General features: G+C 44.6%; 3 long non-coding RNA genes across 3 annotated transcripts; 2 read left to right on the top strand and 1 right to left on the bottom strand.

The window, feature by feature from the left end:
* Window positions 1–48,398: 48,398 nt before the first annotated feature.
* Window positions 48,399–61,166, top strand: LOC130362619 (uncharacterized). The gene is made up of 2 exons (XR_008891495.1): window positions 48,399–48,483; window positions 61,044–61,166. It is a non-coding gene; the product is annotated as an uncharacterized LOC130362619 (long non-coding RNA).
* On the bottom strand, window positions 51,319–143,216 carry LOC130362616 (uncharacterized). The gene is made up of 3 exons (XR_008891491.1): window positions 143,108–143,216; window positions 68,231–68,391; window positions 51,319–51,403 (listed from the first exon to the last, which is right to left on the bottom strand). It is a non-coding gene; the product is annotated as an uncharacterized LOC130362616 (long non-coding RNA).
* On the top strand, window positions 129,623–143,226 carry LOC130362618 (uncharacterized). The gene is made up of 3 exons (XR_008891494.1): window positions 129,623–129,679; window positions 131,247–131,365; window positions 143,096–143,226. It is a non-coding gene; the product is annotated as an uncharacterized LOC130362618 (long non-coding RNA).
* The last annotated feature ends 953 nt before the right edge of the window (window positions 143,227–144,179 follow it).

The following is a 144,179-nucleotide window of genomic DNA, read 5'->3' as shown; positions in this document are numbered from 1 at the left end:
TGGAGGCACCCTGGTTGGGGACCACTGCTTAAAAGGGGAACTCCGCTGGCAAGCTTTTTTTCTTTAAAGCAACTAACTACTACTGTATTCAAAGGGCTGATATATATCAGTCCGTGTGTTTTGCAACAGCTGGATGCACCCTGGTTGGGAACCACTGCTTAAAAGGGGAACTCTGCTGGCAAGCTTTTTTGCTCATTGTCACACTAGTGCAAATCACATTAGGTGTGACAGTTGTGCAAATCAAAAAAAAAAAAAAAACTTTTCTTGGCTGTTAAATAAAACCAGTCGTCACTGTCAGTTCATGTCACAGTTGCCAGCTTTTTTGCCTGCAGGGCAAATTGTGTCACCCTAGTGCAAATCACATTAGGTGTGACAGTTGTGCAAATTAAAAAATATATATATATTTTTTTGGCTGTTAAATAAAACCAGTCGTCACTGTCAGTTCACGTCAAAGTTACCAGTTTTTTTGCCTGCCGGGCAAATTGTGTCACCTTAGTGCAAATCACATTTAGTGTGACACTTGTGCAAATTTAACCAAAAAAATGACAGGCAGAGGAAGGCTACCCCGCAGGGGCCATCGTGGTGCTGGGATTCCCTTTCGCCCTAGAATGGCCAGTGTTCAGAGGCCACGTACCCTGAACCCCCAAAGTTCTGAGGACTTAGTTGACTGGCTATCACAAGACACCCAATCTACCACAGCTTCCGCTCGGAACCTTGACGCACCATCCTTCTCCTCCTCTAGCTTAGCTTCGGGGCACCTCTCATGCTATCACTTGCCCACCTGCCGCCACCACCAACACTAGCACCACAGCAGCTTTACTTGGTCCATCAGAGGAGTTATTTACACATCAGTTTGAAGACATGAGTGATGCACAACCATTATTGCCAGAGGATGTAGTTAACAGGGATATGTCTCAGTCAGGCAGCATTACACACATGGACGTACTGTGTGATGATGATGTTGTACCCGCTGCTGCTTCCTTTCTTGAGGTGTCAGATAGCGGTGAAGGTGTTGATGATGACGATGTGTCCGTGGATGCCATGTGGGTGCCCGCTAGAAGAGAAGAAGAGGGGGAAAGTTCAGATGGGGAGACAGAGAGGAGGAGGAGATGAGTTGGAAGCAGGGGGAGGTCATCGCAAGGAGCTAGTGGCACAGTCAGACAGCATGCATCGGCACCCGGGGTCAGCCAGACGGGACGCCAATCAACGCATGCTGTTGCCACCACCAGAATGCCGTCATCGCAGAGCTCAGCAGTGTGGCTTTTTTTTGTGTGTCTGCCTCTGACAACAGCGAGGCCATTTGCAACCTGTGCCAGAAGAAACTGAGTCGTGGGAAGTCCAACACCCACTTAGGCACAAGTTCTTTGCGAAGGCACATGATGTCACATCACAAACGAGTATGGGATCAACACGTCAGTACAAGCAGCACACAAAGTCAAAGCCGCATCCTCCTCCTGGTCCAGCATCTTCAGCCAGGTCAACCACTGCTGCCCTTCTTGCCCCCTCTCAACCATCCGCCTCTCCGTCTCTCGTCTTGAGCAGTTCCTGCTCATCTGCCCACAGCCAGGTGTCTGTCAAGGAGATGTTTGAGCACAAGAAGCCAATGTCTCAAAGTCACCCCCTATCCCAGCGTCTGACAGCTGGCTTGTCAGAACTGCTAGCCCGCCAGCTTTTACCATACAAGCTGGTGGAGTCTGAGGCCTTTAAAAAATTTGTAGTCATTGGGACACCGCAGTGGAAGGTACCCGGCCGAAATTTTTTTGCACAAAAGGCAATCCCTAACCTTTACTCCATTGTGCAAAAGGAAATTATGGCATTTCTGGCACAAAGTGTAGGGGCAAGGGTCCATCTGACCACTGATACCTGGTCTGCAATGCATGGTCAGGGCAGGTATATCACCTACACTGCACATTGGGTAAACCTGGTGACGGCTGCCAAGCATGGAATGCGTGGCTCTGCAGAGGAGTTGGTGACACCGCCACGACTTGCAGGCAGGCCTGCTGCCACCTCCTCTACTCCTCCTACTCCATCCTCTTCCATAAGATTCTCTGCCGAGTCCTCTTCCACTGCTGCGTCTTTCTCCACATCACCCTCCCAGCTCCCCAGGTGCTATTCCACATCCCGGAGTGTCACGCCATCTTGGGGTTGACTTGCCTCAAAGCGGAGAGTCACACCGCACCAGCGCTCCTGTCGGCCCTGAACGCACAGGTGGACCAGTGGCTGACTCCGCACCAACTGGAGATCGGCAAGGTGGTTTGTGACAATGGAACAAATTTGTTGGCGGCATTGAGGTTGGGCAAGTTGACACATGTGCCGTGCATGGCACATGTGTGTAATCTGATTGTACAATGCTTTGTGCTCAAGTACCCAGGCTTACAGGATGTCCTGAAGCAGTCCAGGAAGGTGTGTGGCCATTTCTGGCATCCCTACACGGCCTTGGGGCACTTGTCAGATATCCAGCGGCAAAACAACATGCCAGTGAGGAGCTTGATTTGCGACAGCCCGACACGTTGGAATTCGACACTCCTAATGTTCGACCACCTGCTCCAACAAGAAAAAGCCATCAACGAATATTTGTATGACCGGGGTGCTAGGACATCATCTGCGGAGCTGGGAATTTTTTTTCCACGTTACTGGAGGCTCATGCGCAATGCCTGTAGGCTCATGCGTCCTTTTGAGGAGGTGACAAACCTGGTCAGTCGCACCGAAGGCACTATCAGCGACATCATACCGTTTGTTTTCTTCCTGGAGCGTGCCCTACGAAGAGTGCTGGATCAGGCAGTAGATGAACGTGAAGAGGAAAAGTTGTGGACACCATCACCACCAGAAACAGCCTTATCAGCATCGCTTGCTGGACCTGCGGCAACGCTGGAAGAGGATTGTGAGAAAGAGGAGTCAGAGGAGGAATGTGGCTTTGAAGGAAGACCAACCACAGCAGGCATCCCAGGGTGCTCCTTGTCACCTATCTGGTTCCCGTGGTGTTGTACGTGGCTGGGGGGAAGAAGATTATACCTTCCCTGACATCAGTGAGGACGAGGAAGGGGACATGAGTAGCTCGGCATCTGTCCTTGTGCGAATGGGGTCTTTCATGCTGTCGTGCCTGTTGAGGGACCCTCGTATAAAAAGGATGAAGGAGAATGACCTGTACTGGGTGTCCACGCTACTAGACCCCTGGTATAAACATAAAGTGCCTGACATGTTACCGCATTACAGCAAGGCGGAAAGGATTCAGCAGGTCCAAAATAAATTAAGAAGTATGCTGTACACAGCGTATAAGGGTCATGTCACAGCACAACAGGGATCTAACAGAGGAAGAGGTGAAAATAATCCTCCTCCTCCCACGAACACGCCGGCAAGGACAGTATGCTTTACAGACATGCTGTTGATGGAGGACATGCAGAGCTTTTTAAGTCCTACGCATCGTCACAGCCCTTCGGGGGCCACCATCAGAGAACGACTTGACCGACAGGTAGCAGACTACCTGTCCTTAACCGCAGATATTGACACTCTGAGGAGCGATGAACCCCTTGACTACTGGGTGTGCCGGCTTGACCTGTGGCCTGAGCTATCCCAATTTGCGCTTGAACTTCTGGCCTGTCCCGCTTCAAGTGTCCTGTCAGAAACGACCTTCAGTGCAGCAGGAGGTATTGTCACTGAGAAGAGGAGTCGCCTTGGTCAAAAAAGTCTGGATTACCTCACCTTTATTAAGATGAATGAGGGAGGGATCTCGAAGGGACTGACACTGGGCGATACATTTGACTGAACAAGGCCTGATCAGATGAGCTGCCTTGGGCTAAAAATGGTCCACACGCTGCTGTATTTGAACTCTGAATGCCGGATGACTTGCGTGACTTATCCGCCACCAACTAGGGTTCAAGCCGCAATGTTTTAGGGCACTTTCTGCATGGCGAAACCAACAGAAATTTTTTCCCCCCTGCTACAGCAGCGGCTGCGACAATACCAAATTTTCATCCATGTGTACATGGCTAATTTTTCTGGCCTCTGCTGCTGCACTTGTTATGGTGCTGCAATTTTTCTGGCTGCTGCTACAGCTGCGGCTGCGACAATACCCAATTTTTCATCCATGTGTACATGCCTAATTTTTCTGGTACTCTCTGCTGACATCTCTGTCCATTTTAGCAACCGTGGATATTAGATGTACGCACGCTATGTGCTGCCTCAAGGGGGGCTCTAACTATGTGCTGCCTAATATGGGGGAATCTTATGTGCTGCCTAAAGGGGAGCTCTAATTATGTGCTGCCTAACATGGGGGAATCTATGTGCTGCCTAAAGGGGGTATCTAACTTGTGCTGCCTAAAGGGAGGCTCTAACTATGTGCTGCCTAAAGGGGGGCTCTAACTATGTGTTGCCTAATATGGGGGAATCTATGTGCTTCCTAAAGGGGGCTAAAGCATGTTATTCCAAACCATTTAGGAATGTTAGGTGATTTATGCCCTTTATGGGTTAAAACCAGACTCTGCATCAACTATGTAATTTTCCATGGGAGTTTTGCGATGGATCCCACTACGGCACACCACAGTCCAGGTGTTAGTCCCCTTGAAACAACTTTTAAATCACTATTGTGGCCAGAGAGAGTCCTTGTGGGTTTTAAAATTCGCCTGCCCATTGAAGTCCATGGTGGTTCGCCCGGTTCGTCGGTTCGCAAACTTTTGCGGAAGTTCGCGTTCGCGGTTCGGGAACCGAAAATTTTATATTCGCGACATCACTAGTTACCAGCAGTGCAACATTTCAGCTATAGGTTAGCCTTTGTCAATGCTTGACAAAGGCTAACCTATAGCCGAAACGTTGCACTGCTGTTAACCAATAAAAGACTACAGCTTTCTTTATACATTGGAGTCTGCTGCCTTTGTGCTCTCTCTCTCTCTCTCTCTCTCTCTCTCTCTCTCTCTCTCTCTCTCTCTCTCTCTCTCTCTCTCTCTCTCTCTCTCTCTCTCTCTCTCTCTATATATATATATATATATATATATATATATACAGCAACAGAAGAATGCAGCACACTGCCAGCACAAGGATATAGGTGAAACATGAATATGCAGTTAAAACATGGAGAGCTATACAGCTATGGTGTAATAGATGCAAATGTGAAACTATGAAATAGTGAGGCGCTTAGCTCGCAAATTTGTCTCCGGCGGCGGTCAAATAGCTTGGACCGTCCCACCGCCATAAGGTGGCCTTATTGGGACGGACCCTACACTGTGAATATGCCTCTGTGTGAACAATTCAGTAAGCATGGCAGGGTCTGGAACATCCAAGACACCTTATATACACACCTGATAGAGGTGGGTGGGGTGCAAGGCCAACATGGAGGTAGCCACTCCCCCGTATGTGCAATACAGACAAAGAATAAGTCAGCCAGCACAACAGGGATCTAACAGAGGAAGAGGTGAAAGTAATCCTCCTCCCACGAACACGCCGGCAAGGACAGGATGCTTTACAGACATGCTGTTGATGGAGGACATGCGGAGCTTTTTAAGTTCTACGCATCGCCACAGCCCTTCGGGGTCCACCATCAGAGAACGACTTGACCGACAGGTAGCAGACTACCTGGCCTTAACCGCAGATATCGACACTCTGAGGAGCGATGAACCCCTTGACTACTGGGTGTGCCGGCTTGACCTGTGGCCTGAGCTATTCCAATTTGCGCTTGAACTTCTGGCCTGTCCCACTTCAAGTGTCCTGTCAGAGAGGACCTCTCTCTCTCTCTCTCTCTCTCTCTCTCTCTCTCTCTCTCTCTCTCTCTCTCTATATATATATATATATATATATATATATATAGTACTGGTGTTGTGTGGTAACTGTATGGACTATTTGAGGTATACGCTATTATCATGCATGGGATATATATATATATATATATATATATATATATATATATCCCATGCATAATAGCGTATACCTCAAATAGTCCATACAATTACCACATAACACCAGTATATAAAAAGTCAATATTATTGCCAATATTACATATTACCACCCCACTAGTACTGACAAAATCTAGCATACCCAGACCAATAGTACCAGTTAACAAGGGAAAAGTAATGCCCTCCCCCCCATGACATGGATTTTACTACATAATGACTAACACCACCACACTGCTACTGAATGAAATTTGCTGAGCAAAGATCAATGTTCCCCATAAACTGTGCCTATATAAAGGTATATACCATCTCTACTTTGGCTTTTTAGACCATGTAAGTGATTTCTGTGCAGTTACATTCAGTGATGTCTTCTCTTATTAGTCGTTCACTTTTCCTTGTTTTCTCCATCTAGCACAAGCCATTATGAAGACTTCTCCCAGCAACCCGTCTCCACAGAATTTGTCAGACAAGCATTAAGACACTTCAGCACCCTCCTCCTCTATATGTATTGCCTACTTTGTGCCCCCATATAGTAATTTGCCCCCTCTGCAACCTCATATAGTAGTTTGGCACCTCTATACCTCAACTTCTCCAAATTCCAGCCAGAAAAGAATTTCTTACTAATCTTTTGCATCGTAAATTCTCCCAATGAGAGTTTTGCATACAATAGAGGAAGAAGACGAAAAAGCATCCCATTGTTAGCTTTTAAATACCATATGGCCAAACTTGCAGTACTTTTTGGTGATTCATGGTGTTAAATCTCCTTTATTTCTTCTCCTGCCACTCATTATGTCCTAAGCCTTACCCACAGTGCATATATGCCTAATCATAATGCTTTTTTACTGGGTCGGCCCCATATAGGTTTGTCTTGATATACAAAATAGAAACATTTTATATAATAAGCTAAATCAGATACATAAAGTTTGTTCTTCATTATCCACCACTTTTTCCCTACTTGGCAAATTGCCTTTAATAATAAGATTTACGGTCAATTTAGGATCTGGTACATTTGTCTCTTTTCAATGACATTTTGTCATATTTGGCTTATATTGTGCACTGTAGAGAAACACAGTAGTTAGCTGGAAACTATTAAAATGCAATCTAGCTGCTGCTGATATACCTTATTATGTCTTATTTTTATTCTAATTATATGTTACCTGAATGTCCAACACAATTCATTAACACATTAATGCTTCATGTTCATTAAAGGGGTACTCCAGTGGGGGGGGGGGGGGGATTTAATCAACTGATGCCAGAAAGTTAAACAGATTTGTAAATGACTTCTGTTTAAACATCTTAATCCTACCTGTACTTATCCGCTGCATCATACTACAGAGGAAGTTCTTTTCTTTTTGAAATTTTTTTTGTCTGACCACAGTGCTCCCTGCTGACACCTCTGTCCATGTCAGTAACTATCCAGAAAAGAAACAAATCACATAGCAAACCTCTCCTGCTCTGGACAGTTCCTGACATGGACAGAGGTGTCAGCAGAGAGCACTGTGGTCAGACAGAAAAGAACTATCTTTCTCTGGAGCATACAGCAATTGATAAGTACTGGAAGGATTAAGATTTTTATATACAAGTAATTTGCAAATATGTTTAACTTTCTGGCACCAGTTGGTTAGAAAAAAAAATGTTTTACAGCGAAGTACCCCTTTATTCAGAAATATTGTAAAAACACATGACAATATAATGTGTAAGCTTTTTTCAGCCAAAACATTAAACCAGCTAAGACCAGTGGAGACATGGACTCCACATAGTGTCCGGAGGCTTCTGGCACCAAGACATTAACAGCAGATCCTTGCTGTCCTATAAAAGGGCCTATACCCAGAAAAATTATTATCTACTTTTTTAAAGGGAATCTGAAAGCTGCAAACTGCTGACATCGTAAGATAGCTGTTAGGACAAGAAGGCACAGGGTAGCTTTAAAGGGGTACACCGGCGCAAAGACATCTCTATCACGGAGCCAGAGTAACAAAGAAATATCGCCACTATGGACCCTCGAAAAATGCCTTGACAAACTGTGTAATGTGAATTGGTTCTTAATATAAGAACGATGTTTAGACATTTACCACCGCATGGTCTGAATGGTACGTCCAACGTATTGCAACTTACAACTGCAAGAAAGCAGATAAACTGCATACTGAGTTTTACGGTTTAAAGCTTGACAGATATTAAATGATTTTTTAGTATATGTGGACTTAAACTTATTTGTAAAGGTTCCATCATATCACAGCATAAACACCTATTTTTGCCGCAAGGTGTACATCCAGGATTTGAGATAATTGGGGAGGAGTTGCCAGGTAATGTATTTTTTAATCTATTAGGTGCCAACATATTTTGTAAATTTTTAGATCTTCTATAGGTAATACCTGGTTGTGTGGGGACTACATCCTTGAGAATGGGGTCATTTAGAATAATATGCCAATTACATTTAAGAACACTATGTATCTGTGAAGCTGCACGATTATAGCTAGTAATGAAATTATATTTGAAATGGTTATTGTTTTTGTTTTTTCTGTGTTAATATCCTTTATATCATTGGAGTCTTTTTTTCTAGTAACTAAATTAATTTGTTTTTTATCTTTTACTTGATGGTATGCATGTGTTAATAAGGAAGCTGGATAACCTTTAGATAATAATCGTTTTTTAAGTATTGTTGCTTGTGTAGAAAAATCCGCATCTGTGGTACAATTTTTTCGGACCTTTAGGTATTGTCCGAAGGGGACTCCCTTAAGCCAACTTGGGTAATGGGCACTGTTGTAATTAAAAAAACTGTTTACATCAACGGAATTGAAATGTGTTTTGGTGCAAATTAGACCACCTAGATTCGAGATGTCTAAATCCAAAAAACTAATACTATTGGAAGCAAAACTTAACGTGAATTGTAACCCCCATTTGTTTCAGTTTAACATAGTCACAAATTCATGAGCTTGTAATTCAGTGCCAGTCCATAAAAAAAATAAATCATCTATATATCTGTGAAAATAAAAAATATATGGAGAATATGTCAGGGACTGTGCTAGGTGGAGGGCCTAAACATCGTTCTAATATTAAGAACCAATTCACACTACACAGTTTGTCAAGGCATTTTTCGAGGGTCCATAGTGGCGACATTTCCTCGTTACATTTAGTAATTCTCGAGTCTATTCCCGTGGAGAAACATAACCGATTTCAATATTTAATTAATAGAGAATCGTATTGGATATACACTCTCTTAACTCTCTCAACTTTGATACCGCATGGTCTGAATGAGACCACAGAGAACGCTCATTGATTCGATCTGTTCTCTTTTTCCTCTGTTTGTATTTTTGTCTCCTGGTATTCCTCAGATATTGTATGGTCTATTATTATTTTCCGTATTAATGTTTGTACTTTTGAGTTTATTTTTAACAGATTTTTTATATAGACTTTTTTAATGTATATATATATATATATATATATATATATATATATATATGTATGTATGTTATAATTATCTACATATTAGTTTTTAATTTTGGCAGGACTCTTGTGGTTCGAATGCATACGATATACATTTGTGTGCAACTTTTATGTTTAGTTTCTGTACCATGTATTTTCTCCGGCACTGATTGGTCTGCAGCGATTTGGTTCCCTGCTGTGACTAATTAGTGGCGTGATAAAATGCACCACTTGTTGGTTCTTACCTATGCCTGATGAAGCTGCTTAGACAGCGAAACGTGTTGCATTCTGGGTAAATAAACACCTTGTCTATCATCCACCTGCCTGGTCTGTGTCCAGCGCCACGTTGAGCCGGTGTCTCTATTAGTGTTGCTCGCGAATATTCGCAATTTGAATTTTATTCGCGAATATCGCATATTCGCGAATTCGCGAATATTCGCGAATATAGCGCTATATATTCGTAATTACGAATATTCGTTTTTTTTTTTTTTTTTCACAGTACACATCACAGTGATCATTCCTCTCTGCTTCCAGCTTGTGTGGTGTAAAGAAGGCTCTAATACTACTGTGTGAGACCGGTGTGCGAATCTTCGCATATGCGAAAATTTGCATATGCAAATGTTCACATATGCAAATTTTCGCATATGTTAATTTTCGCATGCGCGAATATTCACATATGCGAAAATAAAACGAGAATATTACGAATATGCGAATATTCGCGAATATGACGAATATTCGTCCATATATTCGCGAATATTCGCGAATTCGAATATGGCCTATGCCGCTCAACACTAGTCTCTATTGAAGCTACCCACTCCTACACCTGGGGTAAGAGGCTTGTATAATCACTCTCTTTGCCATATCCACCCGGGTGGTTTTACGCTATGGAGCACTCTCTCTTAAGGGAGGGGAGGGGCAGTCAGATATCCTGGGACAGCACGTGGTAGTCAGCTATCCCAGGAGGGGGCAGCTATACAGAGCAGTCCCAATGGGAAATGATTGGACTGCTAGACACCATGAGTGATCTCGATCACAGGCAAGTGTCAGCTACAGATAGTAGCCAACACCCGCTGAGTATGGCATGAGTGTGCCATACTCCCTCCCCCAACCCACGCCCTAAATGTATGTCAAGGACCAGGAAGGGATTATCCACCACAGGGACATCTTTATCTATTTTCAGGGAATCCCCATGTCACCATCTGGCATGTTGTTAAACAAATCACCTAGTCACAGTACCAAGACAGGAATCATTGTCAGATGGTGCAGAGGTTGAGGCAGGTGACATTTGGTTGTAAAGGTTTGTCTACTGACTGATGTGGGAAGGGTCCTTAAAAAGCATTTGGAACCTGCCCATATGCTGAAACTAGGGTTCCTTTTCATAATCTGGGAGTCAGTGTGAGTATGTTACCCACATGGCAGATTATAAGAAGAAGCAAAACAGCAGTATTGGGGAGTAGGACACTGGCCACTGGGACTAGTAAGCCAGTTAATCATTGCAGGTTGCATTAAAACATAAACTTTATTATTCTGGGATGCTGTCATTGTTCCTTCAGTAGTTAAACACAGAATGTGAGAAATGACATATTTGTATTCCTTTAAATCATGTATTATTCTGTGTATCCATAAAAGATACAGTATTTTCTTTTTGTGTTATATTGCCTTTTAATTGAGGCCATTGAAGCTCTAAGGATGTGATCAATCATTCTGACAAAATGTTTTATTGAGCATTCTTCCATAACGCTTTGCAACTGTTATCTAAATAATGGCAATTGTGCTGCCATAAAAACTAATATTAATGTAATGTTTATCATGCTCCATTGTCACAGAATTATTAGAATTGTCTATGTTGCCAATATCCAGCATGTAAGTGTCAATTATATCAATATGTTTCATTTTTCATCATGGTTGATGGACTTCTAAAATGTATCATGCCAAGTGAACTAACATTACTACTTGTAATCCTGAACCATAAAAATATAACAACAATAAAATTATATGTAACCTTTCTTAAAATTACAGATGGCTAAAGTCTTCCCTTAAAAATTATATAATATTTTTTTTTTTTACTGGTTTCAGATATGTATCACATGGAGAATCCACTATATTTAATATTATGTAATTTTTCTATTATTTGTTTTATTGGACATCACTGAAAACTAGAGTTCATTAACAGGTTCATAAAGGTCTATGTCTACCACCGAAAAGTCAGCATGGTCCACTACCCATTCCTATACACAACGTCCCCGTATTGCCCAAAAATATCCCTGGTATTGCTAGCTATGATGCTTCCAATTTTAGCAACAGTGTCCTCTTAAGCTAGCAACAATACCCAGTTTAACGGAGGTTGTCTTTTGCTGTAGAACAGTACTTGGGTCACTGACAGGTTACAGGATGTATGTGAAAAGTGTGAAGATTTGCTGGGAAAGCATTAAAGTGGTACTGCGAAGAAGAAAATCTATTAATTATTTTCAAATCAACTGGTGACAGAAAGTCATACAGATTTGTAAATTAATTCAATTTAAAAATCTTAAGCCTTCCAGTACTCATCAGTTACTGTATGCCCTGGAAGAAGTTGTGTAGCCTTTTCAGTGAGACACTGTGCTCCCACTTATTTTTAAGGGACTTTTTGATCACTTTTTTTCTGCTATATTAAGTGACCAAAATGCACAATTCTGGACTTTGGTATTTTTTTCCATTTACGCCATTGACCATGCAGTTCAATTAAGATTATATTTTAATAATTCAAATATTTACGCATACAGTGATATCCCATATGCTTATTTTTGATTTTTTAAAAATATTTTATTCATAAAATGGGACAAGGGGGGGGGGGGGGTGATTCAAACTTATATTAAGGGGAGGGGGACACATTTAATACTCTTTGTTAATGTTTTTTAGTCCCCATAGGGGATTATAACATTGAATCTTTTGATTCCTAACACTGATCAATGCTGTGCTATTACACAGCATTGATCAGTGTTATCTGCACTTTGTTGCTCTAGCCTGCCTAAGCAGGCTGGAGCCACAGAATGAAGAATGGATGGCACAGTAGAAGGAAGGGACCCTCCATCTAACATGTAAGGTCATCTGGACTGGCTCGATGGGATCTAAAGGGTTAATAGCCTTGCAGTGGCAATCTCTGCTGCAGGCTATTAGTTGCAGCCCCTGGCTGTTGATTCCAGCCAGGAGCCGTGCAGTATGGAGTGGGGTAATGTCAAAATCCCACTCGGTAGCTGCTCCCCCTTCCCAGGATGTACCCATATGTCCAGGGGAGGGAAGGGGTTATAAGTAGCATTTGCACTTTTACTGCTACCAATGGTGGATTACTTTGTACAGGATGAGTGAATTATTGATAACATGACTCTCTCTTCTCAGTGTGTTTCTATATAGAAACTTCTAGAAAGGCTGTGGGAGGAGTTTCCAAGTCCAACTCCCTCTCCCCAAAGGACTGAATACAAAAAAACTGTTGAGTAAGGCTCTAGCCAGTTCAACTCCTGCTGGTAGACCAAAGTCTGGTCTAGCTTAGCCTGGAGCACAGACAAGCCTGTCTTCTCTCTGCTAGGTCCTATCAGTAACAATAGTCCCAGTCAGTAACCTGTTCCAGTAGAAGTCTGCCACAAACAAGATAACTAAGACTTGTGTGCATCAAAGATTCAAGTATTATTCCAGCTGCTAGAATCTTCTAACCTGAATTGGGTCTTGAGCACAGTGATCATGGCACTCGGCAGTTCTAGCAGGTTGTTACCTAATGTCCTCTCTAGTCCATGTTGTAAGGGCATCTTTTATCAAGACTTCTGTTTCTAGCTCCAAGAAGGAGAGTCTACTAGTCAGAATGGAGAAAAGCTGACTAGAGACCATTTTGCAAACAGTAACAACTTAGTGAGCTTCCAGACGGAATTGGTGCTGCATGGCTAAGCATGTCACAAAAAGTTCTTCAGCATATGCCATGCACATAGGGTATCATGCTGAAAAACCATGAGTAAAATCTAAAGTATCTGCACCACAGTTAGCTAATCTGTGCAGGTCATGTACAGTAGAGCTGAACCTAATTGGACTGCATCTATAACTACAACTCCATTTTTTCCTGTGTCTTACATCACTAATAAAAAACTATCCAAAAGTGGTAGAAGCACACTAGAGGCTTTTAGTCAGGTCAGTATATCTGCAATAAAAGCCTTGTTAAAGTCTACCAGTCAGACCCCACACAAAAAAAATTTAATGTTCCTGACCATGTACAACAACTTTGTATGCAGTAATCCAAAACAATGATCCAGAGAAAAAAATCATTACAATCTATCACCTTTATTGTAAAATTGTTAAAAAGTCCAAAACAGCAAAGAAAATGTAAACATACAAACTAATCCGACCTACATGATTCAAGTGCGTCCATGGCAGCCATGACTAAAAGTGCGGACACACTTGAAACATGTAGGTCAGATTAGTTTGTATGTTTACATTTTCTATGCTGTTTTGGAATTTTAAAGGAGTATTCCGGCTTTATACATCTTATCCCTTATCCAAAGGATAGGGGATAAGATGTATGATTGTAGGGGTCCCGCCCGTGGCGTCGCCATGACGTCACGTCTGGAGGCAGCGCCCGGCACAGAATGCCGGGTGCTGCACTGAGATCACGGGGGTCCCTGCGGCGGGACCCCTGTGATTATACATCTTATCCCCTATCCTTTGGACAGGGGATAAGATGTATAAAGTCAGAATACCCCTTTAACGATTTTGGAATAAAGGTTATGGATTATAATTATCTTTTTTTTCTTGGATCGTTGTTTTTGATCACTGCATGTGAGAGTTCAAGTGGAAACTGCATCCCTGCTGGAGAAAATTCATGAAAGCACTAGATGAGCTTATTTCTTTCCTTTTTTACATCAACTTTGTTTGCCTCTGCCACCTATATTTATTATAAAATACTTCTTTTCATTAAATCACAGTGTTGGAAATCCTCTCAGAGGAAGGGGGCGTGTGGTCTTGGGAGGTGATTGGTGTGTGCTCGGAGGGGGCATGTCCCTCCCTTGGAGTGGTGTGAGGTGATTGGTGTGTGGTGGGAGGGGGCGTGTCCCTCTCTTGGAGTGGTGGGAGGTGATTGGTGTGTGGTGGGAGGGGGCGTGTCCCTCCGTTGGGGTGGTGGGATGTGATTAGTGTGTCTGCTCATGCAGCCTTGTCCATGAGTCATTTGTTGCCCATGACTCATAGACAACCCTGATGCTGCTGCAGGACATGTTAGTGTCCTAGTAGGTATGGGGACCCCTAGTGGTGGGATTTTCAGGGGCAGTTTTCTTACATATATAAAAATGTTTAAATAATCACTACAAAAGGTATTTCATTTTCATCAGTAACAAGATCTAAAAAGTTTTTGGATCTCATAGTGCCCATTTAAAGGTAAAAATGACCAACTATCCTCCCCATGGGCACTACAGGTGGACACGTGTATTATCTACCCATTCTGCAGCTGAGTTCCGAGTCCCTGTCACTTTAAAAACTTTTAGTATGTCAAACAGGCAATTCCCAAGTTTTGATTAGCCAGTGCCTCAATGTTCACACATTCACCAATAGCCAAAACAAAGCTGGAAAACACCTGATAAAGTGCTTTTTGCCACATCTCGCTTGTTGCTGCAAAACATGGGCTCCATAGATTTTCTGTAGAGTCTGTGCAAGACTAAGAAAGAAGGACTTAGCCAAGTCTTTTTTCAGTCCTTCCTCATTCTGGCAATCAGTGGGGATCTAAATACCCAGACCTCATTTACATTACATTTTTTTAAGGGACAGGAGCACTTTAAAGATGGAGCCTGGAGGTAAAAGGGAAATACACTGTTAAATGCAGGATGCAAACTGTATAATAGCCAGATATATTGTGATTCTTCTTGTACACACATGGCTGCATATATTCTTTTAGAGTACATTCATATGTCCTGCATCTGCTGCAGACTTGACACTGAGAGAAATCCACTGTGGATTCTGCTACCCATCGACCTCAGTAAGTCTGTAGAAAATCTGCAATAGTGGCAATCCCCCGTGCTATGGGACATGTCAATCTACACTAAGGGTAGGATCACATGTGCCGTATTTTGCTGAATATTTGCTGTTGTAAATTTTCCTACCCATTGACTTAAATGAGTAAAAAAATATGCTGCAGCAAATACACAGCAAAATACCCAGTACAAATGTGTGATCTTACCCTAAGACTCTGTTAGCACTAACATATATAATATAGGTAGGTATATACACAATCATGTGTATATAGAATACGTATATACGTATTCCTCAAGGCTGGACTTGATTATAGTATATTTTATAAAAGCTTGTATATAAAAAATGAATACTTAAAGAAATGTATATATATATATATATATATATATATATATATATATATATATACATACAATATGTATATGTGAAAATGTAAAAATAATAATAATAATACAATAGGATTCGGTCTGTATATATTGATTAGTTTTTATTTATAAAAATGTATATAATATAAAAATATTGGTTATTAGCTTGCTGCACCCTCTGCAGGGCCCTTGCTCGGGGCAGTATAGGCTATTTATTATAAAATTATGTAAAATATTAAGATAACAATTGAAAGAATAAGCCAAAACTACCAACTGGTACTGGTATCTTCTTAGTACAATAGTGTATCGATAGACAGTTAGTATTCTAAAGTTCCTTTTGATATAATGCAACAAAGTATAAAGTTAGTATAAAGCAACAAGGTTCCTTAGACACTCGTTGGGAATACAGTGGTAGTTTCTGTATCTTTTATGCATGTATGAGAAACGTTTTCCAAAATGATAAAAAAAAATCTTGTATATTGTTGCTGCACAGCACCACTCACCGCCCTGTTCCTGTCAGGTCCCGATAGCTTGTAGACGGAGCTGGGGGACCTGCACGTTGCGCTCCGCTATTCCCGATACTCTGACTGGCATGGCTGGCGTCCTGCCTATAGTTGGTGAACGTCAGGGATCTGGAGAGATGTGTAGGAGTTGGTTAACCTGAATATTATTGGATCATTAAGGCCATACATCAACAGAAAAAATATACCATTTGCAACAGCTGGAGGTTCGCTAACTGAGACCCACTGCTGCATGTTTGCTAATACAGGAGCAAGCCGGCAGCCATTCCCGCAAGTTCCTATCCACCTCCATCTCCTACACATCTCTCCAGATCTCTGACGTTCACCAACTATAGGCAGGACGCCAGCCATGCCAGCCAGAGTATCGGGAACAGCGGAGCGCAACGTGCAGGTCCCCCGAGACGGGCTTTTTTCCCCAAGGCCGGTGCTTCCGTGCCAGCTCCGTCTACAAGCTATCGAACAGGGCGGTGAGTAGTGCTGTGAACCAACAATATACAAGACTTTTTTTTACCATTTTGGAAAATGTTTCTCATACAAAGATACAGAAACTACCACTGTATCCCCAACGAGTGTCTAAGGAACCTTGTTGCTTTATACTAACTTTATACTTTGTTGCATTATACCAAAAGGAACTCTAGTATACTAACTGTCTATCGATACACTATTGTACTAAGAAGATACCAGTACCAGTTGGTAGTTTTGGCTTATTCTTTCAATTGTTATCTCAATATTTTACATTATTTTATAATAAATAGCCTCTACTGCCCCGAGCAAGGGCCCTGCAGAGGGTGCAGCAAGCTAATAACCAATATTTTTATATTATATATATTTTTATAAATAAAAACTAATCAATATATACAGACTGAATCCTATTGTATTATTATTATTATTAATATTATTTTTACATTTTCACATACACATATTGTATATATATATATAGCACGGGAAAATTAGAGCAGCACGTCCCACAATGATGTGATAGCGGTGCAAGCAGCGAGTGGAGCCCCGGTCAAGGCAATTCAGACATCTAGGAAGGATGCCGCAGCACACGGAAGATTCAAAAGTGTAAACAGTGGTTTATTCCATGATAATACAAATTAGCAACGTTTCTGCTGCCAATGCAGCCTTTGTCAAGCTTGACAAAGGCTGCATTGGCAGCAGAAACGTTGCTAATTTGTATTATCATGGAATAAACCACTGTTTACACTTTTGAATCTTCCGTGTGCTGCGGCATCCTTCCTAGATATATATATATATATATATATATATATATATATATATATATATATACACACATTTCTTTAAATATTCATTTTTTATATACGAGCTTTTATAAAATATACTATAATCAAGTCCAGCCTTGAGGAACACATATTCTACATACACATGATTGTGTATATACCTACCTATAATATTGTTTAGGTTGTACGGAATACACAACCTCCACGTTAGTACTCACCTGGCACCCATAAGTCATTATTTTGGTTTTAGAGCTACCCAATTCTTTATTTTTCTTTATTTTACTAACATATATACCGTATATACTTGAGTATAAGCCGACCCGAGTATAAGCCGAGACCCCTAATTTCAACCCAAAATCCCAGGAAAAGTTATTGACTCGAGTATAAGCCTAGGGTGGGAAATACATCATCCCCCCCTGTCATCATCCAGACCCCCGTCATTAACATCCTCATCATCATCACCGCCTGTCATCATCCAGACCCTCATCATCATCACCTGTAATCATCCCCTTGTCATCATCCCACACATCCCCCCTTCATCATCCCCTTGTCATCATCCCCACCCCCCTTTATCATCCCCTTGTCATCATCCCCACCCCCCTTTATCATCCCCTTGTCATCATCCCCACCCCCCTTCATCATCCCCTTGTAATCATCCCACACCCCCCCTTCATCATCCCCTTGTCATCATCCCCACCCCCCGTCATCATCCCACCCCCCCCTTCATCATCCTCTTCTCATCATCCGCCCTCAGTGGTCTTCAACCTGCGGACCTCCAGAGGTTTCAAAACTACAACTCCCAGCAAGCCCGGGCAGCCATAGGCTGTCCGGGCTTGCTGGGAGTTGTAGTTTTGAAACCTCCGGAGGTCCGCAGGTTGAAGACCACTGCGGCCTTCGACATCATCCAGCCCCCTCTCACCCCCCTTTAGTTCTGTACAGTACTCACCTCCGCTCGGCGCTGGTCCGGTGCTGCAGGGCTGTCCGGTGAGTAGGTCGTCCGGTGGGATAGTGGTTCCGGGCTGCTATCTTCACTGGGGGCGCCTCTTCTCCGCGCTTCCGGCCCGGAATAGAGGCGTTGCCTTGACAATGACGCAGAAGTACGTTGGCAATGAACATACCTCTGCGTCGTTGTCAAGGCAACGTGACTATTCTGGGGCCGGGCCCGAAGCGCTTAGAAGAGGCCTCCCCGGTGAAGATAGCAGCCCGGAACCACTATCCCACCGGACCACCTCCTCTCCGGACAGTCCTGCAGCACCGGACCAGCGCCGAGCGGAGGTGAGTACTGTACAGAAATAAGGGGGGTGAGAGGGGGCTGGATGATGTCGAAGGCCGCAGTGGTCTTCAACCTGCGGACCTCCGGAGGTTTCAAAACTACAACTCCCAGCAAGCCCGGACAGCCGATGGCTGCCCGGGCTTGCTGGGAGTTGTAGTTTTGAAACCTCTGGAGGTCCGCAGGTTGAAGACCACTGCGGGTCGAGAGTTCACTCGAGTATAAGCCGAGGGGGGTGTTTTCAGCACGAAAAATCGTGCTGAAAAACTCTGCTTATACTCGAGTATATACGGTACATTGAAATCATATTGTGTCAGCAAACCTGTATGAAATGCACATTTTACTTTGCAGTAACTGTATCCTTTGTAAATATAGGTCTTGTTTTTTTATGTAGATGTTGTACATATGTTAACTCTGCTTTAGGTATTAAACTAGAAGGTGCAGACTCTCTTTGTTTTCTATTCTTTTGCAGCTTATTCTGAAAAGTCACTTGAAGTGACACTTACACTTTAAGTCCCGTCTCCCTGTCAAACCCCATAATTCATCTAAATGGTATGTGTGAATTCTTCTGCCGCTATGTTGGAAGCTTTCTATTGAATGACAGCTCTTTTAAAATGTTTATTTTTCAGCTCATTGGAGAGTGATAGAGAATGGACTTGGATCATTACAAAACATGAAGATTCCTGTGTATGCAAAAGTATAGCAAGTGATAGCTGACACAGATGGAGATTCCTACAGTGCGTTCAGCAGTAAAACTGGAAATCACATCAGGATGTATTCCGTCTAACGTGATTTTCTGATTGAAAACGCAAAGGTCACATTGAGGCCAACATCAGTGTAATGCTTTAGGTATTGCTGTCTGCAAAGCCATTGTTTCAAGGACAAAAGAGGACACGACATTCGGATTCGAAACTTTTCCGAGTGCTAATTTGTCAATTAATTCACAATAAAAAATAATGAAGTGCGCAGATGATACCATATAAATTATTTTATATAATGAAAGATGGATGCATATTATACATGCATAAAATGAATACGTCTGTTCACATTACTAGGTATCATCTCCATGATGAATATGAGCAATTTGGGCAATTAAATCCGTTAATCAGGATATATTATGATGAAATGCAAATATTTCTGAACAGAGTGAAATACCAATTAAACACATCATGTCTTGGATATTAGCTAGAATAATCACAAGTGCCATTATTGTGAAAAGTTTTTTTTCTCTCCTGGAGTAAGAATAGAGTTGGCAAACATTATTTATATATATATATATATATATATATATATATATATATATATATATATATATATATATGTATATATATATATATAGTGCTGGGCGGTTAGACCAAAAATGTGTATTGCTGTATTTTTGCAAGTTTTGGCGGTTCCACGGTATTTAACAGTATCCCCCCACCAAAATCATATGTGACCCGCGAGCACTCCTTCTCCCACTCCCACAATGAATTATCAGTCGCTGCGCTGTACTGTACTCTGTATTCCTGTGCCCGGGCTGCAAATATTAAAAAACAAACTTTAATTCACCTTCTTCCTATGCTCCCCCATTGCTCCGGTACCGGCCTCACTGTCCTCTGCTGCATTCCCCTTGCTGCTCTCTGGGGATGGGAACGTCACAGAGCCGTCAGCCTATCACCGGCCGCAACGATGTCCCGCCTCGTCCGGTGATAGGCTGAGCGCACTGTCATGTAAGAAGCCGGCCAGCTCCTTATATGACAGTGCGCTCAGCCTATCACCAGCTGAGGCGGGACATCGCTGTGGCCGGTGATAGGCTGACAGCTCTGTGACGTTCCCATCCCCAGGAAGAGCGTTAGGCTGTTACTGGAGCAACGGGGGAACGTAGGTGAAGGTGAGTTGGGGGGTAGAGAAGGAGCGGGTTACTTATGATTGGGGGGTAGAGAAGGAGTGCTCGCAGGTCACATATGATTGGGGATTAGAGAAGGAGCGCTCGTGGGTTACATATGATTGGGTGGTAGAGAAGGAGCGCTCGCAGGTTACATATGATTGGGGGGTAAAGAAGGAGCGCTCGTGGGTCACATATGATTAGTTCCCCGATGTGGGGACAGTAGCTGCAGCTGATAATTCATTCATTCGAGGGGGGGAGGGGTCTAACCGGTATCGCGGTATGGGAAAAATTCATGTCGTGCAGGTAAAAAAATTATTGGTATTCGGTATACCGCCCAGCACTATATACAGGTAAAAAGAGGAATATATAATATCTAACCTACTGTAGGAAAGTGAAGGGGGAGGGCACCAGTAGATGATGGTAACAAGTTGCAACGATGCACCGAGCCCATATACACCAGCGGAGTTACTCAGTCCATATAACATTGGTGACTTCCACAGGGTGCTATACCACAAAAGGACAGGATGTCCAATAACAAAGAAGTATACAGTAACCCCTCGAGATACGAGTGCCTCGACATACGTTATTTTCAACATACAATGGCCACTCAGAGGCCATCGTATCTTGAAAGCAGTATCGACATACGATACTTTTTGTCGGGCCATCATGAAAATAAACTGTTCTCCAGTGGCGCTGGTTGCTGCAGCTGCCACCAGGCCACCTCGCCGGGCTGTTTCAATAGCGGAGGAGCGGAGCTTCAAATCTTGTGGGTATGTCATGTGACGTTACATCGTCAACTGACATTGCCGCGTAGTGACTGGCTGCTGTGGGCCGAGTGGTGAGCCCTCTCCCCGGTGCATTAACCCCCATGCACATTAACCCCCGAACTCCTTAACCCTAACGACCATGGCTGTTAGCGGGGTATGGCGCGGGCCCCTGACTGGAGCCCGCGCCATACCGGCCGGCCCCCAGCTGATTCTTGTGGCTGGGGACGGGCGTTAATAGCCGACATGCGTCGATAGCCACGGCTGGCTATTAACCCTTTAGATCGCCGCTGTCAAAGTTGACAGCGGCATCTAAAGGAAGCTTTGACCGCTCCCTGGTGGTCCAGTGGGGTGGATTGCCCCCCCCCCCCCCCCCCCCCGCTGCACGATTGCCGGGGGCGATCGACTGTGTAGGTAGCCGGAGGGCTTACCTCTGCTTCCATGCTGGCTGCTGTGCTCTGAATGATTAAGCCTGGCAGAGCCAGGCTTTATCAATAGAGCACAGAGCACACAGATTAATATGGTTCTATTCAACCATATTGCTCTGTATGAGGAATCAAATGATTCCTCCTAAAAGTGTAAAAAAAAAAAAAAAAAAAGTTTAAAAGCACACACATATTAACCCCTTCCTTAGTAAAAGTTTAAATCGCCCCCCTTTTCCCAAATTACATATAAAAAATATATAAACACAATAAAAATAAACATATGGGGTATCGTCACGTGCGTAAATGTCCGAACTATAAAAAGATATCATTAATTAAACCGCATGGTCAATGGCGTACATTCAAAAAAATTCCAGAGTCCAAAATAGCATATTTTTGATCACTTTTTATACCATAAAAAATTTATAGTGATCAAAAAGTCAGATCAATGCAAAAATGGTACCGCTAAAAACTTCAGATCACGACTCAGGAACCAATTACCAGTTTTCCATAGAGATATGTACTCAAAATATGATGGTCTCGGGGCTCTGGAACCAATTACCAGTTTTCCATAGACATATGTACTCAACATATGATGGTTTCAACATACAATGGTCCTCGCGGAACCAATTACCATCATATGTTGAGGGACCACTGTACATGAAGAATGTAGGTCAGCACTCACCGCAAAAGGCGTCTACCAATATGAAGAGCTGGATCCACTGGGAGGCATAGCGGGACGGAGTGGAGTACTCGTAGGAGACTGATGGCCATTTCGCTCGTCAGTACGTGCTTCTTGTGAAAAACCCTCCACCCACCTCTGAGCCCTCCAAATTGTCCCGCTATGCCTCCCAGTGCATCCGGCTCTTCATATTGGTAGAGGCCTGTTGTGGTGAGTGCTGACCCACGTTCTTCATGTATACTAGAAAGATGTATATGATGGAGCACTCACCAGGACATATGGTATTGTACAAAACTGCTTTATTACAGCATGTCAAAGTTCAGACATAAAGTGCAGCAATACAGCAGGGAGACACAGGACAGATAGCGGGGAGACACTAGGTGTTGTATGTTTGTGTCATGGTTGTAGCCCCTACTTCTGTCATAAACAGATGTGCAGTGATGACTAAAGATGAGCAAACTTTGGAAAAATTTGATTCGGCCAATTTGCCGATTTTTTCGAAAACATTTTGTTTGATCCGAATTTATTTGCGGCAAATCTATATTAAAAACAGCTATTTCTGGACTACAAAGAGCCTCAATAGGGGTGTAGAACACTTTTCTTTGATCTATCATGCATATGCAGTGTGCTGGGGTAGTGAAATAATACTGTTATTCAGTATGACATGCAGATTACAGGCATCGCTTATAGAATCACTGCCACAGAGCGGCACAATAACAGAGCCTGGAGGTGGCATCAGTATGAGGAGACCATATAGTGACTGAATGACAAAGCGTGGAGGTGTTGGCAGCATGAGAAGACCATATAGTGGATAAATTACAAAGCGTGGTGGTGTTGGCAGCATGAGGACACCATATAGTGGCTGAATGACACAGCATGGAGGAGTTGGCAGCATGAGGAGACCATATAGTGGCTGAATGACACAGCATGGAGGTGTTGGCAGCATGAAGAGACCATATAGTGGCTGAATGACACAGCGTGGAGGTGTTGGCAGCATGAGTGTAATGGAGCTGGATGTGGATCCTCTAACCTGTGTGGCTGATGACACGGACCGTATCAGGGAGCGGTCTTCACCAGAGCCCGCCGCAAGGCAGGATGGGCTTGCTGCAGCAGGCGACACCCCAGTCACTACCACCGACACGGCTCGACCACACAGGCAGCTGGGCAAGGCGAGGTAACAGAGGATAAGGCAGTAGGGAAGTCAAATGTAGCAGAAGGTCAAGGCAGGCAGCAAAGGTGTGGAGTCAATAACGTAGCGGGAAGGTCTGGATACATGGGTAAAGCAAACAGGCAATATGGAATACTTAGTCTCAGGCTAGGGGCACTGAAGATCCGGCAGGGAAGTGTGGGAGGTGCAGGGACTTATAATGTGGTGTCAGGTGCAAACACAAATTATGGGCGCACTGGCCCTTTAGTGTATCAGAGCTCCGGCACACGCCGCACGCCATAGGTGACAGGGACGCGTGCGAAGAGCTGAGACACAGAGGCAGCTGAGCAGGGAGAGTGATGGGTTGGGATTCACATGTGGGTGCGTCCCGCAATGCGAGTCCCAGCCCCGCCGGCAGACGAGGACACTGCACTCACGGCCGGAGCTTGCGGCCGGAGTGCAGAGCGTGACAGTACCCTCCCCCCATTTGGTCTCCCCCTCCTCTTGTGGTTCTGAAACTTTTTTAGAAGATTCTGGTCCAAGATATTGTCCTTTGGTTCCCAAGACCTCTCCTCAGGACCAAATCCTTCCCAATCCTCAAGAAAGAAGAGTTTTCCTCTGACCAGCTCAGAATAAAGAATCTCCTTAACAGCAAAAACATCAGAGGTACCAGAGATGGAGGAAGGCGAGATGTCCTTTTGAGAAAAGCTGTTGTGGATGACAGGCTTCAAGAGGGAGACATGGAAGGAATTCGGGATGCAGGGAGAGGAGGACAGATGGTGGGAATAAGCCATGGGATTAAGTAGTTTTTTTTACTTTATAGGGACACAAAAAATGTGGACCCAGTTTAAAAGAGGGTACCTTAAAGCGGATATATCTGGAGGACAACCAGACCTTGTTCCCAGGGGAGAACTCGGGAGGAGGACGTATTTTCCTGTCTGCTTCATACGGGTCGTGGCATGAAGAAGGGAGTGACGAGTCTTCTGCCAGATGGAGGCGAAATTCCGCACCAATTCGTCAGCCATAGGTACTCCAGAGGAAGAAGAAGACAAGGGAAGAGGAGGACGAGAATGAAGCCCATAGACCACAAAGAAGGGTTAAGTCCCAGTGGATTCAGAAACCCTATGGTTGTAAGACAATTCGGCCCAGGGTAGTAAATTGGCCCGGTCGTCTTGGCAAGCAGAGATAAAATGGCAAAGATAGTCCCCCAGGACCTGATTCCCCCTTTTGACCTGACCATTGGATTGAGTGTGGTAAGGTGAGGAGGAAAGAAAGTTTCTGCAGGAAAGAAAGTTTTAGAGAATAAACCGCAGGTTATAGTTTTCCTTTGGATGATTTTTGTGTCAAAACAGCACCTGCACCAACAAAAGAAGCATCCACTTCCAAAATAAATGGCTTGTCTGGATCTGGTCTTGACAACACAGGAGCACAAGCGAAGGTGGATTTTAACTGTTTGAACACTTTTTCAGCCTGAGGAGTCCAGTCCTTCGGATTAGCAGTTTTCTTGATAAGAGAGACGATGGGGGCAACCAAGGTGGAATAGTGCGGAATAAATTGCCAATAATTGGCAAAGCCGAGAAAGCGCTGAATCGCTTTCAAGCCAGAAGGTCGAGGCCAATCCAGTACAAAGGACAACTTGTTAGGATCCATTTGTAGACCTTGACTGGTAACAATATACCCCAGAAACGGAAGGCTGGTCTTCTCAAAAGTACACTTTTCAAGTTTTGCATAGAGATTATTGTCTCGGAGACGCTGTAAAACTTGGCAGAGGTGAGAACGATGAGTGTAAAGATTGGGCGAGCAGATGAGAATGTCATCCAAATAGACAACAACACAGGAGTATAGGAGGTCATGAAAAATGTCATTGACAAACTCCTGAAAGACTGCTGGAGCATCACAGAGTCCAAATGGCATCACCAGACACTCGAAATGTCCGTCACGAGTATTAAACGGAGTCTTCCACTCGTCCCATTTTCGTATATGAATCAAATTATAGGCCCCACGAAGATCTAGTTTAGAGAAGATCCTGGCACCTTGCAGACGATCAAATAATTCAGAGATTAAAGGAAGTGGGTAGCGGTTCTTTATCATAATTTTATTCAAGCCTCGGTAGTCAATGCAAGGTCGCAGAGACCTGTCTTTCTTTTCTACGAAGAAGAACCCTGCTGTGATAGGGGAAGAGTACTTCCTGATAAATCCATTCTGAAGATTCTCCTGAACGTTATTAGACAAAGCCTGACTTTCAGGGACCGATAAAGGGTAGATTCTGCACCGAGGAGGTGTGGAGGCGGGCAGGAAGATGATACCTATGTATTATGGAGGCATCAATAAAATTTCCTGCGGAACGAGAGTCCAAGAAGGCAAGAACAGAGACAATCTCTTTGGAGCGTAGAAAAAGCTGGACCGTCAAATTCAAGCGTGGAGAGGTGGTATGCACACCTAGGGAGGCCTCTCCCGCAAACTCTAGGTGCGAGCGTTTCCCTGTGACTGTGGACGTAGAGGACAATCTTTTAGGAAATGATCCGCACTGGCCCAGTAGAGGTATAAATTCTCAGCTTGTGTGCGAGTTCTTTCCTGCAGGGTCAGGCGAGACCAATCCACTTGCATAGCCTCCACTGTGGGCGGCAACGTAGAAGGTTGCGGTGGTTGCAGGAAGACAGGTGCCAGACGAGGAAAGCGCCAAGGTTTTTCAGACTCCTTATCTTGGTGAAGTTTCTCACGTCACTCAGAGAAACGGATATCGGGTATGCCAACTATATAAGATCATTTAAGGCAGAAGGCAATTTCCGGGCAGCCAAGGCATCCTTGATGTGACTCGATAGTCCTTTCTTGAAGGTGGCGCAAAGAGCCTCATTGTTCCATGATAACTTAGATGCCAGGGTGCGAAACTGAATGGCATACTCGCCCACAGAGGAGTTGCTCTGCAAAAAATTCAGTAACGTCGTCTCAGCGGAGGAGGCTCGGGTAGGTTTTTCAAAGACACCCCGAAATTCCATTAGGAAAGCCTGGAGATTGGTTGTGAGAGAATCAATAAGATCCCAAAGTGGAGTTGCCCAGGCCAAACCCCTTCCAGTTAGGAGACTGATGACGAAGGCCACCTTTGCTCATTTCTTAGGGAACTGTTCCGCCATGAGTTCAATGTGCATGGAGCACTGAGTCACGAAACCCCAACAGGACATGGGATCCCCCTCATATTTCTCTGGAAGAGACAAGCCGAGTTTTGTTCCGGAGGAGACAGCAGCAGCGGGAGGCAGCACTGGAGCAGGAGGAGGCTGTGGTTGTGACGGTTGCTGCTGAGCAGTTAGCAACTGCTGCCTCATGGTAGATAACTGGCTCAACTGCTGTGCATGCTGGGCCAAATGCTGTGACTGGAGCTCCACGATGGAAGCGAGATCCAGACAATCAAGCAGAGGAACTCCAGTGGGATCCATGGCCGGATCTTGCTTTAACAGAGCTGGATGTGGATCCTCTAACCTGTGTAGCTGATGACACGGACCGAATCGGGGAGCGGAGTCTAAGGTGCGGCTGGTCACAGAGGCAACGGAGCGGGGAGAGTGGGATTCGCATTCGGGTGCATCTTGCGGTGCGAATCCCAGCCTCGCTGGCAGACGGGGACCCAGGACACTACGCTCACAGCCGGAGATTGCGGCTGAAGCGCAGAGCTTGACAATGAGGAGATTATATAGTGGCTGAATGACACAGCTTGGATTTGGCTGAAGCATGAGGAGACAATATAGTGGCTGAATGACACGGCGTGGAGGTGTTGGCAGCATGAGGAGACCATATAAAGGCTAAATGACACAGTGTGGAGGTGCTGGCAGCATGATGAGACCATATAGTGGCTGAATGACACAGCTTGGATGTGGCTGAAGGATGAGGAGACCATATAGTGGCTGAATGACACAGTGTGGAGGTGTTGGCAGCATGAGGAGACCATATAGTTGCTGAATGACACAGCCTGGAGCTGGCAGCAGCATGAGTAGACACTGGGGCTTCACAATTAAAAGATTAAAAGATTAATTTTTTAATTTAAATTGATGATTTATGGTAGCTACTGCTACCATAAAAATTTTTAGGCCCATGCCCAGCAGCATCAATAAACCATATATTGGCTGAATGACACAGCTTGGAGTTGACGGAAGCATGAGGAGACCATATAGTGTCTGAATGGTACAGCCTGGAGTTGGCAGCAGATGAGAAGACAATAGGGCCTCACAATCTCTAAGAATAAAATATGAATTTTGAAATTTCTATTGAATATGTCCGCTCCATATATGCTACCATAAACATATATAGGTAATGTCCTAGGCCCAGCAGCATCACTAAACCATGTAGCTGCTGAATGACACAGACTAGAGCTGGCTAAAGCATCAGTAAACCATATATTGGATGAATGGCACAGCCTGGAGGTGGCTGAAGCATCAGTATATCATATATTAGATGAATGACAGCCTGGAGGTGATGGCAGCATGAGGAGACCATATAGTTGCTGAATGACACAGCCTGGAGCTAGCAGCAGCATGAGCGGACACTAGGGCTTCACAATCCCTAAGATTAAAAGAAGAATTTTGAAATTTAAATTGAAGATTTATGGTAGCTAGTGCTACATCAGTAAACCATATATTGACTGAATGACAAAGCCTGGAGGTGGCTGAAGCATGAGAAGAGACAATACAGTGGCTGAATAAGACAGCCTGGAGGTGGCAGCAGCATCAGGTGTCCTGAAAGTGACTCGGTGACAGAGTGGTGCGGTGGGTGGCACTACCAGTACACTACCAGTACCCGGTGACGAAGGTAGGGGAAAAAAGGTCTGAAGCAGAGGAATGTCTGTTTCTTCTACCTGAATTCACTGAAGCGGAGGAATGTTTGTAACTGGGGAGCAGTGCCTAAAATCTGTTTGGCACTATCCATAATTGTGAAGTGTTGGTGTGGCACCATAGTCAATCTACTCTGATGCATCAGGCATTGGTGGTTGGAAATCCTGGCTGATCCATGCCTGATTCATCTTCACAAAGGTCAGTCTCTCCACATTTTTCGTGGACAGATGAGTTCTCCTTGGAGTGACTATGGCCCCCGCCGCACTAAACACCCACTCTGATGGCACACTACTGGCGGGGCAGGACAGCTTTCAGAAATCAAGTTTGGCTCCCCAGAAGTCCAGCGGATCTTCAAGGTGTGTTGGCATGGGCATGTCAAGGTATGCCACCACCTGCTGGTTCAGGTCCTGCTCCAGGTCTTGTTGCTGATGAGTTGCTTCACTATGCGGGTGAAGAAAGCTACTCATCAGCGACTGTAGACTCAGGCTGCTGCTGATGAAGCTGGTATTGCTCCTACCACCCCACCCCTCCCCAGCAGCCATGGCAGTGGAAGGTAAGCGTAGGGGGCCCCCCAATTCAGACCTTGTGAGAGGATGGACAATGGCGCCGATATGCATCGGCCAACTGAGTACATAGGATGCCTCTGTAGTAGGTCACTTTGTCCTCCCTCTTAGTGGGTGTAAAAAAGGCCCTTATTTTGTGGCGATAGCGAGGGTCCAATAAGGTGGAGATCCAGAAGTCCCCATGCTGCCGAATGGTGACAATTTAGCTGTCACTATGCAAGCAAGAGAGCATGCATCGTGCCATTTGTGCAAGTGACTCGGAGGGACTCCCGGCCTCCATCTCCATTGCATACTGCCACGGTGTGTCTGGGTCCTTTGACTCACCTTCCTCATAACCCTCTAGCTCCTCTGCTGCTCCTGCTCCTCCTCTCCTGTCAGATTACTAGAAAAACAGCCCATTTGGCAAAACCTAAACTGTGCTTCACTGTGCTCCTCCCCCCCTCCTCCTCCTCCAGTTCAGCCCCCATAGGGCTCATGTGGCCGTGAGAACTAGGCAACACATCTCCAGTGCCCTGACCAGCCATCGTGTCCAACACATGTTGTAAGAAATGAAGCAGTAGAATAACGTAGTTCATCCTGTAATCCTGGCGACTTAATAATAATGTGGTTTCCTCAAAGGGCCTGAGCAAACGGCAGGTGTCACGTATGAGCTGCCACTGGTTCACATTAAAGTTACAGAGGGGAGTACCCCTATCTGCTTGGATTATCAAGAAAGCGGTGATGGCTTTTCTCTGTTCGTACAGTCGGTCCAACATTTGGAGGGTGGAATTCCAACGTGTGGCAACGTCACAAATCAGACTATATTGGGGATACCGTTCTAATGCTGCAGCTCAAGGAGGGTGTGCTTTGCGGTGTACGAGTGGCTGAAGTGCATACAAAATTTCCTTCCAATTGTTAGGATGTCTTGCAAATGGGAGGGAACACATCAGGAACTGCTTCACAAACAGATTGAACACGTGTGCGATGCAGGGCACATTGTTAAGCATTCCTAGTCACAGCCCATGCAAGATGTTCTTCCCGTTTTCAGTCACCATGGTTCCCATCTCCAGTTTTCGTGAAGTAAGCCATGCTCCGATTTCTTTACGAATGACTTTTAGCAGCTCCTCCCCTGTGTGACTGTTTTCACCAAGGCAAACCATGTGAAGAACAGTGTGACACCGCCGTGCCCTGCACACATCGTATGCTGAAGGGCCATTGAGACTTGTCTGGGAAGTGGAGGCTGAGTACAAGGTGGAGGATGAGGAGGCGGAGGCGCACACTGTCACAGGACCAACGGCCTGAGAGCGTGGAGGAGGAAGCGCCGTGACTTGTCCAAGTAGGGGTTGTGGCTGTGCAGGAACCACATTCACCCAGTGAGCCATAAAGGACATGTATTGTCCCTGACCATAGTTACAGCTCCAGACATCGGCACTGCCGTGCACTTTGGTACACACCGACAGGCTCAAGGTCTGGCCCACCTACTCTTCCACAAAATTGTGCAGGGCTGGTACTGCCTTCTTTGCAAAGAAATGACAGCTTGGCACTCTCCACCTTGGTTCGGCACAAGCCATCAGTTCTCTCAAAGGTGCAGAGTCCACCACTTGAAAAGGGAGGGACTGCAGCACCAGCAAATTGGGCAGGAGCACATTCAGCTTCTACGCCATTGGATGAATGGGCGCATACTGTTGTGTCTTGGACATGGCTTTGCCTATGGATTGTTGGCAGAATGGCTGACTAAAAGTAGGAGGAGCAGGAGCATCTGGAGTGACAGAAGGAGGGTATGACACACAGCTACCTTCGGCTGAGGTGGTGGAGCCTTGGCTGGCTGAAACAGAGAGTGGCGTGCCACTGGGTGATGTAGCAGGCTGGACCACTACATCGGAGCCACGGTTCTCCCAGGCCGCTTTATGTTGGCAAAGCATATGTTAACGCAGTGCCGTGGTGCCAAGATTGGGACCCTGGCCACGCTTCACCTTCTGCCGACATATCTTGCATGTGGCTATGTGAACCTCCTCCTGATGATTGATGATTTCCCACCAACAGTCCACACTAATTGACTGCTTCTGCCGCCATCTCTGTGAACCCCTGTTCCACTACCTCCCGGGAACGTAGGCTGCCGCAAAGCAGGTGGTCTCCCCCGGGCACGTTTGGCTCCAGAATTTTCACTTCTGCCACCTTGCTGACTGCCAACCATGCTACCACCTTGCTGGCTCAGCTGCTGCCTCACGGGCAACCTGCAACTCTCTTCTCCTGATGATGATGAAGCCCCTTCTGCACCCGGCTCCCAATTGCGATCGGCTTCATCATCAACAAGTATCTGCATGTCACTGATGTCCTCCTCAGGTTACTCAACAGTGTCTGCTTCAGAACCCACAGCATAAGACACTTCTGTAGGTGAGGGAACATCATAGGACAGAGGCAATGGGAGGACAGGGACTGCTTGCGGGCCAAGCCAACTGAGGGTTGTGTCTGAAGAACCCACCGACTGTTGACTGGGGGTATCAGATGTCACTTGTGATGAAGTGGATGACCGCGTTAACCAATCTATGACGGCAAATTGGTTGCTGGTCAAGACATGACCGTTAGCTGATACCGGGAGCTCAGGCCTCTCGCTGTGACTCCTGCTGCCACTCGCCCCTAGTCTGCTGCAACCTCTGCCTGATTAATTTAGGCCTTAGGCTTCTGTGCACGTCCTGGCACTTCTCTGCCTGACATGCTTAGTGCGTATATGAGGGGAGTACAATACGCTTCACTACGCTAAAAACAGTATTTGTCTAGAACAGCAGCAGGTGTGTACTTGCCTGGACTTTCACAGTATCTAGGCCCTTGACAGATTAACAGGTACAAAATAGTACACTATTTAGTTGTAGGTATGTGGTATGCTGTGCTACTGTACACATCAAAAATGATTTGAGTAAAACATCAGCCGGTCATTACGTTTGGCTGTCCTTTGACATTGTGTAGGCCCTTGACAGATTAACATTCACAAAATAGTACACCACTAAGATGTAGGTATGTGGTATGCACTTATGAGGGCAGACAAATGCGGTACAGTACGCTTAACAAAACATATTTCAGTAAAACACCAGCAGGTGAGTACTTTTGCCTGGACTTTCACAGTATCTAGGTCCTTGACAGATTAACAGGTTTAAAATAGTACACTACTTAGATATAGTTATGTGGTATGCACTTATGAGGGCAGAAAAATGCGCTACAGTACACGTAAAAAAACGTATTTTAGTAAAACACCAGCCAGTGATATACTTTTGCCTGGACTTTCACAGTATCTATGCCCTAGACAGATTAACAGGTACAAAATAGTACATTAATTAGATGTAGGTATGTGGTATGCACTTATTAGGGCAGAAATGCACTTATTAGGGCAGAAAAAAGTATCTGAGTATAACACCAGTAGCTGAGTACTTTTTCCTGAACTTTCACAGTATCTAGGCCCTTGACAGATAAACAGGCACAAAATAGTACACCACTTAGATGTAGGAATATGGTATGCACTTATGAGGGCAGAAAAATGTGCTACAGTACACTTAAAATAGTATCTGAGTATAACACCAGCCGCTGATTACTTTTGCCTGGACTTTCACAGTATCTAGGCCCTTTGGCAGATCAACAGGTTTGCAGAAAAATGCACTACAGTATGCTTAATAAACTTATTGGAGTAAAACACCAGCCGGTGATTACTTTTGGCTGTCCTTTCACAGTATGTAGGCCCTTGACAGATTAACATGTACAAATTAGTACACCACTTGTAAGCTGCAGTACGCTTAATAAATGTATTGGAGTAATTCACCAGCCGATGATTATATTTGTCTGTCCTTTCACAGTATGTTGGTCCTTGACAGATTAACAGGTACAAAATAGTACACTACTTAGATGTACGTATGTAGTATGCACTTATGAGGGCAGAAAAATGCGGTACAGTACACTTAAAAAAAAACATATTTTTGCACAACACCAGCAGTACACAACAGTGCTGCAGCAAAAAAAGCTGTGTACTAAACACAAAATTGCACTCTGTCAAAGACTATTAGGAATGGACTGCTGGGTATTATACCGTCTACAGACTAGTATAACCAGCAGATGATTTGTTGTGGAACAAAGACACAGAACTGTGCTGAAAAATTATATTTGCCTCCTCTGCTAAGGTTTATGAAGTTGAGGCAGCTTGTTGAAATGTATGAGGCAACACACAGCTATCTGCCCCTCTCTGTAATACTATGCTGAAGAAAGTGACTGGGAGGTTAATGGCTGCAGTAAAAATCCTTTTCAGTGAAAAAAACACTGCTCTCTGTCCACCAGAACGCTGACTAGGATGTGAAACTCTGCTGGAATGAGTTTATCTGTGTAACACACACACACAGCGATGTCCGTTCTATCTCTATGCAGTGTAATGAATGATATGACGAGCCGCAAAATGGCTGCTGAATATATAGGGCTGTGACATCACAGGGGTGACTGGCTGCTGATATGCTGCATCCTGCATGTGATTCAGGGTCATCCTGCCCACTTCCCTTCCCGCCTTGCCTTCCCGCCTTCCCAGCGTTCCTTGCCCCATGTACTGACATCCGCATCCACCATTTTAGATGCCCTGGAGCCTGGACCACAGTAAATGGAGATTAATGAAGCGATTCGCGTGATAGAATCAATATTCGCATTCGTTGCAAATTGAATAATTCATGAAATTAGCAACAAATTTGGGTTTGTCAGCTTCGATTCACTCATCACTAGTGATGACGCTAGTGGAGGCTGGAAGAAGCACCAGTTGGTAAGAAATGGTCGTTGCCCGTCCTTGCTCCCCGTCTGTCCCGTGTTTCTCCACTGTATTGCTGCACTTTAAGTCTGAACTTTGACATGGTGTAATAAAGATACCATTCATACTTCCGGTTCCGGTGCTGGCGATGTAGAAAGCAGAGGCGGTGAGCTCCCTCATCCCTGGCCATAACCACCGCTGTACCAGCCAGTATCACCACCCATAGTGCCCACATACCTACCAGCGGCACCCTGCTCCACTCGGGGATGGACAGATTCGTGCAGCGGAGCGCTCCACCAGCCCCTCAGGTATGGCCAGAGGTCCCGACTCAGCAACGCGGCGCGGCCAAGATGGCGCCGGCGCCTACAGCGGAGGTCCCGCCTGGTAGCACTCAGCCACAGACTGGGCTAACAACCCCTCAGCAGCAGCATGTACCCCCCCCCCCCCAAAAAGGACCTACTGAGACTGAGAATCCTGGCACTATAACAGGGTCTCCTATTAGTCCCCTGTCAGACTAACGGGAGACGGATATGGAAGTGTCTCAGGCAGGGGGCACAGATGCCACTGGAGAACGCCACACAGTAGGGGATCACAGGCCCTCACAGCCCCTATATCAAAACCCTGTGGGAAAAGATAAGGGAGAGGGGTGGATTGATTATCAGATGATTGCAGACAAAGTGGCACAGAAGATGGTTCCAACAGTGAGGCACATAGTTGAGGAGGTGTTAAAATCTACATTACAGAATCTGCACATTGAAGTAGCCTCCCACTCCAGCCGCATACAGGAGACGGAGCAGCGCATATCAAAAATGGAGGACTCTGACACAGGTATATTGAACCGCTTACACGCCGCGGAAAGCGAGCTACACAGAGTCTCTGAGAAATTGTAAGATTTGGAAAAGAGATTGCGCTGAAATAACATTAGAATAGTTGGCATGAAAGAATCAGTAGCCTCTCAGGATTTGCAACGTTTTTGCGAGAGAGACATTTCAAAGGCTTTGGGCCTGAATTACCCCTGCCGGGTAGAAAGAGCACATTGCATAGGCCAAGGCCAGCCACCTGCACACTCGCAAGGGCCTCTGAAGATCACCGCCCCAGAAATCGACGCAAGAGACTCACATCACCTAGACGCAACAGCTTGGAGCGACGTCATTCATCTCCAAACTGATGTGGACTGATGTGAATGCTGACGTATCCTTAGTTCCCACACCCCGGGACTTGGGATCCACTAACTGGGGCCCACTATGCTGCTGATCGTCTCAGGTCGTATATGATTCACACTGGTGTTGACATGTTTGTTTTGAGAATATACTGGTTGTTTAACACATCACCCATTTTATGTCTCATGATATGTTCTTGAAATTGTTAACCTACTCCCTAGCAGTTGCATACGAAGGGTACTTTGGGTGGAGTGCTGGGGGTGGGGGGGGGGAGACGTCGCCAAACGGTCCATGTGCGGGGTCTTCCCCTTATACTCACTACTTTGCCCGAAAAATGGAAGTTCCTTAACCTACAGAGGGACGGGTGATCACCCTGTTTCTCATGAGGTTTACTGAAGTTACATTTGTTATGTTTTCCTGGGGAGAGCTTCTTTCCAATGTTACTTTAATTTATGTTATTTTAAAATTTGTGTTGCTCATGACTCAGGAATATATGTTCATCACGCCTACACCACATACACTCCAAGCTGCAACCTTGTTCTTTTGGCATGTCCCCACATACCACATACGATACACTTTAGGACCCATCCGAAACAGCATACTTACCAGATTATGCTAATTTTATGGTGACCCTAATTTCTTGGAATGTGAAAGGTCTTAGATCCCCACATAAACGGAGATTATTTTTGAGACACCTCAAAAAGTCGCATCCTGACATAGTGTTACTACAGGAAACACATTTAGATGAATCTGACTTTTTTAGGATGGGTCAACAGTGGGTGGGGCATGTATATGGTTCACCAGCTCAGAATGGTAAAGCAGGGGTTGTCACACTGATCAACAAATCGTTCTCATTCACCTTACAATCACACGTCCATGACTCCGAAGGGCGATACTCTCACCTTCTCATTGATCACCAAGGGGAACAACTGAGCATATACAATGTGTACGCGCAGAATGGAGCCAATGCACAATTTTTTAAGGACCTAGTTGATAACACTCAGGCAAGACCCAACAGGGGACAGATTTACGGGGGTGACTTTAATTCTGTACTAGATCCAGTCATCGACAGGAAATCCTCCTCTACTACCCCGGTACCCATCAGGACCAGAGACTTAGTTCTTCCCACTTTTGCTGACCAATTAGGCTTACAGGACGCCTGGCGCTCACACCATTCTGATGATCGCGACTTCACTTACAACTCCAGCACGCATAACTCTTGGTCCAGGATTGACTATTTTTTCCTCAGTGACGACTTGTGCAGCCGTACACTAGCAGTGGACATAGGGGACATAGCACTTTCAGATCACGCTCCGGTAATATTAACACTACAACTATCTTTTCCTAAAGGATCTGACATACTCTGGAGGTTTTCAGCATTACTGACCAAAGACAAGACTTTTGTAGAACTTCTTAGAGGTTGGTGGACAGAATATGACACTCACAATGGCGCGCACAAGACAGATCCACTTCTATTCTGGGAAGCAGGGAAGGCGGTGCTAAGGGGCAGGTTGATAGCGCATATATCTAACTTGAAAAAAGTTGCTCAACTTAACTTTGTTACAGCTAGTGAGAACTTGAGAAGCAAATACTCAACCTTTGTCTCCTTCCCGACTACAGAAAACAAACTATCATGGACAGCAGCCAGAGCTCAATATGAACTCTGGCTGGATGGTAGAGAACGCCTTAAACGAACACAAATGGAGGTAGATCTCTTCCGTTATGGGAACAAGGCGGGTCGCCTCATGGCTCATTTAGCAAGAGGACACAGGGCACCCCATCATATAATGACACTTAGAGACCACGCGGGTGACATCCATACTAACCCCCATCAAATAAATAAGATCTTAGCACATTTCTATAAAGATTTATACAGAGATTCCCCGCCGGATCAATCAGTCGGGAAATGCTTCCTAGACAACATAACAATGCCGACTTTGACTGATGACCAACGGGAAATCTTGAACGCCCCCATAACAGAGGAGGAAATGACTACGGTAATTAAATGTCTCGCTAACTGTAAAGCCCCAGGCCCGGATGGCTACCCTGGGGAATTTTACAAAGCCCTAACGTCCCAAATTGCACCAACGCTGGTGGGAGTCTTTAATGAATACTTGACCTCGGGGCGGCTGTCAAATGAAGCCTCTCTGGCCTATATTAAAGTGCTCCCGAAGGCAGGCAAGGATCTGACGGACCCAGGATCGTACCGCCCCATCTCTCTACTAAACCAGGATATTAAGTTAATATCCAAAATCCTAGAAGATCGGTTATCGCGTTTTATGCCCTCCTTCATAGGTCACCACCAAGTGGGATTCATACGTAATCGTTCGGCTACCATTAATAAACGTACAGTCCTGACGATTCTGGACAGGCTCCTGCACCACCCCCGGCCAGGGGAAAAACCAGCCCTACTAACTCTTGACGCCGAAAAGGCATTTGATAATGTCCGATGGGACTGGCTGGGGATGGTGCTGGATAAAATAGGCCTCCATGGGGCGTTCCGCACGTATTTGTCAGGGATGTACAGGGCACCAATCGCTAGAGTCTATACACCGGGGATCTTGTCCACACCTTTCCCACTATATAAAGGGACACGCCTGGGGTGTCCCCTTTCCCCACTTTTGTTTAACCTGGCTATAGAACCTCTGGCACGTTCCTTGATCTCCTCACACATATATGAGGGCATCAGAGTGAATGACACGTATGTGAAACTTACTTTATTCACGGATGATCTTTTGCTGTTTATAAATGACCCTGGTAAATCGGTGCCGGACATTCTATCCCATCTTAAACATTTTGGGGGACTATCAGGTTATCGCATAAATGTAACAAAATCTGAACTATTGCCTCTAGGCCCAAAACCCCAACGATGGATTCGTATACTACCAGATCTCGGAATTAAGCTGGCTCTAGATCATATCACTTACTTAGGAATAAAAATAGGGTGCACACCGGATAAATTGTATTCCCTTAACTACCCACCCCTACTTGCAAAAATTCACGCGGAACTGACCAGATGGAAGTCCATACCACTGATCTTCATGGGACGAGGTCATCTAGTGAAGATGATCAGTTTTGCCCGCCTCCTGTATCCACTACAAAAATTTCCCATATTGCTCAAACACACTGATATTAAAAAGCTAAACTCGGGATTCACGAAGTTTCTATGGGCAGGGAAAAGAACAAGAATAGCGATGCATAAATTGATGTTAACCAAACAGGAAGGAGGTTTAAACTTCCCGAATGTTAGAGGCTACAATCTAGCTTGCCTTTTTCGTTTCCAGGTAGACTAGATACACGGCTCATCCTACCATGCCACTTATCGCTTGGAGGCGGATTTAGCATCACCATGGAGCTTAACAGCTCTGCTACATACTTCATATTCCCAACTTCCTCCACTGGTAAAAAAGTCGGCTCTATTGAGAGACACGATAGTGGCGTGGAAGGAGATTCGGAAATTGCTCTGCCTCCCCTTCCTGATCTCTAAACATCACCCCTTATTAGGGAAAGTGTTAAATTATCTTTATTACCTTTTTTTCACACTTTTTTTTTTTTTTTGCAGTGTTATAGGCCCCCTAGTGGCTATTACACTGTACATACCGATCTCATACACAGATCATTGCCGTGCATTGACACGGCAAAGATCAGTGTTATCGGCGATCGATTGCTGAAGCCTGAATTTCAGGCTTGGAACAATCAAGCGCCGATCGGATGCGACAGAGACAGATAAGGGGACCTACGCTCACGTTCTAGCTGATCAGGACATCGCGATTTCCTAGTGATGGTCCCGATCAGCCCAACTGAGCTGCCGGAAAGCTTTTACTTTAATTTTAGATGCGGCAATCAACTTTGAACGCCGCCTCAAAAGGGTTAATAGCACACAGCACAATGATTGGTGATGCACGCTATTAACCCAAGGTTCCGGCTTTCACTAGCTGCCCCGCATTATTTGCGTGACGCCGCATTATATACAGAGACCAGGCGCAGGGCGTACAGGTACGCCCTGTGTCCTTAAGGGGTTAAAAAAGTCATCTTTATCAGTAGTACTACAAAATATAAAATGTTTTTCATAATGACAGTGCCTCTTTAAAGTTGAATGAAGTCACAAGGTTTGTTATAGGTTTTCAATAACTGTTCAAAATTCTACAAAGAAGAGGCTCACAATGTCACTGTGACAAAATAGTAGGTAAGTCTGCCCTAAGATGTGATTATACTCAATTCTAATGCGTGGGAGTCCTATCTAGTAAGAAAAAGTGACAGGATAAGTATAAAAAATGGAAATACGTTAACATTGCTGTAAACAGGACATTTTATGTAGCGGTTCTCGTCAGCAGGGGATTCATTTGCTTAGAAAAATATACAAGTTATGAATGATTTTCTGTTATTTAAATGAAAACAATCTTGTACATTATCCTGTACAACTACAGGTGGATATATGATTGTCTCCAGGAGAGTCTTTCATGAGGCCATTAAACATGAATCACGCTAGCATTTAGCTTATTCCATGTTAATGCAGCACACCTTTATTTTTCAAGTTTGAAATCCTTATCAATAGAGCTTTTCTTCTGCATTTTGTTCAAAGGAACAGTACATTCCTATTAATTGATACACAGAAGGTAATCTATTTCTTTTAAATGTGATTTTACTCAACAGTTCCATTTTAACTGTATATGGTTTGCTCTTAATTTTTTTCTATTGAGGAAAATTTCTGTAGGACACAATTAAAGTTGCACAAAACCAAATCCCCTTGGGGGAAAACCCCAGTAGAGAAATCAACCCTTAAAGGGGTATTCCACCCTTAGACATCTTATCCCCTATCCAAAGGATAGGGGATAAGATGTCTGATTGCGGGGGTCATGGTAGGATCTCCCTGCGTCATCCAGCAATTGTTTAGACTGGTGATGTGGGGCGGGGGTTGGTAACGTCATGGCCACTCCCCCTCAATGCAATTCTATGGGAGAGGGCATGAAGGCCATCACACCCCCTTCCATAGACTTGCATTGAGGGGGCATGGCCATGATGTCACGAGCGGGACGTGACCATTACGTCACCAGCCTCCACCCCACATCACCAGTCATCTGGCACAGAGTAAAGTACGCTCCATTCACCGGATGTCGGAGGGGCCGCAGCTGAGATTGCGGGGTGGCGGGACCCCCGTGATCAGAAATCTTATAGATGTATAGATGTATAGGGGCGGAGTGCCCCTTTAACTAAAGACTCACCTCTAAAATTACATTTTATTTATGCTATTAAAATATGGAAAAATACCAAATACAAAATTTTCTAAAATAATCAGGCAGTGTACTGGGTGTTATATTCGTAATGCCTTTAGGCGGTGCTATTGCTCAAACCCTGAAGTTGTACAATAGCACTACCTAATGGTATTACGCATACAACACCTAGTAAACTGTTGCTTGGTATTTTTCCATATTTTAATAGCATCAATAACATTTTGTTTTAAAGTGGGACTTTAGTTAAGGGTCTTTTTATCTATGTGGTTTCCCTCAAGGGGATTTGGTTGGTTACAATGAACATTGCACAGGAAAAATTTTCATGAGGCTATATCGTTCACCATTTTTATTTCCAGATGGGCAACAAATTTCTGCAAAATCGTATATATTATGTAAGCCTTGACTTTCTACATGGTCTTAAAAATGTATTGTTTTTCCTTTGGTGATACCTTGTGCCCACGAGTCTAATGTGTTTTATACAACCTCAATGATCATTTTGTCATATTTAGAATTGCCTATACTTTAAGTAGGGTAGAAGGATTTTAATAAGGCATTTATCAAAATACAAGGGGTTTTGGAGATAATAGTTTGGAGTGTTATTTAACTAAGCAGCCATACAATGTCAGGTCAGAATCCAGAAGCTCAATGTAAATGAATAGAAAATAAAGGCTGAGGATATGCGAGGCCAAGGGTGATTTTGGCCATTTTGGGACATTGTGGCCATTTTGTCTATAAATTTTGTGCAAATGATCCTTTCTCAATGACCCATGGCAGTCTAATGCCTGTCAAATGTCTGATCCACTGTGCTGGACTTTTTGGCTGACTGCAGCTAAAAAAGACAGTGTTTGGCATGATTGGCTGTGCCAGCCTGGGCAAGCTCACTGTGTTTTTTTTTCCATTAAATAATGGCATTGATCTGCCAGTTTAGTCTGGCGTGTTTTTGTCGCATTCGTTCGTACTTGTGTCTGCAAATAATTCAATAGGACTTTGATTGGTCTCTCTTCACTGACTTAACTCCACCCTGCCTGGTCAGACCTGGGTGCAGAAGGGCAGGAGACCCTGATTGGCTGGATTGTTCATGTGGTTTCTCACCTAACCTCCTTCAGAGAAAACATTAACTCCTTAAATGACATAAGAATGCAATTACATTAGGCAATGAAAATACAATAAAGACAGGTTTCAAAGTACAATACATTTAAACATGGAGTTGTGGGTCAGGAGCAGACACATAAGATGACATCCACCTAACATGGCCAGCACCGGACCATCACCGTCTTATCTGGTAACTCTGATGGTGCATAGGCTTATGGTGTCTGTCAGAGAAAGGGCACAGTTTGGGTAGGCATCAACCTGGTTGTTGAGGTGGTGGTGGTGCATATCAATTTGGTGAATTCATGCCAGGTTGGAATATCTGCTGCTGCTGCTCTTGCAGGGGTAGTACAGCAGCGAGTGTGTCATTTCACCTAAATGCAGGGCAGCCACAATGTTTGTGAAGTGTCCACATTTCCCAATCTCAGATTACGAGCAGAGAGCCAGTGTAAAGCTTTCTTCTATAGACAGGGCAGCAATCGCTTCACTGTGTGGTTTTCTTGACAAGGCTTAGTAATACAGCATAGCAATGCCTGATGAAGAAGAAAAAGAGGGATAAAGAAGAGGGCAATCTACGAATTTTCCTCTGGGGACTGCAAGATGTCCGTGGTGGAGGACCTGGAGGATAGGCAGCAGTTGTCAGAAATTGAATCAATTCCCAATCTTGAAGATGTCCCTACTATTTAATGGCCTCGTTGCAGCGGAGCCTCATTCTGCAAGGCATTGACCCAGTGGGCCAGAAAAAAACATGTATTGGCCCCACTACTCAAAGTATCTACCATGTCATGATCTGTGCTGCACACAGACAACTGCATGGAGTGGCTCACTGTCTCCGCCACATGACTGTGCAAAGGGGGCCTTTTTGGGTAAAATAATGGCAACTGAGTATGCACCACCTAGGCTGTTCACACCCTATTAGTTGCTTAAAGGCCATGAGTCAAAAAGATGGTACCAAGAACTTTGGCCAGTTGTGAATTAAGGTACACTACAACAGGATGACTTGTTGAATACGGTTTTCTGTAGGACATAGATTCCCAAAAAGATAACCAACAGTAAAGAAGATGACACAACAACAATGAGGACAAGACAGAGACTTCACTGGCTGTGGACAAGGCCTGGCTGCTTGACAGATCAAAAGGATTTGGAGGTGAATCAGCAGGGCAATGCATTCTTCACTTGTGGGGCATCTCCACTATCCCACATGGCCTTGTGATGCTGCTCCATGTCCCAACAGAAAAATACACCAACAAAAAGGACACATAGAAAAGTGCTGTACCGAGACAGCCAGGGGATGCAGGAGCCGTCCCTCAACACTATTAAACTACAACAACTCCCATCATGGGATGGGGTCTGTCCCATGATGAAAGTAGTTGTAGTACCGCAGCGCTGAGAGATGGCACTTGTACATCCCCCCCCGGCTGCAGGACTATTTTGAGACAGTTAGGACTACTACTCCCATCACAGAAAGACTCTGCCCATGATGGGCGTTATAGTCCAGGGGCTGAGGGGCAGATCGCACCGGGTCATTCTCCAGAGCCCCGCTGCGAGTAGTTGTAGTACCGCAGCGCTGAGAGACAGCACTTGCACATCACCCCGGCTGCAGGACTATTTTGGGACAGTTAGGACTACTACTCCCATCACAGAAATACTCTGCCCATGATGGGAGTTATATTCCAGGGGCAGATCGCACTGGGGGAACCCTATGCGTTTTTGTTTTATAAAAAAAAAAAAAAAACCTGTGTGGTTCCCCCATTTTTCATTATTAGCCAGATACCAAACAAGCAGCAACAGCCTGACATTAACAGGGTGGGCAAGGACCATTGTGATTGGCCCTCCCCAGCCTAAACAATGCCAGCCTGTTAACGCCAAGGCCCAGGAGTGCCATGTTTGACGCTCCGGGCCTGTTGGTACCGGATCTTCCTGGCACCCCTGTGGCGGTGGGTACCGGGGAGCAATAATTGGGGGTTAGCGCTAACTGATTTGTGGCTAATGCTAAGCCCCGGCTTAGTAATGGATTCTGTCTCCAAGACGGCTTCCACTATTAAGCCTGAAAATTCAATTATAAAAGCACAACACATTGAAAAAAAATTTGAATAAAAAAAAAATCTCCCCACAGCCCTCGTTAACCCTTTTATTGACATTTAAAAAAATGCTGTTCATCATTACAATCTGACGACTCTGACGTAGTCCTCTGCATTCACGTATCTAAAATGAGAAGAAAACAAAAACAATAAAACTACAACCATTTCTGTGAATTCTACACTCTATCAAAAAACTGGTGTGAAATGTTTGATGTAAACTGGACTCTCACCCGTTTTGAAAATATCATGTAAAGCAGACAATATACGTGGAAACGCCCACTTTTACGAAACTGACATGAACAGTGTAAAACTGCGGCACAAAGCTCTTTGAAAATGTGGTCGATACTTTTTGCACCAAAATATATATTTTTTTTTTTGGGGGGGGGGGCGCAAAACTCTTTGAGAATCTCCCACCTGTGTACTTTATAAAGATAAATGATTTTACTATTCTGCAGAGTTTTGTTCGGCGCACACTGCTGCTCAGGCACTTCTAGCTATGTGAGCAGTGTACCATGGAAAAACGCCACAGCTCTGTTAAGTGTAGCTCTGTAAAGTGTGAGGTAGAGAAGGAGTGCACGGTAGAGCGAGGGGGGGGGGTGTTTCTACAGTGCATAGTGAAAGTATTTCAGGCTCCAAACATTAAGATATAAAACTGTAATTTTTTGTGAAGAATCAACAACAAGTGGTACACAATCATGAAGTGGAACGAAATTTATTGGATATTTCAAACTTTGTTAACAAATAAAAAACTGAAAAATTGGACGTGCAAAATTATTCAGCCCCTTTACTTTCAGTGCAGCAAACTCTCTCCAGAAGTTCAGTGAGGATCTCTGAATGATCCAATGTTGACCTAAATGACTAATGATGATAAATAGAATCCACCTGTGTGTAATCAAGTCTCCGTAGAAATGCACGTGCACTGTGATAGTCTCAGAGGGCCGTTTAAAGGGCAGAGAGCATCATGGAGAACAAGGAACACACCAGGCAGGTTCGAGATACTGTTGTGGAGAAGTTTAAAGCCGTATTTGGATACAAAAAGATTTCCCAAGCTTTAAACATCCCAAGGAGCACTGTGCAAGCGATAATATTGAAATGGAAGGAGTATCAGACCACTGCAAATCTACGAAGACCTGGCCGTCCCTCTAAACTTTCAGCTCATACAAGGAGAAGACTGATGCATAGATGTAGCCAAGAGGCCCATGATCACTCTGGATGAACTGCAGAGATCTACAGCTGAGGTGGGAGACTCTGTCCATAGGACATCAATAAGTCCTATACTGCACAAATCTTGCCTTTATGGAAGAGTGGCAAGAAGAAAGTCATTTCTTAAAGATATCCATAAAAAGTGTTGTTTAAAGTTTGCCACAAGCCACCTGGGAGACACACCAAACATGTGGAAGAAGGTGCTCTGGTCAGATGAAACCAAAATCGAACTTTTTGGCAACAATGCAAAACGTTATGTTTGGCGTAAAAGCTCATCAACCTGAACACACCATCCCCACTGTCAAACATGGTGGTGCCAGCATCATGGTTTTGGCCTGCTTTTCTTCAGCAGGGACAGTGAAGATGGTTAAAACTGATGGGAAGATGGATGGAGCCAAATACAGGACCATTCTGGAAGAAAACTTGATGGAGTCTGCAAAAGACCTGAGACTGGGACGGAGATTTGCCTTCCAACAAGACAATGATCCAAAACATAAAGCAAAATCTACAATGGAATGGTTCACAAATAAACAAATCCAGGTGTTAGAATGGCCAAGTCAAAGTCCAGACCTGAATCCAATCGAGAATCTGTGGAAAGAACTGAAAACTGCTGTTCACAAACGCTCTCCATCCAACCTCACTGAGCTCGAGCTGTTTTGCAAGGAGGAATGGGCAAAAATGTCAGTCTTTTGATGTGCAAAACTGATAAAGACATACCCCAAGCGACTTACAGCTGTACTACAAAATATTAACTTAAGGGGGCTGAATTATTTTTCAGTTTTTTATTTGTTAAAAAAGTTTGAAATATCCAATAAATTTCGTTACACTTCATGATTGTGTCCCACTTGTTAATTTTTAAAAAAAAATTACAGTTTTATATCTTTATGTTTGAAGCCTGAAATGTGGCAAAAGGTAGAAAAGTTCAAGGGGGCCGAATACTTTCACTATGCACTGTATATTTGCACAAAAGATGTGCGCAACTTTTGTAAATCTTGAGCAAGAGTGTACAATAGACAAGCAGTGTAAATGGGTAGATCTGTATCTACAATAGACACATAATGATAAATCTTCCCCCTAGTTCCTATAATCATACCCAGACAATGGCTTACCTTATGTTTGCAGAGACATATTTTACCTAAGCAGTATGTAACATAATGCAAGCAATAATTGGCTGACCTGGGGCCATGTGAACTTGCTGCTTGCTGCAAAGTATGCTGGGCTACCCTGAAATTATCTTGGTGTTACTTCCTCATCCTATTATGCATTCAGGTGCCAAAAAGCCAAATATTCCTCATCCCTTCTCGCATAACAGTGCCATTGCCAGGTGCACATGAGCCAAATCAGGTAAAGTTCGAATCCAGAAGCTCAATGTAAAAGAATAGAAAATAAAGGCTGAGGGTTTGCGAGGCCAAGGGTGATTTCAGCCATTTTGGGACATTGTGGCCATTTTGTCTATAAATTTTGTGCAAACGATCCTTTCTCAATGACCAATGGCAGGCTAATGCCTGCCAAACGTCTGATCCACTGTGCTGGACTTTTTGGCTGACTGCAGCTGTGTGTTTGGCAGGATTGGCTATGCCTGGGCAAGCTCACTGTCTTTTTTTTTTTTTCATTAAATAATGGCATTGATCTGCCAGTTTAGTCTGGCGTGTTTTTGTCCCATTCGTTCGTACTTGTGTCTGCAAATAATTCAATAGGACTTTGGTTGGTCATGTTGTGCCAGGTGTATTACGAGCCATAGTTAGAACAGCGTCAAATAGGTCAAGGAACTGTAGATAACAGATGTCAATAAAACAAATAAGAAAAAAGGGCAGAAGAAATATCAGTTCACGGCAAACAAGTTCTTTGTGAAATGGTAAGGCAATAACCCCTAAAACAATAACACTGCCTACTGCTCTGAAGCCCTGTGTAACACTGCTAGGACACCTAGGAATGTATTCAAGTATTTGTAAAGTGGTTTAAAGACTGAGTTAAAATGTCAAAGTGTGGTGACATAGCATAACCCATGGCAACTAACAGCTTGCTTAAAAACACACCGCACTGGCAGATTTTGTATACCTTTAAACACTAAATTAAAGGTGCATAAAGTATTCATTTTTGCTAACAGATGCCTGTCAGTTTTAAAATGCACACAGTGATATTGGAAGATGCAATGGATTTTTTCCAAGCATTCCAAACATTTCCCCCCTTTGGAAGTTGCAACAGGATTGTTATCCTAAAATAGTGAAGCTTTTGTATGAAAAGATAAAGAAATAAAAAAGATAAAATTCTCCCTTTTTGGAGATTGGTTGTGTATGTGTAGGCCTGGCTGGTGGACTGGTGTTAGTTGTAGTGTGCAGACAACAGGCTTTGGTTAACTGGTTGTAGTTGAAGTAGTCAGAGGACTGGACAGCAGCCACTGGGGGACTGGTGGGACTTGTTGTATCCAGCGGACAGCAGGCAGTTGTGGACTAGTGATAGTTGTAGTGGTCAGAGTACAGCAGGCAGTGGTGGACTCATGGGAGTTGTCCTATTTATCAGACTGAACAGCAGAGGTGGTGGTAGTACTAATCAATATGTAATCAGTGGCATCTGGCACAGGAGTTTTAACTTCCTTACTGATCCATGCCTGATTCATTAAAACAAATGTGAGGTTTGCCATGTTGCTGGCTTACAATCTTGTTCGCTTAAGGGGGACGACGACACCTGGCTCGCTGAACACTCTGATGCTACACTGGAGAGATGGTGTAGTACGTGGCTTGGAGTAGACTTAGATTTGGCTCAGAAGGTCATACAGTAACTGCTTAGTTAGTGTCTGAGGGCCATGTGTCTCAGAGGTTACCAATTTGGCTGTCCAAAACCATGTGGTTAGTATAGACTTAAAATGGATGACCCAAAACCATTTGATTTGGTGAATACAATATACTCACAAAGCCCAGGTGCATTAGACAACAACCAAGCATAATTACTGGAGCACAAATGCATTCATATGCACCCCACAGGCCAACCTATTAATTAGGAATTTTGGAAGAGTTATTTCCCAATCCAATGCACAAACCAACATTAGACACCCAAATACTTGCAGAGTTAAAAATGTTTAATAAACAATCAACTGATCATGCTCTAACTAAAAAAAAGAATAAAGTAATTAGATACTTAAAGGGGTACTCTGCTGCCAGACATCTTATCCCCTATCCAAAGGATAGGGGATAAGATGTCTGATCACGGCGGTTCCGCTGCTGGGGACCCCATGATCTCCCGCAGCACCCAACGTTCTAAACAAATGCCAGGTTCCTGCAGCAGTGGTTGTGATGTCATGGTCACGCCCCCTCGTGACATCATGTCACTCCCCATCCATTTATGTCTATGCGAGGAGGCGTGTCAGCAGACACTCCCCTGCCATAGACGTGAATGGAGGGGGTGTGACGTGATGTCACGAGGGGGCGTGGATGTGACATCATCATCACGGCCTCTGGTTTTGAGCTTTCTGCATAAATGTTCAGAATGCTGGAGCATTGGAGTACCCCTTTAAAACTGCAGTGTAAAGTAACACATTTGCAACAATTATAGCAGAAACACTATCTGTTGGCTATTCAGGTGGATTTTCCTAAAAAGGAAAAAATATCATATGAAACAAACAAAAGAATACGATACTGAAATACTTAGCTTCCGGGGTACGCTTACGGCAAGTATGAAACTGGAAAAAAGGCAAGTGTGGAGAAATCCCTTGACTTTAAAATCAGATCCAGGTAGATGAAGAGATGGTGTGGTCGCTGGCTGAAGGAAAAAAATAGAGCAATTGTGTCCCTTGTGATTGTTTTTATATAGTGCTTTCTCCGCCGCTCCTTTTTTTACTTGTGGTTTGGCTTTGTTTTACAAAAATACCTTGCTCTGCTAGTTTGCCTAGGAAACCCCTCCATTTTGCCTTTGTTTAACTCCATGTGGTTTTCTGGTTTAGGAACACAAAAGTTGACATTGTACAACAACAGTGAACAAGATAAAACACCGACAGAAAACTGGGCAAGGTCTGCAGAATGGACTTGTGGTGAGGTAAGGGTGACATGTTTTGTGGACGGTTGGGTGATGTGACTGAGGTGAATGTTCATGACATCAGTAGGGTCAATCTACCACACTCCAAGGTAAAGCAGTAGCTGTTGCCAAGTGCCTGATAAAGAATACCTCCAATGCCAGGTTAAAGGGGTTATCCAGGAAAAAACTTTTTATATATATATCTCAACTGGCTCCAGAGAGTTAAACAGATTAGAAAATTACTTCTATAAAAAAATCTTAATCCTTTCAGTACTTAAGATCTGTTGAAGTTGAGTTGTTCTTTTCTGTCTAAGTGCTCTCTGATGACACGTGTCTCGGGAACTGTCCAGAGTAGAAGCAATTCCCCATAGCAAACCTCTTCTACTCAGTTCCCGAGACAAGCAGAGATGTCAGCAGAGAGCACTGCTGCCAGACAGAAAAGAACAGCTCAACTTCAGTAGCTGATAATTATTGGAAGGAGTAAGATTTTTTTATAGAAGTAATTTACAAATCTGTTCAACTTTCTGGATCCTTTTGATATATATATATATATATATATATATATATATATATATATATATTTAGAAAGTCCATATACATCCGCAGCACATATATATATACAGCCCGTCAGATTCTTCTGTTCTCCTCAAAGCTTAGACTGCAACTGGATTGAAGACCTTGTCCGCAGGATCCTTGTGAACAGTGTAGTCACTCTGAAACAGGAAGTTTAGTAACTGGGTCTTGGGACTCTCCCCAGTAGGTGAGGGAAAGGTCAAACAGCAGAGGTCTTGCCTCTACCATTACTAAGTCTCTCTCTTTACTGACTTACGGTAACTCCACCCTGCCTGGTCAGACCTGGGTGCAGAAGGGCAGGAGACGATGATTGGCTGGATTGTTCATGTGGTTTCTCATCTAACCTCCTTCAGAGAAAACATTAACTCCTTACATGACATAAGAATGCAATTACAATAGGCAATGAAAATACAATAAAGACAGGTTTCAAAATACAATACAATTAAACATGGAGTTGTGGACCAGAAGCAGACACATAAGATGGCATCCACCTAACATGGCCAGTAGACAAGGGTTTTCCGCACCGGGACATCCCTGTCTTATCTGGTAACTCTGATGGTGCATAGGCTTGTCTGTCAGAGAAAGGGCACCGTTTAGGTAGGTATCAACCTGGTTGTTGAGGTGGTGGTGGTGCATATCAATTTGGTGACAATTCATGCCAGGTTGGAATATCTGCTGCTGCTGCTGCTCTTGCAGAGGTAGTACTGGCAGCGAGTGTGTCATTTCACCTAAATGCCGGGCAGCCACAATGTTTGTGAAGTGTCCACATTTCCCAATCTCAGATTACGAGAAGAGAGCCAGTGTGAAGCTTTCTGCTATAAACAGGGCAGCAATTGCTTCACTGTGTGGTTTTCTTGACAAGGCTAAGTAATACAGCATAGCAGTGCTTGATGAAGAAGAAGAGGGAGGAAGAAGAGGGCAATCTACGAATTTCCCTCTGGGGACTGCAAGACGTCCGTGGTGGAGGACCTGGAGGATAGGCTGCAGTTGTCAGAAATGTAATCAATTTCCAATCTTGAAGATGTCCCTACTATTTAATGGCCTCATTGCAGCGGAGCCTCATTCTGCTAGTTGTTGACCCAGTGGGCCAGAAAAAAACATGTATTGGCCCTACTACTCAAAGTATCTACCGTGTCATGATCTGTGCTGCACACAGACAACTGCATGGAGTGGCCGACCGTCTCCGCCACATGACTGTGCAAAGGGGGCCTTTTTGGGTAAAATAATGGCAATTAGGTATGCACCACCTAGGCTGTGCACACCCTATTAATTGCTTAAAGGCCATGAGTCAAAAAAATGGCACGGGAACACCTCCACCACCAAGAATTTTGGCCATGTGTGAATTAAGGCACACTACAACAGGATGACTTGTCGAATACTGTTCTGTACGACATAGATTCCCAAAAAGATAACCAACAGTAAAGAAGAGGACACAACAACAATGAGGACAAGACAGAGACTTCACTGCCTGTGGACAAGGCCTGGCTGCTAGACAGATCAAAAGGATCTGGAGGTGAATCAGCAGGGCAATGCTTTCTTCACATTGTGGGGCATCTCAACTATCCCACATGGCCTTGTGATGCTGCTCCATGTGCCTACGCAAAAATACACCAACAAAAAGGACACGTAGAAAAGTGTTCTACCGAGACAGCCAGGGGATGCAGGAGCCATCCCTCAACACTGCTAAACTACAACTACTTCCATCATGGGATGGAGTCTGTCCCATGATGGGAGTACTTGTAGTACCGCAGCGCTGAGAGACGGCACTTGCACATCCCCCTCAGCTGCGGGACTATTTTGGGACAGTTAGGACTACTACTCCCATCACAGAAAGACTCTGCCCATGATGGGAGTTATAGTCCAGGGGCATTTTTTTTTTTTATAAAAAAAAAAAAACATGTGTGGTTCCCCAATTTTTTCATTATCAGCCAGATACCAACCAAGCAGCAACAGCCTGATGTTACCAGGGTGGGGCAAGGACCATTGTTACTGGCCCTCCCCAGCCTAAATATCGCCTGCCTGTTACCGCCAAGGCCCAAGAGCGCCACTTTTGACGCTCCGGGCCTGTTGGTACTGGATATTCCTGGCACCCCTGTGGCGGTGGGTACCGGGGAGCAATCATTGGGGGTTAGCGCTAACTGATTTTGGGGCTAATGCTAAGCCCCGGCTTAGTAATGGATTCTGTCTACAAGACGGCTTCCACTACTAAGCCTGAAAATTCAATTATAAAAACACAACACATTGAAAAAAAAATGTTATTTAAAAAAAACACTCTCCCACAGCCCTCGTTTATCCTTTTATTGACATTTAAAAAAATGTTCATCATTGCAAACCGCCGAATCTGACGTAGTCCTCCGCATTCACGGATCTAAAATGAGAAGAAAACAAAAACAATAAAACTACAACCATTTCTGTGATTTCTACACAAAAAAGCTGGTGTGAAATTTTTGATGTAAACTGGACTCTCACCCTTTTGAAAATATAATGTAAGGCAGACAATATATGTGGACACGTCCACTTTTACAAAACTGACATGAACAATGTAAACCATGGCACAAAGCTCTTTGAAAATGTGGTTGATACTTTTCATGCCACAATTGTTTTGTTTTTTTGGGGCGCAAAATTCTTTGAGAATCTCCCCCCTGTGTACTTTTGTTTGGCGTACACTGCTGCTTCATCACTTCTAGCTATGTGAGCAGTGTACCGCGGGAAAACGCCACAGCTCTGCGAAGTGCAGCTCTATAAATTGTGAGGTAGAGAAGGAGTGCATGGTAGAGTGAGGGGGGGGAGGAGTTTCTATATTTGCACAAAATTTAGGATGTGCGCAACTTTTGTAAATCTTGAGCAAGAGTGTGAATTAGACAAGCAGTGTAAAGGGGTAGATCTGTATCTACAATTGACACCTAATGATAAATCTCCCCCCTAGTTCCTATAATCATACCCTGACCATGGCTTACCTTCTGTTTGCAGAGACATATTGTACCTAAGCAGTATGTAACCTAATGCAAGCAATAATTGGCTGACCTGGGGCCATGTGAACTTGCTGCTTGCTGCAAAGTATGCTGGGCTACCCTGAAATTATCTTAGTGTTACTTCCTCATCCTATTATGCATTCAGGTGCCAAAAAGCCAAATATTCCTCATCCCTTCTCGCATAACAGTGCCATTGCCAGGTGCACATGAGCCAAGTCAGGCAAAGTTCGAATGTTCGGCAAGGAGCTTTTTCCCAAAAGTTCTAAGGGAGACCAGAATTGCCGGGCTTGACTCTCTCATCTCTAATGCGAACTTCATGAAGATAACTTCATTGAACTATACTTGACTAGGTTTTGGATATCTATGGAGTGTTTTATGCATTTAGGCTGATTAGAGAGGACTACATGCTTTTCTACCATAGGGGAGGATGCAGAGGATTTTTTAGCAGGCCTCACTATTACCCCACTATTAGTCAAATACATCTTAAAGGGGTACTCCAAAGGGGTACAACTTTTTTTTTTTAAATCAACTGGTTGCAGAAAGTTAAAGAGATGTGTAAATAACTTCTATTTAAAAATCTTAATCCTCCCAGTACTTATCAGCTGCTGTATGTTTCATATGAAGTTATTTTCTTTTTAATTTTCTATTCTGTCTGATCACAGTGCTCTCTGCTGACACCTCTGTTTGTCTCAGGAACTGTAAAGAGCAGGAGAAAATCCCCATAGCAAACCCATCCTGCTCCTGAGACAGATAGAGGTGTCAGCACTGAGCACTGCTGTCAGACAGAAAAGAAATTTAAAAATAAAAGAACTTCCTCTGGAGCATACAGCAGCTGATAAGTACTGGAAGGTTTAAGATTTTTAAATAGAAGTAATTTACTAATCTGTTTAAGGTTCTGGCACCAGTTGTTTAAAAAAAAAATAGTTTTTCACCAGGAGTACCCCTTTAACCCCTTAAGGACGCAGGACGTAAATGTACGTCCTGGTGAGGTGGTACTTAACGCACCAGGACGTACATTTACGTCCTAAGCATAACCGCGGGCATCGGAGCGATGCCCGTGTCATGCGCGGCTGATCCCGGCTGCTGATCGCAGCCAGGGACCCGCCGGCAATGGCCGACGCCCGCGATCTCGCGGGCGTCCGCCATTAACCCCTCAGGTGCCGGGATCAATACAGATCCCGGCATCTGCGGCAGTTCGCGATTAAAATGAACGATCGGATCGCCCGCAGCGCTGCTGCGGGGATCCGATCATTCATAACGCCGCACGGAGGTCCCCTCACCTTCCTCCGTGCGGCTCCCGGCGTCTCCTGCTCTGGTCTGTGATCGAGCAGACCAGAGCAGGAGATGACCGATAATACTGATCTGTTCTATGTCCTATACAAAGAACAGATCAGTATTAGCAATCATGGTATTGCTATGAATAGTCCCCTATGGGGACTATTCAAGTGTAAAAAAAAATGTAAAAAAATGTAAAAGTAAAAGTAAAAAAAAAGTGAAAAATCCCCTCCCCCAATAAAAAAGTAAAACGTCCGTTTTTTCCTATTTTACCCCCAAAAAGCGTAAAAAACATTTTTATAGACATATTTGGTATCGCCGCGTGCGTAAATGTCCGACCTATTAAAATAAAATGTTAATGATCCCGTACGGTGAACGGCGTGAACGAAAAAAAATTTAAAAAGTCCAAAATTCCTACTTTTTTAATACATTTTATTAAAAAAAAAAATTATAAAAAATGTATTAAAAGTTTTTTATATACAAATGTGGTATCAAAAAAAAGTACAGATCATGGCGCAAAAAATGAGCCCCCATACCACCGCTTAAACGGAAAAATAAAAAAGTTATAGGTCATCAAAATAAAGGGATTATAAACGTACTAATTTGGTTAAAAAGTTTGTGATTTTTTTTAAGCGCAACAATAATATAAAAGTATATAATAATGGTTATCATTTTAATCGTATTGACCCTCAGAATAAAGAACACATGTCATTTTTACCAGAAATTGTACGGCGTGAAAACAAAACCTTCCAAAATTAGCAAAATTACGTTTTTCGTTTTAATTTCCCCACAAAATAGTGTTTTTTGGTTGCGCCATACATTTTATGATATAATGAGTGATGTCATTACAAAGGACAACTGGTCGCGCAAAAAACAAGCCCTCATACTAGTCTGTGGATGAAAATATAAAAGAGTTATGATTTTTAGAAGGCGAGGAGGAAAAAATGAAAACGTAAAAATTAAATTGTCCTTAAGGCCAAAATGGGCTGAGTCCTTAAGGGGTTAAGGGTAGGGTCACACGTTTCAGGAAATCTGCCCGGCAGCAGTAAATAAGCTGCGGACTCTACTACCCCACTGTAGCCCTGTATGTGTAGTAATGTTTTGAGGAGGGCCTGCGCAGCACAGTCAGATCGGGCCCACCTCCAAACCTAACTGCACACACAGGGCTACAGTGCAGTGTATTTCCCATTGACAGGTGGATTTTATGCAGCGTGAAGTATCCTGCGGATGCGCTACATGTAAGGAGGACAACTCATTCTTCCACAAAAGCTTTGAGTATAGCTAAAGTTTAGTAAAAAGATCAACCAAACTAAACTTTGCAAATGAGTTTAATAACTAGCGTAATGTTTGTTTTTATAGTGAAAACAGTGTAATTAAGTACAACAATAATTATTCTAAAATCAAAAAATGACTGCTGTGCACACGCCGAGTTCTAGAATAAACATCAATTAAAGCTTTCAATGATCTTTCCAATTTACATACTAATAAAATAATCACATAGATTGCCTTCTAAAATATATATTCATCGTAGCTGCAAATACAAATGTGGAAAAGGACTAGAAAAAAAAATACATTTTAACATTGAAAAACAATACAAGTGTCCACCCACAGCAGCATGACGCACTGATTCTTCACGGGATACATGAGAATATTATACCTGAATGCCCACATTCACAGCACGCATCCACTTTGCTGCACAAAAGCAGTGCTGCTTGCCAAGGTTCCTAGTTTTTCCACTGTTTTATCAATATTCTTCTAAAAGAAGATAGGAATACTTATTTGAAGGTGACATGAATTATGTGAAAACAGTGCAGGAATATTAGAAGAATGCCAAGTTATCAATTTGCCAAAATGGTAAAAACTCAAAAGTGACCTAAAATAAAAACCAGTTCTTCACCTAATCTACGAACAAGTACTAAAGGTGTTCAGAGTCTTCAATAAGAAAGAGCATGTACGCAGCATTAGACAACATGATCTGGCAAAGTTGCTGACATAAAACAACATGAGTAGTTAATAGCATAATGTAGATATGGGAACTGTAGTACCAATGTATATGAGCCTATGTGGGTCTAATGTTGCACACAAAGGCCCTCATTTACTAAGAGTGGAGTGTAGGTTTCTTTGTGGGTTTTAATTCCCTACAATTTATTTTCCATGGTATTTACTAAGGTTTCCCTACATTTTCCACTTTTCCTACACTTTATTTTATTTATTTATTTTTTACACATGCTCTGATCTGTCTGGTTTTCCTCAGCTCAAATCCATTACATTTTATGTGGAAACCTAAGTAAATATGTTGGGTTTTTGTGAAAATTTGGGTAACACGCCCCTTTTTGGAGACCACGCCTCCTTCCCAAGCGGCCACACCCCTTTTTCGGGTTTTCTAAGCAAAATGGAGAGTTAGTCAGGTTTTTTCAATTCTGGTGCAAATTCTGGCACAGACAGAATGTCTGGCGCAATACGACAGAATCTGGCGCACAACCCGACAAAACAGGTCGGGTTTGCAATAGTAAATGAGGGCCAAAGTGTATGTACATCAATGCTAGAAGCATTACAAATAGGATTGTGAGATTAGAATGAATAATGTTGGAAAATATGATAGTGTAGATAAGTGACTGGTTGATAGCTAGGACTGGGCTGTTATTTGCAGAGCTACAGTCTGTTCAGGAATTCAATGGTAATAATGGCATGTGAATGAAATATGCTAAACATCCAATGAATAGTAAGTGTATAGCTTGGTCTATTTTACAGTTTCACATAATACATTGTAACCGTTTTAAAATCTCTTTGATTTACATTGTAAAAATGTTTCTATTTTTTTGAAAACTTGTGGAGAGAAAAAGTAGAGCAGTTGCCCATAGCAACCAATTAGATAGCTTTTTTTTCTCAGAGGCCTCGTTACAAATGACAGAAGCAATCTGATTGGTTGCTATGGGCAACTGGTCAAATTTTCCTCTTCAAAGGTTTTTTTTTTTTATCAAATACTTTTTTAATCGACTTTTTGCTTTTACAAAAAAAAAGAACAAAAACAAACATAGAATAATTCCCCAAGCCCAGAAACCCTCCCTTACACCCCCATCCCATTCCTTCATCCAAGGTCATACCCATATGCATAGAATACCAATAGTTTCAAAGTTCAGAAAAATCAAGGGGAAAAATGGAACACTTCGATCACAGAACTAAAATAGCACCAGCATACAGCACACCTGGCAAGCACGAGATAGACATCAACAGCAAATGGAGTCAAGGTAGTCTGGCTAAACATCAGGCTGGTAGCATAGAGACACAAAACACAACTGAGGAATGGGAAACTAATAGGGATAGGACACAGACAGACAAAAGACAAACGTCTGGAAGTAACAACAGGGTAACACATCACTATATGCCCCCAGGGACTCCCAATGCCCCTCAGATATGCCTCCATAGGAGACCTCTGCAGGTAGGCAGAGGGTAGACCAGGAGTATCTATCCAGGAGCCCTAAATGGATTTAAATGTTCTCATAGCCTTTCACTTAGTATACACCACTTTCTCCAGAAGGATATGATGATGTAACTTAGTGATTAGCTCAGACAAAGTCAGTGGGGAGGTTCTCAACCAGTGCTGTGCTATTTTACGTGCCTGATAGAAAATTCTACATACACCAATATGGATCCCATTATCCTGGTGATTCGTCACTAGGAACCCGAGGATACAGGTAAGAGTGGATGCTGGGACTGTAAGACCGTATACCGGCCCAACCAGTTGGCTCACTTTCCTCCAAAACTGTAAGATGAGTGCAGTCCCACATCACATGTAACAGATGGGCATTTAGGAGGGAGCATCTAGGACAACAGGAGTCCGGCCGGATTACAATCTTGTGGAGAAAGGCTGGGGTCCAATATACTCTGTGCAGCAAAAATATTTGAGTTGGTACGATGAGCCTCCGAAACTGCAAGCCTATAAGTCATGAGTCCACTGTTCATCAAAAATGGGACCAACAACCCGCTCCCACTTCTACTTGATAGCCAGTGGATAAGCCCTATGATAACAAGACAACAGTTCCCTGTAGAGTTCAGAGATAACTCCCGTAGTAGTAATATGGGTAAAGAGATCATAAACTGCTACCGAGGGGGCATATGGACAGGTCACAGGTTCTAGATTGGGAATCAAGCGCATGGCGCAGCTGCATATACCTATAAAGGAAAGACTGTGGTAGGGAGAACTCCTGTAATTGGACTTTAATACTGCACCATCATACAATTGAGAAAGATATAGGATCCCACGCAAAGACCAGACAGATGAACCAGGAGGTGCATGCAATTCAGGCAAATAGGGGTTCTTCCACAGGGGAGTATGTAGTAAAGGTACCATATAGTATAAGAGCCTTACGGATAAGGACTAGAATAGGAGTAAAATCTCCAATAATTAAATAGGGGGTCATCCCTCCCAGACACCTTGACACCAAGCTACCTGCACATCCCCTAGTTGTAAACGAGGCCCAGCCGTTCAGTTGCTGAAGTTGCGCTGCTAGAAAATGTAACCAGGGATTGTGGACAAAAAGACCATCCACCTCTTTACCCCGCTGCAAGGTCTCCAGACTGATCCTGGAAGGCTTGCCATTCCAAATAAGCTGAAATAATACAAAGACTAAATCTTAAGAAAATAGCACATAGGAATCCAAACAGGGGAATTATGTAAGATATAAAGGAACTGTGGCATCGGCCATTTTTATTAAGTTAGACCTGCATATAATGGGGAAAGGAAGCTTACGCCAGGCGGACACTTTATGGGCACTTCCGTCCAGTAGGGGCACCTGATTAAGGGTACGATTGTCAGATGGGAAGGCAGTAATGTGTACACCTAAATATTTAAATTGTGTCACCACTGGGATACCAACCCGAGCAATTTCTGGGATTGGAGGAAGGGGATCAAGGGGAAGAATAGTGGACTTGTCCCAGTTGATAGCCAGGCCAGAGAAACTACCATACCTTTCTATAAGGTTCATCTGTGTTGGAAAAGAATGGGCCACATCCCCTAAAAATAGGTAGCAGCATATCATGTAAAGCAATGCGTTCATCTAAATCCCCATAATGGAAGCCCTTAAATTCAGTGAATGCCCTAACCAGTGCAGCCAGGGGCTCTACAGCTATGGTGAACAGAAAGGGGGACAGGGAAAACCCCTTGTGCATACCCCGATCCAGAGGAAAAGAGTGGGAAAGCATACCATTAGCTCTAATCCTAGCCCAGCATATATCAGTTGTACCCACATTAAATACCAAGGACTGAATCCCATAGATCACATGACACGCCACATAAACCTCCACTCGATGCTGTCAAACGCTTTATGCGACACTGGTAATTCTGGGAAGAAGCATACGCTCTCTGTTGTCATCTTTTGGAGGTAGTTTTCCCTTTAAGGTAGTGTCTGAGTTTGATAAGGATCCTTAGATCATGACTGGGGATGTATGTCAAGCAAGAGAACTCTTCAGAAGAAGAGTATGCCCATCTGTAGACAGTTGTTTAAGGGTTTTTGCCCCTGATCAGTACAAAGCAGGGTGCTGACTGGCTGCAGAGAGGTCTAGATAAAAACAAGTAAACTTAATGCAATACCCTTCCTGATGAATATCAAATTCAAATTCATGGCTTGGAATCGGGATCTTATATGGCTTGGCAGAATTAATAAACTGAAAAATTAAGGTTTTGCACTGCCCTCCTTATTTGTTTTTGTATTTTTTTTTTTTTTAAAGGATTGATCAAGGATTGATCATTCTGCCCTTTTTTAATGAGTTAGAAAATCTCTATAAGAAAAGTTAAGTCAGTCAAGACATGTCAGTCTTGCTAAGGTGAAAACCCTCTTATTTATAAGAGTTTCCCAACTGCATTTCATGTAGATATTTTCAATTGTAGGGAATACAAAGGTTGGGTTTACTTGAATGTGCTCACCTTCCACTAGACTCTGCCACTCTTCCCTAGCTTCCAGCAAGCACTGTCATTCCCTATACACAAGGATTTGCCCTTGGTCGCATAGGAGTTGGCAGCAATTACAAACATTTCCTCTATGAAAAACTCTATTATGTCTGATTGCCTCCTCACACCACTCCTGGGTGATCCTCCTTTTCTGCAGGGCCTACAGCTCTCTTCTTTTCCGAACTATCTTCGCTCCCATTCCCTGACAATCATACATCCAATGCATCCACCTCAAACACTTTATGGAGTGGTGTGGCTCACATCTGCAGCAGACTCATTACTGCCATCTGAAAAACTCTGCACCTCTTCTTCCGTTACGAAGCCTGCGTATGGGATTTATGGCCTCCTATTGGAGGAAGTTTCAAAATCTTTACCTCCTTTTACAATGTCCTTAGCCCTATACTGGGGATGCAGCTGTGCTCAAGGCACTATGATACACCTTTGGTGGTCCTGTCCTCCTCTCACAGCCTTCTGGGGTAAAGTTGTCTTCCACATTCATATGATTACTGGTATGACAATACCAAATCATCCCGCCTCGCTCCTACTGACCATGCTTCCAATCTCTCATAAGGTTCCTGCTGGAGCACTTTCTTACTATTTGATACTACCAGTGAGAATGCAAGTGGAGATCTGCAGGGGTACAGGCAATGTTGGAACAGCAGTAGTGGGGGATCGGTGAGGACTGTTTTTTTTACAACTTTTTAAATTGTCACTTTTCATCAAAATTTATCCCACCAGACATCCTCTTAAAAAGCGCTAGGTGACATGTCTCTCCCAATACATAAATAGGAAGAGGCATGTCACTCAAGGCAGGTGTTGTGGGGAACAGCTGCCAAGGCAGCCCAGATGACTAGTTACCCCATTCCCAGCAGTTTTTAAACTTATTAAATCCCTGAAACCTCAGAGGGTTTAAGAAAAAATCATTCTAATGTACAATGTTTCTGTTTCTGGTACATGTTTCTATGTACCATGTTCCCTGCATAGTTGTTTTTTAGTTCTTTAATAGTACTTGTTATGTTTGTATGGTTTTATTCTGTAGCCAATAAAACTGGAATCCCTATAAAGTGAATGCATGGTGAGTGAGAGCAGGCTCAATGTTTGCCTTGGACACGCCTCTTCCTGAGCAGTGGATGTCAGAATGAGTGAGCAACAGAATAGAGGGATTTGTGAGCCAAATACAAGCTAGACACTTAAAAAAGACAATGAATGCATCTGCATGATCTGTGAGTAACATATACTAGCATTATTTTTGTTCTTGGATATGATTTAACAAGCATTTAGGTATGAAACTAAATAAAGTTTTCCATTCATTAATAGCATTGTATCTGATAAGCATAAACAAAGAGTTGCTGACGTGTATGCATGAAGGGTATGTAAATAACTGTATCATATGTATTATACAGTATCACACCTTAACTAATTTGTTGTTGTGCTGCAGCTGTTGTAGTATATTTTTTGCTAAGCAATTATTGTTTTCTTTCAATGTTACTGCTATTTGACTTTACTAAAGAAAACTCTGTCTCTTAAACTGCATATCATGTCATATCGTAAACCATATAGATAACCAGCCTCTGATGTAGATAAATATGTAAGGATATGAATATGAGCATGGATGTGTGATGGTAACATATGTAATGTTCAGTTCTATGAGCCACAAATACTTTGCCTTGTTGACCCAATAGATTAAGTCACTAGAGGAATCAATGTAATAAGAAGTGTTACATGATTTAAGAGCACACTCCAGTAGTTTCTTAATTATTTTCTCAATTTCCACGTCATGCACTTGACTATTAATTTTTATCATCAATCTACAGGGTATTCCCAGTAACCTATTAGAAGCAAGACACAGTGGAAGAAACACAGCTACATTCATCCTGACAGATAAACCTCAAAGTTCATATTAAATAAATAGCACATAAAATTGCTTGTCAAATTTCTATCATATCCTCAGATCTGCTACAGTTATTTCAGTGACATCCACAACAAGTAAAATACGAGAATAAAACAATTGCACAAGGCTTTTTTCTTACCACAAAAATATAACATTTTTACTAACATTTCAAGTGCTGCTGACAACACCACCACTTACCGTGCTATATTATTTTTTGCACTAGAGTTAAACGGGTACTCCGCTGCTCAGCGTTTGGAACAAACTGTTCCGAATGCTGGAGCCGATGCTGGGAGCTTGTGATGTTATAGCCCTGCCCCCTCATGATGCCCTGCCCCACCCCCTCAATGCAAGTTCATGGGAGGGGGCGTGACGGCCGTCAGGCCCCCATCCGTAGACTTGCATTGAGGGGGCGGGTGTGACATCATGAGGGGGCGGGGCTATGACAATGTTTGGTCCCAAATGCAGGTAAAGTGTGAAACTTTGGCAAAGATTGGTCAGGTCCTTTTGGCCAAAAATGGTAAAATGTGAGACTATCAGAAGGAAAGAAGAACACAGAATACCTTGCAAGTAGGGGGAAGAATCACATGACCTCAGGTTAGCCAATTGCCTTGCAAAAAGAAGAAAGGATCACTTGACTCCAAAAAAGCCAATAATACCTTGCAAACAGCTCCTAGCCAATTAAGAGGCAATATGGGTTGGGTTAGAGGCATCAAAAAAGCCTACACATACAGCTTCAGTTGCCATTTTAGGGGGAGCAGATGTCAAAGTTGATAGCGGCATCTAAAACGGGAGAAAACAGTTGCCGGTTAGCTCAGTGGGCTGTTCAGTACCGCCGCGGTGAAATTGCAGCATCCCAAACAGCTGAGAGAGCAGCGAGAGGGTGCTTACCTTCCTTTCCGATCGTCACTCCATTGCTCCAAGCCTGAGATCCAGGCTTGAGCAATCGAGCACAGATAACACTAATCAATGCTATGCTATGGCATAGCATTGTTCAGTGAATGCAAAGTATTGCATGTAATAGTCCCCTATGGGAACTGAAAAAAAGTGTAAAAAAAAACAAAAAGGTAATAAATCACCCCCTTTTCACATTTAAAAAAAAAATGTAAACAAAAATAAAAATAAACTTATGTGGTATTGCCACATGCACAAATGTCCTAACTATTAACATATTAACATATTAACATATAATGTTAGTTAAACCGGCGGAAACGTAAAAAAAATTCCAAAGTACAGAAATGCATATTTTTGGTCACTTCATATAGTAGAAAAAAAATTAATAAAACGAAATCAAAAAGTACCATCAAAATAAAAATGTGAATTCAGGTAGAAGACAGACATGGTACACATCTACAATCTTGCACAACGATCTAATTGCTTCTCAGCATAATATCAAAAACTAAACCGAAAAACTTCCTGGAACCGGAAGATGCGTAGATAACGTGAAACGGTGCTGTTGTTCCTGACAGCCGCTCCTAGACTCCTTGCCCGGAGCAGCTCCCCCTCCCTACACTCGGGTGTCGTTTGATATTTGCTTTTTATGGAACCTGCAAGTTCTCAATAAAGCGAACACGTCTGATTGGCTCGGTGAGTGTGGACAATATTTCTTTCTTTGCACTATTTATACACAAGAGACTGTCTTTCCTGCATTTCCAGCACCGCCTATCAAGCCGCACACCCGAGACTGCAACATTGTGTCAGCTGCATAGTGGTTCTCTAGCAGTGCCCACCCTATTTTTCTCTACAGATATATATTTTCAATTTTGCCCCACAAATATTTTTTTTCAGGTTTCGTCGTAGATTTTGTGCTGAAATGATTAATGGTATTACAAAGTAAAATTGGTGGTGCAAAAAACAAGCTTTTTGATTTTTAGAAGGTGGAGGAGGAAAAAACAAAAGTGCAACAAGAAAAAATGGCCCGAGAGGGAAGGGGTTAAATGCCTTGCCTGGTGATTAAGATTTTATGTACGGAATGTCCTACACAAACAGGGACTCTGTCCGGACCACCTGCTCCTGTTTTGTACAGCAGCGTAGGGCTTCTGCTGCCCCATTTTGGTGGGGACCTATTGGGGGAACCACCTTCCTATTAGGGGCATCCTAGGGGGGAAAAACTACCTACCTACCCATACCTACTGGGGGCTTCTACTTAATGGTGGGGGATTTCTTACCTACTGCGGGCAGCTATCCAATGTTGGGATTACCATCCTACTCGGGTACTGTATCTACCTTATGAAGGGATTACCTACCCACTTAGGAGTTATTATCTATCTACTTGGGGCTTCTACCAAATGGGAGAATAACCTACCTACTATGGGGCTTTGACCTATTTGGGATATTACCTACCTACTGGGGGTTTCTACCTAATGGGGAAGTTACCTACATACCGAGGGCTCTATCTAATGAGGAGGTTATCTGCCTACTGGGGATTCTACCTAATGAGGGGGTTATCTAATTACTTTGGGCTCCTACCCAATTCAGGGAATTATCTACCTACTGGGGGCATCTACCTAATGAAGGAGGTAAATTATCTACATACTGAGGTAAAGGGGGAGAAATTATATACCTACTTGGGGCTTCTACCTAAAGGGGAAATTACCTTCACACTAGGGGCATCTACCTAAAGGGAGAACATTTCCTAAATACTAGGGGCATCTACCTAATGGGGGAAATGATCTTTCTCATCACCTACCTACCTGTTTTGAAGGCCGATTCATGGTTCATGAGTAATCGCTTTTATTGTCTACAAGGCCTTTGTAGAGCTGGAATCACCCATGTATGTTCACTTTATGCAGGATATTGGTCTGTGTACAGTGATTTTTATTCTGTAGCAGTATGGTGGTATTATCCTGTCACTATGTGGTGGTAATGGTAGAGGTCATGGTGTGGCCAAATTATTTGTCCCTTATATTGTGGTGTTATTGCTGATATTGGTCTGTGTATAGTGTTTTTTTTTAATTTCCTACCAATATGATGGTATTATGTAGTCAACTGCAGTAGTAATACAATGTCCTGGTGTAAAGGTATTTTTTGTTTAATTTACATTTTTTTTGGTTTGTATGAAGTGGCTAAAAAGTTGTCTTTTTTTACACCATCGCTTGAAAAGTAGTTGTAAAAAAAATGGAGATATAATCTTATAAAAGAATATAACAATGGACAGAAGCGAGGAGCAAGCTGATATGTCTGATATTTGCATAGATTGTTTTATTTACTGTGTCCAATAAAGGCTAGCAGTAAATAAGCAAAATACACAATCTGATAAATAACAAGTTAACTGTACGGCAAGTCAGATTAGATCATACTAAAAGAAAGACTGCTAAAAAGCTTCAAAAGGAAACATTCCTAGAGTGTAGAAGAACTAAGAGTGAATGTGCTTTCTGAGAATAAAAGGGAAAACTGGCTGCAATATTTTCCTTTAGTCCATCTGCCAAGCATTGTATGGCACCCTGAAGATAACAAGTCTAAAGAGTTCCCACTGTTCTCTCTCCGCAGAGAAGATAAATTATGGACAAGTGAAAACTGACATTTCTAAATGCTGAAAAATACACGTGGAAGGTTTTTCTATCAAACTTCTGCTAAATTGATCTCATATTGATTGATGATTTCCTATTGATCTGACAGACTAAACCGTGAAACGAAATGGAATTTTTCACTACGTTTAGCACCATAGCAACGCAGCCGAGATGTTAATGCTCACTGGTGAAGTCTTTTATTAGTTACCAGATACGTAATAAACTCAAGCAGATAGACCATTTCGGAGCTGTCAATGACTTGTGTGACAGAGCTAATCCAGATACTGAATGTCTGCAAATGTCCTGTCCATCAGGATTTAATGTTACACAATCCGCTCACCAGGAAAGAATTATTTTACTCAATCACTGTATCGGCCTAACATTCCCGTTCTCGCACCTCGCAATGTGATGCATTTATCAAACGACATTGTTTATATATATATATATATATATATATATATATATATATAGTTTTACTTTTATTCAGCGCTGCTAAAAATCTTACATCTGCCTTTTTTTTGGAAGAGAATGTAAAATATCACATATGGTTTGTATTGACACAGACTCTTGTAAAGGCTCATACAAGACTGTGTTGTTGAAGCAAGTTATGGGTCGATAGTGTATATCCACGTGTCTACAATTTAACACTAAGGATTCTATAATAATCATTCCAAACTAAATGCTGGCGTTCTTCCTCAAATGCATCATTATAAAAAGGTTTTAGATACATATTCAGCTTCTAGGAGTGAATACAGGGCCTCATAAAAGGTACCATACAGCAGCATAGAGTTACAAGTTAGTCATGAGGTACAAAAACAGGAAAACTCCCATTAACTTCTACAGAAATAGCATAGAACAGCCCATTAAGCTGTTTTCATATTCCCGGACAAAACGGTCCTTCTCAGCCAAAGCAGACAAAGTCAGAAGGAGTCCATTTAGAAAAAGGTGCAGTTCCAAGCACTACCCACATCTGTTAGCCATTTATGGCTTATCCTGTGGATGTCTCAAAAATGCCAAGATAGGAATACCCCTTGGAAGCAACACTCCAGGCAAAACTATGTAACAGTTTAGTGTCTGAGGGAGAATTACGGGGTATAATTATTGGTAACTTTTTTCGGACCAGCCACAGATCCGGAAGTAAATACTGTACGGGACCCAGGTTGTGGTGTGGTGCCAGTTTACTGCAGCACAGTTCTGAGTGAAAGGAATGGGAGCTGTGAGGCAGCCATACATTGTTTATTGCCGACATCACGGTTGGCCTAAACAGCTGATCAGTGAGAGTGTCAAGCGTTTGCACCCCACTAATCAGCCATTGTTCTGTGGCTAGCTCTTCAAAAGGTTTACCCTGGAAAACCCCCTTAAAGAAGTTCTGTCATGTACTGTCATCTGTTTCATGCTGCCTGAACCACATGTTATCAGAGTAGTCCCCTGTGGCTTCTGCCAGTCCCATGAGTCTTGATTAAGAGATTTCTTTCTATAACCACAGAGGGAGAGACCTAGCAATCAAGAATGGTGGCTCAGGGAGAAGCCACTGAGGACTGCCCCACATGGTTCAGACAGCATGAAATTAATTATTTATTTTTCACACTAATATTTCAGTTTTACATGCAGGTGTATATGGAATATGAAATGTACTACACACAATGGTGTGATTGTTTGGAGGCTTTTTTTTAGCATATTTGTTCTTTGTATGTTTTGTTTTTTTGCACAATTTAGCATGACATTTGGCTATGGCGTTTTTTTTTTCTTCTGATGATTTTCTTACAGGTTTTTCTAAAACTAAAACACTAGGATAAGTAAAAAAAAAAAGCTCAAGTTTTTTTTTTTTTTTACAGTTTGTCATACATTTATTTATGTTAGCCAAAGGCAGAAGTGGATCCTGCTGGGGGAACAAATAAAAGTCCTTCTTTATGTTCCCAATTCCTTTTGGATGTCGTTTTTTTTATTCAGCAGGAAAAAAGAACTTAGGAGCAGTTTTTCTGAGGCATGCAGGGTTTTTGAAAAACTACAACTGACCCAAAAATTCACATCCAAGAAAGAAATTTCCACTGTAGATGTTTCCACTGCGGAATTCCGCCATGTGCTTGGTACAACAGAATGACACTGAAGACAATTTCATCTTTCCATCTGTATCAGCCAGGAAATTCCTCCATGAACATAGCCTAACTGTTTCTTATTAGGGTTTGCTTTTTCTTTTCTGAGTACAATGGGTGTGTAATTATGCACTGTACTTATGCATTGGGACATTCTGTATGGTTGTATAAACAGAGAAACAGATACTGGGAGTGGAAGTGGTGGCAGCTCCCCTGGGCCCTGGTGTTAGGAAGGACCAGAATGCACCCCTAGTTCCCCTAGATTTTGATTTGGTGACAGTATTGGCATGGACACTTGAATTTCTCTGTTCTTTAGATGCTGAGACATAACAGCAAGTTACAATCCTGGATAAATATTTAATCTTCTTTAAAGTTTATTTCATGTGGAGGTTGTTATAAAAACAAATCTTAAATGGAACTACACCCCAACCCGCCTGAAGCATATGTACCAAACATACTCAGATATTTGGTGGCGTAGTTATCTTTAGAAAGATCCTCTCCTACAGGTATTATAGTGCTTTTCAGATCTTTCCCTATACTATAACGAAGTGAGAAACCTACTTGAAAAATATTGTCAGCAGAACACTACATTTATCTCCCCAACAGTCCCTACTTCTCTTAGAATTAGATAATTTCCCTCCACATGAGAGACCATTAATTTGTAAAGTTCTGGTTCTTGCTAAATTGGTCCTTACTTGTCACTGGAAATCCACTAAGGCTATGCTCACACTGCAGAATTTCCATGTGGAACTCCGCTTTGGAATTCTTCATGGAGATTCCACAGCAGCAGAGTCCCATTGAATTAAATAGGATTCTGCTGCGCAGAGCAGAATTTCCACGCCGCAAACATCTGGAGCGGATATTCAAATTTCAATGTCCCAGAAAGAAAAGACATGTCTATCCTTTCTGCGGACAACACACAGAATGCATTGCCATCTAGACAGCGCATTTCCGCGGGGTCCTAGCGCTGGCATGTTATTCCAGCGCTTTGCATTCATGGACAATGTCCCGGGAGCTGTGCAGTTCCTATGGGGATATTCTCCCATCATGCACAGCTCCCGGGACGTGACATCATCATTGAGCAGTTAGACAGAAAACTTCAGAAGCTAATAACTATTGGAAGGATTAAGATTTTTTAATAGAAGTAATTTACAAATCTGTTTAACTTTCCGGAGCCAGTTGATATATATAAAAAAAGGTTTTGCCTGGAATACCCCTTTAATCCCCTTGTGCCATTATTCTACCCTCCCTCTGATCCCCTACCCACCCCTCTGACTACCCACCCCTCCATATTAATCTCCTTGTGTCATTATTCCCCCCTCCCTCTGGTGCCCTTTGGCCATTATTACCCCCCCCCCCCCTTCTTAATCCCCTTTTGCCATTATTTACCCCTCCCCCCATCTTAATCCCCTTGTGCCATTAATCACCCCTGGGCCAATATATGAGATACATACATACATACAATAACACCCTTCCATACTGCGGTGTTACACTTAGTTTAACATGCTTACCAGGCCTGTGTCTATCCCGTTCAGCGGGACTCGGAGGGCCACCTTGAAGGGTGACGTCCTTCTGCGCTGTGCCGGCACCTCTTCACATCATCAGGGACACAGAACCGACTAATTTGCTCCCAGCAACCAATCACAGCTCATCTTACATATCCTAAGGAGAGCTGGAAAAATTAAAGCTTTACTGTGATTGGTCGTTAAAACCAGACAGTTTTAGTTTCAGGTTGCTTGATAAATCTTACCATTGTCTCCTATATTGTTATTACATTTAAAGTCATTTAAAATAAAATAATTTATATTGCACTAGATACATTGCAATAAATGTAACTGATAAATATTATTCTGTTGACAGAAAAACATATGATTCATATGCTTTCTATATTGAAAAAGCCCATTTTATTATGTGCTCACAGGCTGTCACTCCCCATAGACTAAATTGATAAAAACTCTTCCTCAAAAATAATTATGCTTTGGTACAAGATTGCCCTTAGTGGGTATGACGCTGAACCAATAAAGCCAAATAGAAGGTATACATCTGTTTGCAAATCAAGAGCTCCTCCTAGTGGACATTTATAAAATAACTACTATACGGTGAAATCTGAAATCACTGACATGTTACCATGTTGAGAAACGGAATTATTGTGGCTGAGGTTCATTGTGCTATATCAAAGCATTGTTATATATGTTATCTACGTTTAACCTGCAAATCGCAGAAATCAGAGTAAGATCAGAGATTCCAAACCTTGTCTGCATAATATGAATTATGTTTCCGTTTGATCATTTTCACAATGAACAATGGATAAAATTTCAAGAAAATGTTAGAGGAACAAGACCTAGAATACTGCCTCAGATTGCAGCAAAACAGTGGAGTCCATGGTATGTACCAAATCTGAACCTTTTAATGCCTACAGTAGAGATGAGCGAACTTTTGAAAAATTCGATACGGACGATTCACCAAATTTTTTGAAAAAATTTGGTTCGATCTGAATTTATTCGCCGAGAATCTATATTAAAAATGGCTATTTCTGGATTACAGAGAGCCTAAATAGGGGTGTAGAACACTTTGCTTTGTTCTAACACGCATATGGAGTGTACTGGGGTAGTGAAATAATACTGTTATTCAGGATGACATGATTACATCAGATTACAGGCATCGCTTTTAGAGTCACTGCAGCAGAGCGGCACAATGACAGAGCCTGGAGGTGGCATCAGTATGAGGAGACCATATAGTGGCTGAATGACACAGCGTGGAGGTGTTGGCAGCATGAGGAGACCATATAGTGGCTGCTGAATAACAAAGCGTGGAGGTGTTGGCAGCATGAGGAGACCATATAGTGGCTGAATGACACAGCTTGGATGTGGCTGAAGCATGAGGAGACCATATAGTGGCTAAATGACACAGCATGGAGGTGTTGGCAGCATGAGGAGACCATAGAGTTGCTGAATGACACAGCGTGGAGGTGTTGGCAGCATGAGGAGACCATATAGTGGCTGAATGACATAGCCCGGAGCTGACAGCAGCATGAGTAGACACTAGGGCTTCATAATCCCTAAGATTAAAAGATGAATTTTGAAATTTAAATTGAAGATTTATGGTAGCTAGTGCCACCATAAAAAACTTTTAGGCAGAGGCACAGGCCCAGCAGCATCAGTAAACCATATATTGGCTGAATGACACAGCCTGGAGGTGGCTGAAGCATGAGTAGACCATATAGTGGCTGAATGACACAGTCTGGAGTTGGCAGAAGCATGAGGAGACCATTGAAATTTAAGATTTTAAATAGAAATGTAAGATTTTGAAATTGAAATTTTAACTCCCAAGTTTTAGTGTCCCGGGCCCCGGCGTGTGGGTACAAAGGACAAAATATAAAAAGGAGTCACATGTCACATGGCAAAACAATGACAGAGCCTGGAGATGGCATCAGTATAAGGAGACCATGTAATGGCTGAATGACTGCCTGGAGTTTGTGGCAGCATGGGGAGACCATATAGTGTCTGAGTGGCACAGCCTGGAGTTGGCAGCAGCATGAGTAGACACTAGGGCGTCACAATCCCTAATATTAAAAGATGAATTTTGAAATTTAAATTGAAGATTTATGGTAGCTAGTGCTACCATAAAAATGTTTTAGGCCCGGGCCCAGCAGCATCAGTAAACCATATATTGGCTGAATGACACAGCCTGGATTTGGCTGAAGCATGAGGAGACCATATAGTGTCTGGATGGCACAGCCTGGAGTTGGCAGCAGCATGAATAGAGACTAGGGCTTCACAATCCCTAAGATTAAAAAATGGATTTAGAAATTTAAATTGAAAATTTATGGTAGCTAGTGCTACCATAAAAAACTTAGGCAGAGGTCCAGGCCCAGCAGCATCAGTAAACCATATATTGGCTGAATGACACAGCATGGAGTTGGCTGAAGCATGAGGAGACCATATAGTGTTTGAATGGCACAGCCAGGAGTTGGCAACAGCATGAGTAGACACTAAGGATTCACAGTACCTAATATTAAAAGATGAATTTTGAAATTTCAATTGAAGATTTATGGTAGTTAGTGCTACCATAAAATGGGAAGACCATATAGTGTCTGAATGGCACAGTCTGGAGTTAGCAGCAGCATGAGTAGACACTAGGGCTTCACAATCCCTAATATTAAAATTGAATTGACATTTAAATTGAAGATTTATGGTAGCTATTGCTACCATAAAAATGTTTTAGGCCCGGGCCCAGCAGCATCAGTAAACCATATATTGGCTGAATGACACAGCCTGGAGATGGCTGAAGCATGGGGATACCATATAGTGGCTGAATGAGACAGCCTGGAGGTGGCAGCAGCAGCATCAGCAGTCCTGAAAGTGACCCTAATGCAGAGGAATTTCTGAAACTTCTGATACCTTAATTATGTTTTGCAGTATCCATGGCAGCACAATGAGAGAGCCTGGAGGTGGCAGCATCAGCACAAGGACACCATAGAGAAGCGCAATTAGAGAGCCTGGTGGCACTACAGTACACTTACAAAAGAATATGAGTACAACACCAACCGGTGAGTACTTTTGCCTGGACTTTCACAGTATGTAGGCCCTTGACTGCTAAACAGGTACAAAATAGTATACTACTTAGATGTAGGTATGTGCTATCAGGTATGCACTTATGAGGGTAGAAAAATGCGGTACAGTACGCTTAAAAAACGTATTTTAGTAAAACACTAACCGGTGAATACTTTTGCCTGGACTTTCACAGTATGTAGGCCCACGACAGATTAGCAGGTAACAAATAGTACACTTCTTAGATGTACGTATGTAGTATGCACTTATTAGGGCGGAAAAATGCGGTACAGTACGCTTAAAAAAACTTATTTTAGTAAAACACCAGATGCTGATTACTTTTGCCTGGACTTTCACAGTATCTAGGCCTTTGACTGATTAACAGGTACAAAATAGTACACTACTTAGATGTACTTATGTGGTATGCACTTATGAGGGCAGAAAAATGCGATACAATATGCTTAAAAACCGTATTGGAGTTAAACACCAGCCGATGAAAACTTTTGGCTGTCTTTTCACAGTATCTAGGCCTTTGACAGATTAACAGGTACAAATAAGTACACTACATAGATGTAGGTATGTGGTATGCACTTATGAGGGCAGAAAAATGCGCTACTGTATGCTTAAAAAATTATTTGAGTAAAACACCAGCCGGTGATTAAAGTAGTGTACTATTTTGTACCTGGTAAACGTTCAAGGGCCTAGATACTGTGAAAGGACAACCAATAGTACACACCTGCTGCTGTTCCAAACAAATACTGTTTTAAGATTAGTGAAGCGTATTGCACTCCTCTCATATACGCAATAAGTATGTCAGGCCGAGTAGTGCCAGGAAAAGTACAGAGGAGTGGCAGAGAGCTAAATTCATCAGGCGCAGGCAGAAGTCGCAGCAGAGTAGGGGTGTGTGCTAGCCGGAGTCACAGCAAAAGGTCTGAGCTCCGGGTGTCAGCTAGCAGTCGTGTCACGACCAGCAACCCAGCAGCCGTGATTGAACAGTTTACTCGGTCATCCACTTCATCCCAAGTGACATCCAACACCCCCAGTCAACAATCGGTGGGTGGGTTCCTCAGACTTATGCTGCTGCCACATACTGTCATTGTGCTGCTCTATGGTATCCTCATGCTAATGCTACCACCTTTGGGCTTTGTCATTGTGCTGCTCTATGGTCTCCTTATGCTAATGCTACCACTAGAGATGAGCGAATCGAAGTAGACAAACCCCAATTCGTTACGAATTTCATGAAAAATTCGATTCGCAACTAATACGAATATCGCCGCGATTCTATCGCACGAATCGCTTCATTAAACTCCATTTTACAGCGTTCCAGGCTTTTGGGGACCTAAGATGGCGGATCAATATGGGAGGACGGGAAACAGCGGCGGGAATGAAGGTTGGCGGGCTGACCCTGAATCACATGTGAGATGCAGCCTATCAGTGTTCACTGACCCCTGTGATGTCACAGCCCCTATATAATCGGCGGCCATCTTGCCTCTCTTTATTTCATCTATGCACTCAGATGGAGAGGACGGGACTGCGTGTGTGTGAATAGCTCATACCACAGCGTTACACTGCAACTGCTAGTCACATCAGCATTAGGGAAAGGCAGGAGTGCAGAGTGCTGTGCTGTTACACTGAGAAGGATCATTGATAGCTAAACCTCCTATTCACGTTATTGAGTATTGCAGCAGAGAGGGGCAGATAGCTGTCAGCTGCCTCATACAGATCTCCAAGCTGCCTGAACTTTCTGAAGCATCTTATCTCCTCATTGTTCAGCCCAAATGAGTTTATTTTTATTTGCTCCACAAAACTTCTGCTGCTCAGAATTGTGCAATTTAGGGTTTAATCTCTGGATTTTTTTTGTGGTGCTGCACTGTTGGGTCCTGCTGCTGTTCAGAAATACACGATTGTTCAGTGGACTGTAGTGCATTTGCACCATTTTGTACCTGCTAATCTGTAAAGGGGCTGGCTACATACTGTGCAAGTCCAAAAAATACTATTCACTGGCAGTTTTTTTTTTTAAACAGTTTTTTCTGCGTATAATTACGCATATATAACTGTCCTCATCAGTGCATACCGCATAGGTACATGCAAGTATTGTACCATTTAGTACCTGTTAAGCTGTCAAGGTGCTCCATACCGTCAAAGTCCAAACAATAGTATCCACCGGCTGGTGTATTACAAAAATACAGAGTTTTTTCTGCTAATAGTTAGGCATATTACTGCCCTCATCAGTGCATACTGCATTGGTACATCCAAGTATTGTACCATCTATTACCTGTTAATCTGTCAAGGGCCTACAAACTGTTCAAGGACAGCCGTAGGTATCACCTGCTGCCGTTCTAGACAAATACTGTTTAAAGAGTAGTGTAGCGTATTGTAATACCCTCATAAACGCACTAAGTATGTCAGGCAGAGAAGTGCCAGGACGTGCACAGAGGAGTGGCAGAGGCCTAAATACTTCAGGCAGAGTTGGCAGCAGACTTGGGGCAAGTGGCAGCAGGAGTCGCAGCGAGAGGCCTGAGCTCCAGTTATCAGCCAGCGGTCGTGTCTCCACCAGCAACCCATCTGCCGTCGTCGATTGGTTAACACGCTCATCCACATAATCACAAGTGACATCTGACACCCCTAGTCAACAGTCGGTGGGTTCCTCAGACACAACCCTCAGTTGGCATGGCCCGGGAGCAGTCCGTGTCCTCCCATTGCCTTTGTCCTATGCTGTTCCCTCTCCTAAAGAAGTATCTTATGCTGTGGGTTCAGCTCCACTATTTACTGAGGACGATCCAATAGAGGACAGTCAGCAGCTACTGGACAGCCAAGAAGGGTAGGAGACATGCTCCGCTTGCTCCGCTAGGCGGCCAAGTAGTGATGCGGAGAGTGACGTGGGAGGCGGTGTTGCAAATGTTCAGGGTCCTGAAGCAGACACTGTTGGGGAACCTGAGGAGGACATCAGTGACAAGCACACAACTGTTGATGCTGATGATGCCGAGTGCCGGGTGCAGAAGGGGCTTCATCATCATCAGGAGAAGAAAGTTGCAGGTTGCCCTTGAGGCAGCAAGGCGGTAGCACATTTGGCAGTCAGCGTGGTGGCAGTAGTGGAAATTCAGGAGCCAAACGTGCCCGGGGGAGACCACCTGCTTCGCGGCAGCCTACCTTTCCGGGAGGTAGTGGAACAGGGGTTCCTGGAGACGGCGCCAGCAGCAGTCAATTAGTGCGGACTGCAGGTGGGAAAATCAGCTACTCGGCGGTGTGGAAGGCATCAGGAGGAGGTTCATTTTTCATAAGGCATCCGGAGGAGGTTCACGTAGCCACATGTAAGATCTGTCGGCAGAAGGTGAAGCGTTGCCCGGGTCCCAATGTCGGCACCACGGCCCTGCGTCAACACATGCTTCACCACCATAAAGCGGCCTGGGAGAACCGTGGCTCCGATGTAGTGGTCCAGCCTGCTGCATCACCCAGTGGCCATCCGTTCCCTCCTTCATCCAGCCAAGGCTCCACCACCTCAGCTGAAGGGAGCTGGGTGTCAAACCCTCCTTCTGTCGCTCCTGCTTCTCCCGCTTTTAGTCAGCCATTCTGCCAACAATCCATCGGCGAAGCCATGTCCAAGAGACAACAGTATGCGCCCACTCATCCAACGGCGCAGAAGTTGAATGTGCTTCTGTCCAAGTTGCTGGTGTTGCAGTCCCTCCCTTTTCAAGTGGTGCACTCTGCACCTTCAAGAGAATTGATGGCTTGTGCCGAGCCAAGGTTGAGAGTCCCAAGCCGTCATTTCTTTGCGAAGAAGGCAGTACCAGCCCTGCATAAGTTTGTACAAGAGAAGGTGGGCCAGTCCTTGAGCCTGTCGGTGTGTGTTCAAAAGTGCACGGCAGCGCCGACGTGTGGAGCTGTAACTACGGGCAGGGAAAATACTTGTCTTTTACGGCTCACTGGGTAAATGTGGTTCCTGCACAGCCACAACAGCAACTTGGACAGGTCACACCGCTTCCTCCTCCACGCTCTCGCTCCCAGGCAGTTGGTCCTGTTACAGTGTGCGACGCCGCCTCCTCATGCTCCACCGTGTCCTTGGCCTCCACTGCACGTCCAAATCTCGGTGGCCATTAATCGTACCATATATATAGGGCACGGCGGTGTCAAGGTGTTCTTCACATGGTTTGCCTTGGCGAACGGAGTCACACAGGGGAGGAACTGCTAAAGTTCATTCGTAAAGAAATCCGAGTATGGCTTACTCCACGAAATCTGGAAATGGGAACCATGGTGACAGACAACGGGAAGAACATTGTGTCTGCGCTGCGAAAAGGAAGTGTGAAACATGCGCCCTGCATGGCACACGTGTTGAATCTGGTTGTCAAGCACTTCCTCAAGTCTTCACCCCCATTTGCAAAACATCCTGAAAATGGCAAGGAAACTGTGCATGCACTTCAGCCACTCGTACACCGCCAAGCACACCTTCCTTGAGCTGCAGCGTCAGAACGGTATCAAACAACAGTCTTATTTGTGACGTTGCCACACGTTTGAATTCCACCCTACATATGTTGGACAGACGATACGAACAAAGAAAAGCCATCACCGATTTCTTGATGATCCAAGCAGATAGGAGTACTTCCCTGTGTAACTTCAATGTGAACCAGTGGCAGCTCATACTTGACACCTGCCATTTGCTGAGGCCCTTTGAGGAAGCCACATTATTTGTGAGTCGCCTGGATTACGCCATGAACGACGTAATTCCACTCCTACATTTCCTACAACAAATGTTTGAAACCATGGCTGGTCACGGCAATGGAGATGTTGTGCCTACATCTCAAGGCTACATGAGCCCTGTGGGGCCTGAACTGGAGGAGGAGGATGATGAGGGGCAGAGCGGAGCACAGTTTAGGTTGGATGAGATGGTCTGTGTTTCTAGTCTTCGGACAGGAGAGGAGGAGCAGGAGCAGCCAGAGGAGCTGGAGGGTTATGCGGAAATTGAGACAGAGGGCCCAGACAAACCCTGGCAGTATGCAGTGGAGATGGAGGCAGGTAGTCCCTCCGAGTCACTGGCGCAAATGGCACGATGCATGCTCAGTTGCTTGCGTAGTGACCCCTGAATTGTCAAAATTCGTCAGCGGGGTGACTTCTGGATCTCCACCTTATTAGACCCTCGCTACTGTCCAAAAATGGGGGCCTTTTTTTACACCCACTGAGAGGGAGGACAAACTGACCTACTACAGAGACATTCGACGTAGTCAGTTAGCTGATGCCTATCGGCCACATGGTCCATCCACTCGTAGGTCTGACTTGGGGGGCCCTCTGCGCTCACCTTCCACTGCCATGGCTGCTAGGGAAGGGAGGGGTGGGAGGAGTCTACAGTCGCTGATGAGTAGCTTTCTTCACCCGCATAAGTGAAGCAACTCATCAGCAGCAGGTAGACATGGAGCAGGACCTGAACCAGTAGGTGGTGGCATACCTTGACATGCCCATGCCAACAACCATTGAAGATCCGCTGGACTTCTGGGCAGCCAAACTTGATTTATGGCCACAACTAGCAGAGTTTGCCCTGGAAAAGCTGTCCTGCCCTGCCAGTAGTGTACCATCAGAGCGGGTGTTTAGTGCCGCCGGGGCCATAGTCACCCCAAGACGAACTCGTCTGTCCACTAAAAATGTGGAGAGACTGACGTTTGTCAAGATGAATCAGGGATGGATCAACCAGGATTTCCAGCCACCAATGCCAGATGCCTCAGAGTAGATTGACCAAGCTGCTACATCAAAATTTCCTAATTATGGTTGGTTATGAAACCCTCTTGGGTTATCAATTAGGGTTATGGAACCCTCTTTGGTACTGCGATTGCCTGCTCCTGGCTCATCATGTGTCTTTCGGGAACTACTTGCCTCACTGATGCTTCTGGCCTTGGGCCTTTAATTTTGGGATGTTTAGCAGTAGCTAAATATATGCTTAATGCAAATGTCAACATTGATCTTTAAATGTAAGGGGTTATGAAACCCTCTTGGGTACTGCTCCTGACTGCTCCTGACTCATTCTGTGTCTTCCAGGAAATAATTGCCTCCCTGATGCCTTAGGCCTTGGGCCTTCAATTTTTGGAAGTTTAGCAGTAGCTAATACATGCTTAATGCTAATTTCAACAATGATCTTTAAATTCTCGGCGCTCTGCTAGAGCCTTCTCCTACCCCGCCGGGGCCGATCCGAGGACCTCACTAAACCATCCAATCAGTAGTAGAGACATGGGGCGTGTACAAAGGGAAGGGACTTAATGAAGCAGAGCTTATGACTGGCGCTTAGTTGTTATTCTTCTTTCCTGGCAAATAATTGCAATCCTTGATCCCTATCGCAAAGGGGGTTCAGTGGGTTACCCGCACCTGTCGGTGAAAGATAGACACACACTGGTCCGTTCAGTGTAGCGCGCGTGCAGCCCCGGACATCTGAGGGCATAACACACCTGTTATTGCTCGATCTCGCGAGTGATCGTGCAATGTAAGGGGTTATTTATTAAAGCCTCTTGGGTACTGCTGATGGCTACTCCTGACTGCTCCTGTATCTTTCAGGAAGTACTTGACTTCATGATGCTTCTGGGCTTGGGCCTTTAATTTTAGGATTTTTGAAATACATACATACATGCTTAATTAAAATTTCAACATTTATGGTGCAATGTATGGGGTTATTAAACACTCTTGGGTAGTGTTTTTTTCTAATTTTCTGATAATTATCACAGTAATAAACTAGAATTTTCCTGAATAATAACCATTAAACCATTGAACGATTGTTGCGTGTGATTTTTTAAGTAAAATTTTCAAAAAAAAATACGCAGAGGGATGAACTCTGCTTCTTTATTTCATAAAAAATTCTTTTATAGAAGAATGTCTTTTGGTGGTCCTCCATCTTGCATTATAGAGTCTTCTGGACTCTTGGATATGCGCTTGTTCTTAAACAAAGGTACAAAAAACAAAAATGGCCGGTCAGGGCTATGGAGACGTTGCGCCTACATCTTACGGCCACATGAGCCCTGTGGGTGCTTATGAGATTAGGTCCTTTGTACACACACGGCTGGGTCCGGGACACAAATTTTGATTTAAATGTCAAATAAAAAAATCACACATTTCAATGGTCTACTCATGCTGCAGCCAACTCCAGGCTGCGTCATTGTGGTAATATATAGAGAGCACTCGCTGTCCTAAATTTTCGTAAAAATTTTTTGTCAAAAATGTTTGTCTTTTTTATAAGGGATTGTGAAGCTTTGGTGCGTACTCATGCATAAGCCAACTCCAGCCTGTGTCATTCAGGCAATATATGGTTTACTGATGGCGCTGCTGGGCCTGAGTCTGGGAATTTCAAATTTTCTCATAGGTAGCATCCGCTATCCATAGGTCTTCTTCATAAATTTCTACAATTGTTGTGTTTTTTGGGAGGGATTGTGAAGCCCTGGTGTGTACTTGTGAATCAGCCAACTCCAGGCTGTGTCATTCAGCCACTATATGGTGTCCTCATGCTTCAGCCTCATCCAAGCTGTGTCATTCAGCCACTATATGGTGTCCTCACGCTGCCAACATGTCCATGCTGTGTCATTAATCCACTATATGGTCTCCTCATGCTGACAACACCTCCATGCTGTGTAATTCAGCCACTATATGGTGTCCTCATGCTTCAGCTTCATCCAAGCTGTGTCATTCAGCCACTATATGGTGTCCTCACGCTGCCAACATGACCATGCTGTGTCATTAAGCCACTATATGGTCTCCTCATGCTGACAACACCTCCATGCTGTGTCATTCAGCCACTATATGGTGTCCTCATGCTTCAGCTTCATCCAAGCTGTGTCAGTCAGCCACTATATGGCGTCCTCATGTTGCCAACACCTCCACACTGTGCCATTCAGCCACTATATGGTGTCCTCATGCTGCCAACACTCCATTCTGTGTCATTCAGCCACTATATGGTTTCCTCATGCTTCAGCCTCATCAAAGCTGTGTCATTCAGCCACTATATGGTGTCCTCATGCTGCCAACATCTCCACACTGTGCCATTCAGCCACTATATGGTGTCCTCATGCTGCCAACACCTCCATTCTGTGTCATTGAGCCACTATATGGTGTCCTCATGCTTCAGCCTCATCCAAGCTGTGTCATTAAGCCACTATATGGTGTCCTCATGCTGCCAACACCTCAAAGCTGTGCCATTCAGCCACTAAATGGTCTCCTCATGCTGCCAACACCTCCACGCTGTCATTCAGTCACTATATGGTCTCCTGACACTGATGCCACCACCAGGCTCTGTCATTGTGCTGCTGTGCGGCAGTGATTCTAAAAGCAATGCCGGTAATCTGAATGTTATTCTGAATAACAGTATTATTTCACTAACCCAGCACACTCCATATGTGTTTTAGAACACAGCAAAGTGTTCTATACCCCTATAGAGGCTGTATGTAGGCTAGAAATAGCCTTTTTTAACATAGATTTCGGATCGAAACAAACTTTTCCGGAAAATTCGGCGAATCGGCCGAATCAAATTTTTGAAAAGTTCGCTCATCTCTAGCTACCACCTCCAGGCTCTGTCATTGTGCCGCTATATGGTCTCCTCATGCTGATGCTGCCACCTCAAGGCTCTCTCATTCTGCTGCTCGATGGTCTCCTCATGCTAATGCTTCCACCTTGGCTCTCTGTCATTGTGCCACCATATGGTCTCCCCATGCTGATGCTACCACCTTCAGGCTCTGTCATTGTGCCGCCATATGGTCTCCTTATGCTGATGCTGCCACTTCCAGGCTCTCTAATTGTGCTGCTCTATGGTCTCCTCATGCTAATGCTACCACCTCCAGGCTCTCTCATTGTGCTGCCATGGATACTGCAAAACATAATTAAGGTTCTGGTCCCCAGATTGAGAAATTCCTCTGCATTAGGGTCACTTTCAGGACTCCTGATGCTGCTGATGCAACCTCCAGGCTGTCTCATTAAGCACTTTATGGTCTCCTCATGCTTCAGCCACCTCCAGGTTGTGCCATTCAGACATTATATGGTCTCCTCATGATTCAGCCACCTCCAGGCTGTGTCATTCAGCCAATATATGGTTTACTGATGCTGCTGGACCGGGGCCTAAACATTTTTATGGTAGCACAATTTAAATTAAAAAATTCCTCTGTTAATCCTTGGGATTGTGAAACCCTAGTGTCTACACATGCTGCCAACATCTCCAGGCTGTGTCATTTAGCCACTATATGGTCTCCTCATGCTGCCAACACCTCCACGCTGTGTCATTAAGCCACTATATGGTCTCCTCATGCTGACAACACCTCCAGGCTATGTCATTCAGCTACTATATGGTCTCCTTATACTGATGCCACCTCCAGGCTCTGTCATTGTGCCACTCTGTTGCAGTGATTCTAATAGCAATGCCTGTAATCTGCATGTCATAGTGCATAACAGTATTATTTCACTACCCCAGCACACTCCATATGCATGTTAGAACAAAACAAAGTGTTCTACACCCCTATTGAGGCTTTCTGTAGGCCAGAAATAGCCATGTTTAATATAGATTCGCCGCAAATAAGTCACCCCTGTGATGTCACAGACGTATATAATCGGCAGCAATATTGCGGCTCGTCACTTCATTCATTACACTGCAGAGAGATAGAACAGACAGCCTGTGTGTGTGTTACCCAGAATAGCTTATTACAGCAGCATTTCACCTCCTAGTCACATCAGCATTTTGGTGGACAGAGAGCAGTGCTTTTTAACTGAAAAGGATTTTTACTGCAGCCAGTAATCTCCCAGTCACTTTCTACAGCATTGTATAACAGAGAGGGGAAGAGAGCTGTGTGTTGCCTCATACATTTTAACAAGCTGCCTCAACTTTATAAACCTTAGCCGAGGAGGCAGGAATAATTTTTCAGCACAATTCTGTGTCTTTGTTCTACAACAAATCTGCTGGTTATGCTAGTCTGTAGACAGTATAATACCCAGCAGTCCATTCCTAATAGCCTGTGAGAGTGCAATTTTGTGTTTAGTACACAGTGACAGTGTACTGCTGGTACTGTACAAAAATACGTATTATTAAGCATACTGTAGCAAATTTTTCTGCCCTCATAAGTGCATACCACATACCTAATTCTAAGTGATGTACTATTTTGTACCTGTTAATCTGTCAAGGGCCTACATACTGTGAAACGACAGCCAAAAGAAATCACTGGCTAGTGTTTTACTCAAATAATTTTTGAAGAGTACAGTAGCACATTTTTCTGCCCTCATAAGTGCATACCACATACCTACATCTAAGTGGTGTACTATTTTGTACCTGTTAATCTGTCAAGGGCCTAGATACTGTGAAAGGACAGCCAAAAGTAATCACCGGCTGGTGTTTTATTAAAATACGTTTTTTTAAGCGTAAAAACACCGGCTGGTGTTTTACTCAACAGCGACTGTGTGCTGCAGCACTGTTATGTACTGCTGGTGTTGTGCAAAAAAACATTTTTTAAGTGTACTGTAGCGCATTTTTCTGCCATCATTTGTGCATACCACACACGTACATCTAAGTAGTGTACTATTTTATACCTGTTAATCTGTCAAGAGCCTAGATACTGTGCAAGTCCAGCCAAAAGTACTCACCGGCCGGTGTTGTACTCAGATACTTTTTAAATGTACTGTGGCGCATATTTCTGCCCTCATAAGTGCATACCACATATCTATATCTAAGTAGTGTACTATTTTGTATCTGTTAATCTGTCAAGGGCCTAGATACTGTGAAAGTCCAGGCAAAAGTAATTACCGGCTGGTGTTTTACCCCAGTGCTTTTTTAAGCATACAGTAGAGCATTTTTCTGCCCTCATAAGTGCATACCACATAAATACTTCTAAGTAGTGTACTATTTTGTACCTGTTAATTCTATCAAGGGCCTAGATACTGTGAAATTCAAGGCAAAAGTAATCACCAGCTGTTTTTTTTTTACCCCAGTGTGTTTTTAAGTGTACTGTAGAGCATTTTTCTGCCCTCATAAGTGCATACCACATACCTACACCTAAGTAATGTACTATTTTGTAGCTGTTAATATGTCAAGGCCTAGATACTATGAAAGGACAGCCAAAAGTACACACCTGCTGCTGTTCTAGGCAAATACTGTTTTAAACATAGTGAAGCGTATTGTACTCCCTTCATAAACGCATTAAGTATGTCAGGCATAGAAGTGCCAGGATGTGCACAGAGGAGTGGTACAGGCCGAAATTCATCAGGCAGAGGTCGCAGCAGACTAGGGGCAAGTGGCAGCAGGATTCACAGCGAGAGGCTTAAGCTCCCGGTATCAGCTAGCGGTCGTGTCTTGACAAGCAACCCATTTGCCGTCAACGGTTGGTTAACACGGTCATCCACATCATCACAAGTGACAACTGTCCTATGCTGTTCCCTCCCCTAAAGAAGTATCTTATGCTGTGGGTTCAGCTCCACTATTCAGTGAGGACGATCTAATAGAGGACAGTCAGCAGCTACTGCCCAGCCAAGAAGTGGAGGAGACATCCGCCGCTCCGCCCGCTAGGCGGGCAAGTAGTGAGGAGGAGAGTGACATGGGAGGCGGTGTTGCCAGCATTCAGGGTCTTGAAGCACACACTGTTGAGGAACCTGAGGAGGACATCAGTGACATGCAGACACTTGCTGATGATAAGGAACCCGATCGTAATTGGGAGCCAGGGGCAAAAGGGGCTTCATCATCATCATCATCAGGAGAAGAGAGTTGCAGGTTATCCGTGAGGCAGCAGCTAAGCCAGCAAGGTGGTAGCATGGTTGGCAGTCAGCATGGTGGCAGAAGTGGAAATTCTGGAGCCAAACGTGCCTGCTTCACCAAACGTACCTGGTTCGCGACAGCCTACCTTCCAGGGAGTTAGTGGAACAGGGGTTCCTGGTGACGGCAGCAGTTGCAGTCAATTAGTGTGGACTGTTGGTGGGAAAATCAGCTACTCGGCGGTGTGGCAGTTTTTCATCAAGCATCCGGAGGAGGTTAACATAGCCTCATGCAAGATATGTCGACAGAAGGTGAAGCGTGGTCAGGGTCCCAATGTTGGCACCACGGCCATGCGTCAACATATGCTGCGCCAACATAAAGCGGCCTGGGAGAACCGTGGCTCATTTTTAGTGGTCCAGACTGCTGCATCACCCAGTGACACGACTCTCCCTCTTTCAGCCAGCCAACACTCCACCACCTCAGCCAAAGGGAGCTGTGTGTCATACCCTCCTTCTGTCGCTCCAGATGCTCCTGCTCCTCCTACTTTTAGTCAGTCATTCTGCCAACAATCCATCGTTGAAGCCATGTCCAAGAGACAACAGTATGCGCCCACTCATTCAATGGTGCAGAAGCTGAATGTGCTCCTGTCTAAGTTGCTGGTGCTGCAGTCCCTCCCTTTTCAAGTGGTGGACTCTGCACCTTTCAGGGAACTGATGGCTTGTGCCGAATTGAGGTGGAGAGTGCCAAGCCTTCATTTTTTTGCGAAGTAGGCAATATCAGCCCTGTACAATTTTGTGGAAGAGAAGGTGAGCCAGTCCTTGAGCCTGTCGGTGTGTACCAAAGTGCACGGCAGCGCCGATGTGTGGAGCTGTAACTATGGTCAGGGACAATACATTTATGGCTCACTGGGTGAATGTGGTTCCTGCACAGCCACAACACCAACTTGGACATGTCATGCCGCTTCCTCCTCCACACTCTCAGGCCGTTGCTCCTGTGACAGTGTGCGACTCCGCCTCCTCATCCTCCATCGTGTCCTCAGCCTCCGTGTCTCAGTGCCCCTTCAGCATACCATGTGTGCAGGGCACGGCGGTGTCTTGCTGTTCTTCACATGGTTTGTCTTGGTGAACAAAGTCACACAGGGGAGCAACTGCTAAAAGAAATTCATAAAGAGATCAGAGCATGGCTTACTCCACGAAAACTGGAAATGGGAACCATGGTGACTGACAACAGGAAGAACATCTTGCATGCGCTGCGACTGGGAAGGCTGAACCATGAGCCCTGCATGGCACATGTGTTCAATCTGGTTGTAAAGCGGTTCCTGAAGTGTTCCCCCCATTTGCAAGACATCCTAACATTAAGAAGGAAACTTTGCATGCACTTCAGCCACTCGTACACTGCAAAGCAGACCCTCCTTGAGCTGCAGCGTCAGAACGATAACCCCACCCTCCATATGTTGGACCGACTGGACCGAACAGAGAAAAGCCATCACCAATTTCTTGATGATCCAAGCGGATAGGGGTACTCCCCTTTGTAACTTCAATGTGAACCAGTGGCAGCTCATATGTCACACCTGCCGTTTGCTCAGGCCCTTTGAGGAAGCCAAAGTCACTTGCATAAATGGCATGATGCATGTTCACTTGCTTGCGTAGTGACAGCCGAATTGTAACCATTCAGAAGCGGAATGAATTCTGGTTCTCCACCTTATTGGACCCTCGCTACCGCCACAAAATAGGGGCCTTTTTAGACTGAGAGGGAGGACAAACTGACCTACTACAGATGCATCCTATCTAGTCAGTTGCCTATCAGTGCCATCGTCCATCCTCTCGCAGGTCTGAATCGGGGAGACCCCTGCACTCACCTTCCACTACCTTGGCTGCTGGGGAGGGGTGGGGTATCAGGAGCAGTACCAGCTCAATCAGCAGCAGCCTGAGTCTACAGTCGCTGATGAGTACTTTTCCTCACCCGCATAGTGAAGCAACTCATCAGCCGCAAGTAGACCTGGAGCAGAACCTGAACCAGCAGGTGGTGGCATACCTTGACATGCCCATGCCAACACACCTTAAAGATCCGCTGGACTTCTGCAGCCAAATTTGATTTGTGGCCGCGACTAGCAGAGTTTGCCCTGCAAAAGCTGTCCAGCCCGGCCATTAGTGTGCCATCAGAGCGGGTGATTAGTGCGGTGGGGGCCATAGTCACCCCAAGGAGAACTTGTCTATCCATGAAAAATGTGGGGAGACTGACCTTTGTGAAGATGAATCAGGCATGGATCAGCCAGGATTTCCACCCACCAATGCCTGATGCATCAGAGTAGATTGACCATGGTGCCACACCAACACTTCACAAATATGGATAGTGCCAAACAGATTTTAGGCGCTGCTCCCCAGTTACAATCATTCCTCCGCATCAGACCTTTTTTTCACCCACCTTCGTCACTGGGTACTGGTACCCACCACACCACTCTATCACCGGTTACTGCAACCCACCACACTATGCTGCTGCTGCCACCTCCAGGCTGTGCCATTCAGACACTATATGGTCTCCTCATGCTGCCACAAACTCCAGGCTGTGCCATTCAGCAACTATATGGTCTCCTCATGCTTCAGCCACCTCCAGGCTGTGCAATTCAGCCACTATCTGGTCTTCTCATGCTTCAGCCACCTCCAAGCTGTCCCATTCAGACACTATATGGTCTCCTCATGCTTTCGCCACCTCCAGGCTGTGTCATTCAGCCAATATATGGTTTACTGATGCTGCTGGGCCTGGGACATTACCTGCAAATATTTTATGGTACCACTAGGTAACATAATTCTTCAATTTCAATTTTAAAATTCATCTTTTTATCTTAGGGACTGTGAAGCCCTAGTGTCTACTCATGCTGCTGCCTGCTTCAGACTGTGTCATTCAGCAGCTATATGGTTTAGTCATGCTGCTGGGCCTGGGACATTACTTTAAATTCCAATTCCAGGCTGTGTCATTCTGCCAGATTATCGTCTCCTCATGCTGCTGCCAACATTAGGCTCTGTCATTGTGCCGCCATGTGACTACTTGTTTCATTGGGTTTTGTAGTCATACAGTATTAGTTCAAAGTAAACACTGGGACATTAACCCTTTAATGACGCAGGATGTAAATGTACGTCCTGGTGACGTGGTACTTAACGCACCAGGATGTACATTTAAGTCCTGAGCTTAACCACGGGCATCGGAGCGATGCCGGTATCATGCGCAGCAGGTCCGAGCTGTGGATCGCAGCCAGGGACCCGCCGGTAATGGCGGACACCCGCGATCCCATGGATGTCCGCCATTAACCCCTCAGATGCCGTGATCAATACCGATCACGGCATCTGCAGCATCGCAGTCACTAAACAGGATGATAGGATCGCCCGCGGCGATCCGATCATCCTGCACAGCAGACGGAGGTCCCCTCACCTGCCTCTGCTGTCTTCCAGGAGTCCTCTGCTCTGATCTGCCTTCCCGCAGACCAGAGCAGAAGATCACCGATAACCCTGATCAGTGCTGTGTCCTATACATAGCACTGAACAGGATTAGCAATCGAGTGATTGCTTTAAATAGTCCCCTATGGGGACTATTAAAGTGTAAAAATAAAAGTAAAAAAATAAAGTAAAAAAAATGTGAAAAATCCCCTCCCCCAATAAAAACGTAAATTGTCCCATTTTCCCTATTTTACCCCCAAAAAGTGTAAAAAAATTATTTTATATACATATTTGGTATCGCCACGTGCGTAAATATCTGAAATATTAAAATAAAATGTAAATGATCCCGTACAGTGAACGGCGTGAACGTAAAAAAAAAAGGTCCAAAATAGCTTCTTTTTTATAACATTTTATTCCCAAAAAAAATGTATTAAAAATTTTATAAAAGTTTTGTATAAGCAAATATGGTATTAATAAAAAGTACAGATCACGGCGCAAAAAACGAGCCCTCATACCACCGCTTAAACGGAAAAATGAAAGTTATAGGTCTTCAAAATAGGGGGATTTTAAACGTACTAATTTGGTTAAAAAGTTAGCGATTTTTTTTAAGCGCAACAGTAATAGAAAAGTGTAATTTTTACCATAAATTGTACGGCGTGAAAACAAAACCTTCCAAAATTTGCAAAATTGCGGTTTTCTTTTTAATTTCCGCACACAAATAGTATTTTTTTGGTTGCGCCAGATAAAGTGAGTGATGGCATTACAGTGGACAACTGGTCGCGCAAAAAACAAGTCCTCATACTAGTCTGTGGATGAAAATACAAAAGAGTTATGATTTTTTGAAGGGGAGGAGGAAAAAAAACGAAAATTTAAAAATAAATTTGTCTGAGTCCTTAAGGTCCAAATGGGCTGAGTCCTTAAGGGGTTAAACTTTGGAATCCAATATAAATCTTAAATTTAAATAGAAAAAAATCGATGTAATGTTTTCAAGATTGAGGCCCTATGGTCGTCGACGTCATAATACCTGCGGAATTATCACAAGAATCCAATGAAACAGCTTGGAGCGATAACAATGAACCATTAACTGATTAAATGATACATGCGCACTTTCATAGTCAGGGGGGCGCTCAGAGGCAGGGGCTGAAACAGGTGGTATCTCGCCTGGCGGAGGACCGCCAGCTCGATGCTGACCAGAATGGGTACTCAAAATGTAAATAAATTAAAATGACAAGAAAAATCCTTTTGTCCTCTTCAATTTTTACACCGTATGGTTTCCCAGCTGCCACTTTGACGCTCTGAAGCAGTGATTCTAATAGCAATGCATGTAATCTTGTTACGCCGAGCGCTCCGGGTCCCTGCTCCTCCCCGGAGCGCTCACGGCGTCTCTCTCCCTGCAGCGCCCCGGTCAGTCCCGCTGACCGGGAGCGCTGCACTGACATTGCCATCGGGGATGCGATTCGCACAGCGGGACGCGCCCGCTCGCGAATCGCATCCCAAGTCACTTACCCGTCCCGGTCCCCTGCTGTCATGTGCTGGCGCGCGCGCCAGCTCTCTGAGACTTAAAGGGCCAGTGCACCAATGATTGGTGCCTGGCCCAATTAGCTTAATTGGCTTCCACCTGCTCCCTGGCTATATCTGCTCACTGCCCCTGCACTCCCTTGCCGGATCTTGTTGCCTTGTGCCAGTGAAAGCGTTTAGTGTTGTCCAAGCCTGTGTTACCTGAACTCTTGCTATCCATCTTGACTACGAACCTTGCTGCCTGCCCCGAACTTCTGCTACGTCTGACCTTGCCTCTGCCTAGTCCTTCTGTCCCACGCCTTCTCAGCAGTCAGCGAGGTTGAGCCGTTGCTAGTGGATACGACCTGGTTGCTACTGCCGCAGCAAGACCATCCCGCTTTGCGGCGGGCTCTGGTGAACACCAGTAGCCTCTTAGAACCGGTCCACCAGCACGGTCCACGTCAATCCCTCGCTGACACAGTGGATCCACAACCTGTAAGCCGAATCGTGACAGTAGATCCGGCCATGGATCCCGCTGAGGTGCCGCTGCCAAGTCTCACTGACCTTCCCACGAAAGGATTGAATTTTTCGTCCTCCCCAACTGCACCTCTGAGGTCCTCCTCGGTCTGCCATGGCTCCAGCTTCATTCTCCCACCCTTGACTGGACCACCGGGGAGATCAAGAACTGGGACTCTGCTTGCCACAAGAGATGCCTCTCCCCCCCTCCCAGTCCCGTCAGGCAAGCCTCAGTGCCTCCTCATGGCCCCCGTCCTTGTGTCACCCTGCCCCGTGCCAAGCTTCACCCTCTGCCCTCCCTCCCCATTCCCACTCCTGCTGTACTGCCTGCCTTTGAGGAAACCCTCCATTCACTCCCGGTGTCCTCGTCCCAGGTAAAGCAGTTGTCGGACAAAAAAAGGGGGAGACCTAAGGGGGGGGGGGGTACTGTTACGCCGATCGCTCCGGGTCCCTGCTCCTCCCCGGAGCGCTCACGGCGTCTCTCTCCCTGCAGCGCCCCGGTCAGTCCCGCTGACCGGGAGCGCTGCACTGACATTGCCGTCGGGGATGCGATTCGCACAGCGGGACGCGCCCGCTCGCGAATCGCATCCCAAGTCACTTACCCGTCCCGGTCCCCTGCTGTCATGTGCTGGCGCGCGCGGCTCCGCTCTCTAGGGCACACGCGCGCCAGCTCTCTGAGACTTAAAGGGCCAGTGCACCAATGATTGGTGCCTGGCCCAATTAGCTTAATTGGCTTCCACCTGCTCCCTGGCTATATCTGCTCACTGCCCCTGCACTCCCTTGCCGGATCTTGTTGCCTTGTGCCAGTGAAAGCGTTTAGTGTTGTCCAAGCCTGTGTTACCTGAACTCTTGCTATCCATCTTGACTACGAACCTTGCCGCCTGCCCCGACCTTCTGCTACGTCTGACCTTGCCTCTGCCTAGTCCTTCTGTCCCACGCCTTCTCAGCAGTCAGCGAGGTTGAGCCGTTGCTAGTGGATACGACCTGGTTGCTACTGCCGCAGCAAGACCCTCCCGCTTTGCGGCGGGCTCTGGTGAACACCAGTAGCCTCTTAGAACCGGTCCACCAGCACGGTCCACGCCAATCCCTCGCTGACACAGTGGATCCACAACCTGTAAGCCGAATCGTGAAAAATCTGCATGTCATACTGAATAACAGTATTATTTCACTAACACTGCACACTCCCTATGCATGATAGAACAAAGCAAACTGTCCTACACCCCTATAGAGGCTCTCTGTAGGCCAGAAATAGCAATTTTTAATACAGCAAATAAATTCGACCCAAAACATTTTCATAAAATTATGCGATTTTTCAAAAGTTCGCTCATCTCTAGTTGCTATACATAAAGATGATGCTAAAAGTAGCTTACCAAGACCATAAACTGAACTGCAGCATGTTGGGCATATACAGCGGTTTTACAGGACAGGACAGGCTCCAGAATGGTTCGCCACGGTTGACCAAAGAAGTTTAGTGCATGTGCTTAGCGTCATATCCAGAGGTAATCTTTGATTAACAGATTAATGAGTGCTGCCAGCATTGCTGCAAAAGTTGAAGGGAGGATGGGGTCAGCATGTCAGTGCTAAGACTATACGCCGCACACTGCATGGCTGTCTTCCCAGAATAAAGCCTCATCTAAAGATGAAGCACAATAATGCCTGAAATGTAGGCGGGCGTGATGTCACGAGGGGCGGCCCTGAACAAGGAAGACCACCCAGAGCCGTTTGGAGCAATGAACTTGCGGACGCTGGGGAGTGGAGCTCCGAAAGCAGGGCAGCAGAGTACCCCTTTAAGGAAGCAGGTTTTTTTTCATTTTGGCACATTTTTTCCTCCTCACCTTCTAAAAATGCTTTAAATTTTTCAGCTTTTCAACTTTTCAGTTCTTTTAAAAAATTATAACCTTTTGTACAAAAATTTGTATGTTTAAAATTGTCATCTTCTGACCCCTACAACTTTTTTACACTGCTCAGAAAACAAACTTTCACTTCTGTGAAATCACACTGTCCACTCAGGAAGCAAAACTGTATGACAATCAATTTCACATGTTGTTGTGCAAATGGAACAGACAACAGGTGGAAATTAAAGGCAATTAGCAAGACACCCCCAATAAAGGAGTGGTTCTGCAGGTGGTGACCACAAACCACTTCTCGGTTACTATTTTCACAGCAAGTGGAATGCTATGTTATCATTTCTTTGAGCTATTTGTGTGGGTTGTAGACTTCGTATCATGCTACCACTAGAGTGAAAGCACCACCAGTATTCAAAAGTTACCAAAACATCAGCCAGGAAGGCTGATGTTTTGGTAACTTTTGAATACTGGTGGTGCTTTCACTCTAGTGGCAGCATGATACGAAGTCTACAACCCACAAAAATAGCTCAAAGAAATGATAACATAGCACTCCACTTGCGGTGAAAATAAAGATAAATTTTATTCTTGCAATCCAAAATGATGTGACGTTTCGGTCAATAATGACCTTCCTCAAACCGGATTGCTGTGGGGAAAAAGTAATTAAGAAAGAAACGGTATCCAAAAACCGGGTAACAGGTAGGTAGGTGAGGCGACAGTAGTCGCATGTGACTACTGAGCCACATGCTACTACTGTCGCCTCACCTACCTACCTGTTACCCGGTTTTTGGATACCGTTTCTTCCTTAATTACTTTTCCCCCGCAGCAATCCGGTTTGAGGAAGGTCATTATCGACCGAAACGTCACATAATTTTGGATTGTAAGAATAAAATGTATCCTTATTTTCACCGCAAGTGGAGTGCTATGTTATCCTTTCTTTGATTACTACATGGGTTGGGACCCTAACTGTGCACCCACGTCTTGACAGAGAGTGCCATATCTTCTATCAACACAAATAGCTCAGGTAGGGCAGCTCATCCAGGATGGCACATCAATGCGAGCTGTGGCAAAAAGGTTTGCTGTGCCTGTCAGCATAGTGTTCAGAGCATGGAGGCGCTACCAGGAAACAGTCCAGTACATCAGGAGATGTAAAGGAGGCTGTAGGAGGGCAACAACCCAGCAGCAGGACCGCTATCTCTGCCTTGTGCAAGGAGGAGCAGGAGGAGCACTGCAAAATGATCTCCAGCAGGCCACAAATGTGCATGTGTCCACACAAATTGTCAGAAACAGACTCCATGAGGGTGGTATGAGGGCCCGACATCCACAGGTGGTGGTTGTGCTCACAACCCATCACCGTGCAGGACGTTTGGCAAGAGGAAAGCATTGATGCTATGGACAGGCCCGTCTTTTCCCCAGACCCAAATCCGATTGAGCACATCTGGGACACTATGTCTTGCTCCATCCACCAACGCCATGTTGCACCACAGACTGTCCAGGAGTTGGTGGATGCTTTAGTCCAGGTCTGGGAGGACATCCCTCAGGAGATCATTCCGCCACCTCATCAGGAGCATGCCCAGGCTTTGTAAGGAGGTCATATAGGCACGTGGAGGCCACACACACTACTGAGCCTCATTTTGACTTGCTTTAAGGACATTACATCAAAGTTGGATCAGCCTGTACTGTGGTTTTCCACTTTCATTTTGAGTGTGACTCCATATCCAGACCTTCATGGGTTGAAAAATTGATTTCCATTGATAATATTTGTGTGATTTTGTTGTCAGCACATTCAACTATGTAAAGACAAAAGTATTTCATACGATTAGTTCATTCATTCAGATCTAGGCTGTGTTATCTTAGTTGTCCCGTAGTAAACTACGGTTTTAGGTCCGGTCAGGAAACCGCATACGGGTCAAAACTGAGCTGACCGGAGTCACCGTTTGACTCCAGTCGGGTCATTAAAGTAAATGGAGTCACGGGCTGATCCGGCCGGGGTACGGGAGCGCACGGTTTGCCCCTCCCCCCACCGGATCCGGCACCCGTATGGACAAAACGTGGTGTGAATGCACCCTAAACTGTGTTGGTAATGAATGCTGTGGTCATTGCAATAATCAACGCATTGGTAGTGTGGATAGCGCTTGGAATCCGTGAACGGAACTACCTAGTATGAGTAATTAATAGAAAACGCAATATCAGTGTGAATTGTATCTAAGCATCATCATCTATAGTAAATGGAAGCTGCAAGCTTCCGTGTTCCGTACGCCACTACTGCCGGTTCCTGATCTGAGGAAGGGAGAGCTCCAACCAAAACACATAACCCTTTGCATTTTATACCATTGTATTATTTTTCTTAATAAACAGTCCTATTGAGGACTTTTATTTTAAATATTTGGACTTTGCCTCTTGCATCAATAAGAGTCTGCATCGCCATATTTCAAGGGTTCTTTTTCTTCAGTTTCTTCCATTACAGCTCAGTCCCAAACAGCTCGACTAAGCTGTCAGGAATGGTTTAAATTCATTTTAGATGCAGCAATCAATTCTGATCGCCAAGTCTAAGGGGATAATGCCGGGCATCACCATGGTCGGTGATGTCCGGCATTAGACACGGATTCCGGCCGTTGATGGCCCATGACCCCGCGTCATAGAAGGGGAGCGGGACCAGGTACGCCCTTGGTGCCAAAGGTGTTAAAGGAGCTAGTAAGGGTGCATTCTCGAGAAGCATTTCTAGCTCATCCTGGTAAAGAAGTTGTTTAGTACTACAATTTGCAGAATGCATTGTTTTCCTGAAGCTATTCATCACAGTCCTTTCACTTTTAGCCTACTCCCCCACTCCACAGCACTGCTGCCAGTTCCCCACCCAGAGCTGTTGCTAAATATCTCATTTGACAGCAGACTATGACACAATCAGTGAGGTTGTAGCACCTGCTGAACTTATTTCCTGTCTGCTCCTCTCCCTGTGGCATTGCCTAACACAAGGCAGCATGCTGGAATCATACCTCATTCTCCCTACATGTCCCAATAAAGATATATATTGTATGTATATGTGTCTTTGAAAAGGGGATGGTGAAGTAGGCTGTAGGGGTGGGTCAGAGGAAATGACATCACTCAGACAAAATTGAGCCAAGTCTCTTGAGCCAGCAAATTATGATGTGTTGTCTAGAGAGAGAGGAAAAAGCCAGGGAGCTGGAGGTGACACTACATTGGAAATTAAAGATTTACATAAGTTCCTGTCAAGGATAAATTACGCAAAAGTATGCTGAAGCCAGTACAGAAGAATCACAGGAAGGTAAGGGTTATACTAAGCACCGAGCTGCTACTGTTGCTGATGACAGGCTAAAGGGAGTGGTAGGGAGATTACACTTCAGCTTTATGGACATAGAGTAGTATTAATATTGCAATTTACAGAAGGGACAGCTGCCCTAAGCTTCAGGGGTGGTCAGAGATGGGACGGAAGCCTTGCTTTACCTTTTCATCTTCAGCAGGGAGACTGTCTCGGCTTGCCAGTACTCAGCCCAAGCTTTCTCTCTTTCTCCTGCATATATCACAGGGAAAACCCTGACCCCACTACCAGTGATTTGTCCTTATCCAGCTGCAACTAGAGGCAGATTTCCCCTGACAACAGCCAGTGAACAGAGGATTGCAGAGAAGTGATACATTTAGTGCTCAAGACTTTAAAGTTGTTTTCTTGGGGTAAGGGGTCATTTTTAGTTAATCACATGATGTTACCACTCACCTAAGCTATGACGTGGAATTTGGAAGGTAGTTGTTTGAAACAAAGTGCATCAGTCTTTTGAATTCCTTTGGTGAACTACTCTTAATACTTATAAAACAACAGCTATAATATATGCATCTATTTATGCTACAATATGCTCCTTCTTAGATAAGCTCGAAAGAGAAACAATTTTTTGAGGAAATAGATAACTGATGAAGTTTCTAATGGCAGAGCCATTAAGATTTGCCTTTTTCAGTTAGATTTAGAATGCACAAACTAATGGAAAGCGATTCAAAATAAACAAAATGAATAATGTATGGAAAGTTTACAGATAATATTTATCGCTCGATAAATCATGCTCAGAAGTGCGCAAAGTTGTTATGGTCCATTGTGAAGACATTTTTAATATGCCCACATTTCAATGCAAAGACCAGAAAACATTAATTCACTGAATTGTAACATTGTGCAGTTCTTGAATGTTATCTGGATTATGTCACAACAATAAAACTTGAATAAATGTCTTCCTCTCTAAGAAGTCAATTTTACTAGGAGATAAAATAAAATTGCAAGTTATAAAACAGAAAGTTGAATTAGAAGAGTTTGGCCAACTGAAGCCAATTACCCAATTTTCTCATACTTTTGAAGGTCATTTCAAACCGATAAACAAAACAATAGAGGCCATATTTTAGAATGATAATTTTTAAACCTTAGGCTGTTAAATCTAAACCACTCTGATTTATTTTGTAATAACAAAAAGCATTTTAGATATAATTTGTTTTATCCCTACAAAGTTGTTGGAGGGAATTTGTAAACTCTTAAAAAAAACAAATAGTCTATTTTTATTATGTTTCCTATAAAAAAAAAAGCCCTCGCCCCCCCCCCCAAAAAAAAATTATAAAAAAAAAACATCTTTGACATCTTCCAGTGTTATTATGGTTCTTTTATATGAAAGTGTGACATTGTACTGCTGAAACTAAAAAACTATAATTGTAAAACCTTTAGACATTTCTGTCTCATACAAGAATAAGAGAAAAGATGCATGCACATATGTGATTGTTGAACCTGTCATCCAGGCAGGACAAATTTATTGTTGGCCCATGTGTCTCTTTTAGCAGGAAGTTCCTACATCCCGATAGTATGCTCACATAAGTTTTATGCTAAAGCCATAGGCATTTACATGGTGTTGGTGTATGTCCTTGGCAAGCTGCTCCTTCTGTCCACCTGTATGTTCAGGTTCCAGGCAGTAGTTCTCATGGCCACCAAGAACCCTAGATAGAAAGTGACTATTAGAGATGAGAGAATTTTTGAAAGTTTGGCTGGTTTTTAAATTGTCGGCAATTAACTCCTTGGGGACGGAGCCCATTATAACCCTAAGGACGGGAGGATTTTTTTGCAATTCTGACCACTGTCACTGTCAGCCTTTGGCTGTGTGGGCATGTTGGGAGTTGTAGTTTTGCAGTAGTTTTGCAGTAGTTTTGCAGCTTTTAGAAGGCCACAGTGAAGATCACTTATCGCGATCTTTACTGCAGCCTTTTCAGCCGCACTTTCCGGCCGCTGCTGTTCCTCCTGCCGCCGCTGCTCCGGGATGCCGCCGCCTCCGCCGCCGCAGGTCCGGGTAAGCCGGGCCATGTCCACCCCCCTTGCCGCCCGTGTTCCCCCCGCTCTGTGCCGACTTCGATCGGTGCGCAGAGCGGGGGGGAATGAACTCTAACCCCCCGCCCCCCTCCTGCCATTGGTGGTCAGCCTGACCGACCAATGGCAGGGGATAGGAGGAGGTGGCAACACTGCCACCTTGCTCCTATCCTTTAGGCTGCTCGGAGCTGTCTCTTATTTTCCGGGAGATCGGGTCACCAGTGACCAGATTTGTCCGGATAGCGGCAAACCGCAGGTCTGAATTGACCTGCGATTTGCTGCGATCGCCGATATGGGGGGGGGTCTCAGGCCCCCCCCTAGGCATTGCCACGGGATGCCTGCTGATAGATATCAGCAGGCATCCCGGTCCGATCACCGCCCGGCGAGCGGCAATGATTGGAGATGCCGAGGGCATATGGATACGCCCTCTGTACTTAAGTGACGGGACACGAGGGCGTATTCATACGCCCTTCGTCCCCAAGGAGTTAAATAAGCACCATGTCAGGATCTGGGCTGGTAGCTGGTAGCAGAGGCTGGTGGTGGATCCGCTAAGCCAGAGAGGTGATAACGTGGGCCACCAGAGCCCGCCGCAAAGCGGGATGGACTTGCTGCGGCAGGTAACCCCCAGGTCGTTTCACCCAGTAGCGACTCAACCTCTCTGGCTGCTGAGATAAGGCAAGGTACGAGAGCATCAGGCAAAGGCGTAGTCGGACGAAGCAAATGGTCAGAGCAGGCAGCAACGGTTCACAGGCGGTAGTCAGTAGCAACGGGTACAGCAACAGGCAGGGAACACAGGAACAAAGAACGTTTTCACTCAGGCTCAAGGCAACAAACATCCGGCAGGAGGCTGTGGGAGGAGATGGTACTTATATGCAGTGCACAGGGGAGGCCTAATTAAGTCCAAACAGGACTGCCTCTCACAAACCTTAACCCTTAATTAACCACTTTGGAACAGGCACCAATCACAGGGTCAACAAAGCAGTCTCTGCTGAGGCAACTCGGGCTGGTTCCTCAAAAACACTCCGGAATTCTTGTCAGAAGGACTGGGCAGTAGCAGTGGCTGGATCGTTGCGATCCCAAAGCAGTGTGGCCTAAGCCAGGGCCTTCCCGGTAAGCAGACTGACTATAAAAGCCACCTTGGCACGTTCAGTAGGTAACTGGTCGGCCATCATCTCCAAGTGAAGAGAACACTGTGACAGGACCCCATGGCACTGCTTGGAGTCTCCATCAAATTTGTCCAGCATGGACAGGCGGTATCTGGAGCTGGAAACGGCAGCAGGCTGAGTGGGTGGCATAGGAGCAGGCAGTGGAGATGGTTTCTGCTGGGCTGTCAGAAGTTGCTGCATCATGGCGGACAACTGGTTCAGCAGTTGACCTTGCTGAGCGATGTGCTGAGATTGCTGGGCCACAATGGTAGTAAGGTCAGCGACACATGGCAAAGGCACCTCAGCGGGATCCATGGCCGGATCTTACTGTCAGGATCTGGGCTGGTAGCTGGTAGCGGAGGCTGGTGGTGGATCCGCTGAGCCAGAGAGGTGATGACGAGGGCCGTACCAGGGGAACGGAGTCTAAGGAGTTACTGGTCTTCACCAGAGCCTGCTGCAAAGTGGGATGGACTTTCTGCGGCAGATAACCCCCAGGTCGTTCCACCCAGTAGCGACTCAACCTCTCTGGCTGCTGTGATAAGGCAAGGTACAAGAGGATCAGGCAAAGGCGTAGTCGGACGCAAATGGTCAGGGCAGGCAGCAACGGTTCACACAGGAACAAAGAATGTTTTCACTCAGGCTCAAGGCAACAAAGATCCGGCAGGAGGCTGTGGGAGGAGATGGTACTTATAGGCAGTGCACAGGTGAGGCCTAATTAAGTCCAAACAGCACTGCCTCTCACAAACCTTAACCCTTAATTAACCACTTTGAACCAGGCACCAATCACCGGTGCACTGGCCCTTTAGATCTAAGAGTCCCGATGCGCGTGCGCCCAGGGGGGGGGGGGGCGCACACGTTGAGATGCCAGAGGGTTGCCTGGGGACACACGTCGTAAGCGCTCCGGTCCAGGAGCGGGGACCGGAGCGCTCGCCGTTACACCCCAAACACGTTTCTAACACTGCCCAACAGCTCTAAAGGACTGTTTAATGCTGCTTGGAATATATTCCTGTAGTTTTAAAGTGGTTTTAAGGCTGTTATGGGGACATGTGGTAATCAATGGTAACTAAAAAGCTTCAATAATGCGCTGACATTTTTTAGGATTATTCACAATAAAATAAAGTGGCATAAAGAATCCCTGGTTGACGATAAATGCCTGTCAGTTTTAAAATGCACAAAGAGGTATCAAAAGACTTACTCGAGCCTTTCTCCAGCTGTTCCAAAAATCATCCCTTTTTGGGAGTAGCAAGAGCTTTTTAGTCTGCCAAGCAAAAAAAAAAAAAAAAAAAAAAGTTACTAGAGGAAAGTAGTAGGTGGTTAAGACATTTTTTTTTTTTTTTTTAAGATTGCCAGCCAGGCAGCCAAGGCCTGGCTGGAAGTAGCATTACCAAGGGTGATGGCAGACTACAGGGACTGGTATTAGACAGCAGGAGTTTGAAGATGTTAGGTTTGTCAAAATTTTCACTGTATGCACTGTGCTGCACACAGACAACTGCATGTAGTGGCCTACTCTCTGCATCACATGATTGTGTGCAGCGGGGACTAATGGTACCTGTAGCCAGCGGACAGCAGGCAGTGGTGAGGAACAGTTAGCTGTAACCACCAGACAGCTGGCATAGGTGGACCAGGTATACTTCTATCCAGGCTTTGTGATGCCTCTCCATGTGCTGATGTAGAGTCCTAACTCCTAAATTTGGACCCTGCATGTGCCTTATTTTCTGCAGATATGGCACTGTACCTGCTTTCCTGCATCTGGTAACACAGTAAAAATTTCCAAAGGGCAGGATACCGTAAATAGCAAGGTACGTCCCAACTCGACTGTGCCCCTGTCATAGAAGTTTTTTTTTCCAAGCCTACACAACCAGCACCAGGGTCACCGTCACTTGCTTCTGAGCTGCTCAGACCTAAAGGTCTGCTGTCAGTAAGAACTTTTGATGTGTGATCGTGGCCTCCTTGTTCACCCCTCTGCACATCCACCATGATGCTTTACAGTATCCCCACCATGCTTACCACCACCAGTTCCATTAGCGTTATGCTTGGCCACTGCATCCCCCTCCACAACCTCAACAACATGCTCCAAGGGCTGATCGTGACACAACTCCTCCTCATGGCTCATGCTATCCATCTGCATAGTAGTAGGGGCTGAAGCAAAGACACAGATAAGGAAACAGAGCAACTAGGACCAACAATTCCTTGAGCAGGCATATTTTTTTAAATGTTGTTGAAGATTTTGTTTGATGCAACCAATAATATTCATGATCACGAATACTCTGCTTACAGAGCAGATGCATGTGTCCTGAAGGCATTTATTGCTTTTCTGACACAAGTGGAAGTATATGATATGTGTTTCAGTTAAACAGTAGAATGCTGGAAAAGTGTACCAACATGGTGAATGTGTGTGCCTTTAACCTCTTCAGGACATAGGGCGTATGGATACACCCTGCATTCCGAGTCCTTAAGGACCGAGGGCGTATCCATACGCCCGTGGGAATTCCGGTCCCCACCGCTAGCCGGTTGGGGACCGGAGCCGGATGCCTGCTGAAATCGTTCAGCAGGCATCGCGGCATATCGCCCACGGGGGTCATTATGCCCCCCCCCATGTCGGCGATGGCCGCAGATCGCTGGACAATTCAGTCCAGCGATCTGTGGCGATTCCGGGTCAATCGGGTCTCCAGTGACCCGGTGACCCGGAATTACTGGCTGATCGGGGCCATCTCTGACGGCCCCGAACAGCCATAGCCTGCAGGGGTGAGGTGGCACTGGTGCCACCTCACGATCACCCTGATTCGTCGGCCGGTTTACCGGCCGACCAATCAGGGCGCCTGCTGCGGGTGTCACTCCCGCAACCCGCTCCGCCCCTCTTCCGGAGGACGTGAGCGGTTGCGGGAAGAAGACCCTGGGAGCTGGGGACCCCGATCCCCGGTGTCAATGTTGGGATCGGGGCCCCAGGAGCGGCGGCGGCAAGGGACTGACCTGTGTCCCGGAGCAGCAGCAGGAGGTGAGTGACAGCCTCCTGCTGTTGCTTAGCAACAGCTCCCAGCATGCAAAAAGGGCATGCTGGGAGCTGTAGTTATGCAACAGCAGGAGGCAGACAACCACAACTCCCAGCATTCCCTTATGGGCATGCTGGGACTTATAGTTTTGCAACAGCTGGAGGCACATTTTTTCTATGGAAAAGTGTACCTTCAGCTGTTGTATAACTACAACTCCCAGCTTGCACAAACAGCTAAAGTGCATGCTGGGAGTTGTAGTGGTGCATCTGCTGGTTGCATAACTACAACTCCCAGCATGCCCGTTGGCTGTCGGTGACTGCTGAGAGTTGTAGTTTTGCAACAGCTGAAGGCACAATGGTTGTGAAACTCAGAGTTTTTTTTAACCTAACTCAGTGTTTCACGACCGGTGTGCCTCCAGCTGTTGCAAACTACAACTCTCAGCAGTCACCGTACACCATGCACCGTACATGCTGGGAGTTGTAGTTTTGCAACAGCTGGATGTCCCCCCCCCCCAATGTGAACGTACAGGGTACACTCACATGGGCGGAGGTTTACAGTAAGTATCCGGCTGCAAGTTTGAGCTGCAGCAAATTTTCTGCCGCAGCTCAAACTGCCAGCGAGAAACTACTGTGAACCCCCGCCCATGCGACTGTACCCTAAAAACACTACACTACACTAACAAAAAATAAAATAAAAAGTAAAAAACACTACATATACACATACCCCTACACAGCCCCCCTCCCCTCCCCAATAAAAATTAAAAACGTCTGGTACACCACTGTTTCCAAAACGGAGCCTCCAGCTGTTGCAAAACAACAACTCCCAGTATTGTCGGATAGCCGTTGACTGTCCAGGCAAGCTGGGAGATTTGCAACAGCTGGAGGCCCCCTGTTTGGGAATCACTGGCGTAGAATTCCCCTATGTCCACCCCTATGCAAGTCCCTAATTTAGGCCTCAAATGCGCATGGCGCTCTCACTTTGGAGCCCTGTCGTATTTCAAGGCAACAGTTTAGGGTCACATATGGGGTATCGCCGTACTTGGGAGAAATTGTGTTACAAATTTTGGGGGCTATTTTCTGCTTTTACCCTTTTTAAAAATGTAAAATTTTTGGGAAAACAAGCATTTTAGGTAAAAAAAATATTTTTTTTACATATGCAAAAGTCATGAAACACCTGTGGGGTATAAAGGTTCACTTAACCCCTTGTTACGTTCCCCGAGGGGTCTAGTTTCCAAAATGGTATGCCATGTGGGTTTTTTTTTGCTCTCTTGGCACCATAGGGGCTTCCTAAATGCGGCATGCCCCCAGAGCAAAATTTGCTTCCAAAAAGCCAAATGTGACTACTCCTCTTCTGAGACCTGTAGTGCGCCAGCAGAGCACTTTTCACCCCCATACGGGATGTTTTGTGAATCGGGAGAAATTGGGCTTCACATTTTGAGGGGTATTTTCTGCTATTACCCTTTTTAAAAATGTAAAATTTTTGGGAAAACAAGCATTTTAGGTAAAAATATATATATATATTTTTTTATATTTGCAAAAGTCATGAAACACCTGTGGGGTATTAAGGCTCACTTTATACCTTGTTACGTTCCCCAAGGGGTCTAGTTTCCAAAATGGTATGCCATGTGGGATGTTTTTGCTGTTCTGGCACCATAGGGGCTTCCTAAAAGCAACATGCCCCCCAAAAACCATTTCAGAAAAACGTACTCTCCAAAATCCCCTTGTCGCTCCTTCAATTCTGAGCCCTCTACTGCGCCCGCCGAACACTTTACATAGACATATGAGGTATGTGCTTACTCGAGAGAAATTTGGCTACAAATACAAGTAAAAATTTTCTCCTTTTACCACTTGCAAAAATTCTAAAATTGGGTCTACAAGAACATGTGAGTATAAAAAAATGAAGATTTTGAATTTTCTCCTTTACTTTGCTGCTATTCCTGTGAAACACCTAAAGGGTTAAAACACTTACTGAATGTCATTTTGAATACTTTGGGGGTGTAGTTTTTATAATGGGGTCATTTATGGGGTATTTCTAATATGAAGACCCTTCAAATCCACTTCAAAACTGAACTGGTCCCTGAAAAATATTGAGTTTGAAAATTTTGTGGAAAATTGCTGCTGAACTTTGAAGCCCTCTGGTGTCTTCCAAAAGTAAAAACTTGTCAATTTTATGATGCAAACATAAAGTAGACATATTGTATATGTGAATTAAAAAAAATGTATTCGTAATATACATTTTCCTTACAAGCAGAAAGCTTCAAAGTTAGAAAAGTACTAAATGTTCAAATTTTTCATCAAATTTACGGATTTTTGCTAAATATGCCGTGTCTCGGCTACTCACCGGGTAAACAATCCCTGATATCACACTTATTGGCAACTGCTAAATCTATTATCCCTCTTCATTGGTTGAGTCCTGTACCGCCCACAGTTGAGGAATGGCTTGAGAAGGTGCATCAGATTTGTAGGTCTGAGGAAATGCATCACAGAACACTCAGAACTCATGACAGATTTATCACAATTTGGGGCCCTTGGTTGCACTCCAAGCATAATAAGGTCTGCACTCCGTGAATCCTGGGGAGGATACAGGGTTACCTGAGGTTGGATGACGACCTACCCACCCCACCTGTTCATTGATCTTGACCTCAACTCCTACACATTCTTTGGACGTCTACTTCCCATCACCTGGGGTTATCATGTGATCTGCTGGTCATCCTAACGCCAGGCACCACCCCCCACCTCCCCCAGCGTTTCCCGATTCCTCTGGGTACCAAAACGCCATGTTTTTACATTTATTGCGCGCCTTTACCAGTTTGCCCAAACAAAAGTGGTAAAAGCTCTAAATTCGGATTAAATCCTGGTCCGCCGGACTTGGCTCGCTCGTTTCTAGTGACTATGTATAAATATGTTCATAGAGACAGAAGCGGACAGCCAGAATATACGTTGATTCCAGTGTCAGCAGGAATTATGTAAAAAAGGTTTGAAGGGGTTATCCAGGAATAGAAAAACAGAGCTAGTTTCTTTCAAAAACCGTTCCTCATCTGTCTCCAGGTTGGGCGTACAACTGAGCTGCAAAAAACTACACCCAACCTGAAGACAGACAGGGAGCAGTTTTTGAATGCAGTTTTTCTATTCCTGGATAACCCCTTTAAGGATTCCTGTGGACAGCTCTACTAGGGGTATTGACTATTTTTTCAGCTGTTCCTAGAGTATCATTTTACAGCTGTTGTCAAATTGTTATTGCAATGTTCTTGCCAAGCCAAAATCATGAAAGGCCAAAACTCTTCTGCCAAACTATGACAAGTGCAATATCCAATTTTGCTGAAAGCATTTTGTAAATGCAGATTCAGGGGATATGTACACATACACATACAGTATCCTGTGCATATTTGATGCATAGGATTTGATGCTGCGAATTTAAAACTTTGTTCATTCATTTTAGTTTACATTGAAATCTACAGCATAAAATCTGCAGCTTCAAATCTTGAGCATGAAATATGTGCACGAGACTTTACATGTAAATAGATCCTAACCCATAATATTGCAACAAGTAGGGCAATTTTAACACATCGGTGGGCCCAGTGTAATTATCTCAAGAGTGGGCTTCATTCTCTTGACAATCTTGCCACATGGTGATTTACTTGACATACTGAAAGCCGTAATTTACCAGACTATATTTTGTGTATAAATATAGCGCAAGAGCTAGGTGTATGCGACCTGAGCATCTTTAAACCTCCCCAGTGCAGGAAGTACCATTACTGCTAACAGAAAGACTGCCCAGTGCCTCAACAACCTCCCCTAAACAGAAAGCAAGTGTCTTACCCAGTTGTTGGTGCATTATCCAAGTACAGATCTTGCTTGCAAGAGCTACTCTTTGTCGCTCGGTTGCAGTTCTATTACTGTGCTTTGCTACATTTAGCTTGCAATGTTAATTCCTGCTCAATTTGTGCTATATATATATATATATATATATATATATATATATATACACACACACACACATACACTAGCTTAGTACCCAGCGTTGCCCTGTTTTTCCTTCCTAATCCTTGTTGTGGAGGAAAATAAACAAAGGAGGAAGCTTTTGACTTCATATCCCGTCCTCATATATTGTTGTCATATCCCGACCTCCTAACCCGTCCTCTTATCCCGAGCTCCTATCCCGACCTCCTATCTCGACCTCCCATCCCGACCTCCTATCCCAACCTGTAATATGTGTACCAGGTATTGAAATATGTCCAGCCGTACGGAAGTTATGTGGGAACATACATTTCCCATTAATTTGCATGGGACTTTAAACAAAAACCCTGACCCTCACAAATGGGGGTAGTTAAGGGTTAAATTAACTATCATATATTTTAAGTGTACATTTAAGTAACATGTGACCAAGTATTATCGAAATATCTCCAGCCGTTTGGAAGTTATGCAGTAACATATATTTCCCATAGACTTGTATGGGACTTTAAACAAAAACCCCGCCCCTGGCAAATGGGGGTGGATAAGGGTTAAATTACCTATCCTATGTTTGTTGTTGACATATAAGTAACATGTATGCCAAGTTTCATGTTAATATCTTTAGCCATTTGGACGTGATGCTGGAACATACACACATACACACATACACACACACATTGGCCCTCATTTACTATTGAAAACCCGACATGTTTTGTCAGGTTGTGTGCCAGATTCTGTCGCATTGCGCCAGAATGTGTGTCAGAATTGAAAAAACCCCGACAAACTCTCCATTTTGCTAAGAAAACCTCAAAACATGGCGAGGTCGTCGGGGGAAAGGGGCGTGTCCTCGACATATTCACAAAAACCCAACACATTTACTAAGGTTTCCACATAAAATGTGGTGGATTTGAGCTGAGGAAAACCAGACAGATCAGACCATGTGTAAAAAAGCAAAGTGTAGGGAAAGTGGAAAATGTAGGAAAACCTTAGTAAATACCGTGGAAAAAAAATTGTAGGGAAATAAAACCCACAAAGAAACCTACACTCCACTCTTAGTAAATGAGGGCCATTGAGTTTTATATATATATATATTCTAGCTGAGGGGGAGTCCTTCCATCAAAGCAGAGGTACAGCGATGGGGAGCCCCTGCGCCCCCAGTTTCGCAAACCTGTACCTCGGCTGGTGGGAGGACCAACAGGTATTCAGCGAGGAGATGGCGTCATGGACCACACATGTAAGTTTATGGCTAAGGTTCATAGACGATATTCTCATAATCTGGTCGTCCACTAAGGAGAAGTTTTTAAGGTTCGTGGAAATACTAAATAGAAATAACTTGGGGCTAAAATTTACTAGTTGCATAAGTAAGGATCATATTGCATTTTTAGACCTAAAAATATGGATCACACCCCACAACCACATACAAACTACAGTGTATAGAAAAGAGACAGCCACTAATTCCCTGCTTCAGTGGGACAGTTGTCATCCACGCCCACTGAAGCAGGGAATACCAATGGGACAATACCTTTGGATACGAAGGAACTGTTCTTCACTGGAAGACTTTGAGATTAAAGCAAGGTAAGACTAAGGAGTAGGGGGTACCCGAATAAAGTTCTTTAAAAAGCGTACCATAGAGCATTAACATCTAATAGATCCCACCTACTGACCCCAAAAGTGAAGCAGGACTCCAACGATGCAACAAGAATAATTGGAGTTTTCGATGAAAAAGCGATAGAACTACGGGAGATCCTAAACAAATACTGGGGAATATTAAGGATGGATAAGACCCTGGAAAGTATAATCCCTCGAACACCACAAATAACATACAAACGTGGACAAAACTTAAAGGATAAATTGATAAGGAGCAACTTCGAACCTGAACTGAAAAAAGGATGGCTCACAGAAAAACCAAAAGGGACCTTTTCCTGCAGCAAATGCACAATGTGCCAATATGTACACAAAAGTAGTGAGTTCACAAGCAGTGTAACAGGCAAACAGTACAAAATGCAACAATTCGCAAATTGTGAAACGAAAGGCGTTGTATATCTCCTAACATGCTCGTGTCCAGCAAACTATGTAGGAAAAACGTTTAGAGCCCTCAAGAAACGGCTACAGGAGCATGTGGGAGATATAATCCATATGAGGGACACTCCAGTTGCAAATCACTTTGCACTCAAACATGAAAGTGATGTTAAAAGTTTAAAAGTGCAGGTGATAGAAGTGATACCTCCCTCACCAAGAGGAGGAGACTGGGACAGGACCTTATTGCAGAGAGAGGCTTTTTGGACATATACACTGGAGACTGTCAAACCGGGAGGATTAAATGATTTTGTATCATATGCCTGCTTTATCGAATAATAAAATAAAATAAAATAAAATATAAAAATAGAATTATAAGCCGGTGATTCACTGCAAAAAGATGAACACTAACCAGTATAACCAAAAACAAATAACCCTAAGACAGGCCAACAAAAAACAAAAATAAAAAACAATAACAACATAAGAAGAAATGAAACAAACGATGGCACTACCAAGAACTATGTGATAAAACAGAAATTTCTAATGTATATAAAAGAATATGAACAGACGGAAATCCCAGACGATAAAGGGTTAAAATGAATGAAACGCAAGCCACTTACTTGTTCGATGGAGACCGGAGCTCAGAACGAGGGCTGGAAAGCATACCTGAGCGCACAGTGTACACTCCCCACCCAAAAACACCCAGGTGATCTAATCAGGTCATAAAAGGTACTGAAGGAAAAGCCCTGACGTAAAAGATCATGATTGGACCTGAGGAAAATGTGATAATGGAGTAGGAGGAGTTATAGATATAAAAACACGGCGGGAAGTCATTCGAAGTACGGCCGTCATCAGTGCCGCATCTAAAAAGGATACAGGAGGAGTGAAAGAAGCCGAAAATAAGTCCCGGAAGAATCGCAAGAGGAAACGCGTCGGACCGGCATTTACCTAAAAAGAAAGAAAAAGAGGCTCCCATCCGAAAGAAACGATAAGCACCAACTACTTTAAAAGCCGGAATAAGAGATAAGTGCAATAAGTGCAATGTGCAATATGGAATATGTGCAATAATTGTGTGCAATAATCCAATGAATGGAAACATTCCAAATGTGCAATATGTATAATGTGCAATAACTTAAAGACTTTGATATATCGGAATAAGAATCTATTACATGTTGCCACTAACAGATGGACATTTAAGCTGCTAAGTAGGTATACAATTGAAATACCTCTATTGAAAAAACAAATGCACATCAAATACTTCTGTTAGCAAATATATGCACATAATAAGCAACTGTCAACACACTTGGACAATCAAGGTGTTTGGGAGGCACACATAGAAGATAGATGTCACAAGTACACAAGCATAACCTCTGATGACAAAGTATGCACAAGAAAACGCACATTCGCATATGCACTTTACATGCACTGATGAACACTGTGGCCTAGAGAAATGTATATGGACTACAACGTGTGATACATCTCTATAGATACAAAATGGATGCGGCAATATAAGTAGTGAATGGTGGCTAATACGGATTTTAATCATCACCACGAGTGTTTTGTTAATACAATAAAATAATTTAAAAGGTTCCCTTTACGCTATTAATTGTTCTATACTAGCTGGGTACCCGGCATTGCCCCGTTATTCCTTCCTAATCTTTGTTAGGGAGGAAAATCAACAAAGGAAGAAGCTTTTGACTTCATATCCCGTCCTCATTTATTGTTGTCATATCCCAACCCCATATCCCTTCCTCATATCTCAACTTCATATCCCGTCCTCATATACCGACCTCATATCCCGTCATCATATCTCGACCTCATATCCCATCCTCATATCCCGTCCTCCTATCCCGACCTCCTATCCTGTCCTCATATCCCGACCTCCTATCCCGACCTCATATTCCGTCCTCATATCTCAACCTCATATCCCGTCCTCATATGCCGACCTCATTTCCCGTCCTCCTATCTCGACCTCCTATCCCATCCTCATATCCCGTCCTCATATCCCAACCTCATATCCTGTCCTTATGTCCCATCCTCATATCCTGTACTCAAGGGGACTGATTTGTGATGAAGATACTGTAAGGTGGAAATAGAAGGGGACGTGGCTTTGTGGGACTGGACGTGAAAAGGGTAGAGAATAAAAAGGGTGGGGCTTAGAATGTGGGCGTATCTTTGTGAGATGGAGTGTGACACATTCACCAGGAGATGCAGAGCGGAGCTTGTGGAGTAAGGTACCTGAAGCCCCATATACTTGGATGGGATTTGAAACAAAAACCCATGATTTATATAAGGGTGTAGATAAGGGTTAATTTAACTATCATATCTTTTTATTTGACATATAAGTAATATGTGTACCAGGTATTATTGAAATATCTCCAGCCGTACGGAAGTTATGTGGGTACATACATTTCCCATTGATTTGAATGGGACTTTAAACAAACACCCGGACACTCAAAAAAGGGTAGTTAACCCCTTAAGGACTGAGCCCTTTTTCACCTTAAGGACTCGGCCATTTTTTGCAAATCTGACCACTGTCACTTTAAACATTAATAACTCTGGAATGCTTTTAGTTATCATTCTGATTCTGAGATTGTTTTTTGTGACATATTCTACTTTAACAAAGTGGTAACATTTTGTGGTAACTTGCATCCTTTCTTGGTGAAAAATCCCAAAATTTGATGAAAAATTTGAAAATTTAGCATTTTTCTAACTTTGAAGCTCTCTGCTTGTAAGGAAAATGGATATTCCAACTAATTTTTTTTTATTCACATATACAATATGTCTACTTTATGCTTGCATCATAAACTTGATGAGTTTTTACTTTTGGAAGACACCAGAGAGCTTCAAAGTTCCACAGCAATTTTCCAATTTTTCACAAAATTTTGAAACTCGCTTTTTTTCAGGGATCAGTTCAGGTTTGAAGTGGATTTGAAGGGTCTTCATATTAGAAATACCCCATAAATTACCCTATTATAAAAACTGCACCCCCAAAGTATTCAAAATGACATTCAGTAAGCGTTTTAACCCTTTAGGGGTTTCACAGGAATAGCAGCAAAGTGAAGGAGAAAATTCACAATCTTCATTTTTTACACTCGCATGTTCTTGTAGACCCAATTTTTGAATTTTTGCAAGGGGTAAAAAGGAGAAAATTTTTACTTGTATTTGAAACCCAATTTCTCTCGAGTAAGCACATACCTCATATGTCTATGTTAATTGTTCGGCGGGCGCAGTAGAGGGCTCAGAAGGGAAGGAGCGTCAAATGGTTTTTGGGGGGCTTGTCACCTTTAGGAAGCCCCTATGGTGCCAGAACAGCAAAAAAAAACACATGGCATACCATTTTGGAAACTAGACCCCTCGGGGAACATAACAAGGGGTAAAGTGAACCTTTATACCCCACAGGTGATTCACGACTTTTGCATATGTAAAAAAAAATAAAAACATTTTTAACTAAAATGCTTGGTTTCCCAAAAGTTTTACATTTTTAAAAAGGGTAATAGCAGAAAATACCCCCCAAAATTTGAAGCCCAATTTCTCCCGATTCAGAAAACACCCCATATGGGGGTGAAAAGTGCTCTGCTGGCGCACTACAGGTCTCAGAAGAGAAGGAGTCACATTTGGCTTTTTTGAAGGAAATTTTGCTCTGGGGGCATGCCGCATTTAGGAAGCCCCTATGGTGCCAGGACAGCAAAAAAAAACACATGGCATACCATTTTGGAAACTAGAGCCCTCGGGGAATGTAACAAGGGGTTAAGTGAACCTTAATACCCCACAGGCGTTTCACGTTTATTGCATATGTAAAAAAATAAAAATACATTTTTTACCTAAAATGCTTCTTTTCCCAAAAATTTTAAATTTTTAAAAAGGGTAAAAGCAGAAAATCCCCCCCAAAATTTGTAACACAATTTCTCCCGAGTACGGGTACCCCATATGTGACCCTAAACTGTTGCCTTAAAATACGACAGGGCTCCAAAGTGAGAGCGCCATGCGCATTTGAGGCCTAAATTAAGGATTGCATAGGGGTGGACATAGGGGAATTCTACGCCAGTGATTCCCAAACAGGGTGCCTCCAGCTGTTGTAAAACTCCCAGCATGCCTGGACAGTCAGTGGCTATCTGGCAATACTGGGAGTAGTTGTTTTGCTGGAGGCTCCGTTTTGGAAACCGTGGCGTACCGGACGTTGTGGTGGTCTGCCTCCTGCTGTTGCATAACTACAGCTCCCAGCATGCCCTTTTTGCATGCTGGGAGCTGTTGCTAAGCAACAGCAGGAGGCTGTCACTCACCTCCTGATGCTGCTTTGCTGCAGGACAGTCCCTCGCCGCGGCCGTCGCTCCTGGGGCCCCGATCCCAACATGGACGCCGGGGATCGGGGTCCCCAGCACCAGGGGTCGTCTTCCCGCACCCGCTCACGTCCTCCGGAAGAGTGGCGTAGCGGGTGAGGGAGCGACACCCGCAGCAGGTTCCCTGATTGGTCGGCCGGTAATCCGGCCGACGAATCAGGGCGATCGTGAGGTGGCACCAGTGCCACCTCACCCCTGCAGGCTCTGGCTGTTCGGGGCCATCAGAGACGGCCCCGATCAGCCAGTTATTCCGGGTCACTGGAGACCCGATTGACCCGGAATCACCGCAGATCGCTGGACAGAATTGTCCAGCGATCTGCGGCCATCGCCGACATGGGGGGGCATAATGACCCCCCTGGGCGATATGCCCGGATGCCTGCTGAATAATTTCAGCAGGCATCCGGCTCTGGTCCCCAACCGGCTAGCGGTGCGGACCGGAATTCCCACGGGCGTATGGATACGCCCTGCGTCCTTAAGGACTCGGAATGCAGGGCGTATCCATATGCCCTGCGTCCTTAAGAGGTTAAGGGTTAAATTAACTATCCTATATTTTAAGTGGACATATAAGTAACATGTGACCAAGTATTATCGAAATATCTCCAGCGGTTTGGAAGTTATGCTGGAACATATATTTCCCATAGACTTGTATAGGACTTTAAACCCTTAACCCCTTAAGGACCAAGGACGTTCTGGAACATCCCCGCACCCTGGGCTTTAAGAACGTCCTGGTGTTTCTCCGGTCTCTGCTGCGCGCCGGGCAGAGATCGGAACGGCATGTCTGCTGTAATCATTAAGCAGGCATGCCGCGCAAATGCCTAGGGGGTCCCGGGACCCCCGCATGTCGGCGATCGCCGGAGATCGCTTGCAAAATCACGCAAGCGATCTTCGGCGATTCGGGTAATAAATGGTGATCGGTGGTGTACAATTCACCTCCAATCACCTGCCGTTGCTGGGGAGCGGTCCACTTTTGGGGTACCTCCATACTCAGGAGAGATGGGGTTACAAATTTTAGGGGGTCTTTTCTACTATTAACCCTTGCAAAAATGTGAAATTTGTGGGGAAACCCACATTTTAGTGGAAAAAAATATATATTTTTTTACATATGCAAAAGTCGTGAAATCCCTGTGGGGTATTAAGGTTCACTTTAACCCTTGTTACGTTCCCCAAGGGGTCTAGTTTCCAAAATATAATGCCATGTGGCTTTTTTTTTTTTTTTTGCTGTCCTGGCACCATAGGGGCTTCCTAAATGCGGCATACCCCCAGAGCAAAATTTGCTTCCAAAAAGCCAAATGTGACTACTCCTCTTCTGAGACCTGTAGTGCGCCAGCAGAGCACTTTTCATCCCCACATGGGGTGTTTCCTGAATCGGGGGAAATTGGGCTTCAAATTTTGGGGGGTATTTTCTGCTTTAACCCTTTGTAAAAATGTAAAATTTTTGGGAAACCAAGCATTTTAGGTAATTTTTTTTTTTTACATATGCAAGTCGTGAAACCCTTATGGGGTATTAAGGTTCACTTTACCCCTTGTTACGTTCCCCGAGGGGTCTAGTTTTCAAAATATAATGCCATGTGAGTTTTTTTTTTACTGTCCAGGCACCATAGGAGCTTCCTAAATGCGGCATGCCCCCCGAGCAAAATTTGCTTCCCAAAAGCCAAATGTGACTACTCCTCTTCTGAGACCTGTAGTGCGCCAGTAGAGCACTTTTCACCATCATATGGGGCGTTTTCTGAATCGTGAGAAATTGGGCTTCAAATTTTGGGGGGTATTTTCTGCTATTACCCTTTTTAAAAATGTAAACTTTTTGGGAAAACAAGCATTTTATGTAAAAAAAATTTTTTTTATACATTTGCAAAAGTCATGAAACACCTGTGGGGTATTAAGGCTTTTTTTTTTTTTTTTTTTTTTTGCTGTTTTGGCACCCTAGGGGCTTCCTAAAGGTGACATGCCCCCCAAAAACCATTTCAGAAAAATGTTCTCTCCAAAATCCCCTTGTCGCTCCTTCCCTTCTGAGCCCTCTACTGCGCCCGCCGAACAATTTATATAGACATGAGGTATGTGCTTAATCGAGAGAAATTGGGCTACAAATACCAGTAAAAATTTTCTCCTTTTACCCCTTGCAAAAATTCAAAAATTGGGTCTACAAGAACATGCAAGTGTAAAAAATGAAGATTTTCTATTTTCTCCTTCACTTTGCTGCTATTCCTGTGAAACACCTAAATGGTTAAAACACTTACTGAATGTCATTTTGAATACTTTTAGGGGTGTGCAGTTTTTATAATGGGGTCACTTATGGGGTATTTCTAATATGAAGACCCTTCAAATCCACTTCAAAACTGAACTGGTCACTAAAAAATAGTGAGTATGTGTTACGCCGAGCGCTCCGGGTCCCCGCTCCTCCCCGGAGCGCTCGCTACACTCTCGCTCCCGCAGCGCCCCGGTCAGATCCACTGACCGGGTGCGCTGCGATACCGCCTCCAGCCGGGATGCGATTCGCGATGCGGGTGGCGCCCGCTCGCGATGCGCACCCCGGCTCCCGTACCTGACTCGCTCTCCGTCGGTCCTGTCCCGGCGCGCGCGGCCCCGCTCCCTAGGGCGCGCGCGCGCCGGGTCTCTGCGATTTAAAGAGCCACTGCGCCGCTGATTGGCGCAGTGGTTCTAATCAGTGTGTTCACCTGTGCACTCCCTATGTATACCTCACTTCCCCTGCACTCCCTCGCCGGATCTTGTTGCCATCGTGCCTAGTGAAAGCGTTCCCTTGTGTGTTCCTAGCCTGTGTTCCAGACCTCCTGCCGTTGCCCCTGACTACGATCCTTGCTGCCTGCCCCGACCTTCTGCTACGTCCGACCTTGCTTTTGTCTACTCCCTTGTACCGCGCCTATCTTCAGCAGTCAGAGAGGTTGAGCCGTTGCTAGTGGATACGACCTGGTTACTACCGCCGCAGCAAGACCATCCCGCTTTGCGGCGGGCTCTGGTGAATACCAGTAGTGACTTAGAACCGGTCCACTAGCACGGTCCACGCCAATCCCTCTCTGGCACAGAGGATCCACCTCCTGCCAGCCGGCATCGTGACAGTAGATCCGGCCATGGATCCCGCTGAAGTTCCTCTGCCAGTTGTCGCCGACCTCACCACGGTGGTCGCCCAGCAGTCACAACAGATAGCGCAACAAGGCCACCAGCTGTCTCAACTGACCGTTGTCACGATGCCGGCTGGCAGGTAGTGGATCCTCTGTGCCAGAGAGGGATTGGCGTGGACCGTGCTAGAGGATCGGTTCTAAGTCACTACTGGTTTTCACCAGAGCCCGCCGCAAAGCGGGATGGTCTTGCTGCGGCGGTAGTGACCAGGTCGTATCCCCTAGCAACGGCTCAACCTCTCTGGCTGCTGAAGATAGGCGCGGTACAAGGGAGTAGACAGAAGCAAGGTCGGACGTAGCAGAAGGTCGGGGCAGGCAGCAAGGATCGTAGTCAGGGGCAACGGCAGAAGGTCTGGAATCACAGGCAAGGAACACACAAGGAACGCTTTCACTGGCACTAGGGCAACAAGATCCGGCGAGGGAGTGAAGGGGAAGTGAGGTGATATAGGGAAGTGCACAGGTGTAAACACTAATTGGAACCACTGCACCAATCAGCGGTGCAGTGGCCCTTTAAATCGCAAAGACCCGGCGCGCGCGCGCCCTAGGGAGCGGGGCCGCGCGCGCCGGGACAGAACTGACGGGGAGCGAGTAAGGTACGGGAGCCGGGGTGCGCATCGCGAGCGGGCGCTACCCGCATCGCGAATCGCATCCCGGCCGGAGGTGGTAACGCAGCGCCCCGGGTCCGTGGAACCGACCGGGGCGCTGCAGTGAGGGAAGTGTAGCGAGCGCTCCGGGGAGGAGCGGGGACCCGGAGCGCTCGGCGTAACAGTACCCCCCCCCTTGGGTCTCCCCCTCTTCTTGGGGCCTGAGAACCTGAGGATCAGACTTTTGTCCAGGATATTGTCCTCAGGTTCCCAGGACCTCTCTTCTGGACCACAACCCTCCCAATCCACTAAAAAAAAAGTTCTTCCCCTGACCTTTTTAGAGGCCAAAATCTCTTTGACAGAGAAGATGTCCGAGGAGCCGGAAACAGGAGTGGGAGGAACAGATTTAGGAGAAAAACGGTTGAGGATGAGAGGTTTAAGAAGAGAGACGTGAAAGGCATTAGGGATACGAAGAGAAGGAGGAAGAAGAAGTTTGTAAGAGACAGGATTAATTTGACACAAAACTTTAAAAGGACCAAGATAGCGTGGTCCCAACTTATAGCTCGGGACACGGAAACGGACATATTTAGCGGAGAGCCATACCTTGTCTCCAGGGGAAAAAATGGGAGGAGCTCTTCTTTTCTTATCTGCGAATCTCTTCATGCGAGAAGAAGCCTGTAAGAGAGAATTTTGGGTCTCTTTCCATATGGTGGAAAGATCACGAGAAATTTCATCCACAGCGGGCAGACCAGAGGGCAAGGGGGTAGGGAGGGGGGGAAGAGGGTGACGGCCGTACACCACGAAAAACGGAGATTTGGAGGAAGATTCAGAGATTCTGAAATTATACGAGAATTCGGCCCAAGGTAGAAGATCTGCCCAGTCATCCTGGCGGGAGGAAACAAAATGTCGTAAATAGTCACCCAAGATCTGGTTAATTCTCTCTACTTGTCCATTGGATTGAGGATGGTATGCAGAAGAAAAATTTAATTTAATCTTGAGTTGTTTACAGAGAGCCCTCCAGAATTTAGACACAAATTGGACGCCTCTATCCGAGACGATCTGTGTAGGCAACCCGTGAAGACGAAAAATGTGTACAAAAAATTGTTTAGCCAACTGAGGCGCTGAAGGAAGACCAGGAAGAGGGATGAAATGTGCCATTTTGGAGAATCGATCAACGACCACCCAAATAACAGTGTTGCCATGGGATGGGGGTAAGTCAGTAATAAAATCCATACCAATCAGAGACCAAGGTTGTTCGGGGACAGGTAGAGGATGAAGAAAACCAGCGGGCTTCTGGCGAGGAGTCTTATCCCGGGCACAGATAGTGCAGGCTCGCACAAAGTCCACCACATCAGTCTCTAGAGTCGGCCACCAATAGAAGCGAGAGATGAGTTGCACAGATTTCTTGATGCCCGCATGACCTGCGAGATGGGAGGAGTGACCCCATTTGAGGATCCCAAGGCGTTGGCGTGGAGAAACAAAGGTCTTTCCTGGAGGAGTTTGCCTGATGGAGGCTGGAGAAGTGGAAATCAGGCAGTCAGGAGGAATGATGTGTTGAGGAGAGAGTTCAATTTCAGAGGCATCTGAGGAACGAGAGAGAGCATCGGCCCTAATGTTTTTATCAGCAGGCCGAAAGTGAATTTCAAAATTAAATCGGGCAAAGAACAGAGACCACCTGGCCTGACGAGGATTCAGCCGTTGGGCAGACTGGAGGTAGGAGAGGTTCTTGTGATCGGTGTAAATAATAACTGGAAATCTTGATCCCTCCAGCAGATGCCTCCATTCCTCAAGTGCTAATTTAATGGCTAGAAGCTCTCGATCCCCGATGGAGTAGTTCCTCTCCGCCGGAGAGAAGGTCCTGGAAAAAAAACCACAAGTAACAGCATGCCCGGAAGAGTTTTTTTGTAGAAGGACAGCTCCAGCTCCCACTGAGGAGGCATCAACCTCCAATAGGAAGGGTTTAGATGGGTCAGGTCTGGAGAGCACGGGAGCCGAAGAAAAGGCAGACTTGAGTCGTTTAAAGGCGTCTTCCGCTTGAGGAGGCCAAGACTTGGGATCGGCATTTTTTTTTGTTAAAGCCACAATAGGAGCCACAATGGTAGAAAAATGTGGAATAAATTGCCTGTAATAATTGGCGAACCCCAAAAAACGTTGGATGGCACGGAGTCCGGAGGGGCGTGGCCAATCTAAGACGGCAGAGAGTTTATCTGGGTCCATTTGTAGTCCCTGGCCAGAGACCAAGTATCCTAGAAAAGGAAGAGATTGGCATTCAAACAGACATTTCTCTATTTTGGCATAGAGTTGATTATCACGAAGTCTCTGAAGAACCATACGGACATGCTGGCGGTGTTCTTCAAGATTGGCAGAAAAAATCAGGATATCGTCCAGATATACAACAACACAGGAGTATAGTAGATCACGAAAAATTTCATTAACAAAGTCTTGGAAGACGGCAGGGGCGTTGCATAGACCAAAGGGCATGACCAGATACTCAAAGTGTCCATCTCTGGTGTTAAATGCCGTTTTCCATTCATCCCCCTCTCTGATGCGGATGAGATTATAAGCACCTCTTAAGTCCAGTTTGGTAAAAATATGGGCACCTTGGAGACGATCAAAGAGTTCAGAGATGAGGGGTCTGGCGAGACTGGTCACCGGGATGTTGAACCTGTTGACGAGGGAGGCTAAGATGAAATTTCCTGCAGATCCAGAGTCCAAGAAGGCCACAGCAGAGAAGGAGAAGGCAGAGGCAGACATCCGCACAGGCACAGTAAGACGTGGAGAAGCAGAGTAGACATCAAGGACTGTCTCACCTTTGTGCGGAGTCAGCGGACGTCTTTCCAGGCGGGGAGGACGGATAGGACAATCCTTCAGGAAGTGTTCGGTACTAGCACAGTACAGGCAGAGATTCTCCATGCGGCGTCGTGTCCTCTCTTGGGGTGTCAGGCGAGACCGGTCGACCTGCATAGCCTCCACGGCGGGAGGCACAGGAACAGATTGCAGGGGACCAGAGGAGAGAGGAGCCGGGGAGAAGAAACGCCTCGTGCGAACAGAGTCCATATCCTGGCGGAGCTCCTGACGCCGTTCGGAAAAACGCATGTCAATGCGAGTGGCAAGATGGATGAGTTCATGTAGGTTAGCAGGGATTTCTCGTGCGGCCAGAACATCTTTAATGTTGCTGGATAGGCCTTTTTTAAAGGTCGCGCAGAGTGCCTCATTATTCCAGGATAATTCTGAAGCAAGGGTACGGAACTGTACGGCATACTCGCCAACGGAAGAATTACCCTGGACCAGGTTCAACAGGGCAGTCTCAGCAGAAGAGGCTCGGGCAGGTTCCTCAAAGACACTTCGAATTTCCGAGAGGAAGGAGTGTACAGAGGCAGTGACGGGGTCATTGCGGTCCCAGAGCGGTGTGGCCCAAGCCAGGGCTTTTCCAGACAGCAGGCTGACTACGAAAGCCACCTTAGACCTTTCAGTGGGGAACTGGTCCGACATCATCTCCAAGTGTAATGAACATTGGGAAAGAAAGCCACGGCAAAACTTAGAGTCCCCATCAAATTTATCCGGCAAGGATAGTCGTATTCCAGAAGCGGCCACTCGCTGCGGAGGAGGTACAGGAGCTGGCGGAGGAGATGATTGCTGGAGCTGTGGTAGTAACTGTTGTAGCATAACAGTCAGTTGAGACAGCTGTTGGCCTTGTTGCGCAATCTGTTGTGACTGCTGGGCGACCACCGTGGTGAGGTCAGCGACAACTGGCAGAGGAACTTCAGCGGGATCCATGGCCGGATCTACTGTCACGATGCCGGCTGGCAGGTAGTGGATCCTCTGTGCCAGAGAGGGATTGGCGTGGACCGTGCTAGAGGATCGGTTCTAAGTCACTACTGGTTTTCACCAGAGCCCGCCGCAAAGCGGGATGGTCTTGCTGCGGCGGTAGTGACCAGGTCGTATCCCCTAGCAACGGCTCAACCTCTCTGGCTGCTGAAGATAGGCGCGGTACAAGGGAGTAGACAGAAGCAAGGTCGGACGTAGCAGAAGGTCGGGGCAGGCAGCAAGGATCGTAGTCAGGGGCAACGGCAGAAGGTCTGGAATCACAGGCAAGGAACACACAAGGAACGCTTTCACTGGCACTAGGGCAACAAGATCCGGCGAGGGAGTGAAGGGGAAGTGAGGTGATATAGGGAAGTGCACAGGTGTAAACACTAATTGGAACCACTGCACCAATCAGCGGTGCAGTGGCCCTTTAAATCGCAAAGACCCGGCGCGCGCGCGCCCTAGGGAGCGGGGCCGCGCGCGCCGGGACAGAACTGACGGGGAGCGAGTAAGGTACGGGAGCCGGGGTGCGCATCGCGAGCGGGCGCTACCCGCATCGCGAATCGCATCCCGGCCGGAGGTGGTAACGCAGCGCCCCGGGTCCGTGGAACCGACCGGGGCGCTGCAGTGAGGGAAGTGTAGCGAGCGCTCCGGGGAGGAGCGGGGACCCGGAGCGCTCGGCGTAACAACCGTGATGCTACAGCAGCTACTACCACAGCTTCAGCAATCATCTCCTCCGCCAGCTCCTGCACCTCCTCCGCAGCGAGTGGCCGCCTCAGGCCTACGACTATCCTTGCCGGATAAATTTGATGGGGACTCTAAGTTTTGCCGTGGCTTTCTTTCACAATGTTCCCTGCACTTGGAGATGATGTCGGACCAGTTTCCTACTGAAAGGTCTAAGGTGGCTTTCGTAGTCAGCCTTCTGTCTGGAAAAGCTCTGTCATGGGCCACACCGCTCTGGGACCGCAATGACCCCGTCACTGCCTCTGTACACTCCTTCTTCTCGGAAATTCGAAGTGTCTTTGAGGAACCTGCCCGAGCCTCTTCTGCTGAGACTGCCCTGCTGAACCTGGTCCAGGGTAATTCTTCCGTTGGCGAGTACGCCGTGCAATTCCGTACTCTTGCTTCAGAACTATCCTGGAATAATGAGGCCCTCTGCGCGACCTTTAAAAAAGGCCTATCCAGCAACATTAAAGATGTTCTGGCCGCACGAGAAATTCCTGCTAACCTACATGAACTCATTCATCTAGCCACTCGCATTGACATGCGTTTTTCCGAAAGGCGTCAGGAGCTCCGCCAGGATATGGACTTTGTTCGCACGAGGCGTTTTTTCTCCCCGGCTCCTCTCTCCTCTTGTCCTCTGCAATCCGTTCCTGTGCCTCCCGCCGTGGAGGCTATGCAAGTTGACCGGTCTCGCCTGACACCTCAAGAGAGGACACGACGCCGCATGGAGAATCTCTGCCTGTACTGTGCCGGTACCGAACACTTCCTGAAGGATTGTCCTATCCGTCCTCCCCGCCTGGAAAGACGTACGCTGACTCCGCACAAAGGTGAAACAGTCCTTGATGTCAACTCTGCTTCTCCACGTCTTACTGTGCCTGTGCGGATATCTGCCTCTACCTTCTCCTTCTCCACTAAGGCCTTCTTGGATTCCGGATCTGCAGGAAACTTTATTTTGGCCTCTCTCATCAACAGGTTCAACATCCCAGTGACCAGTCTCGCCAGACCTCTCTACATCAATTGCGTTAACAATGAAAGATTGGACTGTGCCGTGCGTTACCGCACGGAACCCCTCCTAATGTGCATCGGACCTCATCACGAAAAAATTGAGTTTTTGGTCCTCTCCAATTGCACTTCCGAAATTCTCCTTGGACTACCATGGCTTCAACGCCATTCCCCAACCCTTGATTGGTCCACAGGAGAGATCAAGAGCTGGGGTACCTCTTGTTTCAAAGACTGCCTTAAACCGGTTACCAATACTCCTTGCCGTGACCCTGTGGTTCCCCCTGTAACCGGTCTCCCTAAGGCCTATATGGACTATGCTGACGTATTTTGCAAAAAACAAGCTGAGAGTCTACCTCCTCACAGGCCTTATGACTGTCCTATTGACCTCCTCCCGGGCACTACTCCACCCCGGGGCAGAATTTATCCTCTGTCCGCCCCAGAGACTCTTGCTATGTCTGAGTACATCCAGGAAAATTTAAAAAAGGGCTTTATCCGCAAATCCTCCTCTCCTGCCGGAGCTGGATTTTTCTTTGTGTCCAAAAAAGATGGCTCCCTACGTCCTTGCATTGACTACCGCGGACTTAATAAAATCACGGTGAAGAGCCGCTACCCCCTACCTCTTATCTCTGAACTCTTTGATCGCCTCCAAGGTGCCCACATCTTTACCAAACTGGACTTAAGAGGTGCTTATAATCTCATCCGCATCAGGGAGGGGGATGAATGGAAAACGGCATTTAACACTAGAGATGGACACTTTGAGTATCTGGTCATGCCCTTTGGCCTGTGCAACGCCCCTGCCGTCTTCCAAGACTTTGTTAATGAAATTTTTTGTGATCTCTTATATTCCTGTGTTGTTGTGTATCTGGACGATATTCTGATTTTTTCTGCCAACCTAGAAGAACACCGCCAGCATGTCCGCATGGTTCTTCAGAGACTTCGTGACAATCAACTTTATGCCAAAATGGAGAAATGTCTGTTTGAATGTCAATCTCTTCCTTTCCTAGGATACTTGGTCTCTGGCCAGGGACTACAAATGGATCCAGACAAACTCTCTGCCGTCTTAGATTGGCCACGCCCCTCCGGACTCCGTGCTATCCAACATTTTTTGGGGTTCGCCAATTATTACAGACAATTTATTCCACATTTTTCCACCATTGTGGCTCCTATCGTTGCTTTAACCAAGAAGAATGCCAATCCTAAGTCATGGCCTCCTCAATCGGAAGACGCCTTTAAACGGCTCAAGTCTGCCTTTTCTTCTGCTCCCGTGCTCTCCAGACCTGACCCATCTAAACCCTTCCTATTGGAGGTTGATGCCTCCTCAGTAGGAGCTGGAGCGGTCCTTCTACAAAAAAATTCTTCCGGGCATGCTGTTACTTGTGGTTTTTTTTCTAGGACCTTCTCTCCGGCGGAGAGGAACTACTCCATCGGGGATCGAGAGCTTCTGGCCATTAAATTAGCACTTGAGGAATGGAGGCATCTGCTGGAGGGAGCAAAATTTCCAATTATTATTTACACCGATCACAAGAATCTCTCCTATCTCCAGTCTGCCCAACGGCTGAATCCTCGCCAGGCCAGGTGGTCTCTGTTCTTTGCCCGGTTTAATTTTGAAATTCACTTTCGCCCTGCCGATAAGAACATTAGGGCCGATGCTCTCTCTCGTTCCTCGGAGGCCTCGGAAGTAGAGCTCTCTCCGCAACACATTATTCCTCCGGATTGCCTGATCTCCACTTCTCCAGCCTCCATCAGGCAAACTCCTCCAGGGAAGACCTTCGTCTCTCCACGCCAACGCCTCGGAATCCTCAAATGGGGTCACTCCTCCCATCTCGCAGGCCATGCGGGCATCAAGAAATCCGTGCAACTCATCTCTCGTTTCTATTGGTGGCCGACTCTGGAGACGGATGTTGTTGATTTTGTGCGGGCCTGCACTGTCTGTGCCCGGGATAAGACTCCTCGCCAGAAGCCTGCTGGTCTTCTTCATTCTCTGCCTGTCCCCGAACAGCCTTGGTCTCTGATTGGTATGGACTTTATTACAGACTTACCCCCATCCCGTGGCAACACTGTTGTTTGGGTGGTCGTTGATCGATTTTCCAAGATGGCACATTTTATTCCCCTTCCTGGTCTTCCTTCTGCGCCTCAGTTGGCAAAACAATTTTTTGTACACATTTTTCGTCTTCACGGGTTGCCCACGCAGATCGTCTCGGATAGAGGCGTCCAATTCGTGTCAAAATTCTGGAGGGCTCTCTGTAAACAACTCAAGATTAAATTGAACTTTTCTTCTGCTCATCATCCTCAATCCAATGGGCAAGTAGAAAGAATTAACCAAGTCCTGGGTGATTATTTACGGCATTTTGTTTCTTCCCGCCAGGATGACTGGGCAGATCTTCTACCATGGGCCGAATTCTCGTACAACTTCAGAGTCTCTGAATCTTCTTCCAAATCCCCATTTTTCGTGGTGTACGGCCGTCACCCTCTTCCCCCCCTCCCTACTCCCTTGCCCTCTGGTTTGCCCGCTGTGGATGAAATAACTCGTGATCTTTCCACCATATGGAAAGAGACCCAAAATTCTCTCTTACAGGCTTCATCACGCATGAAGAAGTTTGCTGATAAGAAAAGAAGAGCTCCCCCCATTTTTTCTCCCGGAGACAAGGTATGGCTCTCCGCTAAATATGTCCGCTTCCGTGTTCCCAGCTACAAATTGGGACCACGCTATCTTGGTCCTTTCAAAATTTTGTGCCAGATTAATCCTGTCTCTTATAAACTTCTTCTTCCTCCTTCTCTTCGTATTCCTAATGCCTTTCACGTTTCTCTTCTTAAACCACTCATCATCAACCGTTTCTCTCCTAAACTTATCTCTCCCACTCCTGTCTCCGGTTCTTCGGACATCTTTCCTGTAAAGGAGATACTGGCCTCCAAAAAGGTCAGAGGAAAAACCTTTTTTTTGGTTGACTGGGAGGGCTGTGGCCCTGAAGAGAGATCCTGGGAACCTGAGGACAATATCCTAGATAAAAGTCTGGTCCTCAGGTTCTCAGGCTCCAAGAAGAGGGGGAGACCCAAGGGGGGGGTACTGTTACGCCGAGCGCTCCGGGTCCCCGCTCCTCCCCGGAGCGCTCGCTACACTCTCGCTCCCGCAGCGCCCCGGTCAGATCCACTGACCGGGTGCGCTGCGATACCGCCTCCAGCCGGGATGCGATTCGCGATGCGGGTGGCGCCCGCTCGCGATGCGCACCCCGGCTCCCGTACCTGACTCGCTCTCCGTCGGTCCTGTCCCGGCGCGCGCGGCCCCGCTCCCTAGGGCGCGCGCGCGCCGGGTCTCTGCGATTTAAAGGGCCACTGCGCCGCTGATTGGCGCAGTGGTTCTAATCAGTGTGTTCACCTGTGCACTCCCTATGTATACCTCACTTCCCCTGCACTCCCTCGCCGGATCTTGTTGCCATCGTGCCTAGTGAAAGCGTTCCCTTGTGTGTTCCTAGCCTGTGTTCCAGACCTCCTGCCGTTGCCCCTGACTACGATCCTTGCTGCCTGCCCCGACCTTCTGCTACGTCCGACCTTGCTTTTGTCTACTCCCTTGTACCGCGCCTATCTTCAGCAGTCAGAGAGGTTGAGCCGTTGCTAGTGGATACGACCTGGTTACTACCGCCGCAGCAAGACCATCCCGCTTTGCGGCGGGCTCTGGTGAATACCAGTAGTGACTTAGAACCGGTCCACTAGCACGGTCCACGCCAATCCCTCTCTGGCACAGAGGATCCACCTCCTGCCAGCCGGCATCGTGACAGTATGTGATCCAAAAAAAATTATTTGGAATATCCATTTTCCTTACAAGCAGAGAGCTTCAAAGTTAGAAAAATGCAAAATTTTCATTTTTTTCATCAAATTTTGGGATTTTTCACCATGAAAGGATGAGAGTTGCCACAAAATTTTACCAATATGTTAAAGTAGAATATGTCACCAAAAACAATCTCGGAATCAGAATGATAACTAAAAGCATTCCAGAGTTATTAATGTTTAAATTGACAGTGGTCAGATGTTCAAAAAACGCTCTGGTCCTAAAGTGTAAAATGGCCTGGTCCTTAAGGGGTGAAGGACTGAGACCTTTTTCACCTTAAGGACTGAGCCCTTTTTTGCAACTCTGACCACTGTCACTTTAAGCATTAATAACTCTGGGATGCTTTTACCGATTGTTTTGATTCCGAGATTGTTTTTTCGTGACATATTCTACTTTAACACAGTGATAAATTTTTATTGTTACTTGCATCCTTTCTTGGTGAAAAATCCCCAGATTTTTCTAACTTTCAAGCTCTCTGCTTGTAAAGAAAATGAATATTCCAAATAAATTCTATATTGATTCACATATACAATATGTCTACTTTATGTTGGCTTCATAAAGTTGACATGTTTTTACTTTTGGAAGACATCAGAGTGCTTCAAAGTTCAGCAGCAATTTTTCCAATTTTTCACAAAATTTTCGAAATCTGAATTTTTCAGGGACCAGTTCAGTTTCGAAGTGGATTTGAGGGGTCTTCATATTAGAAATACCCCATAAATTACCCCATTATAAAAACTGCACCCCTCCAAGTATTCAAAATGACATTCAGAAAGTGTGTTAACGGTTTAGGTGTTTCACAGGAATAGCAGCAAAGTGAAGGAGAAAATTCAATATCTTCATTTTTTACACTCGCATGTTTTTGTAGACCCAGTTTTTGAAATTTTGCAAGGGGTAAAAGGAGAGAAAGCCCACCAAAATTTGTAACCCAATTTCTCTTGCGTAAGGAAATACCTCATATGTGTATGTAAAGTGTTTGGCGGGCACAGTAGAGGGCTCAGAACGGAAGGGGCAACAATGGGATTTTGGAGAGTGAATTTGCTGAAATGGTTTTTGGGGGGCATGTCACATTTAGGAAGCCCCTATGGTGCCAGAACAGGAGAAAACCCCACATGGCATACCATTTTGGAAACTACACCCCACAGGTGTTTGACGACTTTTCGTTAAAGATGGATGTGTAAATGACATTTTTTTTTTACTAAAATGCTGGTTTTCCCCCAAATTTTACATTTTTACAAGGGGTTATAGGAGAAGATGCCCACCAAAATTTGTAACCCCATCTCTTCTGAGTATGGAAATACCCCATGTGTGGACGTCAAGTGCACTGCGAGCGCACTACAATGCTCAGAAGTGAAGAAGTTACATTTGGGTTTTGGAAAGCAAATTTTGTTGAAATGTTTTTTGGGGGGCATGTCGCATTTAGGAAGCCCCTATGGTGCCAGAACAGCAAAAAAAAAACTACACCCCTCAAGGATCGTAACAAGGGGTACAGTGAGCCTTAACACTCCACAGGTGCTTGCCAAATTTTCGCTAAAGTTGGACATGAAAATGAAAAATTTTATTTTTTTCACTAAAATGCTGGTTTTACCCCAAATTTTTCATTTTCACAAGGGGTAATTGGAGAAAAAGCCCCAAAAAATTTGTAACCCCATTTCTTCTGAGTATGGAAATACCCGATATATGGATATAAAGTGTTCTGTGGGCGAACTACAATGCTCAGAAGAGGAGGAGCACCATTGAGCTTATAGCGAGAGAATTTGTTTGAAATGGAAGTCTGGGGCCATGTGCATTTACAAAGCCACCCGTGGTGCCAGAACAGTGGACCCCCAACATGTGACCCTATTTTGGAAACTACTCCCCTCACAGAATTGTTAGGATTCGGCAGGCTTGAGGTGGATCCTCTGTGTCAGAGAGGGATTGGCGTGGACCATGGTGGACCGGTTCTAAGTTGCTACTGGTTTTCACCAGAGCCCGCCACAAAGCGGGATGGTCTTGCAGCGGCGGTAGCAACCAGGCCGTATCCACCGGCAACGGCTCAACCTCTCTGACTGCTGAGATAGGCCTGGTACAAGGGATAAGGCAAGAGCAAGGTTGGACGTAGCAGAAGGTCAGGGCAGGCAGCAAGGATCATAGTCAGGGGCAACGGCAGGAGGTCAGGAACACAAACTAGGAACACACAAGCAAAGGCTTTTACTGGCACAAGGGCAACAAGATCCGGCAAGGAAGTGCAGGGGAAGTGAGGTAATATGGACAGGGAGCAGGTGGAAGCTAATTAGGCTGATTGGGCCAGGCACCAATCACTGGTGCACTTGCCCTTTAAATCTAGAGAGCTGGCGCGTGCGCGCCCTAAGGAGCGGAGCCGCGCGTGCCAGGACGTGACAGCCGTGGGCCGGGACAGGTGAGTGACTTGGGATGCGATTCGCGAGCGGGCGCGTCCCGCTATGCAAATCGCATCCCCGCCGGCAGAGTCAGTGCAGCGCTCCCGGTCAGCGGGTCTGACCGAGGCGCTGCAGAGAGAGGAACGCCGCGGCGTAACAAGAATTTAATAAGGGGTGCAGTGAACATTTACACCCACTGGCGTTTGACAGATCTTTGGAACAGTGGGCTGTGCAAATGAAAAATAAAATTTTTCATTTTCACAGACCACTGTTTCAAAAATCTGTCAGACACCTGTGAGGTGTAAATGCTCACTGTACCCCTTATTACAATACGTGAGGGGTGTAGTTTCCAAAACGGGGTCACATGTGGGGGGGGGTCCACTGTTCTGGCACTATGGGGGCTTTGTAAACACACATGGCCTTCAATTTCAGACACATTCTCTCTCCAGAAGCCCAATGGCGCTCTTTCTCTTCTGAGCATTGTAGTTCGCCCGCAGAGGACTTTGCATCCACATAGAGGGTATGTTCTTACTCAGAAGAAATGGGGCTACACATTTTGGGGGACTTTTTTCCTATTCTCCCTTGTGAAAATGAAAAATGTAGGGCAACACCAGCATTTTAGTGAAAAAATTTGTTAAGGTGTTAAGGCTCACTATACCCCTTGTTACATTCCATGAAGGGGTGTAGTTTCCAAAATGGGGTCACATCTGGGTATTTATGGTTTTGTGTTTAAGTCAGAACCACTGTAAAATCAGCCACCCCTGTGCAAATCATCAATTTAGACCTCAAATGTACATGGCACGCTCTCACTTCTGAGCCATGTTGTGCGCTCGCAGAGCACTTAACGCCCACATATGGGGTAGTTCTGTACTCAGGAGAAATTGCGTTACAAATTTTGGGGGTCTATTTTCTCCTTTTAACGCTTGTGAAAATTAAAAGTATGGGGCAACACCAGCATGTTAGTGTAAAAAAAATTTTTTTACACTAACATGCTGGTGTAGACTCCAACTTTACCTTTTCATAAGGGGTAAAAGGAGAGAAAAAAAATTTGTAACGCAATTGCTCCCGAGTACGGAGACATCCCATATGTGGCCCTAAACTGTTTCCTTGAAATACGATAGGGCTCCTAAGTGAGAGAGCGCCATGCGCGTTTGAGGACTAAATTGGGGATTTGAATCCGTCACAAAAATACCCTTCGCCAGTGTTTCCCAAACAGGGTGTCTCCAGCTGTTGCAAAGCTCCCGGCCTTGACAGTCAGTGGCTGTCCGACAATACTGGGAGTTGTTGTTTTTCAACAGCTGGAGGCTCCGTTTTGGAAACACTGCCCTACAATACATTTTTTTTTATTGGAGTGGGGGGGGACTGTGTAGGGGGTATGTGTATATGTAGTGCTTTACCCTTTGTTATGTGTAAGTGTAGTGTTTTTAGAATACATTCATAGGGGCGGGTTTACAATGAGTTTCTCGCTGGGAGTTTGAGCAAACTTGCCGCAAGAAAATTTACCGCATCTCAAACTTGCAGCAGAACTCGCTGTAAACCCGCCCGTGTGAATGTACCCTGTACATTCACATGGGGGGTGGGGGGGGGAAACCTCCAGCTGTTGCAAAACTACAACTCCCAGTATGCACTTACAGACCATACATGCTGGGAGTTGTAGTTATGCAATAGCTGGAGGCACATTGGTTGCAAAACACAGAGTTTGTTACTTAACTCAGTGTTTCACAACCAGTGTGCCTCCAGCTGTTGCAAAACTAGAACTCCCAGCATGTACAGTCTCTCAGTGCATGCTTGGAGTTGTATTTTTGCAACAGCTGGAGACACACTGGTTGCAAAACACTGAGTTAGGTAACAAACTCAGTTTCACAACCAATGTGTCTCCAGCTGTTGCAAAACTGCAACAATCAGCATGCATTGACAGTCGAAGGGCATGGTGGGAGTTGTAGTTTTGCAACAGCTGGAGGCACACTGCTACAACTCCCAGCATTCCCTTTGGTAATCTGTGCATGCTGGGAGTTGTAGTTATGCAACAGTGAATGCACACTTTTACATAGAAAAAAAGTGCCTCGAGCTGTTGAAAAACTACAACCCCCAGCATGCACAGACTAAGAAAGGGCAAGCTGGGAGTTGTATTTGGAACTCCAGCTGTTGCAAAACTACAACTCCCAGCATGCCCTTTGGCTGTGCATGCTGTGAGTTGTTGCTAAGCAACAGCAGGAAGTGAACAGGCCTCACCTCCTGCTGTATCCTTCCGCTGGGACCGCCACCGCTGCTGCCGCCGATCCTGCTGCTCCTGTCGCCGCCACCGATCCCGAGGGGACCCCTGCCGGACCAGGGCAAGGTAGGAAACCCTGCCAGCGCCGATCTCCGCCATCTTGGCTGTCCCGATCGCCGCCCAGCAGGGTCGTGATTGATCGGTCATTCCGACTGATCAATCACGTGATCGTGAGGCGGCACCCGTGCCACCTCACTCCTGCTGGGTAAGGGTGAATGGGGTTGTCTCGGACATCTGTTATCTGCTGACACCTCTGTCCATGTCAGGAGTTGTCCAGAGTAGGAACAAAACCCCACTGGAAATCTCTCCTACTTTGGACAGTTCCTGACAGGCGACTGTTGCCTTCAGCAATAACAGAGCCATGGAAGCCAGAGAAGCAGAGGTAAGGCTCAGGCTTCCACAACAACCCATCGGCACCTGACGATTACATCACGGAGGTGCCTATGGGACCCCTAGACACTAAGGATTACCGGCATTTAATGTTAAAAAGCCATGATCACAGCATTTAACCATTTAAATGACAGACATCGAAGTGGTCTTCAATGTCTGACATTTGCAGCAGATGTCAGCTGCTGATAGCAGTGGGCATCTGCCAAATTATGACAAGGACCCAACATGAGGGCCCATGACATATTCCCTTCACCCAACCCATGACATACATGTACGTCATGGGTCAGGAAGGGGTTAAAGGAGATCTGCAGTGGTAAACAACTTTTTGCATGCCCGCGATCTCCTGTACGGGGCCCCTGCCTTCCCCGTGCAGGAGTTGTGCCGTGGCTGACACACCCCATCCATATATCTCCATAGGAGAGGCAGGAATGCAGCATTCGTGCATCCCCGCCTCTCCCATAAAGCTCAATGAAGGAGGTGTGTCTGTGGAACTCTTAGTGAGGTCGACGACACAAGCACTAGCCGCGCAGAGCCGAAATCACCCAAAAGTTGTAAAATTGCTTTTTTTATTTCATTTTCACTCCACACATTTTTTTTATTGGCCTTTCATAGATTTTGTAGTAAAATTAATGATGTCATTACAAAGTACAATAAAACATTCCCCCACAAGAAAAAGCGGATTTAAGTGGATTTCTTCTAAACATGTCACCCAGGTTTTTGGAACTAACCCCACCCCCCTACAGTACTCAACCCTATTTTCACATCTGTGCCTTCTTCTTTCAACCACATCAGAGTCACATTCTTCTAACATGGCACCTACTGTTGACATGTAATGATGTCACCGTTAGAGCTGCCAGGGTTTCTATATTTCGCACTTATTATAAAAATTAAATGGTGCTACCTTCATATTTAACTAATTATTATTTCCGATAGATCCTTTATAATAATCTTCCAATCCACACAAGTCACTTGGTTTGATTAGTATTAAAATAGATATAAAAAGATAAGTTCATGCAAATGGTTCTAGAGACAACTTTCATGGAGTTATAAATGAGTTAAATTCTAGCTATATCTTTCTGTCCTGGTCCTTATGAATCCATGTATATTCACTAGCAAGTGAAAAGCCATTTAGGCAAATATTGTTATTCAGCTGAACAAATTCACACACCACAATGCATAATTTTGGGAAAACAGTGAGAAGAAAATGCACATACAAAATGAGTTTAACTGTCGCCATTACTGGCAATTGAAAGTCATTACAACTGGAGCAAATAAATGTAAATGAATGAGAAGACACAGCAATGCTACATACAGTAATGCTAAGGTAATGCTATTAGATGACTACATTTTACTCCATTCATTTCTATGTGGTCATAATGTGACTTGTGACCATACAAGAAAAGTCCAGACCTGTGCTCATAGGAATAATGTAATTGCACACAACTATGACATACGTTTGCCTTACTTGCATTTTTTTTCAGTTTGAGTGTTTTGTGGAAAATTAAACGGCACTACATTAGAAAAGTCACCCACATCCATGGAAAGATAAGGTAAAAACTATGAAGACTTCAGCCACCGGTATTGCATTCATATGGGTCTCAAATGCCAGGCAAAACTATATAGAAGTGCTTATCTGCATTTTAAGAAGGTTCAAGTACTGCGCAGTCCTGATCAAGCTGATTTTGCATAAAGGGTTCTTATTGTAATGAACCGAACAAGATTTGCATTACATCTTGGGGATAGACAAACAATTTCCTCAGGTGGAAGAAAAAGTAATGACATCCAGTGTAAAGATTTTTACTTTTTATCATACCTAAATACAGGGGTGAAGTGTTCTGAAAAAAGTGTGGGAACTCATTTCTTCCACTTAAGGGCTGGACTCCTGCTAATGAGAAGAATTATCCTTCTGTGAAAAAACTTTATGGGAAACCCCAAAGGGGTACCCTAAACTAGAACCCCCCCCCCAAATAAAATGTAACCTTTATTAAACTACTGGCTGAGTACCCGGCGCTGCCTGGTTTTTCCTACCTTATCCTTGTGGAGGAGGAAAAGCAACAAAGGGAGAAGCTTTTGTCCTCAAATCCCATCCTTAAATCCAGACCCCATATCCTCTCCTCATATTCCGACCTCATATCCTGTCCTCATATTTTTTCCTCATATCTCTACCTCATCTCCAACCCTCATATCCCGACCTTATAACCTGACCTCATAACCCGACCTCATATCCGTCCTCATATCCTGACCTCATATCCCGACCTCATACCCCATCCTCATATCCCGTCCCCATATCTAATACTCATTTCTAACCCTCATATCCCATCCCCATATTCTGTCCACATATCCCGACCTCATATCCCGTTCCCATATCTAATCCTCATTTCTAATCCCCATATCCTGTCCTCATATCCCGACCTCATATCCCGTCCTCATAACCTGACCTCATATCCTGTCCTCAAATTTCGTCCCCATATCTAATAATCATTTCTAATCCACATATCCCATCCTCAGGTGGGGCTGAGTTGTGGTAAAGATATTGTAAACTGAAAATAAAAGGAGTGTGGCTTAAAGGGTGGGTGTGTCTTTGCAAGGTGGGGCATGGAATGTGGAGGGGGGGTGGCTTGCCAGCCAGACTGCCGCGTCCACCAGGAGATGCAGAGCGGAGCTTCTGGAGTAAAGCACCAGAAGTCCTATATTCTTGCATGGGACTTGAAATGAAAACCCCATCCTTCAAATATAGGGGTATATTTTTATTTGACATATAAGTAACATGTGATCAAGTATTATTGAAATATCTCTAGCCATACGGAAGTTATGCTGGAACATAAATTTCCCATAGATTTGCATTGAACTTTAATCAAAAACCCCTACCCTCGCAAATGAAGGTAGGTTAGGGTTAAAATAACTTTCCTATATTTTTAGTGGACATATAAGTAGCATGTGACCAAGTATTATCTTGGAATATCTCTAGCTGTTTGGAAGTTATGCAGTAACATATATTTCCCATAGACTTGTATGGGACTTTAAATAAAAACCCAGACTCTCGCAAATGGGGGTGAGTAAGGGTTAAATTACCTATCCTATGTTTATTGTTAACAAATAAGTAACATGTCTATGCAGGGATCCACGGAGGAAATGGGAAAAAAACTCTTGGCACAAAAAGAGAGTAAATGGACAGAAGTACTAAAAATAAAAACTCCCATGGGCTTGAATGAGGTCAACAGTTTTGTCCCCTTCTTGTGAGTATAATTAATTTAAAATAAAATATGAAACAAAGTAGATATTAATTAATAAATTATTTATACATTTGTCCTGTCTAGTGGCCCCCCATTTATATATTTAATGTTATTATATGCGTTCCAGCCGCAGACGCTGGCCGTGAGCGCATGGCCCCGTTTTCCTCTGCTGCTGGCGGGGCTGGGATTCGCATCGTGGGACACGCCCACATGTGAATCACAGCCCGTCGCTCACATAGAACGTGTTGGCAGATAAGAACCATTTGGCCCATCTAGTCACCTACTGTTCCTCCTGCCTCCTCCTCGTTCTCTATGCTCCGGCACACGTGTCCCCATGTAATAAAAGTTATATTTTAATTTTAGTCTATGATTCTGTGACCAGATTTTGCTGATAGACTCAATGTCTACTCTGTGAATTATGATATTTAACCCGGTCAAATACATATACACCTTGTTCCAAATTATTATGCAAAGGATATTTAGTTGTCACAAAAGATTAAATATTTTGTTTTTCAATTTAACTCATGGATGGCATTTTGTCTCAGGGCTCTTTTGATCACTGAAAACAATCTCAGACACCTGTGATAATTAGATTGCCAGGTGAGCCCAATTTAAGGAAAAACTACTAAAGGCGGTGTTCCACATTATTAAGCAGATCACCATTTTCAAGCAATATGGGGAAGAAAAATGATCTCTCTGCTGCCAAAAAGAGTAAAAGTAAATAGTAAAGAGTAAATAGTTCAATACCTTGGACGAGGTATGAAAACATTAGATATTTCCCATAAACGTAAGCGTTATCATCGCACTATTAAGAAATTTGTGGCTGATTCAGAGCACAGACGGGTTTATGTGGATAAAGGCACATGGAGGAAGATTTCTGCCAGATCCATGCATCAGATCAAGAGAGCAGCTGCTAAAATACCATTACATAGCAGCAAACAGATATTTGAAGCTGCTGGTTCCTCTGGGGTCCCAAGGACATCAAGGTGTAGAGTCCTCTAGAGTCTTGCAACTGTGCATAAACCTTCTATTTGGCCACCACTAGCCAATGCTCACAAGCAGAAAGGGCTGCATTGGGCAGAAAAATACATGAAGACTAATTCTGAAACAGTCCTGTTCACTTGTGAGTGCCGTGCAACCCTGGATGGTCCCAAGGGATGGAGCAGTGGATGGTTGGTGGACGGTCACCCTGTTCCAACAAGGCTGCAACGTCAGCAAGGCAGTGGTGAAGTCATGTTTTGGGCTGGAATCATGGGAAGAGAGCTGGTCGGCCACATTAGGGTCCCTGAAGGTGCAAAGATGGCCTCTGCAAAGTATGTGAAGTTTCTGAGTAACCACTTTCTTCCCTGGTACAGAAGGAAGAACTATGCTTTCTGTAATAAAATCATCTTCATGCATGACAATGCACCATCTCATGTTGCAATAAATACCTCTGCATCAATGGCTGCTATGGGGTTAAAAGGAGAGAAAGTCATGGTGTGGCCTACATCCTCCCCTGACCTCAATCCTATTGAGAACCTTTGGAGCATCCTCAAGCAAAAGATATATGAGGGTGGGAGGCAGTTTACATCCAAACAGCAGCTCTGGGAGGCTATAAGGACATCTTGCAAACAAATTCAGAAACTGTCCAAAAAAATCACAAGTTCAATGGATGCAAGACTTGTGAAGCTGCTATCAAATAAGGGGTCCCATGTTAAAATGTAATGTTACCTGTTAAAATGTTTAAAATGTTTAAATAGCATTTGATTTCAGTAAATATGCTGCAAACACAACAAATGACAATTTTCAGTTCTTAACAACCTATAAAGTGTTTTGAAACTTACTGTGCATAATAATTTGGAATAGTGCATTGTAAGTTTTTTTATGTTTAAGAAAAAACATTGTTATCCTTAGGAGGTTTGCTATATAACATTTCAATTTTACTCTTAATAGTTGATAACATGAGAATTATTCTGACCGTTATTTACATAAATGATTTAGGTAAATGAGAAAAATATCAGTTGCATAATAATTTGGAACAGGGTATATATAGCATGAAATACAAAATAAATATGCTCTTTATGAACTGATAGTTTTACAACCTAATCTACTACAGTGCTATATAACACCAGTGCAATGCTTACAATCTACTCATCATAAAATGTAGAATAAGATAAAATTGCCAAATCAGAAACTATATAAATGTCTCATAATACTAATCTACATAAAGTAGTGATAGAGGCCAAATATGTCAATAAAAAATAGTAAAAATTACTACAGTGACAATAATAATAATCTTACAAAAAATGTATAAAGGGTCCTATGTATCTCAAAAGGTATTTAATCCTAGTGCCGAGATACACCCCTCTAAGGTGCCCTAGTTACATGTTGCTAACCTCACTCTTACTCTATACTATGGAGGTAAATTGTGAAAGTTTAGGGGGCTGTGAAAAAAGTGCAGGAACTCAGTTTCCATGCCTTCCTACAGGACTTGAGCCCTGACTGGATATCAGCATATGGGTCAATGCTCAAGGGTCAATGTTACAGAATGAACAGCATTTTGGAAACCTCTTCCATGTTCTAACAATGTTTTATGTGTATGAGTTAACATGCAGTGTGGATTTTACATAGTAGCATGCCAATTTTGTTGCAGAACAAGCATAGATTTGTTGTAAATTTTCTTTATTGTGTTCAATGGGAAAGTAAAAGTTCATAATAAATCTTCAATAAAATGTATTGTGGATTTTGCTGAGGAAATAGACAGGCCCCTTTCACACTATAAAAATACGTTATGAACGCCCGTTATAAAAAGCCTGGAAATCGGCCATTAGAAAATCCCATTATAGTCTATGGGATTTTTCTAATAGCCATTTTAACTCGTTATCGCCCGTTATTAATAACGGCCGTTATTTTGTGACGGACAAATGAACGGGAGAAATAGTGCATGCACTAATTCTCCCGTTTCTATCGCCTGTCACAAAATAACGGCCGTTATTAATAACGGGCGATAACGAGTTAAAACGGCTATTAGAAAAATCCCATAGACTATAATGGGATTTTCTAATGGCCGTTAGTGATTTTGTACTGGCCGTATAACTGCAAATTTCCAGGCTTTTTATAACGGGCATTCATAACGGAAGTATTTTTATAGTGTGAAAGGGGCCTAACTGTCACCATGAAACCTTTTTTAATTGAGTAGATTTTTGCCAAATTGCAGAAAATTAGCAAGCAGTTTGCAAGCACACACAACTTACATTTAAGTCATTGCTGTCTACGTGCCTTTGTGAGTTGGATGTTGTGCCTTTGATCAAAAAATCCAACAGGTTTTGATTTTTAGTGTCATAGTCATATTAGGGTACGGGTTGCATATTTACAATCATTATACAAGGTGTCAAAGTCACCATGTAACCCTAACATTAAAGAGGTTTTCTGGCCAAATTGTATTTTATTTATCCTCAAGGTAGGTCATAAATATCAGCTTGCTGTTTGCCAAGAGCAGTGATACCGCCATACACAATGAAACAGGGAAGGAAGCGGAAAGGTCCGTACATTGGCCTACATTTATCATTGTCTTGATAATTTGACTGTTTATTGTGTCTAGAAAAGGCACAAAAAAGGAGCAAGCAGGGTTTATTTGAGCCTTTTTTGCGCCTTTTGGTTTACACATTTCTGCTGATTTTCAGTTGTAATCCACTGATTTTGGCAATACACATGATATGGAAGGGTTTTATGAACTGCACCTTTTTGTGAAAAGGGGCAAAAAAGGTGCAAAGCCACTGAAGAGTCTCTAAAACTACACCAGCCCAGACTTAGCTTAGCTTTTTGGTGTATGAGATGAGAGAAATTTCAGAAAATGTGACCTGCACAAAATTTATTAAATGTTCTGTGACCATTTAATAAATTTGGTGCTCCTGCACATTACCAGCACACACACAAAAAAAAAAGGTGTAGAAAAATGCTTCACTTACACCTACAATGATAAATGCCGGCCATTGTGTAGTGGTCAATATGGGTTATTGCAGCTCAGTTGCCATCTAAGTGAAAGAGAACTGAGCTGCAGTAACCCAGATCGGTCACTGCACAATATACGGCGCTGTCTGCCTCCCACTCTGTTTTACTGTGTATGGTGGCACAATGGCTCTTGCAAACAGCTGATCAGTGAGGGTGCTGTATGTCAACATACTGCCAATCTGATATTGATAACCTATCCTGAGGGTAGATGATCAATACATTTTGCATGGAAACCCCATCTTAACCCCTTAAGGACACAGCCCATTATGACCTTAAAGGAGAACTACGGTGGAAAAAAAAAAATCAACTGGTACCAGAAAGTTAAACAGATTTGTAAATTACTTCTATAAAAAAATCTTAACCTTTCCAGTACTTATTAGCTGCTGTATATAATTTGTGAATTTCTTTTCTGTCTGACAACAGTGCTCTCTGCTGACACCTCTGTCCGTGTCAGGAACTTTCCAGAGCAAAAGAGGTTTTCTATGGGGATATACTTCTAATCTGGAAAGTTCCTGACACGGACAGAGGTTTCAGCAGAGAGCACTGTTGTCAGACAGAAAATAAATTAACACATTTCTCTGTTTTATACAGCAGCTAATAAGCACTGGAAGGGTTAAGATTTTTTAATAAAAGTAATTTACAAATTTGGTAAATTTTTATCGATACTTGCATCCTTTCTTGGTAAAAAAAAAAAAAAATCAAAAATGTCATGAAAAATTAGAATTTTGCATTTTTCGAACTTTGGAGCTTGTAAGGAAAATAGACATTCCACATAAATGTTATATTGATTCACATATACAAAGTTCATGTTGGCATCATAACGTTTACATGTTTTTACTTTTGGAAGACATCAGGTTTCAAAGTTCAGCAGCAATTTTCAAATTTTTCAAGAAATTTTCAAAATTGGAAACCAGTTCAGTTTTGAAGTGGAATTGAAGGGCCTTCATATTAGAAATACCCCACAAATGACCCCATTATAGAAACAGCACCTTTCAAAGTATTCAAAATGACATTCAGAAAGTGTGTCAACCCTTTAGGTGTTTCACAGGAATAGCAGCAAAGTGAAGGAGAAAATTCAAAATCATAATTTTGAAAAAGCCCCCCAAAATTTGTAAACCAATTTTTCTTGAGTAAGGAAATACCTCATAGGTGGATGTAAAGTGTTTTGTGGGTGCAGTAGAGGGCTCAGAATGGATGGAGCGACAATGGGATTTTGGAGAGGGAATTTTGCTGAAATGGTTTTGGGGGGAATGTCACATTTAGGAAGTCCCTATGGTGCCATAACAGCAACAAAAACCAACATGGTATACTATCAAGGCACGTAAAAAGTGAGCCTTAACACCCCACAGGTGTTTGACGACTTTTCGTTAAAGTCTGATGTGAAAAAAAATGTCACTAAAGTGCAGTATTTTTTCCGAAATTTACCATTTTTTACAAAGGGTATAGAGGGAAAATCCCCCCAAAATTTGTAACCCCATCACTTTGGAGTATGGAAATACCCCATGTGTGGACATAAAATGTTCTGCGGGCAAACTACAATGCTCAGAAGAGAAGGAGTCACATTTGGCTTTTGGAAAGCAAATTTTGCTGAAATGGTTTTTGGCCCCCAAAATGTCGCATTTAGGAAGCCCCTATGGTGCCAGAACAGCAAAAAAAAAAACACATGGCATACTATTTTGGAAACTACACCCCTCAAGGAACGTAACAAGGGGTGCAGTGAGCCTTAACACCTCACAGGTGTTTGACGACTTTTCATTAAAGTCAGATGTGCAAATAAAAAAAATACCCCATATGTGGATGTAAAGTGCTCTTCGGGTGAACTACAATGCTCAGAAGAGAAGGAGCGCCATGAGCTTTTGGAGAGAGAATTTGTTTGGAATGGAAGTTGGGAGACATGTGTGTTTACAAAGCCCCCATGGTGCCAGAACAGTGGACCCCCCCCCCCCCTCACATGTGACCCCATTTTGGAAACTACACCCCTCAGAATTTAATAAGGGTGCAGTGAGGATTTACACCACCCCACTGGTGTTTGACATATCTTTGGAACAGTGGGCTGTGCAAATGAACAATTAACTTTTTCATTTTCATGGACCACTGTTCCAAATATCTGTCAGACACCTGTGGGGCATAAATACTCATTGTACCCCTTATTACATTACGTGAGGGTGTAGTTTTCAAAATGGCGTCACATGTGGGGGGTCCATTGTTCTGGCACCATGTAAAAACATGTGGCCTTCAATTCAAGACAAATTTTCTCTCCTAAAGCTCAATGGTGCTCCTTCTCTTCTGAGCATTGTAGTTCACCCACAGAGCACTTTACATCCACATATGAATTATGTTAGCTTTTTCCTATTTTCCCTTGTGAAAATGAAAAAATTAGGGTAACCCCAGCATTTTTGTGAAAAAATTTCTATTTTTCATATTCCCATTCAACTTTAATGAAAATTTGCCAAACACCTGTCGGGTGTTAAAGCTCACTATACCCCTTGTTACGTTCCATGAGGGGTGTAGTTTCCAAAATGGGGTCACACGTGGGTATTTTTTTTTTTGTGTTTATGTCAGAAACACTGTAAAATCAGCCACCCCTGTGCAAATCACCAATTTAGGCCTCAAATGTACATAGTGCGCTCTCACTCCTGAGCCTTGTTGTGTGTCCGCAGAGCCTTTTACGTCCACATATGGGGTATTTCCGTACTCAGGAGAAATTGTGTTGGGTCTTTTTTTCCTTTTACCTCTTGTGAAAATGAAAAGTATGGGGCAACGCCAGCATGTTAGAGTAATTTATTTATTTTTTTACACTAACAGGCTGGTGTAGACCCCAACTTTTCCTTTTCATAAGGGGTAAAAAGAGAAAAACACCCCAAAATTTGTAGTGCATTTTCTCCCGAGTACGGAAATACCCCATATGTGGCCATATATATCCTTGAAATATTACAGGGGGATATCACAAGTGAGAGAGCGCCATGCACATTTGAGTCCTAAATTAGGGATGTGCACAGGGTAGGACTTGGCTGCAAGTGTTACAATTGCCTCCGTTACCAAAAATATTCTACGCCAGTGATTCCCAAACAGGGTGCCTCCAGCTGTTGCTAAACTCTTAGTGTGGTGTCCCGATATAGGACCTTGTCTTGTTCCAGTGCCAAGTTCCCTCAGTTGGAGTCACTCCCTTCCCCAGGGCTCTTCTGCAGGGCTGTTCCCCGCTTGCTTATCAATTACTCCCTTATATAATGCTCTTAGCTCTTCTTCCTGCACTCTCTTGGTTCCTGTTCATCATCCTGTACACTTCAGCAATACCAATTCAAGCACAATTGCAACTAGGCCAAAGCCTAAGGAACCTGCAGCCACTACAAAAACGTGAGTTATCAAGCTCTATCTACAATTCCTAATGACTACTATTCAACTCAAAGCATATAATTAGTAGCACAGTGGTCTGCATACATCTCAATACTACAAGTCCCAGCAAAGCCTGTGAGGTATCCTGCATCCCGGTTACCTCAAGAGAAACTGTATAACTGTAAAAGTTGTTTAAGTAAACGTTCCAGTTATCTCATAAATCCTGCTGTGGACATTCCATTTATTTCCTGCCGTTTTTGGGCCGGTTGTCAGCAGGGCCTCATTCAGAAAACAGCCGCACCCTGACGTCACGACAAATCAAGGGTTAATACCACCAGAATGTTTTTCATTTTTATTGGGGGGAAGGGGGGACAGTTACGTGTGTGTATATATGTAGTGTTTTACCCTTTATTTTGTGTTAGTGTAGTGTAATGTTTTTAGGGTACATTCACACAGATGGGGGTTCACGGTGAGTTTCCCTCTAGGAGATTGAGCTGCGGCGAATTTTCCACAGCTTAAAGAGGTATTCCAGGCCAAAACTTTTTTTTATATATCAACTGGCTCCGGAAAGTTTAACAGATTTGTAAATTACTTCTATTAAAAAATCTTAATCCTTCCAATAGTTATTAGCTTCTGAAGTTGAGTTGTTGTTTTCTGTCTAACTGCTCTCTGATGACTCACGTCCCGGGAGCTGTGCTTTTCCTATGGGGATATTCTCCCATCATGCACAGCTCCCGGGACGTGACTTCATCATTGAGCAGTTAGACAGAAAACTTCAGAAGCTAATAACTATTGGAAGGATTAAGATTTTTTAATAGAAGTAATTTACAAATCTCTAGTAGTAAAAAAGAAACAGAAGTGGCACCGATACCTTAAGCCTCCTAAGACCACGAGATGGAGACGGTGTCCCGCTAGTCTGGAAATCCACCCTGGCAGCGGAGGTGCTAGGACAATAAAGACCGTAGTCACCAAATAATAGTAAATAAAGAACAAAGGTGCCCTGCACTCACCGCTTCAGTCCAGGTAATCCTGCTCCCAACTCGGGTCACAACTCGAACACGGAGGACATGGACAGTGGAGCGCTCAGAGGCGACTGCCAGCGGTTTCACGCATAGGAATGCGCCTAGGATGAAGCGCATTCCTATGCGTGAAACCGCTGGCAGTCGCCTCTGAGCGCTCCACTGTCCATGTCCTCCGTGTTCGAGTTGTGACCCGAGTTGGGAGCAGGATTACCTGGACTGAAGCGGTGAGTGCAGGGCACCTTTGTTCTTTATTTACTATAATTTACAAATCTGTTTAACTTTCCCGAGCCAGTTAATATATATAAAAAAAGGTTTTGCCTGGAATACCCCATTAAACTTGGAGCAGGAAACTCACTGTAAACTCCCGCCCGTGTGATTGTACCCTGTACATTCATATGGGGGGGGGGGGGGGGACATCCAACTGTTGCAAAACTACAACTCCCAGCATGCACTTACAGACCGTGAATGCTGAGAGTTGTACTTTTGCAACAGCTGGAGGCACATTGGTTGGAAAACCTTGAGTTAGGTTCCTGGTTTCAACCAGTGTGCCTCCAGATGTTGAAAAACTACAACTCCCAGCATATACTGATCGCCGAAGGGCATGCTGGGAGATGTACTTATGCAACAGTTGGAGGCATGCAATTACAACTATTAGCATGCCGAGACAACCGTTTGCTGTTCGTGCATTCTGGGAGTTGTAGTTTTGCCGGATTTAGAGGACCACGGTTTAGAACTCACTGCACAGTGATCTCTAAACTGTGACCCTCCAGATGTTGCAAAACGACAAATCCCAGCATGCCCAAACAGTAAACAGCTGTCTGGGCATGCTGGGATTTGTAGTTTTGCAACAACTGTATAGTAGTCTCCAAACTGTAGCCCTCCAAATGTTGCTAGGCAACAACTCACCGGCTTCCGTAGTCTGCAGGATCGCCGCACCAGGGAGAGGAACGTTGCCGATTGCCGCCGGTAAGTGACCTCCGGCGTCGGTTCCAGCACAGTTCCCCCACTCTGCCCGGACAATCGTGGGTGGGCAGAACAGGGGAACCGAACTTTAACCCCCCCTGTCCCCGATCTGCTATTGGTCGGTCTCTTCTGATCGACCAATAGCAGAGATAGGAGGGGTGGCACCCCTGTCACCTCACTCCTTTCCCTTCAGGGGGATCGGGGGTGTCTTGGACAGCCCCGATCCACCTTATTTTCTGGGTCACTGGAGACCCATATGACCCAGAATTGCTGCAGATCGCTGTCTGAATTGACTGGCGTTTTGCGATGATCACCGGCATGGGGTCTCAGGACCTCCCCAGGCATTGTCACGGGATGCCTGCTGAATGATTTCAGCAGGCATCCCGGTCCCTGCCCGGTGAGTGGCGGGAACTGGAATTCCCACGGACGTACCGGGACACCCTGGGTCCTTAAGTCCCAGTGAGCCAGGGTGTACCTGTACGCCCTGTGTCCTAGACGGGTTAAGCAGTACGTTGGCTCACTGATGCCTTTCAGCACTGGAGTTTGTATGCTTCCCCTACATTTGTATTGGTTTTCTTCAGGTATTGAGGTTTCCTCTCCATCTGCAACAGTATACGAAAAGGGTTAGTAGTCTTTCAAATTTTCCCTATTATGTGTGCCTAAAAAAGGGAAATTATATTGTGAACTTCAATGGTGAATGGAACCAATGTAACTGGTGGCAATCACTTTGGAGCACTGCAGAATATATTGGCACTATATAACGAAAAGTACAATATAAAAAAAAAAACTGTGAGACAGTGATCAGAATGGTGGTCAGGGACAGTTATATTTCCCCCAAAGGCCTGTTGTATGTGAACACCAGGTTCATGAAGCACAAATCTCATCCAGAAAAGTGAGATATCGGGAATCCAGGAAAGTGAAAATCCCTGGTGACACTTAGCTTGCAGGCAATTCATTTTTATGGGATAAGAGGCAAGTTTGATAGTGAGGACTTTCATCCCCTTGCTGTGCCAGTCCAGATTTTCAAGTTGACCCCTAAATTAGCATAGGTGCTGAGGCCCATTAATACTGGACTTACAAAAGGTGAAACCAAGTCTGCACTGAAACTCTGAGGAACATCTGATCAGAGTTCAGTCCTGAGGAGGGCATCCTAACAAAAGGGGGCATTTACCTTGTTTGAGTAACACATTTTTGGTGACTGTTTTGTTAGTTCGCTGGATGTTAGCCACCTTTGCAGAGAAAGAAGAATTTGTTTAGTTTCTAGATTTTTTTTTGTTTGAAGTTAAAGGAAATCTGTCATCAGTGTCACCTGCACTCTCTTGTCGGTACAGATAGGTAGTGTAGGTGACACTGACGACGATACTTACCTGGACCCAATCCATGCTTTGGTTCTCCTGCAATCTTCCGCTGTATCTTCTGTTCCGGGGGCCAACTTGAAGCATGGGCAGAGCTTAGGAATGTCACCACTGCTGTTTGCTCGCAGCAGGAACCAGCAGAGAACTGCAGCAGTGACATCACTAAGCTCCACCCATGCTCCAAGTCAGCCCTGGAAGAGAAGCAGAAGATTGCGGGAGAACCACAGCATGGAACAGGACCAGGTAAGTATCATTGTCATCAGTGTCTCCTGCACTACTTGTCTGTACCAACATGTTAGTGCAGGTGACACTGGATGATAGATTTATTTTAAAGGCTGTATTTATTTAATAATTTTATGTCCCGTTCTCAGACTGCTATTTTGCCGCCATTGGACCCGTCCTAGAGAGTTAATCTACCACACAATATATCTATGTACTTGCACGAATGACGTCTCGATTCATTTCAATGATATTTTTTAAAAGGTTGAATGATTTATCCCTAAAGTTATTACAATGCATCTTAAAACACAATAGATTATGCCTAGATCTTACACACTATAATTATAGCTCAGAACAAATTGAACATTGCATTACACGCATCAGAAGAATAAAATGGTGTTGTATATGCCAACATAGTTTTTGATCTTAAAGTGGATGACACTCAATGATTTCACAATGAAGGGCTGCACTGCTCCAGCTCTTATAGATTAGGAGTAAGATCACAGATTATATTTTCTGCCCATTACAATTACGTTTAGAGATGCAGAAAAACAGATAACATACTGTGATAATGGAAACGCTAAATGTTAATGTCAAATTCCTTGTTAGATTATTATCTTGTTAATACCGTACAGAAATACAATAGCTTTTAAGGCTGTCAAAATTATCCTAAATTATATTACAATTACTTGCCAGCCTTCTATCACAGACATTATAAAAGTGTCATGAATTGGGAATGTGTTTCATGAAATAATAAACTAACTGTGAACAGTTGCTTTGTTTTATGGTTGGGAAGAATATATATCACCTCTCAACTTTCTCCAACATACTTCTACTTTCTTTTGTTTTAGAACAGAGATTACCATTAGCTCTCCATTCTGTCTCATGACAGTGCGTAGCAGAACACTCTTCTCTGTGATGTCCATGTACTCTAAAAGGATTTATGAACTGGAGCCGTCTTCATGAAACAACTACTTTAAAAGAGGATATAAAAGCAAGAACAAGATATCATGATCGGTCATTTTGCTTCTTGTCTCCTATTACAACGACATCAGACATGAGGTCACTTTACCCAAACACAGATAAGGAGCTTTGCCCTGAGAGCTGTGATTCATAAGGGTATTCTAATTACAGTACCATGCTGGAATTGAGCAAGCTCTTTGGAATGATCCATTAGGGAAAAAACTATAATTTCCACAGGATAGGGGATAAGTGTCTGATCAGGGGAGGTCCGCGTGGTCTCCTGAACATGACCCAGCCCTATAAGAGCACACACGCCATTTATTTATATGGGAGCGCTGGAGATGACCAAGTACAGCACTCGGATCTCTTCGGCGCTTCTGTAGAGAATGAATGCCGTCTGTAGCACAGGCTCCTCTTAGAGAGTCAGGTCCCTTTTAGCAGATTGCAGGGGGTCCCAGTGGTCGGACCTCCATTATCAGACACTTATCCCCTATTCTGTGTATAGGGCTTTTATAATTATGTACAGTCACAACCAAGGTCTACAGTGTAATATTAACAGTGTAATATGTAAGGTGGAGATAAAAATTTCAATATAGAAAGGGAGTAAACTAGTGACATAAATAAGAGATACCAAACTTAATAGCTATATGCTGATTTTACAGTGAGCAATAGAAGTGGTAAAATAAGTAAATCTTATGTTAATAACAATTACCGTATTTATCGGCGTATAACACGCACTTTTTAGGCTAAAATTTTTAGCCTAAAGTCTATGTGCGTGTTATACGCCGATACCGCCCCAGGAAAGGCAGGGGGAGAGAGGCCGTCGCTGCCCGTTTCTCTCCCCCTGCCTTCCCTGGGGTCTAGAGCCCTGCTGCCGGCCCTTCTCTCCCCCTGGTTATCGACGCCGCTGCCCGTTCTGTCCCCCTGACTATCGGTACCGGCGCCGAAAGCCAGTGGGAGAGAAGGGGCAGC

This window comes from Hyla sarda, chromosome 3 (assembly GCF_029499605.1).
Source record: "Hyla sarda isolate aHylSar1 chromosome 3, aHylSar1.hap1, whole genome shotgun sequence".
NCBI classification, from domain to species: domain Eukaryota; kingdom Metazoa; phylum Chordata; class Amphibia; order Anura; family Hylidae; genus Hyla; species Hyla sarda.
The sequence above is the reverse complement of the archived record's forward strand: the minus strand, read 5'-3'. Positions and strand labels throughout refer to the sequence as shown.